The sequence below is a fragment of the Beta vulgaris genome, chromosome 8, assembly GCF_026745355.1.
Source record: "Beta vulgaris subsp. vulgaris cultivar EL10 chromosome 8, EL10.2, whole genome shotgun sequence".
Taxonomy (NCBI): domain Eukaryota; kingdom Viridiplantae; phylum Streptophyta; class Magnoliopsida; order Caryophyllales; family Amaranthaceae; genus Beta; species Beta vulgaris.
This window is the reverse complement of record NC_079209.1, coordinates 35333487-35477665: the sequence shown is the minus strand read 5'-3', so window position 1 is coordinate 35477665 and position 144179 is coordinate 35333487. Positions and strand designations below refer to the sequence as shown.

General features: G+C 35.3%; 5 protein-coding genes across 6 annotated transcripts; 1 reads left to right on the top strand and 4 right to left on the bottom strand.

Moving 5' to 3' along the window:
• Positions 1-30038: 30038 nt before the first annotated feature.
• On the top strand, positions 30039-35691 carry LOC104901364 (DNA replication licensing factor MCM2). Its single transcript, XM_010688929.4, has 17 exons — positions 30039-30367; positions 30476-30657; positions 31357-31532; positions 31630-31819; positions 32164-32383; positions 32473-32680; positions 32756-32890; positions 32971-33162; positions 33239-33411; positions 33500-33688; positions 33797-33913; positions 34085-34169; positions 34251-34400; positions 34493-34618; positions 34728-34910; positions 35152-35313; positions 35433-35691. The coding sequence occupies exons 1-17, from the start codon at positions 30147-30149 to the stop codon at positions 35550-35552; spliced, it is 2829 nt and encodes a 942-aa protein (XP_010687231.1). The 5' UTR covers positions 30039-30146; the 3' UTR covers positions 35553-35691.
• A 5593-nt stretch (positions 35692-41284) lies between these two features.
• LOC104901363 (protein TIFY 6B) lies at positions 41285-48004 on the bottom strand. Of its 2 annotated transcripts, none has more exons than XM_010688928.4 (7): positions 47626-48004; positions 44727-44857; positions 44343-44596; positions 44147-44237; positions 43459-43783; positions 43284-43341; positions 41285-41629 (listed from the first exon to the last, which is right to left on the bottom strand). In XM_010688928.4, the coding sequence occupies exons 1-7, from the start codon at positions 47714-47716 to the stop codon at positions 41533-41535; spliced, it is 1047 nt and encodes a 348-aa protein (XP_010687230.1). In that variant the 5' UTR covers positions 47717-48004; the 3' UTR covers positions 41285-41532. The 2 variants fall into 2 exon arrangements, with proteins under 2 accessions (XP_010687230.1, XP_010687229.1); XM_010688927.4 differs by having other exon boundaries at positions 44727-44860; positions 47626-48003.
• A 21155-nt stretch (positions 48005-69159) lies between these two features.
• Positions 69160-69606, bottom strand: LOC104901476 (uncharacterized). Its single transcript, XM_010689066.1, has one exon. It carries the CDS (start codon positions 69604-69606, stop codon positions 69160-69162), a length of 447 nt encoding a protein of 148 aa, XP_010687368.1.
• Positions 69607-97021: 27415 nt separating this feature from the next.
• Positions 97022-106614, bottom strand: LOC104901362 (ERAD-associated E3 ubiquitin-protein ligase component HRD3A). The gene is made up of 6 exons (XM_010688926.4): positions 105913-106614; positions 104267-104758; positions 103081-103296; positions 98108-98431; positions 97735-97977; positions 97022-97654 (listed from the first exon to the last, which is right to left on the bottom strand). The coding sequence occupies exons 1-6, from the start codon at positions 106456-106458 to the stop codon at positions 97436-97438; spliced, it is 2040 nt and encodes a 679-aa protein (XP_010687228.1). The 5' UTR covers positions 106459-106614; the 3' UTR covers positions 97022-97435.
• On the bottom strand, positions 106532-107942 carry LOC104901475 (uncharacterized). The gene is made up of 4 exons (XM_010689065.3): positions 107855-107942; positions 107047-107364; positions 106870-106956; positions 106532-106664 (listed from the first exon to the last, which is right to left on the bottom strand). The coding sequence occupies exons 2-4, from the start codon at positions 107362-107364 to the stop codon at positions 106635-106637; spliced, it is 435 nt and encodes a 144-aa protein (XP_010687367.2). The 5' UTR covers positions 107855-107942; the 3' UTR covers positions 106532-106634.
• Between the last annotated feature and the right edge of the window lie 36237 nt (positions 107943-144179).

The window sequence follows — 144179 nt, the reverse complement described above, 5'->3', positions numbered from 1 at the left end:
AGATGAAGTAAAGGTGATTGATAGGGAAGATTATGAATCTAACCTACCTCCTTCTAGGGAACCGACTCCTGTTCCCATGGAAACCAATCCTCCTTTTCCTCCATCTCCACAAAAATCTGCCTCACCCTCTACCCTAGCACCACAAGATGATATCCCTCCCTCTACCTCAAAACCCTCCTGTTCTGTTCCTAAACTAAGGAAAAGTGGTGTTCCCATTCTAGAGGAACAACCTGCTCCCAAACCTAAGGAACAAACCGCAACCCAAGCCTTCTCAAGCTCCCTCGTCTTCTCAAAATCCTACCATTGGTTCTACATATATCTAGCTCATGCTAGAAGGTTGGATTCTTTGTTTTCCTTGGTTATGGGTCATTCGGAAGCAATGATGGAGTTTGCTACGGAAGCTAAGGATTTAAATGGGTTGGTAAAAGGGGTTATAGCAAAGTTGACAAAGCCTTGGATGGACAACAAGAGATATGGCTCGGCTTGGTGAACTTTCTTCCTCCATTCAAGCTATGAACTCAGATTGTTGAAGTTGGAAGACATTGTGCTCAAGGGAAATGATACATTGGCCGAAAATCATCAAGAAGTGATGGCAAAGCTTCATGATGTGGTGGAAGAAGTAGAAACCTCCCTCTCCTAAACATAAACTTTTCTCATTTAGCTTGTTTTATTTTTTTTGTGTGGGAACATGAACTTTGTTTAATATTTGTCTTTTCTATCCTTCTCCTTAAATCATGCTACAATGGAACTTTTGGTTTGCTTAATTCTAAGTTTGATCTTTTTGCATGTGTGCGTCTAAATGAATGGCTAATATTCTTGGATTGCGGTTTTTGAGAGTTGAATGCTTTATTTGCTTATACTAACCAACTTATTTCTTACAAGTTTGGTGGTGTGATGTGTTTAGTGAATAATATTCATCTTTTTGAAATCGTGGACTATGTTTTTGAAGATGCCAAAGGGGGAAAGATAAGGCAAATCAGAGTAAATTTTTTTTTGTCATGAATTATGTTCTCATATTTCGACTTTACAAAATAAAATAACGAGTCTATAATACTTAATTTAACTTGGTTACATACTTTGTTAAAATTATTTTTATATGACTTATATGTTATTTTTAGTATATGCCTTTTGTTGCCATCTTCAAAAAGGGGGAAATTGTTGACCCTTGAGTTTTGAAGATGACCTAACCACAAAAGACATAGTATATTTTATTTATGTTGTTGCAAGGTAATTCATGCTCGAGCTAAGAGAATACTTGATTGAAGATTAAAGCGGAGAATTAATCAAGATCGAAGTAAAGATGTTCGAGAAATGAAGAATCAAGCATGGAATGAAGATTAGAATACATTAGGGTATTTATTAATCTTCTTGTTAAGGTTGAGTAATAGCTTTATTAAGTTCGTGGTGAATTCTCAAAGGAACTTGGTTCTGTTCCCATGAAAGGAACAGACCTGGCACTATAGGAACAAGGCTTAGGAACAAGACTTAATAATTAGGGAACAAGACTTTAAAACTAATTTAGGAACTTCTAAGTGACTAATATTGTGCGCCTATGTAATTGTGTGCCCAATATAGTTGTTAGAGTTTTTAGGGATAATTTGATTAAGATCCATAATTTTAGGAAGTTAGTTTAAGTTTGTTAGGAAAAGATTTTTAAATAGATTTTCTGATTTTAAATAACTGATTTTCAAACTTATCTTTTTAAAATATATATTTTATCATTTATATTTTATTTAAAAGATTTAGTTTTCGAAAATATATTATTTCCGGTTTTTAAAATGTTTCGGATTTTTTGAAATATAAAAAATGTTTCCGGTTTTTATAAAAGATTTTGAAAAAGATATTTTTCCTAAAAACTAGCTAAAGATTTTTATTTATTTATTTCCTAAATTCTAGCTTACACGCCTAAATATTTACTGCTTCAGTTATGGATTAGTGGATTTAGTGGCTAAGTTAATTATCCTCCAAGTATTTAATTAAATTAAATAAGATTAATTATTCTCCAAGTTTTCAAAACCACGTATTTGTTACTGCTTCTATGAATGAAGTAATGGATTAGTGGATGATGTACATGACTGGAATAATAATTTAATTTAATTAATTAATTAGAAATCATGGAGAACATGTGATAATGGTCTAAGTTAGTGGAAATCATGTCTTGTCTTAATGTCTATAAATAGGCGCCTAATTCATTTGAGAAAAATTGTGTCTGACTTATTAGTCAATGTGTGTCTGACTTAGTTAATTTGTCTTAAGTTATCTAAAGTGTCAGTGCCTTTCCTTAAGAGAATTCATACTTACATTAATCGAGTTTTTATTACTCTTCCATTGTTTTACAAAGTGTATTTTTGAGAAAAAGGGTTTGAGTGAACTCTTGTAAGTGTGAGAAAGCTTTGAGTGAAGCAAGAGAAAGAGAAAGAGAAGAGAAGAGAAGGAACTTCGAGTGAAGTTTGAGAGAAAACGTCAGTTGTTGGGAACTGTCGTTGGGAACTTGAGTTGAGTGACTTAAGTTGAGAATCGAGAGAAAAGTAATAGGTTGTAATCAGAGTTGTTTTGGCCTATTATAGTGGAAAGTTGTTTAAAATCCCTTGTGGTCGAGGTTGTTTCTTCCTACTAGGCCTAGGAAGTTTTTCCTCGTAAAATCTCTCGTGTTCCCATTGTTTGTTCCCAAGTTTACTTTTAATTCCGCAAAAAGTAGTGCTTATTCTCTCACTATAATTCACCCCCCCCCCTTATAGTGCTCATATTATACAACAGTTGTGAACACTTGTTAATCTAAAGATAAAAAGGAATTCTGTTATGATTGTGTGATTATTTAGTTATGTGTTATTTGCTTGGTTGGTGTCAACACAAGTATTAAAATATATTCAACGTAAAGTGAAACGAGAATAGGTTATAGACTTTAGACTGGTGCACGTCTAGAGTTGGACACTAAGGGTTGGAGTACATGGTGGTAGCCCATGGCTTTCATAGGATTGGATTGATCACCTTTCCTCATTAGTTAAAGGTTCCTCGATATCGCAGGTCAATTTTGGAATATGTGGTAGCTCCCATATTTCCTATTTTCAAGTATAGACAACTCGTCAAATAACTATTCCATTTAAAGAAAGAAATAAAGTTTAGAGTCTAGTTCAGTAAGAGTTGTCTGCAGATTATTATATGTTTTATTATTATTTATTCCTGCAAGTTATATTTTGTAGTATCATGTTTAGGTTTATGTATGTCTGATATGTAGTACCCAGCTTTGCTGATTACGTGCTTGTTGTGTTTGTGATCATGGCTTTGCCTATTGATCCTGTGGTGATCCTTCGGGGGAGCAGAGTTGAGACGGAATTGACATTACAGGTTCGAAGATGCATATCATTGGGGAATCTGGAATGGAGAGGCTCTTGTATTATTAGAACCATTTAAGTTGTTTTCATAGGAACTTATGTTTTCAGACAATAGTTTTAAGTTGGTGTGTTTAGTTTCTGACAATTGTTATTGGTTTCATAAGTTTTGATAAAGTTGTTTTAGAAAGTTGTTTTCCGCTGCAAAATTCTGAGTAAGCCGAAACGTTATCACACGGGCGATAATGCCTGGGTAATTCTCTAAGGTTATTATAAAAGTATTTTCTAGAAAGAGAGAATTATCGGGGTGTTACATAGTGTTTGGCGGCTCCTAGATTGTAGGAAAACCAAAGATGCTGCACACACTAACTAAACAAAATATTATGGAAACTTAATATATTAAATTTGTTACCTCCATAATATTAACCGAATATCACAAATAAGATATAAACAACTTAATCTTGATTAAACTCCTAATCAATTCTTCATAAGTTATTTAACATGTTATTCGTGAAATCCAAAGATAAATAACCTAATTAAAACTAAAAGAATAAATCTAACAAAATAAAATAAACAAAACAGGAAAAATAAATCTAAGACATATGAAATTACTTCTAACATAATAAACTAAAAACCGGACTTAATAAACTAAAATCACGTAAATTTTAATTATATGTCATTATCAAAATAGTGAAATAACAGTTGTGTCTATGAAATGAATTATTGAAATCTATATGAATGGATTGAGATTATGATGGGTTGATTATGTTCATACTGGATTGAACAAAATGACGTAAATGTGTATGTGATTTATGTGATGACTTGATTAAAGGATGTTAATCACGTAAAGTGAAATATCGGAGGGAAATGATGAACAGGTTGCCCTGTATGAGTGGTTCAGCGGCCCCTACAGGTTCTCTGGTTACTATGCTGATTATTCTGTTACTGTCTTTCTTCTATCTTGTTGTGATCCAAGTAGAAGGGGTGTGCACACTAGGGACTCTATTATTATGGCCATTATGATATCCGTAGGTGGTTACAGGGGTTTACCCCGACCTACAAGTAGGTGGTTACAGGGGTTCTCCCCGGCCTACAATGTTGAAGTAAGTGGTTACAGGGGATTGACCCCGGCTTACTAGCGCTCTCTTTCCTCTCCTTGAATAACTGGATTATTTGAATTAATGATGTGATTATTCAATGTATATATATTTGCATATGTGCTATGACTGTCAAAACTATTAATCTACTATTTTACAAAGTATTTTCAACTTAAGTATTTTACGGGATGGAGTTGGAATTACTCAGTTTTTCAGATTTTGGGGAGCTTGTCTCTCTCGTCTCTTTTCAATGTATTTGTGCAGGTGCGTGATCGAACGGGGGAACAAAAGGGAGATCATTTAGAGTGTCATCCACTTAGCATATGATTAGCTTCCGCTGGAACTCTGAAACACTTAATTAATTATTAATGTTTAATGAACGATTTACTTAGTTGTAATGATTAATGAATTTGAGTTTAGTTTGTTTTTAGTTTAGCCTTGCATTTATTTCCAAGGAGATAATTGCGGCGGTAGCGCCACCCGTCGAGTCGAACCCTAGTGGATTTATTTTCCCCCAAACCGGAGCTTTGTCGATTAAAGAAGGGTTCGGATCGGCGGGGGTGTTACAGAATGTGAACTCATAATGGCCATATCTCGTACGAAAGGCTATTTTCGGAATGTGCTCCTCAGCAATTTGCAACTGGTGATAACCCGATCTCAAATCGATCCTCGAAAACACTGTTGCACCTTGAAGTTTGTAACAGCCTTGAAAATTAGAATAGTTTATAGGATGCTAATTATAATTATTAGCCAAATTATTTATTTAAATACTCTTATATTTGAATTGAAATATGAATATTATATTTAGTAATGACTTTTTATTATTTTATTGTTGTTGGTATTATATATCTTATTTATATATATCAAGTAGTATTTTGAAATTTGAATAAGATAGTTTTAGATTGGGTTAAGTATTGTAGTTAAAAAAAAAAGAAGAAGAACCTCAACCCCTCTTATTTTCTCTCTCTTACCCGTGCCTCCTCTTTGATTTCCCAAAGACACCTCCTCCTTCCTTCTTCGTGTCTCTCAACCAACAATCTAACTTGAGCTGTCAAATTTCAACTAAATCAGTAAACCTCAACCCCATTATTCCTCATTTCAATTAGAGATTTTTCAGATATTCAGAAATCTAAAAACCCAAACCCCCGTGAAAAATTTCGAAACCCCGAAACCCCAAATTCTCTCTCTTCCCCTTCCTTCCTCCTCGCCGGTATTTTGCGGCGTTTCTTCGCCGGAGTTGTTGTTGGCCGAACCTTTCCCCACCTTGCTCGCGTTTTCTCTCTCATCGGTTGTCTTATTGCGGGTTTCGTTCTTCCTCCTCTGTTCGTGTTCTGCCTCCGCGGTGCTGCTCGCGTGCTGCCGCGATGCTGTCGTTGTTAGTTGGTTGTCGTCGCCGCTGCTTTCGTGTCCCTCGCGCTGCCTGGCCGTTGCCGGAGCTGTTGTTGTGTTGTTATCTTTGTTGTTCTGGTGGCTACGTGATGGGGTTGTTATTACCTCTGCTTCTCTTTTCCCTCTGCTTTGATGGTGTTGCCGCCAATCTGCCGCCTTGGTTGGTCGTTTGCAAAGTACCGGAGGTACTTTCCCTCTTTTCTTGTGTTATGAGATGATGTTGTCGTTGTTGTTATTGTTGTGTAATATTGTTGTTGTGTTCCTTGTGGTTGTTGCTCTGTTTTGTTGTTGATATTGTCACTGTTGTTTTGTTATTGTTTATGGTTTCAAAGACAACGTTGATTCCAAAATCAGTATTAAGGTCATGGTTCTATATTTCAAGTAGCTTTGTTTTGATAGTTCATTTTGTTTGATTAATAATTCTACTGAAGGAGTTTTTGTTATATGTTAGCAATTGATCGATTAATCAATCAAATTATGGTAGTGCTATCTTATATAATCTTACTGTTATGAGTTCACTTAGTCGATGGTTTATTTTGTTTAACATATTAGACCAATTAAGGAATTCTATCTAAGACACTATAGTTATATAAGTCTCTGTGTTTTGGAAGTTAGTGTTAATAGTTTTAATTATTGTTGCATTTTATTTGAGATGATTTTCTAAAAAGGTAGGTGTGAAGTTTGGATTAAAGTTGAGAGTTAGTCTTGAAGATTTGTAATTAAGTAAGAAGTAACTAAGAAGAAGAATCATTCATAAATTAGAGTATGTTATAATATATGGTTCCTAAATAGAGGGAGTATATAGTAAAGTTAGATTATAGTTATTGGTACTATTCACCAGATGAGTCAATACGAGTTTAAATAAGTACGGTAAATTCCATTTTGGATATTACTCAACAAGGTCTTAATTACATAGCTTAGTGATATTCAGATAAAAAATATTATAAGTTTGACTTGTTATATCTGTAATTATGGATGAATGGGATGTTCATGAATGGTTAATGATATGATGATCGCTAATGTTTAAAGATAAGCTAAATTATACACTAATGTAGCAACGCAAACAAATTCCTATCTTTGCTTCCTAGATTCCTAGAATCTAATTATATGTTATAAATGGTGGTTTATGAATTTTAGCGGATAAAATATTTAATATAAAGTAGGAACAAGAACTATGAGTTGCCAAGTTGTGAACGTCTTTATTGTTGTAATATGTGAATTAAGTAGGTAGTCTTATGATGATGGTTTACCTATAATTGGAACGGTTTTCTACTATTGGTTTCGTAAAGCTCTAAGAAGAGGTTCATTTTGTGAATGATTATTCAAGATGTATTAAAGTATTAAAAGAATTAGTTTCTGAAATAGTAGAGTACCTGAGTAGAAGTGTTCAATAGTGTCTGGGAGAATAGTGTTAGTATAGTGTTTAAGTGCATCAATTTAGTTAGTAATCTCACAAGAAGTCGAAGAAATGTAACTAACTACTATTGTTTATTGAAGATTATTGGAGTTAGTTTACCTTGTTATGAATTAGATTCCTGAGGATGTGTTCAATAAATGATTTTAGTTCAATGAATATAGATGGAATAATCTGGTAAAGTTGTATTGTTTAATTGGTTCTCATAGAGCCAAGTCAATACTCGAGATTACTCAAGTATAAGTTCATGAATTACATCAATGTAGCCTCGGTTATATGGTTGCATAACCTAATTGGAACATGATAGATTCGTTTTACATAATTAATGGTCTGTAATTGGAGTACTTACTAGCTGAGAATATAATTGATTAATGGTTATCATCTATAAGGATAATTGGAAGTGGACATATGAGATAACATTTCCCTTAATTGATTAATTTAATCAACCATTGTGTTCATGAATCTTGAGTAGAATTTATGTTAACTCTCCTTAGTTAATTCTAAGAGAGAGACCTATGATAATTGTTGTTGGTTCTTAATAACGGTTGTTTTCATTATTGAGTTAAATGTCGATTAGTAATCATGAAGTATGAAGGGGGTATAAACTATTTATATACAAGAGTGTGAGTTAGTGCGTAAGTGGTTTAATAACTCTCCTTAGTTAATTCTAAGAGAGAGACATAGGAATAGTAGGTGTTGCCAAGACTTGATAACGAATACTATTATCAAGATGAATATAGATTGATAAGTATGAAAAGAGAAGTAGTGTGAACTATCTATATGCAAAAGTATGTGATGTGTGGAATCGGGTTAGTAACTCTCGCTAATTAATTCTAGCTGAGAGACCTATTGTCACTATGGTTGGGTATTTTACAGAATATGATTGGTTACTTGTGTGGTAAGTATGTTTTGTAATTGTAATTGAGTTGAATCGAAATGCATAACTATACTGACCTCGAAATACTTAAGCGATTATAACTCTCTAAGAAGAAGCCTTGCTTGTTGTTCAATGATTGTCAAGGATTACTATAACTATGGAATAGTTCTAAGAATGATGATTGAGTTATGAACGATAATCGAAAGAATCTGAAAGGGGAAAGTAGCCTCGTCTGAGTCGACGGATGAGGTGACATGAACAGTGCCCCATGGACTGGGAACCTTGGGGGCCCCACAGGGAAACCTGCCCATTGCTCTGTGGGGCGATAATCGGGCGTATATCAGGTAATGTGAAACCTGTGGATGGTTGATGAAATCAACGGAAAAATGTACTCCGGACTAGTCGCGGTTATTGGCCAAAAGTAAAGCGAATGGTTGGGTGACGACCCCCACTGTCGGAGTGTAAGCTTTGTCTCCTCCGCCGCGTTCTCTTTCCCCCTAGTTAAAAGGAATGTTATTTCAAAGTATGAAAGTTATTTCGATATATGATTCCCGATAAGTAATCATATGGTGGTAAGTTAATTCGATGTTGGATTCACGATAAGGAATTCTCTCGGGTAAGTTATGAATGTTTATTCAGTATATGAATATGAATATCGATATTGGTTTCCTGATAAGGAGGCATATCATGGTAAGTGATACTAATGTTGGATTCCCGATAAGGAATCATATCTGTTATGTGGATTCCCGATAAGGAATCGTTATAGTGAAGTTATGATATTTATTGCTTGATAAGAGGTTGTTTATAGAATATAAGAAAGTGATTGATATAATATGAAAGTATAAGTGTGAATTTCCATTAAGAAATCAACTAAAGGAAATAAGGTATGTTATGTGTATCTCTTATGGTAAACAACTTAGATTCGTATTACCTTGAAAAGTAACTAAATAAAGTTATGAAGTGTGTCTCTATTGTGATTCCGTGGGAATCGCCTTGTTGTGTTTGCAATTGTATGAATGACTTGTACTATGAAATGAATTTAATGATGGTATTGCATGTATATGTGCGACGGGACTAATATTATACTTTATTATAACTTGGGTGACTAATCTGAGCATGATGACTGTTGAGAGTCGTTTTCAAGTAAAAGCCACCAAAGCATGTGTTATTCTTATTTACGGGTTTAGTACTCAGCTTTGCTGATGTGAGTACGTTGTTTTGTCATTTCTGTGGCCTGTCACTTGGTGGGTGGCAGCATCTTATATGTTTCAGGTTGAAGCCGTGAGTTATTCTTTTGCAAGCTGAAGCGGATACGAGATGGTGCAGTATTATATTTGTTATTGAAGTGAGGACGCTCCACTTGTAATAGTTAAATCGTTTATTTTCTATAATGTATTTTCTTCATTTAAGAACTGTTAGCTAGTGCTCCTGATTCTCTGTTGGTTGTTGCTCCGCGAAAGCGTTGCGGTTGATGAGCTTTGGGATTTGGAAATATTTTATAAATTGAAATTGCAACAGGTTCATATTATTTCTCGCTTTAGCGTTGTCCTATTTTCAAAGGAAACTCTGCCGGATTTTCTGTAGAAATTCATGGGAATAGAGTCTGAGAATCAGAGCATAGTTATAATAGTTAATTTATTTGAATAGAGTTGGGAATTGAGTTCCATACTCTCCGATATAGTTCGGTGAGTGTGATGGTAATAGTCCGAGTTACCTCGACCAGAGTCTCTTTCGCTGTGCTTAATCCTTTGTAAGCTGGTCAGGAAATTCGGGCTGTTACAAAGTTGATCGAACAAATCTTCGATTCTCGGGAGCGGATATTTATTCTTCACCATGGCATTATTCAACTCCCTATAAACGATACACAACCTCAAAGATCCGTCTTTCTTCCGAACAAACAATACTGGGGCTCCCCAAGGCGAAACACTAGGTCGAATGTACCCTCTTTCAAACAATTTTTCTCCAACTGCACCTTCAATTCATGCATTTCTGCAGGTGCCATTCGATATGGAGCCTTAGAGATAGGTCCTGTTCTCGGGGTTAAGTCGATCTTGAAGTTCACTTCCCTGACAGGCGGCATTCCAATTAACTCTTCGGGAAATACCTCCGGAAATTCCTTTACTACCGGAATTTGAGCCAACTCCTCGTTTTCCACGCTTACATCCCTTACTTGGCATAGGTAGACTAGGTAGCCTTTTCTAAGATAGGTTTGAAGGTTCAGGGCAGAGATTATTTTGACATTAGGTTGGAAGATTATGCCTTTATAAGATATCCTATTTCCATTTGGTCCTCTAAGAGATATTTTCTGGTTATGACACTCAATTTTGGCTTTATACTTAGCTAATCAATCCATTCCTAAGATAACGTTAAAGTCTTTTAGGTCAAAAAGGATAAGATGGGCCGGTAATTCGGTACCAGCTATGACTACAGGGATACTTTGAAAGAGAGATTTACAGGAAACAGTTTCACCTGTGGGCTTGGCTATATTGGCTCGATAGGACTGGGTAGACTCGAGGGGATACTTATTAACAAAAGTGCTAGAAATGAAAGAATGATATGCTCCTGAATCAAAGAGTACATAAGCAGGATTTGAGTTAACGAGAAAAGTACCTGTCACAACGTTAGTATCGGTGTCAGCTTCAACTCGGCTCATGACATTGATTCGTCCACAAAAGTAGTTGAGGTACTACCTCCCATTCGAGTTTGAAGATCAAACTTAAGTCCGTCTTCAAACTTCTGACCTTTAGTTTCCTTATCTGGGACTACAGTTGGGAAAAAGCGAGCATACTCATTAAATTTCTGAGCGTACTCTTGCACACTCATATTATAGCTCTGGTTGAACCTACTAAACTCATTGTATTTCTACCTATGAATGTGCTCGTAGAAGAATCGAGCCTTAATTGCTACCTTAAACGCTTCTCAGTTAAAGTTTTCTTGAGCTTTAACTATTGGTTCTATACTTTCCCACCAAGTATCAGCGTCCTCGTGCAAATAAAAGGTCGCTTGGTCTACTTTATGGGCCTCAGGCGTACCCATGGCCGTGAAAATCTTTTCGAAGTCTCTTATCCAATTTTCGAGAAGTAATGGGTCTTCTCTACCAACAAAGGTTGGTGGTTTCAAAGCGGAAATCTTTTTCGCCATGGCAGCTTGCGGATCATCTCCATGGTGGTTGTTGTTGAGCTGGTTTTGAAGGACTAAACCAAAGTTTTGAGCTAGTTGCTCGAGAGTCCTAAGTCGTGCTGCAACTTGTTCCGGAGGTTCGGCCATTTGGTTTTCTTGTCGCCTTACTCTAGATCGCGTATAAACATATTGCATAAGCTACCTGCGTTATTCACATTGGTGTTCCACCATTATATTCACATTGATCTTTGAGCAAGGGCTATTTCACATAAAATACATAAATCAAGCTCATTCGATTCATTCACTTTTCCACACAGCATATTCAGGTCATATACCAAAATTTCATCAGTTCATTTATTCAAAGAGTACCATGCACATTGCATTCATCACATAAGAGTCATCTTAGTTTTCATAACCAGGAAATACTAGCATCACAAAGCAAATAAGTTAACACTAACGTTAATAAGTCTACTACGATTTTACTTTGATTCCTAGTGGTTAAGTCTAGCTAGGGTTTAAGGTTTTACTCTTGATACTCGGACGGATCTTCTTCCTCATCCTCGTTTTCGTTTTCACCCTGACTTTCGATGGGTGGGGCAGGGCTTCTTTCTATTTTTTTCATTGTCACTGTAGTCAGCTTCATCATCATCAGAGGTTGTGTGGTCATTAAATCACTTGGCTCTAGCATCAAGCATTCTTTTCTCTAGGTAACTCAACGTGAGATACCACTTCCCTTTCCATGTGTAGCGCTCATAGTTTGGCCTTCCATTTTTCAGAATATCCGAGTATTCATTCTTGAGTCCGACATAAGGTCCACCCTTGGGAAGAGTGTGAATTAAGACATTGGCTTGTTTAGGCGGCGTGAGGTAATCCGAATACCCGTGACCTTCATTAAAGTGGTAGCACTTCATGGTTAAGCGTAACCTGTAGATGTAAGCTGAAATGGACTCTCCTACCCTCATCCTTAGAAGGTAAGGTTCTTGACGACGGGTTCTGGTGCATTTCCTAACGGTCAAACGTGTCCTGGCCATCTAATAAAATATAAACAATTAATAAGTACCTTTAACGAGTACTTTCACACATGCACACATAACCCATTCGTACCCATACTAAATCCTTAAGTCATATTTTAACCCTAATTCATTTCTCCTAAATATTTTATTATATTGATTTTCTAACAAATTTTAAGTTTAAACCTATTTGATTCATTTTTCTTAATTTCTATACTTTAACAATTTTAATCTTTCCCGAGTTAATCTAACTCCGCTCTGATACCATTTATGTAACACCCCCGCCAACCCGAACCCTTCTTTATTCGATAAAACTCGAATTTTGGGGGAGAAAATAAATCCACGAGGGTTCGACTCGATGGGTGGTGCTACCGCCGCACTTATTTCCTTAGAAATAAATGCAAGGCTAAATTAAAAACAAACTAAACTCACATTCATTAATCTTTACAACCAAAGTAAATCGTTCGTTAAACATTACCAATTAAGTGTTTCAGAGTTCCATCGGAAGCTAATCATATGTTAAGTGGATGACAACTCTAAATGATCTCCCTTATATTCTCCCGATCGATCACCCACCTATACAAATACACTGAAAAAAGACAAGAGAGACAGCTCCCAAAAATCAGAAAAACTGAGTAATTCCAACTCCATCCCGTAAAATAGTTATGTTGAGAATACTTTGTAAATTAAAATAGTATATTATTAGTTTTGGAAGTCATAGCACATACACACACACACATACACACACACATACACACACACACACACACACACCACACACAACACACACACACACACACAACACACACACACACACACACACAACACACACACACAACACACACACACACACACACACACACACACACACACACACACATACACACTCTCTCTCTCTCTCTCTCACACACACACACACACACACACACACATATATATATATATATATTGAATAATCACATCATTAATTCAATTAATCCAGTTATTCAAGAAGAGGAAAGAGAACACCAGTAAGCCGGGGTCAATCCCCTGTAACCACCTATGGATAAACATAATGGCCATAATAACAGAGTCCCTAGTGTGCACACCCCTTCTACTTGGATCACAACAAGATAGAAGGAACACAATAACAGAATAATCAGCATGGTAACCAGAGAACCTGTAGGGGCCGCTGAACCACTCATACAGGGAAACTTGTTCATCATTTCCCTCCGATATTTCACTTTACGTGATTAACATCTTTTAATTCACGTCATCACATAAATCACATACACATTTACGTCATCTTGTTTAATCCGGTGTGAACATATTCAATCCATCATAATCTCAATCCATTTATAGAGATTTCAATAACTCATTTCATAAACACAACTGTCACTTGAGTTCAATTATCACTTCGGATTTATAATCATTTCATATATCACAAGTTCTTACTAATTCTAACTTTCATAAAATCTCAAAATTAATAACAAATATAATATTCATGATAATCAGAAATATTTATAGTGATAATAATAATAATAATAACATTATTAAATGACATTAACTGATTTTAATAACGTTATAATAAACACCTTTGTCATATCGTACATCGTCCATAGTCATGTTTCATAATCGAAATTCATAATCGTTGTCCATTTTGTCATTCGTATTCATAATCTACATTAAATCGATAACTCATAATTATAGTCCATACTTATAAATTTTATAAGACATAATAGTCACGTAATCAATTTGTTTTCCACTTACGGTATCTATGTTTAGATGGACATCGTAGATTACTTCATGACGCGCGCCCAAAAGTTAAGTTCACCGAACGGATTAGCACTCTTGATATTCCTCGTCTACGAAATCGGAGTCTACAATAGATGTTAACGGGATCTAGGTTAGTTCCTAAATAACCCATTTTTGATATACGCATATAACATAAACGATTTAAATAACCAAAATAACTTTAAAGAAATTCTTAATGATTTTAAGAGAGTTTATAAATCGAAGTTATGATTTTCAAATCAATAATGAAATCATTTTAAGTACTTACGAAAATTTCTTCAACTTAATTTTATTAACTTGAACAATTATTTTGGACATGAAAAACTAACTTCATTATACTTCTTATTTTTATTTTAGAAAATTAGGAAAACATTATCAAGTTATAAAAGATTAAGTGAAACTAAAACATACTAAATTAATTAAGTAAGCTAGTTTAGGAAAGTCATGGGTTTTAGTTTTAAATATAAAAGTAAACAAAATAAACCAAGTAAAATACAAATAAATTAAAAGGATAAAGGAAAAAAGAAGGGGATGTTTACTGATTCAAAGAATCAGTTTCTTGAAACCAAAAGAAAAGAAACGAACAAGAAGAAGGGAAGAACAGAGGGCTCAAAGCAGGGGGGGGAAGAAGGAGTTCGGGTGCTGCCAGGTTTTGGCCGGTACACGGCCAGGCGGCCGGAGAGCGCCGCGAAAGAGGAGTCGCGACGCAGCAAAGGCTACGCGAAGGAAAAGGGGGGCTGCGAATTGGGTTCTGGAGTTGGCAGTTTTCGTTTGTCGCGGTGGGTGTTCAGTGTTTTGTGAATTGAAAATTCCATTTTTAACTTTCAAAACAAAGTTTAATTTCATAAATTAAGGAAGAAGGGAAAGGAATTGAAGCAAACCTTTTTGAATTGTTTGCTTGAGCAAATTGAGTGAGAGTAATTCAGTATTTATAGAGAGTTTGGTCAGAAGTTTTGAGCTTGGTCAAGGCCATTAATGGTGGTTGTGAGAGGTGTGAGGGCTATGGAGTCTAGCCTTTGAAAATTTACCCTAAAATCTGATATTATGGTTTGGCAATTAAATTTTCTACTGACAAAGGTTGTGAATTGATGACCAATTTGACTCATTTACTGCTGAATCAGACGAAGAAGAAGGAGGAAGGAAGGTGGTGAAAACTGTTTTCACCCATTTTTTTTTAATTTTTACCTTTTCTTTTGGGCTAAAAGGTATATGGATATGGACTTGTATTAGGGCTTTGGATTGCTAATAATGGATGGACAACTTGTACAAAATACCCACAACCAAAAGTAAAGGGTTTAATTAATTAGAATAATGAAATGAATAATAAAACAAGTAAATGATTTAATTGAAACTTGTTAAATAAATCAAAACTAAATAAAATCATTATTTTTATAAACATAGTTATCAAATAAAATCGTGTTATCATAAAATAAAATTTTCTTTTAAGGTGAAAATAATATTAAATCTTAATAAATAATAAAATAATCTTTGAAAATATAGTAGTACTATGCTAGGAAATATTATTAATTGGAGTTTTAATGATGAAAACAACTTTTAAGTATTTTTAAAGGAGGTTTAAAGTATTTTAAAGTTGCCGAAATTTATTTAGAGTATTGGTTATAAATTATATTGGTTGTTTTAGGCGGAGAGTTCTCTCTAGCCGACTTCTAAAGTTGTTAAAGTGGCCTATCAATTTGACGCAAGGTACGTGCATACCTATGTGTTTTTTGATGTAGTATCATGATTTTAGGAAGGAAAGTTATGTAGTATCATGTATAGTAATTTTGTGAGTTCATATATGATTGTTATTATGTTGGATTTTACATGTTTTATGCCTGTGTGCGAACATGTTAAGTATGAGATTTAATTATGAGATTTATATCATGATTGTATGGGAGATTGATTTACGCATATTGGTTGGGAACTTTATTTTATTAATTCACATGGAGGAATTAATATATTTATTGGTTTGGATCATAATTATATCACGTGTTCCCTTTTATTATTATTTTCACTACTCTATGAGGATTGTAGGTATTATGTGGTAAGTTGATATTTTATCCCTTTGAAAGGTAAGTTGATTGTTGGCTAGGTTCAACAAATAAGAAAGATTGAATTAAAGAAGAATTAATCTTGGGTTATAAGTTGTATGATCACTTATTTAATCCTAAGATAAAAATAAAGTTATGAATGTTTGATTGTATATTATTTGTGTTGTTTGTGTGTCATAACAAGTGATATTTGGTAAATTATGTAAAATGAAACTTGGTTGTAACAAAATTTAGACTGGTGCACGTTCGAAGTTGGACAATCAGGAGTTGGGGTACATGGTGAGCAGGCCATGGCTTTTTCTGGGTTCGGATTGATCATCGTTCCTATTTTTATTTAAAAGGTTCCTCAATATCGTATGTCATGGGACTACGGAGTCGCTCCCGTATTTCATTTTCCAAAGAAAATGTTGGTTTTTAGTTAGACAACTTGTTCCAATGACTATTCCATCAAAGTAATAAAAATGTTGTTAAAGTTTAGTTCAGTAAAATTTATCTGCATATTGTTATGTTGTTATTTATCCCAGCTTAATAATTATTAATATCATGTTATGAATGTTTATTTTATTGTTATGTAGTACTCAGCTTTGCTGATTACGTGTTTTATTTGTATGTATTGATCATGGTTTTGCCTTATGGATCCTCTGATGATCCATTCTTGGTGAGCAAATTCTCTAGTGCATTGTCATCTATAGGTGTGCAGATGATGCATCATGGGGTTCGGAAATGGAGAGCTTGTGTAGCATATTAATTTATTTATCGTTCTAATAGATAATATATTTATTTTTAAGTTTGGTTTGAAGTTAACATTAACGTTGTTGCTTGGTTTAAAGTTATCTATATTGTTTATTAAATTTCAATTCTAAAGTTTAGTTATATGTTTTCCACTGTAAAATTCTGAATAAGTCGAAATGTTATCACACGGACGATAATGCTTTAATGATTCTCTAGTTTTATATTTGAAAAGTACTTTTGAAAAAGAGAAAATTATTAGGGTGTTAAAATAGATTAACCAAGACTACGAGGTTCATATCCATCAAAGACATGTGGAGTATCGAAGCCCCACCCTCCTTCCCCCACCCCTTCGATTTTCGCAAAAAATTCACCAGGTTGGAGGGTCGAGGAGCAGCACAATTTCACCATGCTGAAAATCGAAGGGGTGAAATGTTCCGAAATCGAGGAGCAACAAACTTTTCGAAATCGAAGGGGGGTGGTGTTGTGGGGGGTGAAATGTTTCGAAATCGAGGGAGGGCGCGACGGTATGGGATGGATGGGGAACTGGGTTTGGGCGGCGCGGAGGTGGGGGAACTGGGTTGGGGCTTCGGACGGCGGGGGGAAGGGGACTGCATTGGTGGTGTGAAGGTGGAGGGTTATAAGAGTGGTGGGAGGGTGGGGGTGGGTGGGTTAGGGTTGGATTTATGTTTAGGGTTAGGGGTTAGGTTTATGGTTAGTGTTAGAGGTTAGGATTAGTGGTTAATTAGGGTGTAAAAAAGAAAATTAGGATTAATGATGAATGGCAATTAACACCATTAGTCATTTAGGGTATTTGGGTGTATTATTATTAAACTTAAGGGTACCCTGTTAATTTTGAAAACATGGGGGGTGACTGATGAATTTTTTGAAAACTTGAGGGTATTTGGTGAAATTACCGCTTAAAAATGTTATGTCATACTTGACATAAAGTTTTCCTTATAACTAGAGGTGGCCAATAAGCGGGCTGGGCTGTAGGCTGAAGCGGGTTAGGCTAGCTCGCCATAGCCAAGAACTGGACCACTAATTTTGCGGGGTGGGCTATATGGTCTGGTGTGTAATACTTAGTATTTTTGGGAGTTAGTTTTATAAATAAGAAATTCACTACTACAAAAGAGGGCTAGGAAACCGGTTGAAAATGGCAAAGGAAACCGGGCTATAACACATCTCCATCTCACAGGTGTCCTAGGCTAAGAGACCGGTTATAATGCCTGGTTTTCTTGTTTATTTAGGAGACCAGTTGACAGGTAAAACCAGTCTCTTAGATAAGTATATATATAATATATAAAGAGGTTAGGAGACCATTTAACATTAAAAATCGGTCTCCTTGCCTTACCCTTTGAAACCATTTATTGACCACAATCGATTTCTTAGGTTTAGTAAAATGTTACAATACATACATTACCATGTATTTGGGGCTCTCTTTGTATATACGCTTTTTTTTCTATTAAAACAATTTTTTTTTTATTTTTTTTTGACAGGTTTGTATAACAATTTATAAATAGCCACAACAATATTATAAAATATAACGACTTGCTTGCTTTATTCATCATGTGAAAAAATATTTGCTACATTTAATTTATATACAAAATCAATTTGATTCAAAACATCAATTTCTTCTAATAATGTCTTAAAATAAAATTCTATAATATAATGCAGCTACTACAACTAAAATTCTAAAATAATTAAATAATATGTATAATTCAAACTTGACCGTCGTCTTCAATAATCTCCATCGTCTTGTGTTTGATTGTTTAAATAATCCACCCACATATTTCTTAACTCGTCAATCATCTCTTGGGAATAAGTGCTAGGAATTCCTGGAAAGTACTACAAAATAATTTCAGATAATTATAATTAGAATTAGTATAAATATGTTTTTATTAGTATGAGCAACAATAACATTCTCTTCGTTCCTCACAAATATTTTCAATCCCAAAAAATTATTAGATATTAATGAGTGACGAAGTTACCTTATCAGGAATTAATTGTCGTCTACTTGTGATAGTTTCAATCATGTAACGACAAACATAATATCCACAACCATTGGAGCCTAGAGCTTGACGAGGACACTGTCATGAAAAAGTTCAGATAAATCAACAACTGACATAACTATTTCAATTCAAATGTGTCATTACATATAGTATATTTTTAGATATATTATTACACAAACCTGTATCTTGTTCCACCTTACAGGATTCTTTTTCAATTTCTTGACGTCTTTTCGATGAACCATGCTAAATTTTACAATACCTCTACGAAATTTACACTATCATTTCTCTCTTTTTACAAGATAAAATACAATGGTGGGACCATTTACAAGGTGGACAAGGATCATATCCAATCACACAGATGAAACATATGATTTATCAAAAAAAAAAAAAGCATACTGTGAAGCTGCATTAAGAATGCACAAGTGGGGTTACAACAATGCATATATAATAAGGTTGTTGATAAGCATTAGTATGTAGTGTTATAATGGTATTAATCTTAAAGCATCAATGGACAATTGTGATATCAATGAAGTTATAGAAATACATATCAATGGATTAGTAATCATAAAGTTCAGTTGAACTACAGCAAACTGTCCATTCATATCCAATTTGAGGTTCCAACCTTTCTTCTATTAGTCCATTCATATCCAATTTATATCGATCATAATGTATATATTTCTAATTCCTCATTATGTTCATGGTAACAACAAAGTTATAAACAATATACCTAAATGAAAAAAAAAACACAGTAAGTCATGAATAGCAAGAAGAAAATAATAGAAAAAATTCATTCAGGCATATAAACAAACACATTGTAGGCAACTAAAACTGAGATGAAAAGCTTGCTAACCAGAAAAAAAAATTGCACGAATCACCTTTACAAGTGCACCAATTTTATACTTTGTCGAAAAATATATTTTATTCCCAAAAGAATCACAAATTGACGAAAATAATAAAAAACTCTAAAAGAATTGACGAGAATCACAAATTGATGAATATAACAATGAAAAGCTTGCTTGGCAGACAACAACAAAATTGCTCGAATTACCTTTACGTACAAGTGCACCAATTTTATACTTCTTCGAAAATGTCTTTTCTTCCCAAATGAATCACAAATTAGCGAAAAGAATCACACATTCCAGAAGAATTGACGAAAATAATTGATGAGCACTAGGGGAAAAAATCGAAAGGGCTGCGCATTTTAAAAAAGCGCAGCCCTATTGATGAAGGGCTGCGCTTTTTAGAAATGCGCAGCCCTACTTGCGCAGCCCTTTCGATTTCGAGAATTACAACTTGAACAATGTGAGAGCCTTGATTATGAATTTTACGAAAGCAAAGGTGAAATTTTGGTGGAAGAATTTGGATTATGGGGGAGAATTTTTGGATTATAGGGAGTGGTGGTTGTAGGGATGGTGTGCGAGTCGACTGAAGCTATGAGATTGTTAAAGCTATGGCGTAAGTTGCTATGGCAGCAAGAAGCAATGGCGTAGTTTTTTTTTTTGGTTTGACAGGTTACAGGTATTAATCACGATCTAGAGTAATATTAGGACAGGTAGTTTTTTTCTATTGTATTTGTTGCATAATTTTAAAAGTAAATAGTTTTATATAAAACTTATACTGCATTAGTATTAATTAAAAAGATATTAAATTTTAAAATTATTATATTTAGGAAACCGGTTGAAGTTAGAAGTAGTCTCCTAAATCTTCACAATAAGAATACATACGTATAATAGTGTATTATGTTAAAAAAAATTGAATTAAAAAAACCGGTTGTACTTGGAAACAGTCTCTTATTTCACAACAATATTTTTTATTAGTCAAATACTTAAACTTAAGAGATTGGTCTTAGATAATAAATGGTTTCCTACATTTAAGAAATGGGTTGGTAACCTCAACCGGTCTCCTATATGTAGTCTCTTTGGCCATTTTTGTAGTAGTGATTATTAAAAATAAAGTTGAAAGTATTTTAATATTATTTACAGACCAATATAGTTTATGTTAGCCTACAGTGATAACTTAACTATAAAACCTACTTTTTGTATCTAATTATATTACAATTCGAATTTGTTTTATTTTCCAAATAAATAAAATAATAAATAGAATTTGATTTGAAATACAAATCCTATTAAACCTAAGCTTCTCATGCTATAAATAAGAAAAAGAAAAGGAAAAAAATAATACTAAAATCCTATTATATTATTTTTGACCAGTCGTTTTAAATCACCCGTGTCTTTTCTCTCTCCCCCTTTTCTATTCCTTTTGCGTCCTTTTCCTTTCCTCTTCCCCTGTTTCTTTCATCAACCCAGGCCACAACAACGCTGCACGAGGGATAGCCGGAGGCTCTGCCACACGAAGGTCAACTAGGTTTGCTTATGGTGGTTCGAATGTGGAGGTTCGTGTGGGCTCATCGAGGTGCACGAGTCACGCAGCGGTGCTGCATGTCAGTTTGTGGGTCGAGCTTCACATGGTTGTGCGGGTTGTGCATGAATAGGTGGTTGCTGTCGGAGTTTTGGTCGCGCAGCGTGGTGGTCGTCACCGGAGCAAAAGTCCGGTATATTAAAAAAAAATCTTTCCTACTTAACTTAATTGTAAATTCTGACTTCATTATTCTTATGTATATCTTGGGTTAAGTTTATATTATAAAAAAAGTAGAGAATAAGTAAAAGAAATCAGATTTATAATTATGTTTAGTTCTTGCGATAATTTTATTTTTCAGATCTGGTTTTTATAATACTGCTATATATAATTGTTTAAGTTTTGTTGTTGTAAACAAAGCTCTTTATAAGTTCAAAAAAAAAAATCAGATTCTTGATTATACTATTAGTTCTTAGGATGATTTTATTCTCAACTCTGATTTTATAATACTTACATATATTAGAGTAGGTTTTGTTGTTATGAACAAATAAAAGATAAGTTAGAAGAAATCAAATTTGCAAACACATTATTAGTTCCTAAATATGTTAGTTTCAATAAAGTTTATGAAACGAAAGTTTAAACAACAAGTTTGATTATTTTTAATATTCAAAATATCATATTTTACATAGTTAGATAAGGTGATTTTTATTTTGATAATATCAAGGACTTAGCACTGAAATACTTTTATTATTCGATTAGGTCCCAATTTCATAAGCAGAACTTTTTCAGTAGTCAGCGAAGATTCTCCGTTATTCTTGGGATGAACTGGTAAAGTCTTTACGAGGCCAACATAAACTGCGAGGTTCACAGGTAGTGTTGAGAAACCCTTTGGGAAAATTGACCTCCTATAGACATTTTGGGAAGCCTGGAAAAGGGGTGTGAATTATTCTTCTGTAGTGTGCAGGATGTGAGTAAAGAAGTTGGAGTGAAACTTGATGACGTTCCAATTGTGAATGAGTGTGTGGATGTGTTTCCAAGTGAGATTTCAGGTATGCCGCCTGCGAGAGCTGTTGAGTTCATCGTATACTTAGTTCCTGGAACTACACCGATATCTAAGGCACCCTATAGAATGGCACCTTTCAAGATGAGTGAACTAAAGATGCAATTGCAAGAATTACTCGATAAGGGTTATATTAGGCCTAGTGCATTACCTTGGGGAGCTCATGTACTATTTGTGAAGAAAAAGGATGGAAGTATGAGGTTGTATATTGACTATAGAGAACTGAACAATGTAACCATCAAGAATAAGTATCCTTTGCCTAGAATAGATGACCTATTCGATCAGTTGAATGGAGCGAGTGTGTTCTCGAAGATTGATTTGTGTTTAAGGCATCACCAATTGAGGGTAGCTGATAAGGATGTACCTAAGACTGCCTTTAGAACGCGTTATGGTCACTATGAGTTTAGTGTAATGCTATTTGGGTTAACCAATGCTCCTGCTATATTTATGGACTTAATAAATAGGATTTTTCATGAGTTTCTAAATAAGTTTGTGGTGGTTTTCATTGATGACATACTGATGTATTCGACGAACGAGGTAGAAAATGATGAGCACTTGAGGATTAATTTGGAGACGCTTAGGAAGAACCAATCGTATGCCAAGTTCACTAAGTGTGAAATCCATTTGGAGAAAGTAGCGTTTTTGGGTCACTATGTGTCTGAGGAAGTAGTCTCTGTAGATCCAGATAATATTCAAGTTGTAAGTGAGTGGCGAACTCCAAAGGATGTGTTAGATATTAGAAGTTTCCTAGGTCTAGCTGGCTATTATAGGAGATCTGTGAGATCTTTCTCAAAGATATCGAGACCCATGACCAACTTGATGAAGAAAGAGTCAAAATTTGAGTGGAGTGAAAAGTGTGAAGAAGCCTTTCAAATTCTGAAGGAACGTTTAACCTCCGCACCTGTTTTGACCCTACCTGATGGGAATGAGGGATTTGAGGTGTATAGTGATAATTCAAAGAATGGTTTAGGATGTGTGTTATAACATAATGGGAAGGTACGTAATTGCGTATTCGTCGCGTCAGTTGAAACCTTATGAGACTAATTACCCTACCCACGATCTAGAGTTAGCTGCCACAGTGTTTGCATTGAAAATTGGGAGACATTACCTCTATGGGGCAACTTGTAAAATATTTACCGACCATAAGCGCTTGAAGTACATTTTCACCCAAAAAAACCTGAATATGAGGCGAAGGAGATCGTTGGAGTTAATTAAGCATTATGACCTAGACATCCAGTATCATGAGGGAAAAGCAAATGTAGTTGCCGATGTCTTGAGTAGAAAGTCGAGCCATAGCGTGAGTGCCTTGATAGTCCCTAAGGAGTTGTGTCGAGATATGCAAAGGCTAAGCCTAGAAATTTTAAATCCCGAGGAAAGTGAGGCAAGACTGAGCGCTTTATCTTTGGGGTTGTCAGTTTTCGACGAGATCAGAAAGGGTCAAGTTGGGGATGAGCACCTAGATAAGATTAAGGAGAAAATGAAGCAATATAAGGAAGCCGGCTTTAAGAGCCATGATGGTGGAAGTTTGAGGTTTAAGGGGAGGTGGTGTGTACCACAAAAAATGTAATGGCCTTAAGAGACTTCTTATGGATGAGGGGTATAACACTCCATATTCTGTGCACCCTGGGGTTGACAAGTTGTACAAAGACCTTAAGGGTATCTATTGGTAGCCAAATATGAAGAAAGAGGTAGCTTAATATGTGCCTAACCTGTCAGAAGGTGAATATAGATCATAAGAGACCCATGCGGAAGGTTCAATCCTTATAGATTCCTAGATGGAAGTGGGATTCTATTTCTATGGATTTTGTGACTGCTTTGCCTAAAACAAGAAGTGGTAATGATACTATTTGGGTTATTGTGGATAGGTTGGCAAAATCCGTCGTGTTTATACCCATCTAGGAAACATGGAAAAAGAAGCTTGCAAAGACGTACATTAGGAATGTAGTGAGATTACATGGGGTTCCAAAAGATATCATTTCTGATCGAGATTCGAGATTTCTTTCGAAATTTTGGACAAAAGGTCCAATTAAATCTTGGGACAACATTGAAGATGAGTACAACCTTTCATCCTGCAACTGATGGTCAGACTAAGAGGACTAACCAAACCATGTAGGATATGTTGAGAGCGTGTGCTATTGATTTCCAAGGTAGTTGGGAGGACCAATTAGACCTGATTGAATTTTCTTACAACAATAGCTATCATGCGAGCATTAATATGGCACCTTTTGAGGTATTATATGGACGGAAGTGTAGAAGTCCCATTTGTTGGAATGATTTTAGTGAAAATATAATCTTTGGGACAGAATTTATTGAGGAAATCGTCATAAATGTCAAACTGATTAAAGCTACAATGCAAGCTGCGCAAGACAGGCAAAATAGTTATGCCGACTTAAAACGACGCGAGGATGAGTTTCCAATAGGTGATAAAGTGTTCTTGAAAGTATCAGCCAATAAGGGCGTCATGAGATTTGGGAAAAGGGGAAAGTTAAGTGCCAAATATGTAGGCCGATATGAGATTTTAGAGCGAATTGGAAAAGTAGCCTATAGGTTGGCTTTGCCAATGGAGTTTGAGAAGATGCATGATGTGTTCCATATTTCCTAACTCAAACGATATATCTCTGATGAGCATCATATACTAGAGCCTAAGGGATCCAGATCGATAGTAGCCTCACATACGAGGAACGACCGGTCAAGATTCTTGACAGGAAAGTGCGTAGTCACGCAATAAGGACGTCCATATCGTGAATGTATTTTGGTCTAACCATGAGTCTGAAGAGGCAACGTGGGAAGCCAAAGATGAAATGAAGAAGCAATATCCAGACTTGTTCCTTGAGGTGAGTTACGAGGGTGTAACTCGTTTTCGTTAAGGGGAGTAGAATGCGATAAAATTTCGCGCTTTTTGGCAATTTTTTTTTAGATTTTTACGCATTTTTATGCTTATTTTGGCGTTTTGCACATATTGGTGCAAAATAAGTAGATTCTCCGCATAAGAAAACGTGTTCATGAGTAACAAAATTGTTTTTAAGTTGGTAAAAGTGTGCACATGAGTGGCACAACATTTCTCAAATGATGAATTAAAAAGTTTTGAAAATGTGTGAGTTCTTCGTGTCAAGTTTGGGAACGAAACTTCTTTTAAGAGGGGTAGATTGTAATCCCTCGTAATTTTATGAATTTTATAAATATATTTTAGTATCTATATATTTATATTTAAAACATAATTTAGCTTGAAATGATTTATTTATTTAAAGAAGGTTGACTATTTGAAAGTCAAAGGAATTATTTTAAGGATTTATAGAAATTAAAATATTTTTGTTAAGGCATGCTTTGGAAAATGTTTGAAATACTAATTAGATTTGGAAAAGAAGTTTAAATGGGATTGAGGAACCCAAATTCTAAGTTGATTAGGAAAAGGAATTCTATTGATATTAGGAGTTTTAAATCATCAATACTATTCATCATAAAACATTATTTAAACCCAATTGTCTTTTCCTAAGCCCAAAAGGAAATAAAGCCTACATAGAAATATCTTGAACTCAATTATTTTACCCACACAAATTTTCTCTCTCCTCACACTTCCCAAGAAGCTAGCTCCCCATTATTCTCTCTCTCCTTTCACGTTTCTTTTTCTTTCTCCCAATTTTCTTCCTTCTTCTTCAAGAAACACGCTCTTCTCCGTCAAGAAACGTCACAAACACCGAAAATCGACAACCACCATCGCTGATGTGTTCCCAAGGCCGTCGCCCCTTTCTTCATTTATTCTCTTCGTTTCGTTGGTTTAATTCTTTTCTTCCTCCACAAATTTTGATTAAAGATAATGTTATTATGTTTCGTTTTAGTACTAATTATGATTAGTAACTTTAAATTACTGTTTTTAATAATGAGTCCATGATTATATAAATTATGTATTGAAAGAATAAAATTTCATATTTGATTATTATGTTTAGATTGAGTTTTTAGTTATCAAAGCATGTTTGCATGAATTTTTAGGGTGTTAAAGATTGAAAAATCATTGTAGCATGTTATAAATTATTAAATTGATTTAACTTATGAATTTAAGCATGTTTAAGTATGTTTAAAGAGAGTTTTAATAATCTATAAGTTGCTGGAATTTTAGAAAGGTTGTTATTAATGGAGTTTTATGAATTTTAATGACTAGTATAGTAGTACTATACTCGATAAAATAAGTAAATAAAGTTTTATTGGTAAAAACAATTTTTAAATATTTTGAAAAAGGATTTAAAGTATTTTAAAATTGCTGAAATTTATTTGAAATATTGATTTTGAATTATATTGGTTGTTTTAGGCGGAGATTACTCGGTAGGCGATTTTTAAGGTGATTAAAGGTGGCCTACTAAGGGCCTGTTCTCTTCGGTATAAAACAGCTAAACTGAACTAAATTGAACTGAACTTAATTGAACTAAAATGAATAGTGATATGTGAGAGTAAAAGTATTGCAAGAGCTGAGCTGAACTGGACTGACATGAACTGAACTGAATTGAACTGAACTGAAAATAAGCTGGGGAGAACAGGCCCTAATTTGTTTACACAAGGTACGTACATACTTATGTGTTATGTGATGTAGTATCATGATTATAGGAAGGAAAAGTTGTAGTATCATGTATAGGAACTTTGTAAGTTCATATGTAATTTTTATTATGATTGAATTTTACATGTTTTATGCATGTGTGCAAACATGTTAATTATAAGATTTGATTATGAGTCGAATATCATGTTTGTATGAAAGATTGATGCAAGCATGTTGGTTGGGAACTTTAATTATTAATTCATATGAGGAAATTAATATATTTATTAAGTTGGATCATGTTGAATTATGTGTTCCCTTATATTATTATTTTCACTGTTGAATGAGGACTATGTGCCTTATTTGATAAGTTGATAATTTATGCCTTTGAAAGGTAAGTTGGTTGTTGGCTAGGTTCAAGAAATAAGAAAGATTTGAATAAAAAGGAATTAATCTTGGGTTGTAAGTTGTATGAGCAATTATTCAATCCTAAGATAAAAAGAAGTTAAGTTGTGAATGTTTGATTATATGTATCTGTATTATTTGTGTGTCATAACAAGTAATAATTGGTAAATCACGTAAAGTGTAACTTGGGTAGTAATAAACTTTAGACGGGTGTACGCCTGAAGTTGGACAATCATAAGTTGGGGTACATGGTGAGCGCATGCCACGTCTTTTCTGGGAATTAGATTAATCAACGTTCCTATTTTTCAAATGTTCCTCGAGTCGCAGGTCATTCTGGAATACGGAGTCGCGCCCGTATTTCGTCTTCCTAGGTTAATGCATGTTTTAGTTAGACAACTCGATCCAATAACTATTCCATTAAAGTAATAAAAAGATGGTTAAAGTTTAGTTCAGTAAAAGTTATCTGCATAATGTAAGATTATTATATTATTATTTATCCCTACTTATTATTTATTAGTATCATGTTATCAATGTTTATTATTATTATTATGTAGTACTCAGCTTTAATGATTACGTGCTTTATCTGTGTATGTTAATCATGACTTTGCCTTATTGATCCAGTGATGATCCATTTTGGTGAACAGATTTTTTAGAGCATTGACATCTACATGTTTGCAGATGTTGCATCATGAGGATCTGGGAATGGAGAGTTTGTGTAACATATTGTTTTATCTATTGCTTTAGTAGATACATTATATTAAGTTTGGTTTAAAGTTGACATTAATAGTGTGTGTTTGGTTTTAAAGTTACTTTGTTTATATATTATATTCAAAATATGAAGTTTATTTATATATGTTTTCCGCTGCAAATTCTGACTAAGCTGATACGTTATCACACGGGCGATAATGCTTTGGCAATTCTCTATGTTTTATATTGAAAATGTATTTTTGGAAAAAGAGAGAATTATCGGCGTGTTACAAAGTGGTATCTGAGAGATTTAGGTTATTTTCAAATTTTTTAGGCGCCTAACTAACTTGGTAGTTATTTAAGTAAACTTTTTAGAATTGAGCTCCTACTTATTTGTTTTGAACACGTTATTATTTTAAATTAACAATAGGAAGATGTTATTCGAAAATTAGAGATTAAGTTACCCGTGTGATTCTAGAAAAATGACGGTGTCCGTTCGTTGTCAATTAAATTATAAAAGTAATAAAATGTAATGCACTGGTAGTATCATGTCGAAGAATGATTTTTATTATTTTAATTATGCTTAGTATATTATTTCAATGTTTAAGTATGTACTCAGCACCGTTGATTATGTGTTATTTATGTTTCTTTGTTGACATGTAATGAACCATTCATATTCAATGGGGGAACAAATTAGTTATGATCATGATGCTGCATGAGTTCGGGCATACGTGGGATACTCTCTGCTTTATAAATTTTTTAAGTATTTGTTTGAACCTCCTAGAGTTTGTTTATAGTTTACTTAGGGTCTGTTCTCTCCGGCATAAAACAGTTGAATTGAAGTGAACTGAACTGAATTGAATTGAACTGAACTGAATTGAACTGAACTGAAATGAATAATGATATGTGAGAGTAAAAGTATTGTCAAGAGCTGAACTGAACTGGTCTGAACTAAACTGTTCACAACTGCACTGAATTGAACTGAAAATAAGGTGGAGAGAACAGGTCCTTAGTTAATGGTTTTAAATAAAATGGGTTAATAGTGACTCTTGAGTTGTAGATTACATTTCATTTCCGCTGCAATTTAATTTTCATAATAATGAGTAAGTTAATGGTTTAATTTCGATAAGTCTTGCGTTTCACCGACCACCGTGACGGTAACACTCCCAAAGTCAATGCAACATAGTTTAAACGTGTATGGATTTTGAGGGTGTTATATGTGGACCTATTTGTTTAGCCCACAACGGTCTGGTTTGGGATTTTGTGGTTCTTGATGCAGGTTTGACGAGCCCTTGGTTTGATGGGTTGTATCGGGTTAGTGGGTTTTTTTTTTTTTTTTATAAAAATATGTTTAAGCAAAATTATTAAGCATGAGTTAGTGAGTAATGTTAATGATATATTAGCCTTTATATGCACGCTATGCGTGCAAAATCATATATTCTCTAATTACTTCTAGTAATAATTTTTGTCAAAAATTATTTGCAAAAATTGAAAAGGGGAACTATAGTTATGTTTATTTGTTTGCAAATGATGAAGAAGAGAATATAATGATGAGGAAGAAGATGTTGTAGAGTAACTTGTTTTTGGGATAAGAGATAAATTAAGGATTTTTTTTGTAAATATGGTTGGCACTTGACAATTATCCTTCTCTTTTTATTTTTATGTTTTACCTTTTTCGTATTTTTTGCATCCCCCATGTGTATTGCATAATTTTGGCCTTAATGATATTTATTATCATGATATCAAATATTTTTACACTCGTAAAGTAATTTAAATAAATAACGATTAGTAATTTTCATGATCAATAACTTTTATTTTTATTTTTATTATCATTACATCTTACTTATTGCTATCTATACTTTGATAGTAATTTAAATACAAATGAATACAAATATTAATGGTTTCGCAAGCTATCCTAGTCCGTGTGCTGGGCTGGTCGATTTGGTCAGCGGGCTTTTATGAGTTGGGCTCAAAAAAATCAACAGGTGACACATCCAGCAATTTCAAGATTTTCAAGGTTCTTGATAGAGATATTCACAAACCTGGTCTATATGGCCCACGTGACGGGCTGGGCTAGATCGGTCCGCACTTTTGGCAACCTCTCCTTAAAATAAAGGTTTCCCAGCCCGACGAAGAAGAAGTGGTATCTTTCCTGGGTCCCGCCGCATACACATTAGGCGCGAAACTTTCCCGCCACATCAAGTATTAGATTTAGCCCTAATAGTCTGAGTGGAGTAAGAAGATGCAACTGCAGAAGTCTTAGTCCGCCAAAACACAGAGCAGCAGCAAGTGACATATAGAGAAGAAGAGACGAAAATGGCTGGAGAAAATCACTCCGGAGATAATTTTCCAACGACGCCAGAATCTCCAACTTCAGCAGGATTCCCAACTGATCAACTTCCTCCTAATACCAACACCAGTGATTTCGACGACGATGAAGAAGAAGCCGCTGTTGATCCTCAAATCGTGCGAGACGAACCCGAAGATATTGAAGAGGAAGATGATGGCGAAGATCTTTACAACGATGACTTCTTCCAGTAAATCATCTCTTACTATAGCACTATATTTGTTACACTCATTTATAATAATAAAAAAAAAACCCCACTTATGATTTTCTTTATATTTTTGGGTAATGAAAAAAACAGTGATTACCAGGCTTTGGGAGAGCAAGATCAGTATGAAGGGGAGGGGCTTAATGATTCGATGGAAGATGAGAGAGATTTGGATCAAATTATGAAGGATCGTAGAGCGGCTGAAATGGATCTCGAAGCTCGTGATGCTCAAACTTCTCGTAATCGCAAACTTCCTCAGCTTCTTCATGACCAGGGTATTTCACCGTCTTTCTTTCTCAACTTAATTTTCTTATTTTAACATTGAAATGGTTGCTTTTGATAAACTATATGATTTTTGATGCAACACTTAGGCTGTCTTTGGTTTGGTGTGGATTAGATTCGTCTTAATCCAAACATATATCAACTTTTATACTTCCTCCCTTACTATATTTTAGTCTGTTTCAAAATAGATGAAAAGTTAATCTATTTGGTACTTTTCTCTATCTCTCTCCTCATCCTCATCCTCATCAATTAATTATACATAATTAAAGATATTGGATAGCTTGTAGACAGGAAATGCCGCTTGTATTTAGAAACAAAGGAAGTATATTTTAACCATTGGAGTGTTTGGTTCGAAGTAACATAATGTTGTTGCAATTGATGTTGATTCTAACGCTCAAGAAAGAGTCTAGGCCTCAATTGACATTCATACTTCGCTGCATTATGAAATGGGTTTTCTGATACTATGATGTAATCATGCACACATAATTTATTTCTTGTGGTTCTAAACTGCTTATCAATTTCTTTTGGAATTTTGTAGTTCAAGATATATTTAATTTAATGGTTTTTAACTCCTTAAAATTATACAAATTGTGTATCTATTGGCTAATTAACTTGAAAGCCTATGGCTATAGTATAGAGGTCTGTCCTTGAGGCCATTTATCAGCTTTGAATGATTGTGGTAATGATTGCAGATACAGACGATGATAACTTCAGGCCTCCAAAAAGGTCTAGAGCAGACTTTCGTTCCCATGTTGGTCGTAGCTACGATGACACTGATGCTGAGCAAAGCTCACCTGGAAGATCACAGCATGGGCACTCTAGAGAGGATGTACCGATGACTGATCCAACAGATGATGAGCCTTATGAGGTAATGTGTATATGTATATATTCATCTGCGGATTAGTGATTGATATTCATTGTTAGCTGCTCTATTCCTTCTTTTATTCAGTGCGCTTTATTGGCAGGATGATGATGATGGTGAGGGGGACTTTGAGATGTACAAAGTTCAAGGAACATTAAGGGAGTGGGTGACAAGAGATGAAGTACGTCGCTTCATTGGCAAGAAATTCAAGGACTTTTTACTTTCTTATGTAAACACGAAGAATGAGCAAGGAGACTATTTATATGTCCGGCTGATAAATGAGATGGTGTCAGGTACGATATCTTAAGAGGAATTGGAGAGAAAGGGAGGTGAACTACTTCCCTTGTTTGGTTAAGAGGTCGGGCAAAGGAAGGGGAGGGATCTATGTTCTGTCCTTTTTTATTAAACACCATCCTTCCAGAATTGGAGGGATTTGGACAGAAAATAGAGCTTTGTTTTTCATCTCTCTTTGTTTCCCTTCCCTTCCTTTCTCTTGTATGTTGCTATCCAAATAAAGTGCTATATCATTTCATGATGTTTTATCTTCGAGGTGTTGAGTCATAATGAATTATGTGATCATTCAGAGTGTATTTGTTTCACGTAAGCTTGTTTTGACAATGTGATACCTTTATTACAGCAAATAAATGTAGCTTGGAGATTGATTACAAACAGTTCATCTATGTTCATCCAAATATTGCCATTTGGCTTGCTGATGCTCCACAATCTGTCTTGGAGGTCATGGAGGAAGTTGCTAAAAAGGTTGTTTTCGATTTACATCCCAACTACAAAAATATTCAGCAGAAGATCTATGTCCGCATCACAAATTTGCCAGTTTATGACCAGATTCGTAACATAAGGTAGAAAGAGACTATTTATTTAGCTGAATTATTGCTTTTGAATGATTGCGGGATTTTATAACTCTCTTCTCTCTTTTCATGTGTAACAGACAGATACACTTGAATACCATGATTCGTATTGGGGGAGTGGTTACTCGTCGTTCTGGGGTCTTCCCTCAGTTGCAGCAGGTGAAGTATGACTGCAACAAGTGTGGGTCTGTTCTGGGGCCCTTTTTTCAGAACTCCTTTTCGGAAGTTAAGGTTGGCTCTTGCCCAGAATGTCAGTCAAAAGGACCATTTACCATCAATGTTGAGCAGGTAAAATGTATGAGAAGTCTGTTTTAAAAAAAATTATATGCTTAGAGATTATTATCTGACCTTGTCATGCTACAGACTATATACAGGAATTATCAAAAACTTACTCTCCAAGAAAGTCCAGGAATTGTCCCAGCTGGACGACTTCCAAGATACAAGGAAGTGATATTATTGAATGATCTGATAGATTGTGCTCGACCTGGAGAAGAAATTGTATGTTGCTGTCATTAAAATTCAATCTTTTCTGCGGGAGTAGTCCCAGTTCTGACTCTATCCTCTTTTATGTAACTCAGGAAGTCACTGGAATTTATACAAATAATTTTGACTTGTCGTTGAATACAAAAAATGGTTTTCCAGTCTTTGCTACAGTAGTTGAAGCTAATTATGTAGCCAAGAAGCAGGACCTCTTTTCTGCTTACAAACTGACTCAAGAAGATAAAGAGGAAATCGAAAAGTTGGCTAAAGACCCCAGGATTGGAGAAAGGGTATGTTACCTTGCATCTGTAGATCATTTGTTTTATTGTAAAAGAATACTTATATATAGTTGATTCTTTTCCCTAGATTGTCAAGTCCATTGCCCCATCAATTTATGGCCATGAAGATATTAAGACTGCATTGGCACTAGCAATGTTTGGAGGCCAAGAAAAGAATGTTGAAGGAAAACACCGTCTGCGAGGGGATATAAACGTGCTTCTCCTTGGTGACCCAGGAACAGCAAAGTCTCAATTTCTCAAGTAAGCGAATCTACACTTACTTTCTATTGGTGAAGTTGGTAAATGCAAACTACTATATTTACTGCTCTGTTGACTATTTATGGAAAAGGTATGCTGAGAAGACAGGACAGAGGGCTGTTTATACTACAGGGAAAGGAGCTTCGGCTGTAGGTCTCACAGCGGCAGTGCATAAGGATCCTGTGACCCGGGAATGGACTCTAGAAGGTGGAGCACTTGTTCTAGCGGATAGAGGCATCTGCCTCATTGATGAATTCGACAAGATGAATGACCAGGACAGGCAAGAAGATCTATGTTTCTTGTAATTTTTGCTAAATCAGCAATACGAGAAAAGTATGTTCTGTGACGGAAATTCCTGTCGCTTAGATTTCTTTATTGTTATCAACAGAGTAAGTATCCACGAAGCAATGGAGCAGCAGAGTATAAGCATATCAAAAGCTGGAATTGTGACTTCACTCCAGGCTCGGTGCTCTGTCATTGCTGCTGCAAATCCAATTGGGGGAAGGTAAACAAGCTTGTATACGAGTTCTTCAAGTTCACATAAAAATTATTCTATGTTGCCACTTCTCTTTGCTTTTATATATCTTGTTTGCTGTGTTGGAATTAAGATGACTATTAGTTCCCATACAATGTTCAAATCTGCTTATACTTTATTAAAATAATGTATTGTTTTCAGGTATGATTCTTCCAAAACATTCTCACAGAATGTTGATTTGACAGATCCCATCTTATCTCGTTTCGACATCCTGTGTGTTGTTAAGGTTTGTCAATGGACCAACATCTATCTCTACTTCAGCATCACCTCATTTAAACCCTTTACTGACATATGTTTACTAATGAAGGATGTGGTTGATCCTATTATCGATGAGATGCTAGCAAAATTTGTTGTAGATAGTCATTTCAAATCAAAACCCAGTGGGGCAACCATAGATGACAAGTCGAGTAATTCTCAGGAAGAGGCAGACCCCTTGGCTAATATAGTTGATTCTGAGGTGGCTCTTTATGTCTAAATAAATTCTCTAATCTCACTTATGAACCTGATTACTTGTGAATCCTGAACCTTTTTGTTCTCTTTTCTTTCCAGATTATTTCTCAGGATTTGCTCAAAAAGTACATAACATATGCGAAGTTGAATGTATTCCCTAGATTGCATGATGCTGACTTGGATAAACTTACACATGTCTATGCTGAATTGCGGAGGGAATCTTCTGTGAGTTGGAATACTTTTATTGGCTGTCCCATTAGATTCCCTGTTTTTCTCAATCTAAGCTTATTGATAGTCAATAAACAAATCTCATATTGTGTTAAACTTGTTGCAGCATGGACAAGGTGTCCCAATTGCAGTGAGGCACATTGAATCTATGATTCGAATGTCTGAATCACATGCCAGAATGCACCTGAGACAGCATGTTACACAGGAGGATGTTGACATGGCGATTTGTATCTTGCTTAATTCCTTCATTTCAACACAAAAATTTGGAGTGCAGAAAGCTCTACAAAAGGTAACCGCGAGATTAAATCTAAAAACTGTATACCAGCTCTGAGTAAAGAATGGCTATCTGTTACAATTGAGGATCCTTGTGAATAACGCCTCCATAATACAAAATCAATCAACATAAACATAGCATTTCATAGTAGATTAATTTTGTTTATTGGAAAGTTCATCTAAGCTTCTGTTTATGGATAAGATTTTTGATAGTTTTCTATAGTTCCTAATGGTTCTTACTAAATCTGTAAATGCAGAGTTTTAAGAAGTATATGACTTACAAGAAGGATTATAATGAATTGCTCCTGCATCTTCTACGGGGACTTGTGAAGGATGCACTGCATTTTGAAGAGATTGTGTCTGGTTCTGCTTCAAATCTTACTCATGTTGATGTGAAGGTTGAAGAGTTGCAACATAAGGTAGTTTCAGCGGGCATGAACCCTTGAATACATAAGCATTGAACATGTTTGTCCTATAATCTTCTTCGTGGAAGAATGCAGCAATCTTGTATTAACCTTTCGTTTGTGGTTTCATGCAGGCTCGTGACTATGAAATATATGATCTGGAACCCTTCTTTTCTAGCAGTCAGTTTGAGAAGGCCAATTTTAAGCTCGATGAGGAAAGGGCAGTTATTAGGCATCCACTAGCTAGAGAATGATAGATGTATTGCTTTTTATGAGTTCAATATAATGTTTATAAAAACAGATGTTTTAATTTTGAGGATCAATTTGGATAAACTTGAATGCAATGTTATTGCGCAATTTAGAAGGTGCACTGACTCAAGTGCATAATGTTCATCATGCATTCTATTATTTGAGTTTAAAGTGTGTTCTTGTCATTATGACTTATGTGTTTTTGAACACATGTTGTACAAATAAGAACATGAATTTGTAGTCTGTACCTTTGAATACACACGAAGAGAACTTGGCTTGATATAAAAAAGAACATAAAAATGTTTAACAAGAAAGTAATAAGGACAATGCAAAATAGGTATGTCTTTAATTTAAAAGGTTGATATAATAAGAACATTTTAGTTTAATTAGAATATGACATTAGTATCTAATTTCAAATTTATTGGTGATATTTTTTATTTTGAATTGTATGTTCTTTCATTTTGAATTGTATGTTTTTTTAGTATGTATGTTTTTTGATGAATGAAAATCAAACATGTTTATTTGATTTTGAACACCATGTTCTTTTTACCTAGAAAATTTACTAGAAAAAGTTTATATTCTTTTAGATGGATGTATGTTCATTTGATTGCACAGAGAACATTGTGTATCCTGTTGCATAAACCATGCTTTAGGGCTTAGTATGTTCATAAGATGAAAGTCTATAGATCTTTATTAGAAGGTAAAATTATGAATGAACACCCAAGAATACAAATCTTCCTTTCCAAGGCATTCTTTGTTAAGGCAAGGACATATTTCTTGATTTCTTGTTAGGGTTTTATTTTAATACCGCAAATGAACGATATTGTAGCACATATGGGTCGAATTCAGGAAGGTGTGAGACTAAACACTAGTTGACTCTAGACTATGAAATAGCTACACAATTCAGATATCAAGAAAAATTTATAAATTAATAGCTAAACCAATGAGAATATGACAAACTCGATGAATATGACAATTAAAAAACTAACATTAAGTATCACCACTAATATGAATTAATCAAAAACATAACTCACATCCAGGTTATTCAATCATACTTTAAGCGAGATTGACATTCCCTTATGACTCATTAATAAAACACAGATGCGAACCGAAACTAAATACTGAATCATTTCTCAATACCTAGAATTCACTTTCGTGATAGTAGAATACCTAACTAACATGCATGTCTCCTATTTTCGTGGTTTACATACATAATTACAAGCATTAAGAACCAATATCAAATACTCCCTCCGTTTCCTAAAGATCTTCCATCTTTCCGTTTAAGTGTATTTTCAAAAGATCTTCCATCTTTTACTTTATTCCTTATTTGGAATTTTTTCTCCTTTTTACCCTCTCATGTCTCTATCATATGGTCTACCATTACATTATTAATTCAATTTTACTCCCTTTCTCTCTCCTACTTTAGCCCCTTTTTATTTGTTTATTTATCTTAACCACTTTCTCTCTCATACTTTACACACCCCACACGGCCACACCCCACATAAATTGATTCTCATTGGTTTCTGTAGTAATAGTAACAAGGAAGATCTTTAGGAAACGGATGGAGTAATTCCCAATTATTGTTCTCACCTATTTTCATGGGAGAATTCAAATCAATGACAAGATTATCTAATTAAGACCCAACTTTCATTGATGAACTCAATTAATAAAATAACAATTTACCATCAAATAAATAACTCCTAATTTCTACTCCAACTTCCGTTGATAATATAAAACTAGGGCTACATTTTGATGCAAAATTGACAATAAAAACAACCTTATCAAACCCTAAACATATAACTCAATAACATGGGAATTAGAGACAATTTACATGATCAATCCATACTAGGGCTCAACTCAATCTTTGATAAAAAGACTACTCACTTGAAAACATAATTAAAATATAATAAAGAGAACAGAATAAAACTTGATACGCAATACTTGAATTGAAGATGAATCCAAAATCTTGATGAAAGTCACAATTTTGAATCTCCAAAGTAACAATAGAGAATAAACTAGGGCAAAAACTAGAGAGAAAAAACCTAATAAGAAAATAACGTGAAACTAGAATAATGAATGATAGATAATATATAATCTAACTTAATTAGAAATCCTCCAATATAAAGTTGTATTACATGCGTTTTAACTTTATCTATACACTTCACGTCGGGGGAGAACCAAAAATAAAGTGCAAAAGTATGAGAGATAAACTAAAAAGGTGGAGAAAGAAACTGAAAAATGAGAGAGAGAAACTAAAAAGTGGGTTAAAACATTAAAAAACGGATGACATGGGTGAAAAAAAAGGAATGGATGTGACATGTTACCAAAAATAGAAAAAACAACAGTGTAGATCAAAAAGAAATAGATTAAAAAAGAAAGTGTTTAGATTAAAAAGAAATGGAGGTAGTATCGCCTAATATTAGTAGCAAACCAAGTTACAAAATAAGGAATGCCAAATAAATCATTATAAGTCCGCAATTTTGCACTTCACACGTGCGTATGAAGCGTCAGCAAAACTGAATCTCTCAAAATGTAGCTCACCTTGGGCCGTGCAACCTATCGTTGTAAAAATATTCAAGCCTACTTTCCAATGTTGCTGAAATCATCCAATTATCACTGTCAAGTCAAAAGTTATGGGTAAAATAATGAACATTACTCAATGTCCGCAATTCTTTAATCAATTTCCAACTTCGTTTTAGCTCCAATTTGCACTCAAATATGTTCGCAACGATCTTTATCAACGTAGCTTGCTTCCAATTGCTCATAAACACTTAAGCTTGTCCAACAATACTCCAATTATGTTCTTAATACCTAAAATTCATCAAAGAATACCAAAAACACACAAAAGGAGTAATATTTCGCAATTAAGTAATAGTATGCAATTATGAACTATAATACACCTCAATATTAATAAAATGCAACCGAAATGCACCTAAAATACTATATAAAATAAAATATAATACATCATTTCTACAAAGAGATTAATACAATTTTTGATGGTTAAAGTCATGCCTAATATATGTGAAATCAATTGTTCCAAAAATCCAATATAAAGGAAGCGATAAATGAAAACGAAATAAACATTACTTGAAATCTCACACTTGGTGTAAGGCATAGTGTATTGGAAGCCAAACTAGACAAAAAAATAAGAAAGAAACATTATCACAACAGGCACTATAAGGATAATACATAGTTGTGCCACTTTCATTAGAGAGTTAGTACTATCTCCGTTCCTAAATAATATAGTTATATTTTAACTTTTAACACGATTCACAAAATTCAATTTGACTATCATTTGTGATTTATGAGTAAGAAAAAATATAGTCAGGTTGAGTCTTATTTGATTCGTCTCGTTATATACTTTTAGAATATACTCTTTTTATAAAAATTATGAATACAAAATTAGATATATTAGTGATCAAAATTTTGCATCAACATGTGTGAAAAGTGTACGTATAACCATTATTTAATATAAGAGGTAGTACTTATTAGGCAGAGCATTTGTGTCATCATTTTAATATCGTCCAAACAACTCTTCCCAAATCTCTATTATATAAGGGAAGGGGGAGCAATGTCGTCCTCTTTTGAAATGCCTTTTTTGCCCCCTTTCCCTTTCTAAATTACAAAAGGAATGTCAAAGTCAAAATCGACACTCAAAGAAAACTACCGAAAATTAATTTACAACACTCACTCACAAATCACTTAAAATAAGAAACTTTACAAATCACCATACAATTGAGAAAATCACTTATAAAAATCACACAAATCACTCAAATAATCAGGAAACTTTATTAAAACTTAAAATTACATACAAACTAAAACTAATAACCTAGAACGTCAATACATACAAAAACATTTACAAAACTTTACTTACAAATCACTATTCTCAAGAACCATTCACAATTAATGGTGGGTCATGATAAAAATTAGAGGTGTATTTGTAGTGAAATCAGAATTTAGAAGTTAGACAAGGAAAAACATTATTTACTTTTTTATAGTGTTTCCTATATATAATGAAACTTTTACATATATTTGGACCTATCTTTTTCTATTATATAAATAGCGATTAATTATCAAGATAAAAAGGTTTATGTAAAATATCATTCAAGAATTAAAGTACAACATATCTCTATTATATAAGGGAAGGGGGAGCTTGGTGTCCCCAATAAGAGACTATTTACCCCTTCCATTCTAAATTACAAATTCACTTACAAATCAAAGGGGCTTAAAATACAAAAAATAAATTATAACAATCACTCACAAGTCAACTAAAATCATAAAATTTCATAATTTGCATTATGCAAATCACTAAAATGAGGAAGCTTTACAAAAACTTTTAAAAAAATCACTTACAAACTATAACCTATGAAAAAAACTTTTGAAAACAAAGTGTCCACTTTCTTTACACGCGTATGAAGTACTGTACTTAATTCAAAATCAACTAAAAATTATAATATCATAAATCATAAATAAGTTCAATAAATTATCTATTTTGTTCATAGAATTTAACTTTAAAAAGTAAAAAAAAAAAACAAAAAGAATGGTGAGAGACTTAAGTGACAGAAACTAAACCAATAATCAAAATTTTCAACGTAAAACAATTATACTTCATATGTCTTATGTTCAAATTTTGACTCTTATGCCTAAGAAAATTGAGTTTATGTTTCGAAAAAAATTCAAACACGCATCGCGTGCAAAAAAATCTAGTACTCCATATGCTAAGAGTATTAGTTAATATTGTGTGATATGTTCTTTTAAAAATGCTAAGCAAACAAGTGATACGGTAAGCTAACCTATTTGCAAGATGGGATACAATAAGCAAAATTACTTTAGATAGTGACCTCATCCTAGTGGTCTACCAAAGATTGTTGAGACAATTAACGAGATATATATGATAGTCTCCCATGTACTCAAGTTGTATTATTGCTATATATATAATGGGATTAGAGAAAAGGCAAGCATTTTGACCCTAATATAAATTATATTTCCTTTAATCGTGCATCACGACCAGTGATGACAACTCACCACCGCCTCCTCCGACCCTTTCTCCACCTGTTATCAACATCAACTCGCAGTTCTATCTTGCAACCAACGACCGTACTGGTGACTTCATTATGCCAACCCGTCTCCGTCATGACAATTACGACGACTTTGTCCTATGACATCCAGATGGCACTTGAAGCACATCGTAAGTTTGGCTTCCTTTTGACAGCAGCATCACAGAAACATCCCCACTGCGTACTTTGCCAGACTGGACAATCACGAATGCTATGCTCGTCTCTTGGATTAGTAATACCATTGACACCGAGGTAAGATCTACTCTACATAAATCTCATGAGGATAAGAATCTTTTGGATCACCATCATACTCGATTTGCCTTGGTCAATTGTCCACTATGTAATCCTCTGTAAATTCATGGATTTTATAAATATATTTTAGTATCTATATATTTATATTTAAACATAATTTAGTTTGACATGATTAATTTATTTAAAGAAGGTTGACCATTTTGAAAGTCAAAAAAAATATTTTAAGGAATTAAGGAAGTCAAAATTTATGGATTTTAGATTTGTTCTTGATTTTGCTTCTCTTTTAGGGGCTTTGCCCCTCTTCTTCACCAAAAAAGAAAAAAAAAAAATCGAACATGCAGCATGGCACCGAGCGAGCAAAGTTTTCTAACAGGATGATGCCATTATTTGATACACGAGATCAGGAAGGAAAGCAGCAAAAGTGCAAATAGTGAAATGTGATTTTTTTTTACAGTGGAATTGAATACATACTTATATGTTACAAACTGCATATTGTCTATAAAGTAAAACCTATAGCCACTTTTATAGATTGACAAAATTTCGATGAAGAAGTACAACTAAGTTTAGGGTTAACAAAAAAGAATATCATCACAAAACTCGCTGAACATAACTATCTGACTACAGGGTGAATATATTTTCTGGACATCCCCATTGCCAGATTATATCAGAGCATTTCTTAACTGCTAGCTGGAAGGGGATTTGAGTTGGAAGAATTTACCCCAAAAGATTCTGGAGCGTTCTTGCTGACCACATAAGGAGATGAAGCAGTGACCCTGATAAAAGAAAGTAATTATGTAAGCACATAGCACAATACAGCAACAAACTTGGAGCACATGCCTTCATTCACTCGATTTAAACTACAGACAGGATAGACGCTCTCTTTGAAGGTTGCACAATGAAACTTTATCAGCTTTACAGAGTGCGCCCTTGTTTCAATTTCATGATACCAACAAGAAAGAGGTAATGCCTATGTTACTCAGACTATTCATTTTACCTGAATTACCCATATCAAGTCGTGAATACTCTTACGTGTATGGACACTAAGACACCTCATTTGGAACAAAACTTTTCATATGATAGTTGAGTCAAACACACTTGGACACGTACTCAATTCCGAGGAACATGGAGTAAAATTAACTAAATACAAAGCATCTTGAATATTTGGAAAGAGAGGTTTCTTATCTAAGATTTAGGAACCACCACAGGCTCTAAAAGATGGTCTTAAAAAACAGAGGACAGATAAAAAATCGAAGGCCATGAGACCATAGCATTTCTGCAACAAATTTTAGGAACCTACATATGCTCCGATGGAGAGCAAAGAAAACAGGCAAGAGAGTTTAAATACTTCTAGGTCATGCTAGGAATTGAAGCACAGGTTGGCATCTTCTAGCTCCTAAAGTCATCCACCAATAGGTGCATTACAAAATCACATCTAAACAACACTTATAATAGGCCAATAAATGCCAATTCAGTTTCCAAGTAGGTGTCTTTTGCTGATTCTTTCAGAAACGAAATACGGGCAAAAATGAAGCGGAGTGAAATGGCCCATTCACAATTTTTGAAAGCTACATCACAATATATCCATATCAAATGGAACCCAGGAACAAAAGATTCTTTCAGGATTATCTTATCACGTCTATTGAGGTATTGCAATGACACAGAGCATATTTATGGGGTTTTTTTTGGAACAACCTTTAATATTTAAAACTGCTTAGGGGTAATGTCGCATACTTCTGACCTTGTCCCCAAAACAGATTCAACCCCTCCACACAATTGTAACTTTAATGATTGGGATAAGTGGTTTGTGGCCTTTCCAGTATATATAATATGATGACTACTTTATATGGAGTGTTCATACTTCATAGGTTTATTATATGCATAAAGACTAAATTATCGCAATACTATTTCAATTTTCAAACAAAGAGGAGGCATAGATGGCTTTACTCATGAAAAAACAGATCCAATTCTTGTCAGAGATGGTAAGATTTAGCACTAAGATAGATGCACACATCCTCATCCAAACCAATCAAAGTTGGCAGAGGGGTTGTTTCTGAAGGACAAGTGAATAACCTTTCTAATAAGTGTTCTACAATTCTGCCACATTCCTCAAAAGCTTTAGGTATTGATATGTATAGAAGGAAAAGAAATCAGAAGTTACTTCTTAAAGACATAATCCTACTCCTAACCTACTCTAGACTACCACTCAAAAAATAGCAAGCGGTACCAAAGTACATAACCACATGTACTTTATCTTAATCCAAGTCTGTATACAAAAAAAGAATTCTGTTTATTGTTCTATCACCAGCTACTTTTTAGTATCATTTTTGTACAAAAACCCGCAACACCATGAGTTTAATAGCGCATTGTTGCCAGCGAAAATATATTCGCATGGCTGGAAATTGGAATGAGAACTATTAGAATTCTTACCTCTCTTTTCTTTTTTCCAGGAATCTTGCAAGAGATGCTTTCCGAGCCTGAGGCACAGCTGCAGTAAAAAACACAATCATTATCCATGAGTCAAAGGAGAAGTGGAAAATAGACAAAGATATGCCTTAACACCAAGATGCAGAGATAAACCACAGAATACCAGGTGAGGATATACCTGATGAAATTGATTTTACACCGCCAGCACCAACAAGAGAGCCTGAATCTGGAGCTTCAGTAGCCTTAATATGAGCATGGACAATAACTCCCTTGACTACATCTACTTCAGCAGCACAAGTAGATGCAACTGCAGAAAGTGAGCTAACAGGTGAGGGCAAACATATAGAGCTTGAGAATCCTTTGGACTGATCAAGAACAGCAATTTCATTTGTTGGTAGCCTTAGCTTTGGTGGCTGCACTTTGGGTAGAGAAGGAACTGCAGCTGCTGGAGCAATTGAATTTGCGGAGTCGCCGTTTCCAGCTAATAACATTATGGCTTGAGCCTAAATCGTAAAATTTGTTGTAAGGAGGAAGACGAGACAAAGAAGCTGATATGACAGGAAGCGAAAAATTACTCCCTACGTATGGAATTAATTGTGGCATTGCGCTAACCCTTATAAATAAGGATATGACATATTTCTTTTATCTAAAACACCCTTCATGATACTTGGATTATTCTTACACTTTCTGTATTACTCAACCTTAATACTTGTATCTTTGGAATATATATCACATATAATTACTAATCTAGAAAATATGACAGATATTCCCAGCATGATAGAATAGTACGTGTTACTATCATTTTTCAGATGGAGTGGAAGGAGGGGGAAGTTTCCAATAGGGAGAGTAACAAGAATAAGGGATACCTTCTCAGGAGACACATTATCATAGACACAAACTGATCCATTATAGAAGATGGTCAACTGACAGGGACCACTGGAGATACTTGGAGAACTCCTACAAGTAACAATCTTAGGCACTCAGTTTCTATGGAAAATGAATTAGATGAGATCTAGACAAACAAATTTTATTAAAAAACTAAAACGCATAAGCACAACATACTTAAGATCAGTTGAGCCAACAAAACAATTTCGAGGTGGAACAGAATCAGCTGACACGGCAGAAGTACCTCCCAAGGCAGAATTCCCTACATTTGGTGCATTTGAGGCCATATGAGATGGAAGTACGGAAGAACTTAAAGCAACAGGCCCCATTTGCTTTGCTTGGCCAATAGCCGAAAGCACATCACTTGGTTGAAAATGATGACGAGTAATAGAATATGGACTTCCCGCTTGCTTATTCAAAGGCAAGTTTATCTACAGTTTCATATCGGCAAACATTAATTACCCTAAAAACAAGATCTTGTAACACCAAAAATAATTCGAAATTGTTCATAAATCAAACTGGGGTGCACATAACTGTCAACTTAAAATTTTAAAGACAAACCTGTGGAAAACCAGGAGGGTATAGTTTATGATTTTCTTCTTGCTCCTGAGAAGATTTGGAAGAAAGAATTTGGGAAGCTGTAGAACTATTCTTTGGAAAGGACCAGTGCAAGCTAGATCCTCTCATTGCCACTGCTAAAGAAGGTTAGTTGTCAAAGACACAGGATCAATTCCTTCTCAATCTCAAACTTTATTGTCCTATTTGATATCTAAAGTGCCAATAAGTTGTGAAGTTCAATAGTTTTATTTTCAATCAACTTCAACGCCTCGAATTATGAGCTTAAACAAAGATGGCATATACAATTTTAAAAACAGCAACAGATTCGCCAACAAATTAAAAAAATGGGGAGGACGTAATCACGTAATGAATTTAAAAGAGTCATAATGTTGCGGTACACATATTAACGATTATAGCAACAGGGAATTATACAACTCCACCAACATTATAAAAGTACAGAACCCACATCAATGAATTTAATAGTACATTGTACAACCATGCATCTGACAGTTAAACCTTCGATGCACTCAATTCCCTGTACTGTCATTTTAACAAAACATTGTTGTAGCCATTAAATAGTACAGTAATCACCACGACCATATAAAGAATATGTTACGAGACAATTATATAATCGCGAAGTTTCCTGTGCGTACCATGTCACAGAGTTGAATTGGTGACAGATGAGCTGTAAAAACACGATGTCATCTCTTTTTTCCCCGTAAAAACGTGATGCACGGGCTTGGAAGCCTAGAGGTCGTCTTTAAAATTAGCCCACAGGATGATAGGTTTTACTCATTTTTAGCAGTTAATAATCATTAGTCCACAGGTCGATGTGTTTTAATCATTTTGAGCAGTCAATAATCAAAACATCTCAGGATACACCCTCTGTTCTTTAGACTAATTTAGGGGCACAATAACTAATACATTGCTTGCATCTGACCAGACTTAAACGGATTAAATTGTTCCTTTTCTTTGATATAAACCATATTTTCAAAAGTATTCATAATTTTTTTTATTAAATTAAAATTCAAACCCCATGTGCATGTAAGCATAACTCCACTAACTTGAGTCACCACCAAACATCAAGACTTAACAGTAATATTATCTAAGCCAAGCATACTTCAAAACATCAAATTTGCATTAAAAATTTGACATAGAGAAAGTGGTCCCAATTGTTTTTAAGATGAAATTTTCTTCTGTAAATTGTAATAAACAGTGAATGAGAGTACAATTTTTCTTTTAAAAATGTAGCTAAACAGCAACTGGATTGTTAGCAAACAAGAGAGATGTATTAAGATGAACCCATGCAAATGGAATTTATTTAAATATCCTCCCTCTTTATTGTTTGATAACAAATGGTTTATACTTTAATACTTATAAAATAAAATAAACAGCCCATGTCAGGATTACGTTGATGCCTAAATGTCACTATTACTTTTGATGTATGAAAAAAGGAGCGAAATAAGTTAGCCTTTAAGCCATATGTTAAAAATAAGCCAATCTTTTTTATTATCCTTGAATAAGTCAACCTTTAATATCGATCCATTTTTAATAAGGTCTTTTACCTGTTGTTAACTTATTAACCACTTAAATATGATATGTGTAACTCTCTTCAAAGGGATGAGAGAGAAAAGAAATTAAAAATTACAAAAAAAAAAAGAAAAAAGTTATATTATTCATAATTTAACTTGTTTAGGTACTAAAGGTATACTTATTCAGGAAATAATCAAAAGATGACTTATTTTTAATGGACGGGACAAAAGTGACTTATTATTGACAATTATTCCAAAAGAAGAGGGGTGTTTTTTAATACCAATCTTGCTAATTAACCATTTCAAAACTACTAAAAGAAACTTCAAGGGCTAAAATGCTAACACATCAAAATTACTAATAAACCATTTATGGGTACTACTTATGTTGGCCGAAACACTCATGGATTATGGATTACTCCCTCTGTTTTTTTATCTTTCTCACTTGGAATCTTGACACTATTCATGCATAGAGAGAATCTTCTCAAATGTTCTCAATTTATAAGAAAAAACATAGTCATGTGGGGTCTTGTTGATTCGTCTCAATTAGTACTTTATTAATATTCAATCGTTATAATTTTTACTAATATATAATGAAAGATATTTAAGTTTTAAAACGTGCATTGGAAGACGCGCACAGAAAAGTAGGAATGATGAAAAAAAACAGAGGGAGTAATAGTATAGATCGATACCTTTATATATTTTCTTTGAATAAAGCAACTTCTTTTTTCCGAGGGGACCAACTTTTTACTTGCTGCTATCCTAAGCCAACTTTTTTTTTGAAAGGTATCCTAACCCAACCCCAACCCCAACCCCAACCCCAACCCGACATTCTTTTTCTTTTCTAAGTGAAGCCCAAAGCCAACTTATATGTTGAGATAAACCACATAAATTATTCACACAATCGAACTTATCATCATCAAATTCAATTTACACATTTTCCACTTTAAAAAAAATTAAATTACGTAGTTTCAATAGAACTTCAAAAAAAAATGCAGATTATAATTTTTTTTCACATTTCCCAATTTGCTTAAGACATATGGAATCATTTCTAACTATCAGCCTTGGAAATCGGCAATATTTTCCAGCTAAAATATGTAATGAACAAAGAAAACGTACCCAAAATATGTAAAAGAAAAAACATTAACGCTTATCATGATAATTGATAAACAATACTTGGTAGTATTGCTCACATAAAACATAGCTCAAAAGCCAATCAACAATATGAAAGTAGATGAACTTGTTGTGGATGCCAAGACTTAGATAAAATCTCATCAACATACTGCCTTAGTCGCTCATCTACGCCAGAATAAAAAAAATAAAAAAAAAAAAAATTGACCTTGTGAATAAAGTGAGATATAGAAATATAATACCTGAATTAATGAGTTCATCTCCATCATCGGGCTCTTGCTTCACAGTTGATGATGAAGATTTAGGAAGCAAACCCATAAAATCTCTTTCCATTTTCGGATGAATTTGAACTAAGAATCTCAGAAGTCAAAATTCAATTAGAACAATTTTGAGGTTTTACCCAAATGAAAGCGTTTTTCTATCTGATTGCCGGAACTAAGAGAAGTCTTTCTGATGTGTTTTCTTCACCTTCAGCAAATTGTTATAGTAGAAGTTGGACAAGCATAGATTGTGGGTGTTTCTATTCAAATGAATTTGACTGATTTAAATTTATCTGAATTTCTTGATTTTACTGTACTTGAATTAGCTTTATAATCTTGGATGGACCGTTTATATCAACCCAAAAGGCCAAAACTGATTATATAACACAAACCCGGAATATTTTAGAAAAATTAAATATATGTATATATATATTTTTTCTTTTAAGAGCACCATCAATGGTTGCCTTATTTGTGGTCATTAATTATTTTATTACTTTCTCATTCTTTCACCTATCCCACCATTTTTTCTCTCTCCTCAATTTATTTCTTTGCTCATCTTTTTCTTGGTCCATCATGAAGAGCTGGACATCATTTTCTTGGTCAATTTTTTTCTCTCTCCTAATAAGTTAATATTACTTTTATACTCTCTCTCTTCATAACCCACAAGGAGGATAACCATTGGGAGCACTCTAAGTTAATATGAAGTCTCTTGTAAGGAGGGGGGATTGGGGAACCCTCCTTGTAAGGAGTGAGACTCGGTCTTGGAATCTCTAAGATTCTGGGATCGGAGGTGATGTCAACACCATTAGACTATCCTGTGCTGTTATATGTATATGTATATGTATATGTATATGTATATGTATATATATGTATGTATATTTTTTATTAAGGTAAGAAAAAAATTAATTTTATGAGACCTTCCTCGCGAGGGGAACACCTACAATGTCATTACAAGGATTTTATACAGCGCAGAAGAACTACAATGCTCAATTAAGAATGAAGATTGAATTAAGTGACCGACGTTAGCTGTCCAATCAGCAACCTTGTTTGCTTCCCGATATATGTGTTGAATGCGATAAGCAACAAAGCGACCAAGAAAAGCCTTGAATATCTTCTATAATAAGTTGAATTTGCCAAGGAGCTTTCCAAATATTGTTGACCACATTGATCACCAAAAGATTATCACTTTCGACATAAATATATTGAATATCCCGTTGTAAAGCTAAAAGAAGACCTTTTTGAATAGTCGTGGTCTCGGCAACAAAAGTTGTGGCAACTCCTAAGTTATAAGCTTCTGTAGTTACAAGATCCCTTTGGTCGTTATGAATAATTATTTCAGCAGCTGCAGAGTTGTGGGTCACCGACCCGTCGAAATTGAGCTTGAAAAAGGATGCAGGTGGTGAACCAAGCCACGGGAATGACGATATGATGGCGAGGTGATGTAGGGATTTGAGTGTGAGAAATGAAAGTAGTCCTGCGAGTTGACAAGAATCAAGCGTAGTACGTAAAATCCATTCTTGGAAAAGAAATTTAGCTTTATGAAGAATTATATGATTATTGAATGAAGACCTATTAAAAATAATATCATTCATTTCTTTCCAAATGATCCAGATTAAGAAAACAAATTTGATCAAAGAGATTTTCGCATTTTGATCGATTGGAACGTATCAAGAAGCAATATTTCCGTATGGTGGAAATTAAGCCACGAGCAAGTTTCGTGAAGTTCCCAGACTTTTCTAACAATTGTACACTGGTGGAAAAGATGGTCAATAATTTCAGCATGAATATGACAAATAGGGCAAGAAGAAGTTGGAAAAAAATTTCTTTAGTGGAGAATATCTCTAACTCCGATGCTGTTGTGACAAATATGGCCACATAATTTTTTGTTTTTTTCCGGGAGATCGCAACTCTCCAAATCCATCTAAACGTCCATTTTTCCTCCTCAGGGCCCAAGTTATGAGCAAACCAAGTGGTTAATTTCAATGAGAAATCATCGGAAGGGGTACAACCCCAAATATGTTTGTCGATCATGAGCGAAGATGGGAGAGGGATGCCCTGGACCTTACGAATAAGGTGGCCTGGTCAAAATGATTAATTTTTGCAGATTCCACTCTTGGGAGGGTAAAATGAAACTGACAACTTTTGTTGGGAATTTTTTTTTTTTAGAATTTTAAAACACAGATCAGAGCGCTTTTGAGAAATTTAAAGATTTCTTTTATCTTTAATCAAATATCATCTTTTGAAATCCGAAATCAGTTATGTTTGAATTTAGGAAATATTATTATCATCAAGAATAATTAATATTTTAAAATACAAGTAATTATCAAGAATAACAAATTGGACTATCCGAAAATGGGATTTTTAAAAAATTATTAATTATCATGAATAATTAATTTGGTTTTTAGAACTTGGCGTGGTATAAATCAATAGACTTTGAATTCTTTAAAAAAAATTGGACTTTAGCTCTTTGGATTGCCCTCTTTTGGGTTGGACTGATTAAGACGATGGTATGCATCATCATTGGGTACTCATATGGGGAGACACAATCATATGTCTACAAAAGCTCCCACTTTGACCAAGGTGTGTAAAACTGAAAGTCAAAGTATACGGTGTTGGGACGGATAATATTGGAACATACCTTATACCATGCTTAGATGCATCACTATATACTTCATAATAAGTATCATTCCCATCAGGTAAGGATAATAGAGGGGCTGTGGTTAGTCTTTATTTTAGGATGGTGAATGCTTTCTCTAATTCTGGGCTTCAAACAAACTTGGACTCTTTCTTCAAAAGGTTGGTCATGGGTCGGACTACTTTGGAGAAATCCTTAACAAAACGTCTGGAGTGTCCTTTTAGGTCTAGGAAACATATTATATCAGTTATATTCTTTGGAGTAGGCCCTTCATTGACGGCTTCAATCTTTGCTGGATCTACGACAACACCCTCCTTAGAAATGACGTGACCCATAACTGCCACTTTTTCTAACCAAAACTCATCACACTTCGAAAACTTGGCATATGATTGCTTCTGTTGGAGGGTTGATAAATTTATTCAAAGGTATTTCTCATGCTCTTCTTTATTCTTGGAGTAAACCAAAATATCATATATAAATACCACCAGATATTGGTCTAAGTGTGTAATTTCCCATAATTTTATAAATTTTATAAATATATATTTATATATATATTGGTATTTAAATAATTAATTTCTTAAAGTGTTGACTATTTGAAAGTCAAAGGGGTTATTTAATATTTTTTTAAAATAAATTATTTTATTTAGTAATAGTTTGAAAGTAATTTAATAGTTTAAATATTTTTGAGTTGTAGTATAAAAGATTTTAAAATGGGTTAGAGGATCCCAACTCAACTTAATCACCCAATCATTGATTTTAAAAGTACATACACAATTTTCTAATCCCATAAGGAGTTACCTATATAACATGAAGTAAACCCCAAAACCCCGCACACTAAAAATCACTCACCCTAATTTTCTCTCCTCTCTTCTTTTATCTCTCTCCTCACTCGGCTCTCCCTCCCCTCTGTGGTCTTCTCTTCTTTTGGCCAGCACAACCAGCCACCGGACCACCACTGGCAGCAGTGAACCGCCATCGGTATTAGCCAGGTTCGACTTTCCTCCCTCCTCCTCTGCGGCAATTCTCTCTCCCTCTCTCTTTGGTTTATTTCTTTCTCCTCTATTTTATCTAACGTTAAGTTTATGTTTTAAGGATGGATTTAATATTTCATGATTAAAGTTTGTAGTTTTGATGATTTAAATATCAATTTTAGATTATACAATTTGTATAGTAAAGTAATTAAATTTTAGATTTATTAATTTAGGTTAAGTAAGGGTTTTAAGCGTCAAAACATGGATTATTAGGGTTTTATGAGTTGAAAATTGTAGTACAATATTATAGTTTAAGAAAATTGAGTACTCTAACATTTATGATTATGTTTAAGTATGTTTTAGAGTGTTTTAAACATATTATAAATTTTTGGAATTTTTATTAGTATGCTTATGATGAAGTTTTAAATGTCAAAGTTTGGATTTTTGAGGGTTTTTAATGACTAGTATGGTAGTATTATACTAGGAGACATTAATAGTTGCAGTTTTATTGATTAAAAAGGATTTTAAACCTTTTAAAGAGGGTTTTAAATAGTTTAAAGTTGCTGAAATTTTATTTGAGTATTGATTAGTGGTTGTATTGATATTTGGTAGGTGGATAATTCTCTTTAAGCGATTTCTAAGGTTGAAAAGTGGTCTCTCATATTGTCTACACAAGGTACGTACATACCTACGTGTTAGTAGACTGGTATCATGTGCTAAGATTAGGATATATGTAATATCATGTATACGAAACTATTTATAGTTCATATGTAAAATTTATATTCAAGTGGGATTACATGTTTTATGCCGTTATGTGAAGCATGTTGCCTATGCTTTGTTGTATTATGTTTGTATGTATGATTGATGCAAGCATATGGGATTAGAAACTTTATTTTATTAATTCACACGAGGGACTAATAATTATGGTGTTATTGAATCATGAATTGGATCATGTTATTCCCTTTGGATTATTTTATTTACTTTATGAGGGCCTTGTGACTTATTTGGTAAGTTGATTATTCACTTATGAAACGTTGGTTGATTGTTGACTTAGATCAACAAATAAATTATGGTTGCTTATTAAACTAATAATGGGTATATTCTTGAATTGTTGAGTTGTTGATCACCTTATCTAATAATCCTAAGATAAAAATGGAAGTTCATGTATCCTTGATGATGATATTGGTCGTCTTACTTGTGAGTCATAACTAATGACTAATTTATTAATCACTTAAAGTGGAAAGACTATAGCAATAAGCTTTAGACTTGTGCCTGAAGTGTTGGACTAGTATGAGTTGGAGTACATGGTGGTAGCCCATGACTTTTCTTCGGACTGGATTGATCATAGTGTCCTTTTTTATTTAATTAATACCTCGATATTGTTGGTCATGGGAGTACGGAGTTGCGCTCGTACTTCGCCTTCTAAATTCAATCTAAATTTTAATGAACTTTGGTTGTGGAGTCAAGTTCAGTATAATTAATCTGTCATGTTATTATATTATTATTTATCTTTACTTTAATGCTTACTAGTATCATGTTAGGATTTATATTTGTTTATTTTATAATACTCAACTTTGCTGATTACGTGCTCTTATGTGGCTATCGATCATGGATGTGTCTTATTGATCCTGTGATGACCCATTTGGTGAGCAGTCTCTCAGGATCAGTAAAGCACCAACTATTCCAAGTTTGAATATGATGCATTATGGGTTCGGGATTCTTGGAGAGTTTGTTTTTAGCTTAATACGTTTATAGTTGATTTTTATTATGGTTTGAGTATTTGACTTTTAAGTTGGTCTGATTTTTGGTTTGGTCTGGAGTTGACTTTAAGGTTAACTACGTTAATTATGTTTCAAAGTTATTTATTATTTCCGCTGCAAATTCTTGAATAAGTCGACACGTTATCACACGGGCGATAATGCTTTGATAATTCTCTAAGTTTTAATAAAAAAGGTATTTTGAGAGATAGAGAATTGTCGGGGTGTTACAAAGTAGTATCTTGGAGCTTAGGTTTTCATTGGCCTTTCGTGCCAATCTATAAATTTTAAGGCGCCTAGTTACTTAAAATGAATTTCATAAAAAACGAGCTCATACTTATTCGTTGTGCTTAAATCATTTTTAGAAACATATTTCCTTTTCAAGAAGGATTCAAAATTTTTTTAGGTTCACATTTTTTAAAACCGGTTCTTTTTTATTATTCTCGATTTTCTATTTTTTTCGAAAATTATTATTTGATTTTATTTGTTTATTTTTGGTACTCTTAGTTTATGTTTTATTTTACTTTATTAATTTTGTGGGAGATGCATAGTATAGGAATGACATATAGGATAGAAATATTATATGCCTTTATTTATGCTTAATTGTTTAATGTTTTCCCTAGCTTTAAATTATTTGTTTATTCTTGCTTATTGTTTCTTGTTGGGAATATACGCGAACTGAGGGTATTATTTATTCCTAGATGTCGTGTTCATCAGTTAATGGACCCCTAGATATGACTGATAGAGACGCTACCCGAGTAGGAAGTGATAGCGATTTTAAACAAGTTATAAAATCCTATTCTTGCAAGTGTACAAGACTTAGTAGTAAGTGATAAATAATAGGGTATCGTATTCACTGGAAACAATTAAGTAATATTAAATCTAATGTCTACTAATTTTATCCTAAATGGTGATATAATGATTTGTTTGTAAATTAATTAAACTAATCTGAAATAAATAATAAACTATATAAACTTGGCAATAAAAAGTGAACCGGAAAACAGACAATAATAAAAAATTTAGGACAGTCGAATCTACCACTACTAATATGACTAACAGATAAATCGAAATGAGAATGAATAGGTTTATCAAGTACCCTAAACTACAAGCTGGAATACTCATAAAAATGGTATTGTGATTAATTAGGTGACATAAATTATCTAACCAAAGCATAAATTATTCAACTGTTTAACCACAAATCATCATATACCATTGCATAACATCACACTTTAAACTGCAAGAACAAAGTATGTCAATTTGATAACAATAAAACCAATAATCAATTCTACAAGAACAATCATCAACCTATGTGGCAAACAATAATCAACCCAATAATAATCTCAATAGTTATGTAGTCATAAACCAAAAATCAATTCTCAAACACCATTAAACTATCAATTTATACTAATAGGGTTTCATCTAAGTCCTAGAAAAATAAATTAACTACTCATAATTGAAGAGAACATCACCCAATTATAAGAAACCATGGTCGAAAATCAGATCGCAAGCTTCGTTCTTCGTCATCTACTTCGTGCTCTACGTTCGTCGAACTGCCGTATACTTCGTCCCCCCTTTTGTCTATTGCGTTCCCCCTTTTATTGATGCTGTTCTATGTGGGTTTTTAATCAAATCCCACTCCTTTGATGTCTCCCGTGGACTGATGCTGCCTCCTACTTTCGTCTCCTACATTCCTTTTAATCCAAGCTCACTACCCTTTTTTCCTCCCCGTAGCGTGAATCCCCAGCCTAGTAATACTACATCAATTCATGCGTGTATTTTTGTCGCAACATTGGGCTTGGCACTATTTTTCACTCCTTGCACATATAACATCAAGAAATCATTCGTTTGGCTAAAATTTATTAACATGGGTTCAACCCATTATTTACTCAAGAGAAATTCTAGTTCTTTGACTCCAAAATTATAATATACTTGTCAACATTAGATATTATTAATAGTATAATATGACATAAGTCAAACTAATAAATAATCATATAAACATAATTTCTAAATAACATATGAAAATAATTAAAATCCACAACTTATAGTTTATAATGCTAATAGAGAGCTAGTAAAAAGGAATAAGAAGGTTACAATATATAATAATTCACCCTTATCAGGAAGCTACTACAACCCTATTGTGTTGAGTGATGATAAGTATTATAGAGAGTCATATAACGAGAGCTACACTACTATAGAGGTCGTCATACGCCGTGTGTTAAAAGTAGCAATCCCTGATAGCGACGATGAGGTCATTCAAAAGTTTGATCATGATAGAGGGCAGACTCAAAAAGACACCTATCATGATGTTTTGAGGGCTGATAGTGATTATGAGAAGAGGATGAGTCTCAACCTAAGAAGATTCAAAGATATACTAGAGCTAGAAATTCAAATTGCTTCTATTATGCAGTTAGGACATTGAAAATGAGATATTCATTCCAAAAAAGTACAAGGAAAATAAGGATAGGACTAATAATGTAACTCCACAGACTATTTATGTATGTTCTAAGATTAGTTATTGAATAAGTAGCTAAGCTATGATGGTTTAAATTTCTTTCTTCAGTATCTTTATTTTGTTAAGGAATAAGTTTGTTTATTATGGATTGGAAAAAATATTATTATCATCATTTTGAAAAATAAAAGTGATTATTTAGCTATTCAAGTTGAGTAAGAATTTATTTTAGTACGTGAATAAGGAATATTTTATTCAATTGGTGTGATTAAATTTTATTTAGTCCTCATATATACTATTGATGTGAATGCTATTCAGGAAAGAGTATATGGTTGATTATGGTTTATAGTGATTGATATTGATGCTATTATAATTCTTAGAATATGATTGTGATGCAATCTTGTATGATCAAGTCAAATAGGTGCCTTCTTAGTAAATGGCAATTTGTTGTGAATAGAAACCTAAAGTAGATTTACATTAATTTAAGGTCGCGAAGTAGAATGTCCAACAATGATAACACCTTAGCCTCTGCTATTCGCCTATTGGCATAAAAATTGACTCAAGAAAGAGATGAGCTCCCGATCCTGCAAAGGAATGTTTGAAAGACTAACTAAGATTAAATTGTCGTACTTTAAGGGGCAAGCTGACCCTACATTCTTAGAAAGCTGGATTAGGGAGTTCGAAAAGATTTTTGGGGCTGTAAATTGTCCCGAGGCTATGAAAGTAGGTTAGGATGTGTTATATGTGAAAGATGAGGCTGGCTTATGATGGAAAGAAAATAGAAATAGACTTGGTCCTAATGAAGGGTTTAATTGAGATTCCTTTATTGCTGCTTTAAGAGAAAAATTTTACCCTGCATTTATGAGAAAGCAAAAGGCTCAGGAATTCATAAACCTTAGGACGGGGAGTATCATAATACTCCTCTTGATTACTTTAAAGGGATTTAACAGGCTACTAATCCCAACAAAATACATCTTTATATTAGGGAGCTCATTTCCTTGGTTACTCCACAACTAAGCAAGCTTGGCTGAGAGTAGTCCAGGGATGGGTGACCTCCTGGGAAGTTTCTCGGGGTGCGCATGAGTAAGGACAATATACTCCGGAAGAACTTGGGTTGGTTATTAAGGACAATTATTGGCCATGGATGCGCATTGGTTATGATAGACTGGACTTCGAATGGTTCGGGTGTTACAAATGTTATCAAAGCAACCCTGTGATCGTATGCTGATCGTGTGGATAATTAATTCAAGGTTAGTCGCCTAGTGAGGGAGGATTCTAGCGTTATATCATCGGTTGCGTGTCAAATATGTGATTAGTTTCCAAATTGGGGCGACCCACAGGCCGTAGGCCAAATATGTGGAGTCCTCTGGCGCAACGAGGGCGTTGCTCTTCTCAAGTAAGGGTGCATGTAATACCCCAAATGATTTCTTTAAAGGGGTTTAGGAGGCTACTAATTCCAACAAGATGCATCTTTCATTCAGGGAGCTCATTTCTTTAGCTACTCCATAGTTAAGTGTGTTTGGCTGGGAGTATTCCAGAGATGGGTGACATCCTGGGAAGTTTCTCAGGGTGCGCATGAGTGAGGACAAAACGCATCAAAAGAACTTGTGTTGGTTATTGAGGACAATTGTTGGCCCTGGATGCGCATTGGTGACAATAGACTCGACTCCGAATGAGTCGGATGTTACATTTATGAGTCTTATAGAAAGTTAATAACATTGTCTAAGTTTGCACCTGAGATTGTAGCTATTGAAGAGCTAAAAGCTCAGATATTTGAACAAGGTTTAACCGAGGAAATTTAATTGGGGTTAGGTGGTGAGACCTTTGCGTCCGTAGATGTTATTTGTGAGAGAGCCGCCCATATTTATGGTCTTCAATCAAGGTGTGATAAGAAGAATGTTGTAGTGGGTGAGAAAACAAAAGATTTTAATGTTGGAGGAAATCAAGGGAACTTTATTAAGAAGAATGGAAATGGGAATGGGAATTTCAAAGTAAGGAATGGGCAGGGCTTTAATGGTAAGGGCCAGTCTGAGAGGAGTTACAACTGTAAAAAGTGTAACAAGAACCACCCTAGTAGAGACTATAAAGGGGATCTATTAACCTGTCATTACTGCTAAAAGAAGGGGCTTTGAGAGTTTAAGTGCTTCACCAAGCAAAAGAAAGAGCAGAATGGTAATGAAAGTGGTAATAAGGGAAGGTCTGGGTTCAACCGATCAGACAACCAAGGTTCAAAGCCTATAGGGTCGCAGAATAATCAAGGAAGCCTATAGGGTCGCTGAACAATCAAGGAAGCTACCATAAGCCTATTAGTGAGAGCAACAACAATAACTAGAGTAAAGCTCTGGGTAAGTTGTTCGTGATGAGCTGCAATGAAGCTGAGAGATCTTCCGACATAGTTTCTGGTACTTTCTCTATTGACTATGTTCTCGTTAAAGCGTTATTTGATTATGAGGCGACCTATTCGGTTATTTCGTCGTCCATTATTAAAATTTTGGGCTTGGTAGACTTTGAAGTAATAATTGACCTGCCTATTAGTATACCCACTGCAGAAGTCATAAGGTGTACCAAGTTGTATAGAGACTTGCCTATGAAGATAGGATACTGTGTTTTTCCTTCTAATCTAATAGAGTTCAATCTGGGAGACCTATACATTATTCTGGGGATGAATTGGTTAGGTTTCTAAAAAGCCAAAATAGATTGTGATGCTCAGAAGGAAGTGTCGAGAAGCCATTTGGGGAAGTTAACTTCATATCGACGTTTTGGGAAGCCTAAGAATTTTGGGATCATTTCTGCGATTCAAGTGAAGAAGTTGGTGAAGAAGGGATGTGAGTTTTTCTTCTTGAGTAAAGAGGTTGAATGGAAGATTAAGGACGTATCGATTGTGAATCAACTTATGGATGTCTAAGTGAGATTTATGGTATGCTACCTAGGAGAGCCATCGAGTTCACCATAGACTTAGTTCCTGGTACTTCACCTATTTGGAAGACACCGTATTGGATGGCACCTCGTGAGATGAGCGAGTTGAAGACGCAGTGCAAGAATGGTTGGATAAGGTTTATGTTAGGCCTAGTGCGTCACCTTGGGAAGCTCCTATGTTGGTTGTGAATAACAAAGATGGAAGTATGAGGTTGTGCATTGACTATAAGGAGTTCAACAATGTGTCCATTAAGAACAAGTATCCTTTGCCTAGGATAGATGACCTGTTCGACCAGTTGAATGGAGCGAGTATGTTTTCAAAGATTGATTTGCGTTTGGGGTATCACCAATTGAAGGTAGCTGATAAAGATATATCTAAGATCGCGTTTAGGACGTGTTATGATCATTATGAGTTTACTATGATGCCGTTGGAACTGACCAATTATCTGGCTATATTTATGGACTTGATGAATAGGATATTCCATGAGTTCTTGGATAAGTTCATTGTGGTGTTCATTGACGATATTTTGATTTATTCAAAGAGTGAAGAAGAGCATAATAAGCATTTGAGGATAGTATTGGAGACGCTTAGGAAGAACCAATTGTCCAAGTTCTCTAAGTGTGAGTTTCGTTTGGATAAAGTAGCATTTTTGGGTCATTATGTGTTAACATAAGGAGTTTATATGGATCCTGCAAATATTCAAGCTATTAGTGAGTGGCCTGCACTGATAAGTGTGTCACATATTAGAAGTTTTATGGGATTAGTTGGCTGTTGTAGGAGATATGTGAGAGATTATTTCTCGAAGATAGCAAGGCCAGTGACCAATCTGATGAATAAAGAGTGAAAATTTGAGTTAAGTAAGAAGTGCGAGGAAGCTTTTCAGACTTTGAAGGAGCGTCTAACCTCTGTAGTTGCTTTAACCCTGCCTGATGGAAATGAAGGATTCAAGGTATAATGATGCTTCGAAGAATGGTTTGGGATGTGTCCCGGGGCAGAATGGGAAGGTAAACGCGTATGCATCGCGTAAGTTAATACCGTATGAGTCGAACTATCCTACCCATGATCTAGAGTTAGCTGCTATTGTATTTACCTTAAAAATTTAGAGACGTTACCTATATGGGGCAACTTGCAAGATCTTTACCGATCATAAGAATTTGAAGTAGATTTTCACCCAGAAGGATCTCAATATGAGACAAAGAAGACATTTGGAATTGATTAAAAATTATGACCTGGATATCTAGTATCATGAAGGGAAGGTAAATGTAGTTACCGATGCTTTGAGTAGGAAGTCGAGCCATAGAATGAATACGTTGGTAGTTCTTGAGGGATCGTGCCGAGATATGCAAAGGCTTAGCCTAGAAATTATAAATCTTGGGGAAATCGAGGCAAGATTGAGTGCTTTGTCATTGGGGTTGTTAGGTTTTGATGAGATCAAAGAGGATCAAGTTGGAGACTAGGACCTAGATAAGATTAAGGAGAAGCTAAAGCAAGGCAAGGAAGGTGACTTTAAGATTCATGATGATGGAAGCTTGAGGTGCAAGGAAAGGTGGTGTGTACCACAAAAGTGCAAAAAGCTTAATAAGAAGGCTTATGGATGAGGGCCATAATACTCCATATTCTGTGCACCTTGGGGGGGATAAGTTGTATAAGGACCTTAAGGAGATTTATTGGAGGCCGAATATGAAGCGTGAAGTCGTTGAGTTCAAGTCACAGTCTCTGACCTATCATATAGTAAAGATCGACCATAAGAGACCAACGAGGAAGGTTTAATCCTTAGAGGTTCCTGGATGGAGGTGGGATTATATATATCCATGGATTTTATGACTGCTTTGCCGAAGACGAGAAATGACAGTGATACTATTAGAATTATTGTGGACCGTGTGACGAAGTCTGTCGTGTTCGTTCAGATCAAAGAGACATGGAAGAAGAAGCAACTTGTGAAGACGTACATCAAGCATGTTGTGAGACTGCATGGAGTCAGATTTACCTTTGACTGTACAAGAATATGTGGAGCTCAGCATGTGTGGAAGCACATGAGAACAAAATTTGGCAAAAGGTCCAATTGAATCTTGGAACAACATTGAAGATGAGTACTGCTTTTCATCCTACAACCAATGGTTAGACTAAAAGGACCTATCAGATTATGGAAGATATGTTAAGAGTGTGCGCAATTGATTTCCAAGATAGTTGGGAAGATCACTTGGACTTGATTGGGTTTTCGTATATCAATAGTTAACATGTGAGTATCAAGATGGCTCCTTTGGTGGCGTTGTATGGAAGGAAGTGTGGAAGTCCCATTTGCTGGAATGATTTTAGCGAGAATATATGTAACATCCTGAATTTTCCTGACCAACATACAGAGGATTAAGCATAACGAAAGAAACTCTAGTCGAGATAACCCGGACTATTACCATCACACTCACCGAACTACATCGGAGAGTGTGGAGCTCAATTTCCAATTCTAGTCAATTCAAATTAACTATTACGACAACGCCCTGATTCTCAGACTTTATCCTTATAAATTCCTATAGAATATCCGGCAGAGTTTCCTCTGCAAATAAGATAACACTAAAGCGAGCAATAATATGAACCTGTTATACTTCAGTAAGTAAAATATGTCTAAATCCCATAACTCAACAACCTCAACGCTTTCGCAGAGCAACACTTAACAGAGAATCAGGAGTACTAGCTAACGACTCTTAAATACAAAATTATGTTATAACTAACTTACTTGCTAACTATTACAATGTCGAGCGTCCTCACTTCAATTACAACTATAGCAATGCTCCAGCTCGTATTAGCTTCAATTTGCAAAACATTAACTCACGACTTCAACCTGAAACATTTAAGAAGCTGCCACCCACCAAGTGACAGGCCACATAAATGATAAAACAACATCCGTAACAAAGTTGAGTATTAAACCTGTAAATAAGCTTAATACATGTTTTGGTGGCTTTTACTTGAAAGCGACTCAACAATCATCATAATCACAACAGTCACGCTATCACAACATACTTCACATCAACTCTTGTTGACCAGATACATATTATATCCTTATCCGATTAATCCTTTTATATTACACCATGATTCACTTAATAACAACAAACATGACAATGCAATTTCAAGCAATCACAACAGTCACATATTTCATATAAATCTAATTAGTTTATCTTTCAACTTGTCACAATCCCTTATAAGGAATTTGAGTTTACCGACTTTGATATAAGCAATATAATTTATCTCCTTTAATTGATTTCTTATCAGAAATCCAAACTTATGCTTTCATACTCTATCAATCATTCCCTTACACTGTCACACACATTGTTGTTAAAATCCCGATCCGGATCTTACGATTCTACGATTTTACGATCCTGGAGGACCTCACCGATCCTGATCCTACGTATGATCTTAATTTTGTAGGATCTTTCGATCCTGCCCAACCACAAAAAATCACATGGTAGGATCTTAACACGATTTTATGATCCTACGACTCTACGATCCGATTCTACCGTATAAAAATCATAAAGTAATTTCACATATTATATTTTTCCAATTAGATGTTGGTCGCATGTTACTTCAATCTTATAGTATTGAAAAACTAACATCATTTGCTAATTAAAAAATTCATTATTAATATGTGTAAATTTTTAACATGAGGTTCTCACCATATTTTAGTATAATTATCTCTATTTCACCGAATTGTAGGATCTTACGATCCTACGATCCGATCCCACCGATTCGATTCTACCAACCCCTACGATCCAAAGTAGGATCCCGATTTTGATAACATTGGTCACACACAAACCCTTATCAAGCAATAAATAACATAACAAATTTCACCATAACGATTCCTCATCGGTAATCCAATAACAAGATATGATTTCTTATCGGGAATCCAACATCGATCAGTGTAACTTACCATGATATGCTTCCTTATCAGGAAAGCAATATCGATACTCATATTCAAATATTGAATAAACATTCATTACTTACCTTATATGATTCCTTATCGGGAATCCAATATTGATATAACTTTCACAATTTGAGATAACTTTCTTTTAACCAGGGGGAAAGAGAACGCGACGGAGGTATAACACCCCGATAATTCTATCTTTTCTGAAATATCTTTATAATATAAACTTAGAGAATTACCCAAGTATTATCGCCCATGTGACAATGTATCGGCTTATTCAGAATTTTGCAGCGGAAAACATATAACTAAACTTTAAAGTCTATTATCATAAATAAATAAATAAGTACTTTAAAAATCAAACACTCTAAGTACGTCTATTCAAACAAACTTATTAAAGTACTTTCATACTAAAGTAGAAAATAAGATATACTAGATTACACATTTTCTCTATTCCCAGATTTCCATGATGCACATCTACGAACCTGTAATGTTAATGCTTTAAAAAATATGCTCACCAAAATGGGTCATCACAGGATCAATAAGGCAAAGCCATGATCACAATCACAACAAAGCACGTAATCAGCAAAGCTGAATATTACTACATACTAATACATAAGTATTCCTAACATGATACTAAATAAATAACATGCAGGGATAAATAATAATATAATCATATAACAGTCTGCAGACAACTTTTACTGAACTAAACTCTAAACATCTTTTTATTAGTTTAATGGAATAGTTATAGGACCAGAGCTGTCTTATCTACTAATGCCTTCACTGAGAAGACGAAATACGGGCGCGACTCCATATTTCAGAATGACCTGCGATATCGAGGAACCTTTTTGAAAAATAGGAATAATGATCAATCCATCCCCAGAAAAGCCATGTCACTCTCACCATGTACCCCAACACCTAATGTCCAACTTTAGACGTGCACCGGTCTAAAGTCTATAACCATCCTCGTTACACTTTATGTTATTTACATGTTATTACTTGTTATGACACACATACAACCAATCACAGAAATACAAATCAATCATTCACAACTGAACTTGTTTTATCTTAGGATTAAATAAGTGATCACAACTTACAATCCAAGATTACTTTCTTTTAATCTCAATCTTTCTCAATAATATATTAATTTCCTCATGTGAATTAATAAATAAAGTTCCCATCCACATGCTTGCACCAATAATTCCATACAAACATGATAATCTTTAACTCATAATAAATCTTACAATTAACATGCTTGCACACAGGCATAAAACATGTAGAAAAATCAATCATACTAGGAATCACATATGAACTTATAAAGTTCCTATACATGATACTACAACTTTTCCTCCTTAAATCATGATACTAATCACATACATAACACACAGGTATGTATGTACCTTGTGTAAACTGGTCGGCAGGCCACTTTTAACTCTTTAAAAGTCCCCTACAGAATATTCTCCGCTTAGAAATCAATATAAAGTAAAATCAATACTCTTAAATAAAAAATACAACAACTTTAAAATATTCAAAATCCCCTTTAAACATATTCAAAAGTTGATTTTACTATCGAAACTTCAATTAATTTTAATTCCTAGCATAATACTACCATACTAGTAATTAAAATTCTTTAAAACCCCATTAATAAAGTCTTTTATGAAATTCCAGCAACTTATAAAATCATAAAATCCTCTTTAAACATATGTAAACATGATTAAATTCATAATCTAAAACAATCTCATTGTAATACCCTTCATGATTGCTTTAAAGGGATTTAGCAGGCTACTCATTCCAACAAGATGCATCTTTCTTTTAGGGAGCTTAATTCCTTCATTACTCAATAGTTAAGCGTGCTTAGCCAAAAGTAGTCTTGGGATGGGTCACCTCGTGAGAAGTTTCTCAGGGTTCGCACGAGTGAGGACAAAGTACGTCGGAAGAGCTTGTGTTGGTTATTGAGGACAGTTGTTAGCCCTGGATGCACATTGGTGACTATATACTCGACTCGGAAGACTCGGGGTGTTACACTCATAGTGTATAACATACTACTATGGTTTTCTAATAATTAACACCCTAAAAATCCATACTTTAATGATTAAAACTTCAATCTAACAATAATAAACAAATTTGAATTTTTATTCTTATAATATATAATATATATGAATTAAGATTATTTATTAATATAGTAAATTAAAATCAATAATCATGATTAGTATTAAAATAAAGTATAAAGCATAGTCTTTAATGGAAACTTGAGGAAGAAGAAAAGAAATTAACCAACAAATCCAAGAACAAGAAAGAAGTACAAAGGCGTCGGAAAATCAGACACACATCAGCAGCAAGTTGACGCCCAAAGTTAAAGATTTGAAGGTTTTTTGACGTTTCTTGTTGAAGAAGAAACATTACTTGAAGAAGAAGAATACTTGGAAGAAGGAAGAACCGAAAGATAACGTGAGGAGAGAGAAGAAGGAAGGATGGCCGTGTGGTTTGAGAGAGAGGAGAGAGAAAATATTCTTTGTGTGGGGTAAAATAATTGGGTATTAAGATATTAATAAGGAGGCTTCCTTTTGGGCTTTGGAAAAGGAGATTGTGCTCAATTAAATTTGATGATGAATAGGATAAATAATTTGGAACTCCTAACATCAATATAACTCCTTTTTCCTAATCTACTTAGAATTTGGGTTCCTCAAGTCCACTTAAACTTCTTTTCCAAATCAAATTCGTATTTCAAACCTTTTTCAAAGCATGCCTTATAAAATATTTTTTAACTTTCTTGAATCCTTAAAATAATTTCCTTTTGCTTTTAAAATAGTCAACCTCCTTTAAATAAATAAGTCATTTGAAACTAAATTATGTTTAAATATAAATATATAAATACTAAAAAATATTTATAAAATCCTTTAAAATTATGGGGGATTACAGTCTACCCCCCTTAAAAGAAGTTTCGTCCTGAAACTTGCTACGAAAATGCACATACTTTCAAAAATTTGAACTCATCTTTTCAAAAGTTTAAAAGAATTGTGCTACTTGTGCACACTTTTGTTAACTTAAAACACTTTTGTTACTTATAAACACGTTTTCTTATGAGGAGAATCTACTTCTTTAGCACTGACTTGTGCAAATTGCCTAACATAGCAATACATCTATATGAAAATCTCATAAAAATAGACAAAAAGCGCGAAATTTATTGCAGTCTATCCCCCTTAAGGAAAACGAGTTACACCCTCATAACTAACCTCAAGGAATAAGTCTAGATACTTCTTTTTCATATCATCTTCGGCTTCCCACGTTGCCTCTTCCGACTCGTGGTTAGACCAAAGTACTTTCACGATGTGAACGTCCTTGTTGCGTGTACTACGCACTTTCCTGTCGAGAATCTTGACAGGTCTTTCCTCATAGGTGAGGCTACTATCGATCTGAATTCGTTCAGGCTCTAGGACATGACGCTCATCAAGGATGTAACGCTTAAGTTGGGAAATATGGAACACATCATGCATCTTTTCAAACTCCATTGGTAATGCCAATCTATAGGCTACTTTCCCAATTCGTTCTAAAATCTCATATGGGCCTACATACTTAGCACTTAACTTGCCCTTTTTCCCAAATCTCATAGCGCCCTTAGTGGGTGATACTTTCAAGAACACCTTATCACCTATAGCAAACTCATCCTCGCGTCATTTCAAGTCAGCATAACCCTTCTGTCTATCTTGCGCAGCTTGAATTCTAGCCTGAATCAGTCTGACATTCTTGACGGTTTCCTCAATAAACTCTGTCCCCAAGACTATATTCTCACTAAAGTTGTTCCAACAAATGAGACTTCTACATTTCCGTCCATATAATGCTTCAAAAGGTGTCATCTTAATGCTTGCATGATAACTATTGCTATAGGAAAACTTAATCAGGTCTAATTGGTCCTCCCAACTACCTTGAAAGTCAATCGCACATGCTCTCATCATATCCTCCATAGTCTGGTTAGTCCTCTCAGTCTGACCATCAGCTGCAGGGTGAAAGGTTGTACTCATCTTCAATGTTGTCCCCAGATTTAATTGGACCTTTTTCCAAAATTTCAAAAGAAACCTAGAGTCACGGTCAGAAATGATATCCTTTGGAACTCCATGTAGTCTCACCACATGCCTAATGTATGTCTTAGCAAGTTGCTTCTTTTTCCATGTCTCCTTAATGGGTACAAATACAACAAATTTGGTCAATCTATCCACAATAACCCAAATAGTGTCATTTCCACTCCTCGTTTTAGGTAAGGCAGTCACAAAATCCATAGAAATAGAATTCCACTTCCATCCAGGAACCTCTAAAGATTGAACCTTCCCCATGGGTCTCTTGTGATCTATCTTCACCTTCTGACAGGTTAGGCACTTAGACATATACTCAGGTACCTCTCGCTTCATATTTGGCACCAATAGATAACCTTAAGGTCTTTATACAATTTATCACCCCCAAGGTGCACAAAATATGGAGTATTATGCCCCTCGTCCATATGGGGTCTCTTAAGGTCATTACATTTTCGTGGTACTCACCACCTCCCTTTAAACCTTAGACTCTCATTATCATGAATCTTAAAGCCAACTTCTTTACCTTGCCTAATTTTATCCTTGATCTTATCTAGATGCTCATCCCCAACTTGACCCTTTTTGATCTCATAGAAAACTGACAAACCCAAAGATAGAGCTCTAGTTCTGCCTCCTCTCCCCAGGATTTAAGATTTCTAGGCTCAGCCTTTGCATATCTCGACACAATTCCTCAGGGACTATCGTCAAGGCACTTAAGCTATGACTCGATTTTCTACTCAAGGCATCAGTAATCACATTGGCTTTCCCCTCATGATACTGGATATCTAGGTCATAATCCTTAATTAACTCTAGCCATCTTCTTTGCTTCATATTCAGGTCTTTTTGGGTGAAAATGTACTTCAAACTCTTATGGTCTATGAATATCTTACAAGTCGCTCCATAGAGATAATGTCTCCAAATTTTCAATGCCAACACTATGGCAGCTAACTCTAAGTCATGGGTAGGCTAATTAGCCTCATAAGGTTTCAACTGACGCAATGCATATGCAATTACCTTCCCATCCTGCTGTAACACACTTCCTAGGCCATTCTTCCAAGTATCACTATATACCTCAAATCCCTCACTCCCATCAGGCAGGGTCAAAGCAGGTGCAGAGGTTAAACGATCTTTCAAAATCTGAAAGGCTTCTTCACACTTTTCACTCCACTCAAATTTTGACTCCTTTTTCATCAAGTTGGTTATAGGTCTCGCTATCTTCGAGAAATCTCTCACAAATCTCCTATAATAGCCAGCTAGACCTAAGAAACTTCTAATATCTGACACGCTCTTTGGGATTGGCCACTCACTCACAACTTGAATCTTAGGAGGATCTACTGAGACTCCTTCCTTAGACACATAGTGAACCAAAAACGCTACTTTCTCCAGACGAAACTCACACTTAGAGAACTTGGCATACAAATAGTTTTTCCTCAATGTCTCCAAAATGATCCTAAAGTGCTCATCATACTCAGCTTCATTCCTCGAATATATTAGTGTGTCATCAATGAAAACCACCACAAACTTATCTAGAAACTCATGAAAGATCCTATTCATTAAAGCCAAAAATATAGCAGGAGCATTGGTTAACCCAAATGGCATTACAATGAACTCATAGTGACCATAACGCGTTCTAAAGGCAGTCTTAGGTACATCCTTATCAGCTACCCTCAATTGGTGATATCCTGAATGTAAGTCAATCTTTGAGAACACACTCGCTCTAGCAGGTGACATACCTGAAATCTCACTTGGAAACACATCCATAAACTCGTTCACAATTGAGACATCCTCAAGCTTTACTTCGAATTCCTTACTCACATCCTGTACACTACAGAAGAATAACTCACACCCTTTTCTCATTAATTTCCTTACTTGCATAGTAGAGATAACTCCAAACTTCTTAGGTTTCCGAAAGCGTCTATAAGAGGTCAATTTTTCCAAAGGGTTTCTTAACACTACCTTCTGAATCTCACAGTCGATATTGGCCTTGTAAAGACTTATCCAATTCATCCCAAGAATCACATCTAGGTCTCCCAAATTGGATTCTATTAAGTTAGATGGAAAAATACAGTCTCCTATCTTCAAAGGTAAATTTCTAAACAACTTGGTACACCCTATGATCTCTCCAGTGGGAATACTGATAGACAAGTCAATTTCTTCATAATCTACTAACCCCAGCATCTTTTGGACAGATGATGATATAAAAGAATAAGTTGCCCCCGAATCAAATAATGTTTTAACAAGGACTGAGTTAACAGAAAAACTAGCAGATACGTCGGCAAATTTCTCAGCTTCCTTTCGACTCATCACGTACATCTTTCCCGCAGACTTACTTTGGTTGGGGTTCTCACTTGCAGGCTTACTATAGTTCCGCTGGTTTCTCTAATGTCCTTCAGACTTAGGACCTTGGTTTCCTGACTGGTTGAACCCTGATCTGACATGATTTCCACTCCCCTGGCCTTTTTGTTCCTTACCGTGCTTAGAGTAGCACTCGTACTCCCTATGACCCTTCTTCTGGCAGTAGTTACAAATCACTAGGTCTCCTCCCTTACAGTCTTACCCGGGGTGATTTTCGTTACAACTCTTGCAGTAATTAACTCTATTAGGTTTACCCTTGTTGCGGTTATCTTGGTTGTTTCTCCCTTGGAAATTTCCATTATCATTATGGTTTCTCTTGAAATTCCCTTGGTTTTCCCTAGCATTAAAATCTTTCCTCTTCTCACCTACTACCACATTTTTCTTATCTTTCCTTGACTGTATCCATAAATATGGGATGCTCTTCCATACACTATATCTAGGGATGCAAAGGTCTCACCTTATAATCCCAACTGTATCTCATCAGTTAAACCCGACTCAAACCTTTGAGCCTTAAGTTCCTCAGTGGCTACAACATCGGGTGCAAATATGGACAAGGCTATGAATTTGTTGTAATACTCGGAAATGGTCATGCTACCCATCCTAAGGTTAATGAATTCTTGGGCTTTTTGCTTCTGCATAAAGGCAGGGTAAAACTTCCATCTCAAGGCAATCACAAAGGCACCCCAATTGAATCCTTCAACAACACTCAATCTAGCTCCACTCTCTCTCCACCATGAATCAACCTCATCTTTCAGATGTAGCACAACCTGACCCACTCTCATATGCTCAGGGCAGTTCACAACCTCAAAAAGTTTCTCAAACTCCCTAATCCAGTTTTCTAAGAAGGTTGGGTCAGCTTTCCTCTTATAGTATGGTGGCTTAACCTTAACTAGTCTTTCGAACATTTCCCAGCAGTTTCAGGACGCTCAGCTCTCTCCTGAGTCGATTTCTTCTCCCAAGAGGCGAATATCAACAGTTAGGTCGTTGTCGTTAGCCATTCTACTTCGGGACCTGAAAGTAATATAACTCTACTTTAAGTTCGAGCATAGCTTACATGTCCATCTAAGAAGGCAACATTTGATTTGATCATTAAAGATCGCATCAACAAACAATTTCTCAACTAGTTTCAAGTTCAACATGAAATGTTCTCTAATAATCACATAATCATCTATGTAAAATATATTCACATCAATATGCAAGTAGAAACAAGCAAGGATATAATCACATAATGAAAATTTAAATAATAAAAATATTCCCATCACGTGCCCAAAATAAATTCTTACTCACTCATATATATAAATAAACAATGGCTTTTATTCCTCTATAAAGGGTACTAAAAAAAATGAATGTTACTATAATATTATACTTTCCTAAAAATAATGGTCTATAAAACTATTCTAACACTGTTGGTCAACTATCCAGCATTATTATATAATACTAATATATTATATTATTTTGATAATCAGAGACATATAATAGTCTAAGGTACTACATTGTCAACATTATCCTTAGCTTCATGGTACTGGTCAGGCCTGAAAGTCTCATCTTCAGCTTCCTCTACCTCATGCTCATAGTAGTAGACATATTTTCTTTGCCGCTTTGATCTTTTAGTGGGTTGAGGCTCTTCATCTTCCTGTTCAGTATCAGTCTCATACCTGAAAAATGCATGATAGATGTCTTCTCTAGTTTGGCCTCTAGCATTGTCAAGTTCCACAATGAGCTCATCATCACTAGTCAATCATGACCTCAATATTCTATGCATGGTCCATTCTAGATTGGTATACTCTCTATCATCAATAGGTGCAATGTCCTCATCAACTTCATCGTCACTCAGGACAATGTGGTTATAATAGCTTCCTAATCTAGGAGACATATTTAAGGATCTACAACAACAAATATATACTATAATATTTTAGTACTCTCCATGGACGTATTCCCAACAATAAACAATAAGGAGTTACCATTAACATCATAGGCATGAGAACATAACACTTAGCAGGCAAGAAAAATATAAATAGTTAGCATGGAAGAAAAATAATAACATGTTGAACTAACTATTCAATGCAGGCATATAATATTTCTATCCTATATGCCCTTCCTATACTACCCATTCTCACAATGCAACAAGTAAAACTTTAAAGGTAATAAAATAATGCAGACATCCTTATAAAATAATCATAATTAAGTGTCGACTAATAAAAAAAATTTTGACTAAAAAAATTTCGGACCTCATGAAATTTTTGAACCTTAATGTAATTCGAAAAAAAAAATCCCTTTGAGGCTAAAAAAAAAATTCGACCATAAAAAATATATTTGGACCCCCTTTTTTTTTAAAAAAAAATAAAATTTCGGTCCTCAAAATATACATATAATAATATATATATTCCTATAAGTTTTTCAAAATGAATAAGTAGGAGCAATTCTAAGAGTTTCTTCAAATAACTAATAAGTTAGTTAGGCGCCTAAAAGTTTTGAAAATAACCTAAAGCTCCCAGATATAACTTTGTAACACCCCGATAGTTCTCTCTTTTCGGAAATATCTTTATAATATAAACTTAGAGAATTACCAAAGTATTATCGCCCATGTGACAATGTATCGGCTTATTCAGAATTTTGCAGCGGAAAACATATAACTAAACTTTAAAGTCTATTATCATAAATAAATAAATAAATAAGTACTTTAAAAATCAAACACTCTAAGTACGTCTATTCAAACAAACTTATTAAAGTACTTTCATACTAAAGCAGAAAATAAGATATACTAGATTACACATTTTCTCCATTCCCAGATTCCCATGATGCACATCTGCGAACCTGTAATGTTAATGCTTTGAAGAATCTGCTCACCAAAATGGGTCATCACAGGATCAATAAGGCAAAGCCATGATCACAATCACAAACAAAGCACGTAATCAGCAAAGCTGAATATTACTACATACTAATACATAAGTATTCCTAACATGATACTAAAACATGCAGGGATAAATAATAATATAATCATATAACATTCTGCAGACAACTTTTACAGAACTAAACTCTAAACATCTTTTTATTAGTTTAATAGAATAGTTATAGGACCAGAGCTGTCTTCTCTACTAATGCCTTCACTGAGAAGACGAAATACGGGAGCGACTCCGTATTCCAGAATGACCTGCGATCTCGAGGAACCTTTTTGAAAAATAGGAATAATGATCAATCCACCCCCAGAAAAGCCATGTCACTCTCACCATGTACCTCAACACCTAATGTCCAACTTTAGACGTGCACCAGTCTAAGGTCTATAACTATCCTCGTTATACTTTACGTTATTTATATGTTATTACTTGTTATGATACACATACAAGCAATCACAGAAATACAAATCAATCATTCACAACTGAATTTCTTTTATCTTAGGATTAAATAAGTGATCACAACTTATAATCCAAGATAACTTTCTTTTGATCTTAATCTTTCTTATTTTGTTGAACCTAGCCAACAATCAAACTTACCTTTAAAAAATGTAACTTATCAACTTACCAAATAAGGCCCACAGTCCTTGTAAAGTAGTGAAAATAATACTTGTAAGGGAACACATGAATAAAGATGATTCAATCTCAATAATATATTAATTCCCCCATGTGAAGTAATAAATAAACTTCCCATCCACATGCTTGCATCAAAAATTTCATACAAACATGACAATCTTTAACTCATAATAAATCTCATAATTAACAAGCTTGCACACAGGCATAAAATATGTAGAAATCAATCATACTAGAAATCACATATGAACTTATAGAGTTCCTATACATGATACTACAACTTTTCCTCCTTAAATCATGATGTTAATCACATAGCACACAGGTATGTACGTGCCTTGTGTAAACTAGTCGGCATGCCACTTTTAACTCTTTAAAAGTCCCTTACAGAAAATTCTCCGCCTAGAAATCAATATAAGCTAAAATCAATACTCTTAAATAAAAAATACAGCAACTTTAGAATATTCAATATCCCCTTTGAACATATTCAAAAGTTGATTTTACTATCAAAACTTCAATTACTTTTAATTCCTAGCATAATACTACCATACTAGTAATTAAAATTCTTTAAAACTCCATTAATAAAGTCTTTTATGAAATTCCAACAACTTATAAAATCATAAAATCCTCTTTAAACATATGTAAACATGCTTAAATTCATAATCTAAAACAATCTCATAGTGTACAACATACTACTATGGTTTTATAATAATTAACACCCTAAAAATCCATGCTTTAATGATTAAAACTTCAATCTAACAATAATAAACAAATCTGAATTTTTATTCTTATAATATATAATATATATGAATCAAGATTATTTATTAAAATAGTAAATTACAATCAATAATCAAGATTAGTATTAAAATAAAGGATAAAAACATAGTCTTTAATGGAAACTTGAGGAAGAAGAAAAGAAATTAACTAACCAACAAATCCAAGAACAAGGAAGAAGGACAACGCCGGAAAATCAGACACACAACAACAACAAGTCGACGCCCAAAATTAAAGATTTGAAGGTTTTGTGACGTTTCCTGTTGAAGAAGAAACGTTACTTGAAGAAGAAGAAAACTTGGAAGAAGGAAAAACTGAAAAATAACGTGAGGAGAGAGAAGAAGGAAGGCTGGCCGTGTGGGTTGAGAGAGAAGAGAGAGAAAATATTCTTTGTGTGGGGTAAAATAATTGGGTATTAAGATATTTATAAGGAGGCTTCCTTTTGGGTTTAGGAAAAGGAGATTGGGCTAAATTAAATGTGATGATGAATAGGATAAATAATTTAGAACTTCTAACATTAATATAACTCCTTTCCAAACCGAAATCATATTTCAAACGTTTTTCAAAGCATGCCTAATAAAATATTTTTTAGCTTTCTTGAATCCTTAAAATAATTTCCTTTGACTTTTAAAATAGTCAACCTCCTTTAAATAAATAAATCATTTGAAATTAAATTATGTTTAAATATAAATATATAAATACTAAAATATATCTATAAAATCCTTTAAAATTATGGGTGATTACAGGAAGAGACAAAGCTTACACTCCCACAGTGGGGGTCGTCACCCAACCATTCGCTTTACTTTTGGCCAATAACCACGATTAGTCCGGAATACATTTTTCCGCTTATTCAATCAGCAGCCATCTACATGTTTCACGTTACCTGATATCCCCAGATTATCTCCCCACAGAGCAATGGGTAGGTTTTCCTGTGGGGACCCCCCCAAGGTTCACAGTCCATGGGGGTACCATTCATGTCACCTCATCTGCCGACTCTGAAGAGGCTACTTTCCCCTTTAGATCACTTTCCATTATCATTCATGTCTTATTCCAATTATACTTAAAACTCAAGTTTACATATCATCTCAATGACTCTTAGCAAAACAATTTTTGAACAATCAACCAATCCACAACACTTCTCCTTAGGGAATTATTACCAGTTGACATAATATCTTTGTAAGTAAGTATTTCATACTGATACATGTATGCTTTTATATGCAATCAATCTCATACAACATATACTTTTGTAGATAGATAGTTCATACTATTGTTCTTTTTCACTTCACAAATATCGATGTAGACTCACCTCAATAATGATAATAACAATTATCATACACTAACAATACTCGGGTATCGGTCTCTCACTTAGAATTAACTAAGGAGAGTTAACTTAAACTCCACAAGTCGATGTTTGCCAATGAAAGGTTGATTAAAGTGACTAAATATGGTTCTAGTTATACCATTAGATAAATCCTATTTAACTTAATCAACGGTAAAACCAATTACAGATCATACTCATATTCATATAGAGCGACATTAATGTAATCCACGAACTTATACTCCAGTAATATAAAGCATTAACTTAGCTTAGTGATTCTAAATTAACAATATAACTTGTTATACTACTCCATTTATAGTCATTGAACTGAAATCCTTTATTGAACACTTCCCCAATAATCTCATCCATAATTAGTTAATATAAACTTACTCCAATAGACTCCATATAATTAGAAATAATATGTCAATCCAATTCTAACTTTATGTACGGAGATCACTTAAATTTATTACCTTTAGAGTTTAATCAAATAATCCTTCCTCATTAAACACTAGGACGATTCCCATCAAAATACACTAAACTGATTAACCATCTTCTTAGAATTATACTCAACCATTTGAATTATAAAGAGGAATAATCATACGATTAACAAATTAATTAATGTGTTCCCATAATAAAGACTTCGGCAAACTAACAACTCGGAGTTATAATTCTTACTCCTTTTTATAACATATCACTTTTCAAAACCCAATAAACCACCATCCAAACAAATAACTAGATTCCACGAATCAAAGAAACGGAACTTGAATTAAACATAATTTCATTCCTGTATTATTTTGTTTGTTAGTCGCTTTAAACACTAACATAGATTACTTAGCCAAATTACATACACCAATAACTAAGACTATTAAAGTAATTAGCAACTTATATCCAACCTAGTGATTTAAACTCACATACTAGCTTATTATAATGAATGTCAACCAATAACTCAACTATACTATAATAAAGACTATTAAAGTAATTTAGGAATCCTATATCGTTACGTTAACGAAAATTAATTTACTTTGGAGCCTCGACATTTAGTTCTTAACTAGTTAATATGTGACTATTATAACTTCTTCATTGTAATACATTAACCTCAAAACTCGTCCAGAATAAGGCTCTAGTTAATATATGACTATTAACCTTAAACAATCAGGATACCAAGGTTCTAAACCTGTAGGGTCACAGAACAACCAAGAGAACTATAATAAGCTTGCTAGTCAGAACCTCAACCAGAATAAGGCTCCAGGTAAATAGTACGTGTATGAGTCGCAGTGAAGCTGAAAGATCTGCCGACATAGTTTTTGGTACTTCACCCATATCAAAAGCACCCTATAGAATGACACCACATGAGATGAGTGAGTTGAAGACGCAATTGCAGGAGTTGTTGGATAAGGATTATATTAGGCCTAGTACATCATCTTGGGGAGCTCCTGTATTATTTGTGAAGAAGAAGGACGGGATTATGAGGTTGTGTATTGACTATAGGGAACTGAACAATGTAACCATCAAGAACAAGTATCCTTTGCCTAGGATAGATGACCTATTCAATTAGTTAAATGGAGCGACTGCGTTCTCAAAGATTGATTTACGTTCGAGGTATCACCAGCTGAGGGTAGCTGAGAAGGATGCACCTAAGAATACCTTTAGGACGCGTTATGGTCATTATGAGTTCACTGTAATGCCATTTGGGTTAACCAATACTCCTGACATATTTATGGACTTAATGAATATGATTTTCCATGAGTTTCTAGATAAGTTCGTGGTGATTTTCATTGATGTTATACTGATATATTCGAGGAACAAAATAGAGCATGATGAGCACTTGAGCATTATTTTGGAGACGCTTAGGAAGAATCAATTATAGGCCAAAGCTCTCTAAGTGTGAGTTTCGTTTGGAGAAAATGGCATTTTTGGGTCACTATGTGTCTAAGGAAGGAGTCTTTATAGATCCTGCTAAGATTCAAGCTGTGAGTGGCCAACTCCAAAGAATGTGTCAGATATTCGAAGTTTCCTAGGTCTAGCTAGCTATTATAGGAGATTAGTGCGAGGTTTCTCAAAGATAGCGAGGCCCATGACCAATTTGATGAAGAACGAGTCAACGTTTGAGTGGAGTGAAAAATGTGAAGAAGCATTTTAGATTTTGAAGGAACGTTTAACCTCTACACCTGTTTTGACCCTGCCTGATGGGAATGAGGGAGGTGTATAGTGATGCTTCAAAGAATGGTTTGGATGTGTGTTACAGCATAATGGGAAGGTAATTGCGTATGCGTCGCGTTAGTTGAAACCTTATTAGGCTAATTACTCTACCCACAATCTAGAGTTAGCCGCCATAGTGTTTGCATTGAGGATTTGGAGACATTACCTTTATGGGATAACCTGTAAGATATTTACCAACCATAAGTGCTTGAAGTACACTTTCACCCAAAAAGACCTTAATATGAGGCAGAGGAGATGGTTAGAGTTGATTAAAGACTATGACCTAAACATCAAATATAATGAGGGAAAAGCAAATGTAGTTGTCGATGCTTTGAGTAGGAAGTCGAGCCATAGTTTGAGTGTCTTAGTAGTCCCTGAGGAGTTGTGTCAAGATATGCAGAGGTTGAGCCTAAAATTTCTAAACCCGGGGGAAAGTGAGGCAAGACTGAGCGCTTTATCTTTGGGGTTATTAGTTTTCGACGAGATCAAAGAGGGTCAAGTTGGGGATGAGCACCTAGATAAGATTAAGGAGAAAATGAAGCAAGGTAAGGAAGCCAACTTTAAGATCCATGATGAGGGAAGTTTGAGGTTTAAGGGAAGGTGGTGTGTACCACAAAAGTGTGAGGACCTTAAGAGATGTCTTATGGATGAGGGGCATAACACTCCATATCCTATGCACCCTGGGGTGACAGTTGTACAAAGACCTTAAGGGTATCTATTGGTGGCTAAACATGAAGCTTGAGGTAGCTGAATATGTGTCTAAGTGCCTAACCTGTCACAAAGTGAAGATAGATCATAAGAGACCCATTGGGAAGGTTCAATCCTTAGTGGTTCCTGGATGGAAGTGGGATTCTATTTCTATGGATTTTGTGACTGTTTTTTCTAGGACTAGGAGTGGCAAAGATACTATTTGAATTAATGTAGACTGACTGACGAAGATCACCGTGTTCATACCTATTAAGGAGATATGGAAAAAGACGCAACTTGCAAGACGTACATTAGGTATGTAGTGAGATTGCATGGGGTTCCAAGAGATATTATGTAATACTCCGTATTTTCGGAGTTATTTCTTTATAAATAAATATAAAGAATATAATTGAAAGGTATTTTAGTAGTATTTACAAAAAAAAATAGAATAACAAAAATACGGTTTGATTGCACTTACAACTTTAACATAATTCTACTATCGTTCGGTTTATTTTAATTTCAAAATAAATAAATTAAACCGAGTCCTACTAGACCTAGATTTGCCACACTATAAATAGGAGAGAATAAGGAAAAAAAGGAAAAAAAAAAAATTAGAACCCTAATTCTCCCTCTCAGCCGTCCTCTCTACTTCTCTCTCAATTTCTCTCTGTCCTAGCCGTTTCTCTCTCTCTCTCTCCCTCCTTCTCCTTCGTTGTTTCTTTCATCTGAGCCTCGTTGAAGGCGTGCGAGTACTGCGACGAGGTCGTCTACGCGAGCGGGTGTGAATATCGAGTGCAGAGGATCGTGGTTCGAGGGTTTGTGCGAGTGTCGAGGGCATCGAGGCTGGGCATGGAGTGGTGTTCAAGCGATTTGTGCGACGATCGAGGCTAGTGGCTCGAGTGTGTTATGTGTCATGTGTGCGTGCGATGTTCAAGGTAAATTGGCAGAGCGAGCATCGAGTCTGTGCGAGGATCGAGGGTTTGCGAGCGAGCATCGAGTCTGCGCGAGGATCGAGGGTTTGCGAGCGAGCGAATGAAGTGGTACGAAGGAACGTGGTGCGTCGCTGATGTGCGTGTGAGAACCAAGGATGGTTTGAGTGTGGTGCGTTCGAGGGGCTGGTGCGAGACTTGTTGTTGCTGTCGTGTTGGCGTGCGCGAGGGCTTCGGTTGTGTGAAGTTTTGATCGTTCGAGTAGGCGAGGTATCGTTGTGTGTCGTTGCCGGAAGTCGGTCGCCGGAAGTCGGTTGCCAGCGAGATTAAGTGGTATAAAACCTAATATTTATAATATGATATTATATTAGTTATAATATGTATTATTCTGTTTTTCTAGTAATTTAAGTTGTAAGTTAATTAAATTGTAATTTAAGTAAATTAGTAATTAATTAAGTTGTGTAATTAGTTTAAGTTATTTATTTGATGTAAGTTGTAAATCTGATTTAAGGTTTTGTAATTAAGTAAGGTGTGAAGTAAAGAAAGTAGTTTATTGATTTTTAGACGGAAAGTTATAATGACCTTGCTATTCGAACCTGATTTTAGGAGTATTGGACATAAGAATTGAATGGATTTGGTAAAGGTATTGGATTATTAAACTAACTAAAATCAGTTCGGCTCACTAACATTGACTCTTAAAAGACGCTAAGCTCATTAGAGTAGGAAAGAAAAGGAAGTTAATAAACAATGAGATTACCTATCGTTTATACTTCGAATTACTAAGTCGAGATAGTTAGTCACGTATTATTTGATAATATTATCAAGGACGTAGCACTGAAGTATTCCCTTATTCGTTTAGGTCCCAATTTCATAAACGGAACATTTGACTAAGACAGCGAAAATTCTCCGTTACAAAGTACGTACACATATCAGTTTAGTTGCAAGTACTAGTATCATGTTAGGTTGTGATTTATTATATCGGAACCTAGAATCATGATAGGGAACGATTTTGATTGTTGAGATTGTTTGGTAACATGTTTATGATTGGAAATCGATATGTGGCATTGTAATGCGTAATTCTATCATATTATGAACATGAGCATTGGATTCGTATTATTTGATCCATGGTGTAACAAGAGTGTTACAAGAGAAAAGATTTAAGTAATGTATCTAAGAAAACAGGTTAAATGATTCTATCTTATTGTGGTATGAATGGACAGTATTAAGAATGAACTATGGCAATAAACTTGTAGCTGGACTCCCTTCAAGTGATGAACAATGGGGGGAATGTGGGACTTGTTCTACACTCCTACGCAGGCCTACTGTGACGACAGTAGTGTCCTTATAAATTTTGATAACTCAAGTAGGCAAAAGGTTCCGTACGATCTTGGGGGTATGCATACTAAGGTAATGGATGTGGAGACGGAACGAAACCGTATTTGCATTTCATCTAATAGACCAAGTTTTTTATTAAGGATTAAGTAGCCCTTATGATTCTAATAAGATGACGGTGCCCGTTCGCGGCCAACTAAATAAAAAGTAAAGGATGTAATGCTATTGTAGTATCATGTCTAGGAATGATCATTATTGCTTTGTTTATGTTTGTATGCATTCAATGGTTTACTATGTAATCAGCAAAGCTGATTGTGTGTTATTGTGTGTTTGTTGATCTGTGATGAACCATTGATGCTACAATGGGGAGCAGACTAGGTGTACTGGTGCTACTGCATGATACTGAGCATACAGGAGATAGTCATTAGTCTTTGAACTTTAAAGCGTATTAATTAAGTATTATAAGACTATTATGATTTACTAATTAATTAGTTTGTGGTTTGAATAAAAGGAGTCGTTGATGATTCCAGAGTTGTAGTTACATTTTTATTTCCAGTGCATTTCAGTTTTCGAGACAATGATTTGAGTTAAAATAAGCCTTGCGTTTCATCGCGGAGGTAACACTCCCAAAGATGCGACGTAGTCGTAGACGTGTATGGATTTTGGGGGTGTTACATATTAAGTTTGATCGTGATTCGAGATTCCTCTCAAAATTTTGGAAAAAGGTTCAATTAAATCTTAGGAAAACATTAACGATGAGTACAAACTTTCACCCTGCGAATGATGGTCAGACTGAGCGGACTAAGGAACCCTAGAGGATATGTTGAGAGCGTGCGCTATTAATTTCCAAGGTAGTTGGGAGGACCAATTAGACTCAATTTAATTTTCATGTAGCAATAGCTATCATGCGAGCATTAAGATGGTACCTTTTGAGGCACTATATGAACGGAAGTGTAGAAGTCCCATTTGCTGGAATAACTTTAGTGAGAATATAGTCTTGGGGATAGAGTTTATTGAGGAAACCGTCAAGAATGTCAAATTGATTCAGGCTAGAATTCAAGTTTCTCAAGATAGGCAAAAGAGTTATACCGACTTAAAACGTTGAGAAGATGAGTTCGTAGTAGGTGATAAAGTGTTTTTGAAAGTATCACCAACTTAGGGCGTCATGAGATTTGGGAAAAATGGCAAGTTAAGTGCCAAATATGTAGGCCCATATGAGATTTTGGAGAGAATTGGGAAAGTAACCTATAGGTTGGCATTGGTAATGGAGTTTGAAAAGATGCATGATATGTTCCACATTTCCCAACTCAAGCGTTATATCCCTGATGAGCGTCATGTTCTGGAGGCTAACAGGATACAGAATTATAGTAGCCTCAACTGTGATGAAAGGCCTGTGAAGATTCTTGCCAGAAAGGTGCGTAGTACAAGCAATAAGGATGTCCATATCATGGAAGTACTTTGGTCTAACCACGAGTCTAAAGAGGCAACGTGGGAAGCCGAAGATTACATGAAGAAGAAATATCCAGAATCATTCTTTGAGGTGAGTTACGAGGGCGTAACTCGTTTTCTTCAAGGGGGTAGAATGCGATAGAATTTCGCGCTTTTTTATGCTTATTTTGGTGATTTGCACATATTGGTGCAAAAAAAATAGATTCTCCGCATAGAAAAATGTGTTCAAGAGTAACGCAAGTATTTCTCAAATGATAATTTAGATCAAATATTTCGAAATATGGGAATTTTGTGTCAAGTTTCGGAACGAAACTTCTTTTAAGAGGGGTAGACTGTAATCCCCCGTAAATTTATGGATTTTATGAATATATTTTAGTATATACATATTTATATTTAAATATAATTTAATTTAAAATAATTTATTTATTTAAAAGGTTGATTATTTTGAAAGTCAAAGGAATTATTTTAAGGATTTAAGGAAGTTTAAATATTTTTTTATGGCATGCTTTGAAAAACATTTGAAATACTTTTTGGATCTGAAAAAGGAGTTTAAATAGACTTGAGGAATCTAAATACTAATTGGACTAGAAAAAGGGACTTCTAGTTATGTTAGGAGTTTTATTCCTCAATCCTATTCATCCTTTAACTCTACTTAAAACATACTTTTAAAAGGTTTTTTCTCGTAAAATTGAACTTTCAAAAGGTTTTTTTTGACAAATTTTCCTAAATACTTTAAACCCAAATATTTTACCCACACAAAAACTTTCTCTCTCCTCCCTCACAAGAAAACCAACCTTCCTAGTTTCCTTCTCCCTCTTCACGATTTTTCCTCTCTCTCTTCTTTTCTTCTCTTCCAAGAAACACTTTCTTCCTCAACAAGAAATCCCCCTACTTCACACCACCACCGCCGCCGACCACGTGTTGTCGCCGCTGCTGCTGTCGTTCGGCCGGTGCTCCTTCCTTGTTCTTTCTTCGTCTGTTGGTATTCTTCTTCCTGAAGTTTTGATTAAAGATTATGTTTTTATGTTTTGTTTCAGTACTAATTATGATTAGAAGCTTTGATTTACTGTTTTAATGATGAAGCTATGATTATATAAACTATATATTGAAAGAATAAAAATTCAGATTTGATTGTTATGTTTAAATTAGAATTTTGATTATCAAAGCATGGATTTTTAAGGTGTTAAAGATCGTAAAATCATAGTAGTATGTTATAAATTATGAAATTGAGTAAATTTATGAATTTAAGCATGTTTAAGTATATTTAAAGGGAGTTATATAAATTATATCATGCTGGAATTTCAAAAGGGTTGTTATTGATGGGGTTTTATGGATTTTGATAACTAGTGTAGTAGTACTATGCTAAGGAATATAAGTAATTGAAGTTATAATGATGAAAATAACTTTTTAGTATTTTTAAAGGAGACTGAAAGTATTCTAAAGTTGTTGGAATTTATTTGGAGTATTGATTATAAATTTATTGGTTGTTTTAGGCAGAGATTTCTCTCTAGGCGACTTCTAAAGTTGTTAAAGTGGCCTATCAGTTTCTATACACAAGGTACGTACACACCTACGTGTTGTTTGATTTAGTATCATGATTTTAGGAAGGAAAGTTATGTACTATCATGTATAGGAACTTTGTGAGTTCATATATGATTGCTATTATGATTGGATTTTACATTTTTTATGCTTGTGTGCAAACATGTTAAGTATGAGATTTATATCATGTTTGTATGGAAGATTGATGCAAGCATGTTGGTTGTGAACTTTATTCATTAATTCACATGAGGCAATTAATATATATTTATTGATTTGGATCATAATTGAATCATGTGTTCCCTTTTCACTACTCTATGAGGATTGTGGGCCTTATTTGGTAAGTTGATAATTTATACTTTTGAAAGGTAAGTTGGTTGTTGGCTAGGTTCAACAAATAAGAAGGATTGGATTAAAGAAGGAATTAATGTATGATCATTTATTTAATCTTAAGATAAAAGAAATAAAGTTGTGGATGTTTGATTATATATTATTTGTATTGCTTGTGTGTCATAACAAGTAATAGTTGGTAAATCATGTAAAGGAAAACTTGGATAGTAATAAACTTTAGACTGGAGCACATCTGAAGTTGGACAATCAGGAGTTGGGGTACATGGTGAGCGGACCATGGCTTTTTCTGGGAATTGGATTGATCACCGTTCCTATTTTTATTTTAAAGGTTCCCCGATATCGTAGGTCATTTGGAATACAGAGTCACGCTCGTATTTCGTCTTCCTAGGTGAATGTTGGTTTTAGTTAGACAACTTGATCCAATGACTATTCCATTAAAATAATAAAAAAAATTGTTAAAATTTAGTTTAGTAAAAGTTATCTGCAAATTGTTATGTTGTTGTTTATTCCTGCTTATTATTCATTAGTATCATGTTAGGGATGTTTATTATTATTATGCAGTACTCAATTTTGCTAACTACGTGCTTTATTTGTATGTGCTGATCATGGCTTTGCTTTATTGATCATGTGATGATCCATTCTTGGTGAGCAGTTTCTCTAGTGCATTGGCATCTATAGGTGTGCAGATGATGCATCATGGAGTTTAGGGAATGGAGAGCTTGTATAGCATATTGATTTATTTATTGTTTTATAGTAGATACATTTATAATTTTGGGTTGAAGTTAACATTAACATTGTTGTTTGTTTTTAAAGTTTTTTTTTTGGCAATTCAAAATTGTTATTGCAAACCAAAAAAAAAACTTTTTTGGAGAGTTACAACTTAGGCTAACAAACCACAACCCACAAAAAGGCTGAACAACAGAAGAACAAGAATCTCACTAGAAAAAGCCGGTTAGCTAAGGTCTCTTGCAATTGAGTTTCCTAGCTGCCAGAGGGACACCCAAGTATCTAAAGGGTAATTCACCCATTAGGAGGGACACTGCAACTATTTCAGTAGCTTCCTCCCTCCTCAGACAAGCAAAGTAGATACAGCTGTTTTCAACACTTGCCTCAAGGCCAGAGGCTCTAGAAAACTTTCTAAAAGCTTGCATAATTTTATTAACTGAATTATAATCAACCCTAGCAAATAACAATAAGTCCTCTGCAAACATAAGGTGATTTAACTTGATTCTTTTACACTTAGGATGGAATAGAAAGTCAGCATCATCATGTAAATCTCCGAGGCACGTACTTAAGTACTCCATACTTATTGCAAAGAGAAATGGTGAGAGTGGGTCACCCTGCCTAAGTCCTTTTTTTGCTTGGAAAGGCTTGGAGGGGATACCATTGAGTTGTACAGAATAAGAGACACTCTATACACATGCCATGATCCATTGAACCCACTGCCTTGGAAACCCCAATTCAGCCATCATAGTTTCTAGGAAAGGCCATTCCACAGAGTCATAAGCCTTCTTGATATCAACTTTGATCACACATCTAGGTGAAATATGTGATCTTGAATACCCCATGAGTAGTTCAGTTGCTAGAAGTATGTTATTAGCAATATATCTTCCAGGAATAAAACCAGCTTGAGATGGATTAACCACCTCTGAAATCACCTACCCTAGCCTGTTAGTGAGGACTTTGGCTATGATTTTGTATAGCATTGTGCAACAAGCTATAGGCCTATATTCTTTAGGGTGCATAGCCTGGGTCACTTTAGGAATTAAAATGATGAGAGTGATATTCATAGGCCTATACAATTCAGCAGCTTGAAGGAACTCTTGAAAACCTTGATAAACATCAGTATTAATTAAGTGCTAAATTTTCTTGAAAACAAAGCATTAAAACCATCTACACCAGGGGCCTTGTTATCACCAATATTACTAAAAGCATTACCTATTTCATTTGCTCTAACAGGCTCAATCAAGCACCTGCTAGCTTCCAAGCTTATAGTAGGACCTTTTCTCACAACAGGAAGGTCAATAGCTTCTAGGGAGCTTGCACTTGTGCCAAGAAGATTTTGATAGAACTGCACCAGCTCCTTATGAATATCCTCTGGCTTAGTGATGATCCCTTGTTCACCTTGTAGCATATTAATACTATTTTGAGCCTTCCTAACTTTGACAGCAGCAAAGAAGAACTTGTGTTACTGTCTCCTTGAGTAATCCAGTTAATTCTCGATTTTTGGTGTAAGATACCGTCTTCAATATGTGACCAATATCTCAAGCTCTTAATAGTATCTCTTTCAAGCTTCTGGGTTTCAACTGCATTTGTCATGGAAGGATCCCTTTGCACTTGCTCCAACTGAGATCGGAATTCAGCCACTTTAACATGAGCATGAGAGAACTGCTTAGAGTGTAAAGCTTTTATCTCTTGCTTAACCTTTGTGAGATTATCCCCGATGTGTTTCAATTTACCACCCCTGCCATTCTGTTGCCACACATCTTGAATAAGTGGAACAAAACCTGCTTCATTAGCCATAAAATTCCTGAACTTGAAAGGCCTTCCTTTCTTAGCACCTTGTTGAGTACATCTAACCACCAAAGGGGTATGATCAGAAACACCCTCAGGTAGGTAGCTAACAACTATTTCAGGGTACTTGATACGGATGGGAGATGACTGTGCCAGCCACTGTGCCAGACACTGAGCCAGCCACTGGCCAAGAGTCCTAGTTCTGTTAGGATTCGTACATAGTGTCCTAGTTCTGTTAGGGGACTATGTAATTTAATTGTTTAGTAGGCGTTTAATTTAAGTGGTGTGAGTGATAAAGGAATCCTATTATATGTAGGAGTCTAATTCCTTATCATTGAGTCTAATTAGGAGTTTTATTTTAATAATTATCTTTAAGATAGGCGTGAATTAGAGATAAGTTTTGGGTTGTTATTTATCTTTATCCTTAAGATAAAGATAGATAAGTTTGTTAGTTGTTATTTATATTTTAAGGTTTACTAGATAAGCTAGGAATCTTGTACTATATAAACAAGAATTTCGGCCATAATAATAGTTATGTTTGATGAGTTAAAGAAAGTGCGTAATTGCATGTGTTGAGCGTAAGCTAACAATTGGTTCCGAGTAGTAAACCAAAACAAACAACTGAGACTTGTTTGTCTATGCTCTTAACCGCGACTTAAGAGTAATATCCTTTAAGTTTCATAGTTAATTCATTCGTAAATCACAAAAACACAAAAAGAGATCGAAAGAACCAACAAAAATCGCATCAAGTGGTATTAGAGCAAGGGTCATTGTGGTGGCGCGTGACGGCGCGTGTGACGTCGTAATTTGAATTTTTTTAGTTTTGTGGATAGCTAACATACAAGGTTACATTGTGTGAAAATTTCAGCCTAATCCGACCTATAACGAAGTCGCAGTGAAGCAAAATATTCAGCATTACGATGGGAGAAAGTGAAGCAGACAAAAAGAGGGATGCTATGTTGGAGGCCCTTCAAAGACAGTACGAATCTTTTCAAGGGGCACTCTCTCTTTTGACATTAGAGGCTGTCAATAATAAGAATGATGGAGCACGAGCATCAAAGGGGGACTCAATTAAACTTGGGGATTTTCCTAAGTTTGATGGAGCACTAGATCCAGAGGCTTATTTGGAGTGGGAGCGAAAGCTTGATAGGATCTTTGAACACAAGGGTGTGAATGATCATAAGGCATACACTTATGCCGTGCTCAAGTTGTCTAAACTTGGTTCTCTTTGGTTTGACAACATGCAGATGAGACAAGAAAGAGAAGGGAAGGATAAGATTAGTTCATGGGATGACTTGAAATTAAAGATGAGGAAACGGTTTGTCCCAAGAACGTATAAACAAGACTTGTTCCACAAATTTAATACTTTGCAGCAAGGAAGTATGGATGTCGAAGGGTACATCAAGGAGTTTGAGAGGTTATCCTTGGCTTGTGATTGCAAGGATGTTGAGGAGAAAAAGATTTCGAAGTTTCTTGTGGGCCTGAACTTAGAAATTAGCAATAGAGTGGAGTTGCAACCTTTTTTCTCGGTTGATGAAGCATGCGAGTTGGCTGTGAAGGTTGAGAGGCAACTTAAAGCTGCAAAGGCGAGGACTTTTAAGCCTTCTTTTACGCATAAGATCGAGAGTTCCAAACTATCTGAAAAGTTTGACACTTTAGATAGGGGCAAGGCTATAGACGCGACTGTGATGGGGGATTTGAAGCCAAAGCAAGGACCTTTGACCCCAGGACAAGTGAGCATGAAGGAAAAGCAATGTTTTAAGTGCCAAGGACATGGGCACATAGCCCGCCAATGCCCGAACATGGTGCTTGTTTCGGTGGAGGAACACCATGCGCTGTTAATGAAACAACAAGAGGAGGAAACGAGGTTATTGGCTAACAATAAGGCTGCTAATGACTTTGAAGAGATGGAGGCTGCCTTGTTTAGTACCAACTTGGTGCATCCAGAAGAGGAGAGGAACGAGAGGAGAGGCATGATCCTTAGGCGTGCATTGGTGGTACAATCTGTCGAGGAGGACGAGCATGAGCAACGTCAAAATTTGTTTGAATCAAGGTGCTTGATCAATGGTAAGACGTGCAATTTTATTATTGATTCGGGTTCGTGCACTAATGTTGTTGCTCAATCTGTGGTGCATTCATTAAAGATACCTACGCAAATACACCCTAGACCTTACAAGTTGAGTTGGTTGAATGATGATGGTGGCGTGTTGGTGAATAAGCGAGCATTAGTAGGATTTAGGGTAGGCACATACATGGATCAGTTGTGGTTTGATGTTGTCCCAATGAGTGTGTGTGATTTATTGCTTGGGTGTCCATGGCAATCGTATCGCCATGTGATACACCATGGTCGAGATAACATCTAATCTCTGGTGAAAGATGGCGAGCGTTTTGGTCTCAAACCTTTACCTCCTAAGAATAAGATGGTGCGTAAGGCTACTGAGGTTGCGACCAAGGGAGATGAGGGTTTCGGCCATGTATGCATGAGTTCGTGCAGGGATGAGGAGCTAGATGCCGCAAGAAATAAAAAGGAAAGACGAGCTAAGTTGCTGCACCTTCGTCAAGATCCATGCATGAGTGAGGGAGATTATGTTTGGCTATCCCTTAGTGCTCAAAAGCTACATTTGGATCACAAGAACGATGAACCTATGGATGAGGGACCGTTCAAGATTGTGAAGAAGCTTGGCTATGCAACGTACAAAGTGTTACTAGGCAAAGGAGTATGTGCTACACTTGGAAGTGCTGACCTCGTACCATGCTTAGAATACCCTTGAGGACAAGGATCATTTTCAAGAAAGAGAGGATGATACGGATGGGAGATGACTGAGCCAGCCACTGTGCCAGACACTGAGCCAGCCACTGTCCAAGAGTCTTAGTTCTGTTAGGATTCGTACATAGTGTCCTAGTTCTGTTAGGAGACTATGTAATTTAATTGTTTAGTAGGCGTTTAATTTAAGTGGTGTGAGTGATAAAGGAATCCTATTATATTTAGGAGTCTAATTCCTTATCATTGAGTCTAATTAGGAGTTTTATTTTAATAATTATCTTTAAGATAGGCGTGAATTAGAGATAAGTTTTGGGTTGTTATTTATCTTTATCCTTAAGATAAAGATAGATAAGTTTGTTAGTTGTTATTTATCTTTAAGGTTTACTAGATAAGCTAGGAATCTTGTACTATATAAACAAGAATTTCGGCCATAATAATAGTTATGTTTGATGAGTTAAAGAAAGTGCGTAATTGCATGTGTTGAGCGTAAGCTAACAATTGGTTTCCGAGTAGTAAACCAAAACAAACAACCGAGACTTGTTTGTCTATGCTCTTAACCGCGACTTAAGAGTAATATCCTTTAAGTTTCATAGTTACTTCATTCGTAAATCACAAAAACACAAAAAGAGATCGAAAGAACCAACAAAATTCGCATCAGTACTCATGCAGCATTTCTTCATTGATGAAAGCTTTGTCAATTCTACTCCATATTCTATCATTTCCTTCTCCTTTATTACTTCAGGAATAGAATAAGCCAGTGCTAGGAGCCTCTATCAGGTTAGCTTCCAGTAAAAATTGATTAAAATCAATTGTCTCAGTCTTCGCTAACCTCAGCACCATTGCATCTCTCATCTGCTCTAAGTATTGCATTGAAATCTCCAAAGATAAAAATGGGACCATGTCTACTATTCCTAATATGCAGTAAATTCTCCCACAATTCCTTCCTATCTCTAATGGTATGCAAGCCATATACAGCCACCAAAGTAAAACTTTTGTTTTCCATACTGACTTGGAGGGTCATACATTGTTCTGAAGCTTCAATTACAACTACAACTACCTCCGCTAGTTTCCAGCCAAACCAAATTCTTCCTCTTGGTGAATAATCATAGTTACTTACCCACTGCCACTGAGCCCCAAATTTCTTCTGGATGCCACTCTCTTTATGACTTTTCACCCTTGTCTCAAAAAGAGCACAACAAAGTGGATTATGAACTTGTAAGAAGTGCCTAACTTCCTTTATTTTAGCAGGGTCATTAAGCCCCCGCACATTCCATCCGACCAAATTCATTAGGAAAGATAGGGGTTTGGTCCCCTAGCACCCCCATACTTCCCTGAGTCATTGCCTCCATAAGTTACAGCTCTAGCACTCTGAAAGTTACTTTGTTATTTATTATATTTCAATTCTAAAGTTAATTATATGTTTTCCGCTGCAAAATTCTGAATAAGCCGATACGCTATCATATTGGCGATAATACTTTGATGATTCTCTAAGTTTTATATTCGAAAAGTATTTTTGGAAAAGAGAGAATTATCGAGGTGTCCGTTCCACCACTTCTCCGTTCATTTCCAATACTAATCGTGAAACACCATGAGCAGCAGGATGTTGAGGTCCGAAATTCAAAGTGAAATTTTTGATTTGTCTGTTCATTGGAAAAAGTCCGGAAATAAGAAAGAGATTATTCCCTAAGATCCATAATGGAACATAAGAAACTAAGCAATAACCAAGAAAAATAGTAAAGAACAGAGTATCTCACAATATGTAGTTGAAGCTTCGATTAATCGTTCCCAAAAGAGTGATTTACGCTACAATTTTCATAGTTTAACTCTAACACAAACTAGAATATATATAGAAGAAAAATGAAAGGAAATGAAAAATGAACCTTTCTTAGTTCTTGCTGAGATTTTTTTGCTCACCATCCCCTGTAAAAGTGGCGCCTTTTTCTTTTTTTACTCAAGGAAGAAAACCTAGTTGTTAAGGATATTGCCAAAGTCAGTAACCAGCCGCGAGGTGCGAGGAACATTGCAAGGTGCGGTGAGCTTCTGTCAACGAACAATGTAGCAGGCCTCGGAAGCAAGGTAACAGCGCGGACCAAGTTGTCAGGTGCAACGGGTCCCTACCTTAGCCTCTGCTGCTGAGCTTGCCACAAAACTTCTCAAATGGAGTTGTTGTCCCCAACACCATAAACAAGTGAACTTCATTGCCAAAATTTTCGAGCTCTCTAATTTTGCACTTCAGACATCTTGGACAAAGTAGGTTCACCTAACAACGACCTTGACTCTTCAAAACTTGCAAATTAGGAATTAGGAGAAAAAAGTGAACATATTACTCCTAAATCTTCTAAGAATACAACAACTTCATTCTTCCACATTTAAGCCTAACTACTAACCAAAAAGGATAGAAAATGCATTTAGTAAGCACCCATAACTAGTACACATCATGTGTAGTATTGGCCTTTAGCATTGGCAGCACTTATAAGGAGGAGATATGGTGTGATGTTATTCTTATGGATGCACGTCATGTGCTTCTAGGGAAACCATGGTTGCATGTTAGAAGAGTTTTCATAATGGCTACAAAAACACCTATTCCTTCATCCAAAACAACAAATGCATCACTGTTTACCCCTGTTCGTGAACTCTTGCTAAGTCAACCATAAGAAGGCAACCAAAATGAACCCAACCTTGATCATCCACTACTCAAACCCCTTCTTGAAACCTATATGAATGCATTCCCTACTATACCTCATGACCTTCCCCCAAAGAGAGAAATTTAACACAAAGTATTCTTCATTCCTCGAGTCATGCTACTTATAAACAAGCCAGCATATACAACTAATCCAAAAGAAACCAAGGAGATTAGGAGGCAAGTGGAAGAGTTATCAGCCAAGGCAATAAATTAGCAAGGGAGTCTCTTAGCCCTTGTGTTGTCCCTATTCTTTTGGTTTCTAAGAAAAATGGAGAATGGAGGATGTGTGTGGATAGTAGGGCCATCAATAAGATTACCATCAAATATCGTTTTCCAATTCCAAGATTAAACGATTTGTTCGATGATCTTAATGGTTCAAAGGTATTTTTTACGATTTTTCACCATATACCATTGACAAATTTTTTTGCACCGTATACCCTCGTGTTGAGTCATGTAGTATTTTGATGATTGTAAACAAATGATGATTATCTAACTAACATGTGTGTTTGAGATGTGCATATTACATTAACATGAAACAAGTCATCAAAGGTTGAATATATCACATCATGAAGGTTTTCCAACAAGTGAAGTTCCTAAAAGAGTTCCTATAAGGAACACAAATAGAGCGATTCCTAGGTACATCCTATGAGGAACATTGAATATGAAGTTTTGGAGCAGTTCCTGAGTGGGAGCAGCAATATAACGTTTCAGAGTTGAAACAAGAAGTTCCTGAGAAGGAACTATGAGTGCGAAGTTTCTTAAAGGAACTAGCACACTGAAGTTCCAAAGGTGGAGCATCAACATGCGGTTCTTGAGTTGGAGCAGCATGGAGCATGAAGGCAGAAAATATGAGTTTATTTTCTAGGATTCATGTAAGTATGTGGAAACGTAAAAGGTAAAGGAACAAGGTCTAAAGGAACTCGTAAGGTTAAAGGAACTCGTGGGACTTAGAGTCAAAAGTATTTAAGAGTCAATAATCTGATGCATATTATTATCTTATCTATAAGAATTTATTTAGAGTTTATTTCTTAATAAATCTCTACTTGGTTAATTATTTATAAATAATATGCATTAGTTTTTTAGGATAAGTTTTAGTTTTAAAATAAAAGATAAGTTTTAGTTTTAAAATAAAAGATAAGTTTTTAATAAAATCGGTTTCTTTAGGAATCTGATTTTAATTAATTTAATTTTATCTTTTTAGTTTTTGGAAAATAAAAAGCCTAGATTTATAATACGTATAATGAGTATTGTTAAAGAACTTGTCTGTCTGTTCCTCTCTAAAGGAACAGACGTGGTAGTCTTTTAATCTAAGTTAAAGGAACTAACTATTAAAGGAACTAGACTTAGGATGGAGCATTACAACTTTAACGGTAAGTTATGTCAGTTGAGTAAAATATGCCTAGATTATAGGTAACCGTTTTATTTAAGGAAAAATCTGATTTTATGAAAATCTTTTTAAGGAAAAGATTTTATTTTTCAAAAGATAATAAAAATATTATTCGGTTTTTACGTTAAAGATAATATTTTTATTAAAATAATTTAATTTCAGATTTAATAATTAATATGTTTTTAATTAAATCAGATTTTCAAATTAATGCTCAAAGTGGTTGCTAAAATTTAGGAAGCAGTAACTTAATTCTCTCCCACGTTTAACAGTGATCATGGAGATCATGGGATGTGTTAAGGAACGTGTTCCTTAAGGGAAGGAACATCATGGGATAATGGTTTAACCACTAACACATGATTCATCCCACGTTCGTCTAAAAGACTGCTATAAATATACAAGTTCAATTGAGTTTCTAATTGTCTGACTGGTGTCATTCCATAGTGTCTGACTAGTGTCTTTCCATGGTGTTAGACTTATGTCATTCCATAAGTTTGGCTTAAGGAATAGAGTTACAAAATAAATATATTTTCTATTCCTTGTTTGAGTCAGTTCCTTTGAGTTTCAAGTTCCTACGAGTGCTATGTTCCTTTACAGTTATTCAGTTTCTATATACTAGAGTTAAACCAAATTATCAAGCGTCTGTATTTGTGTTTGGGGTTAAAGGGTTTGAGTGAACTCTTGTAATGGGAACTTGGTAAAGGGTTTGAGTGAATTCTTGTATCAATTCGAGTTAGGAACTTGAGTAAGTTCTTGTTGTGTATGCGTAGACTTAGGGTGAAGTCTATCTGGGGGTGAAGGGTTTGAGTAAACCTTTGGTAAAGAGTTGTGGGAACTCTTAAAAGACTTAGAGTTAAGTCTAGAGTATAGAGTGGAGATTGTGAGAGAGTTGGAGTTCCGAGTGAAACTTAAGTATGTAATAGGTTGAATCATAGGAGATTTCCTATTATAGTGAAGAGTTTAAATCCTGAGTACGTCGTGGTTTTTCTTCTTGTATTGAGACAAGAAGTTTCCACGTAAAAATCTCTCTTGCACTTTCAGTTCCTTATTGCTTATGTTTTAAATTTCGCATTATTTGGGCAATAAGTTCCACACTACAATTCACCCCCCTCTTGTAGTGTTCCTAGTGAAATAACACCTCGAAAGCCTCCCTTTGCGCCCCCTTGAAACCCTTGCACCTAAAACCCCTTGAAACCGTCCGTTTTTTTCATTTCAGGGGAAGGGGAGGGGGTTGCACGACATTTGCGGGGGGGAGGGGGTTACGCGGTGTTTGTGGGGAAAGGGGACGGGTGCGACAGGCTGACAACATTTGGGGAGGGGAAGATGGTTCGTGACAGGTCGACAGCAGGGGAGGGGGTCAACGGGGGAAGGGGGGTCAGCGAGAGAATGGGAGGGGGTGGTGGTGAGGAGGTGGTGGTGCTGAGGGGGTGATGGGGTAATGAGGCAGTGGGCGATAAGGGGTAGGGGAGGGGTGGTTAGGGTTAGCGACCAAGTTAGTGTATTAGATTAGGAATGGGTTTGATTTAGGTTAGTTAATTAGGGTTAGGGGAGGATTAGGGCGTAAGGACTAATGGAAGTCTAACACCGTCAGTCAAAAGGGTATGTGGATGATTTTTTGAAATGTGGGGGTATATGGTTAACTTGGAAAGTTGAAAGGGTATATGGTGCAAAAAAAAATTGTGAGGGGTATATGGTAAAAAAACCGTATTTTCTAAGATTGATTTGCATAATGGTTATCACCAAATTCGTATTTGTGAAGGAGATGAATGCAAGAGAGCCTTTACGACTAAGCGAGGCTTAGATGAAGGGCAAGTTATTCCATTTGGGTTGTCCAGTGCACCAAGCACTTTCATGTGTTACATGAAACAAACCATGAAACCTTTTCTTCGAAAGTTTGTTGTTGTTTACTTTGATGATATCTTGATCTATAGTGTGAGTGAAGAAGATCATGTCACTCATTTGCAACAAGTATTCGAATTGTTTAGAAAAGAGTGTTTGTATTGTAACTTGGAGAAATGTTAATTATTTCAAGCCAAGTAGTAATCTTAGGATTCGTTGTCTCAAGTGAAGGCATAGTGCCGACGAGAGGAAGGTGAAAGCCAACATCAATGCAACAGGTTCGAAGTTTTCATGGCTTGGCCTCCTTTTATAGGAGATATATGTGCAAATTTACCTGTATTATGACTCCCATTACTAACGTAACGACATTGAAGAAGTTTGAGTGGAACCACCAAGCATAATAAGCTTTTAAAGAAGTGAAGAATCAACTCACCACCGCCCCCATCTCAGCCCTTAATAACTTTAAAGAAGTTTTATTTTGAAATTGAATATAATGCATCTGGAGTGGGAATTGGAGCACTGCTTTACCAAAATGGTCGACCTATATCCTATATCAGTGAGAAGTTAAATGAAGCCAAGAGGAAATACTCGACCTATGACAAAGAATTTTGTGCATTGGTTTATGCCTTGGATCATTGGAGACACTACCTTATTTCCACGGAGTTTATCCTACATTCATACCATGAAGCACTCAAGTACATTCAACGCTAATAAAAGTTGCAGCCTCCTCATGCCAAATCGGTGGAGTTTCTTCAAACTTTCCACTTCACCATCAAGCACAAAGCAGGAAAAATGAATAAGGGTGCTGATGCTTTATGTAGGAGGTACTTGTTTACTCACTTCCCTAAGTCCTAAAGTTGTTGGATTAGAGTTGTTTAAGGAGTGTCACAAGGATGATAGAGATTTTGTGTGTTGTTTGAAAAATGCCATAACCATGCTCTTGGAGATTACTTCTTGCTTAAGGTTTTTCTTTTAAAGGAAACCAATTGAGCCCATGACATCGTGTGAGGGAATCCCTCATCAAGGAGTTTCATTAAGGAGGATTTGCCGATCACTTTGGCATATAGAAGACTATAGCTCTAGCAAGCGAGTTCTTTGGGCCTAGATTGGCTTGTAATGTGGAGTTCCTTGTGAAGAGGTGTGTGGTGTGCCAAAAAGCTAAAGGCTCATTAGCTACCCCAAGGCTTATATCTCCCTTAACCGGTTCCTCAAGTCCTGTGGGAGGATATAAGTTTGGATTTCATCAATGGTTTGCCTAGGACACAACACAAAAAGATTCTTGCATGCTAGTTGTTGATAGGTTCTCTAAAATGGCACATTGTGGCTTGTCATACGACACATGAGATGTTATTATTGCTAACTTATATTTCAAGAAGATTGTTTGTTTGCATGGAGTTCCTAAGTCTATGGTGATGGTCGTGATTCCAAGCTCTTAAACCATTTTTCCATTTTCGGCTTACCTTATATATGGAAGGAGATGGACACCAAATTGAAGTTTAGCACCTCAAGCCACCCTTAAACCGATGTCCAAACCAAAGTTACCAATAGAACTCTAGACACCCTTATTCGAGCTTTAATTTAGCCACAAAAATCCCCAAGCAATTGAAGAGAAGCTCCCTTTTGCTGAATTTACTTATAAATAGGGTCCTTAACAAAACTACAAGTCTTGGTCCTTTCTTTATTGTCTACGGCCAAAATTCGAGCACCTACGGCGATTTAGCTCCTTTCCCTACTACCAACATGTATAGCCATGAAGCTTAAACACGAGTTCAAAAGATTAAAAAGCTTCATGAATATGTGCATGAGAAGATCATCAAGGCTAATGAAAGGTCAAATCACGAGTAGACAAGAAGAGGAGAGATGTGCAATTCCAACCTAGAGTTTTGGTTTGAATTCACCTTACAAAGGCACACTTTTCTTCTAAGAGGAAGTCTAAGCTACACCCTAGGTCAGATGGTCTCTTTCCTATTGTTAGAAAGGTGAATGACAATGCCTATAAAGTTGAACTTCCTGGTGACTATGGTGTTTCTAGCACTTTTAATGTGGTACATGTGAGTCTTTATATATCATGAAGATGATGATGAACTTCCTAGTTTGAGGTCCAACTCTCTCAAAGAAGGGAAGGATAATGGAGGACCATCTACGCCTATTATGGCTTCGAAGAACACCAAGCTTATTCACTTGGTGGCTATCACTCTCCAAGATGTCCGTGATTCAATTCCTTTGATGAGCATTGAAGGTAACGAGTCTTAAACATGGTTTCTTCAGTTTACAAGTCCTTGTTAAACTCTTGTTCTAGTTAGCTCGATTAGCGTGTTATTCGATTAACTCCATTCTAGTTTTTTTTGTTTAAGTAGTGCTTGTATTAGGCTTCATTTCGTTCAATATTTTGTAATAAGTATAACTCAAGTGTGACGAGTTATCTTAGGAGTTAGGGGTTTATTATGAGTCCTAGTGTGTCTCGAAGTCCTAGGAGTTAGTTACTAGTCTGCTACAATCATAAAGAGCCAACAAATGCTAAGCAACAACATGAAGATCAAATGGAGAATCATAGGCGTGAAGAGGGCAACCAAGTCATATTTGTGTGTCGTCCAAGTTCATCCAAAAACCGTGGCTTGCAAGGAGAATGTGTGTTTGGATCCTCTAGAGTTCTAAAATAACTCTACAAGATAGAGTTTGAGCAAAATGTCAACCATTAAATAAAAAATCAATGGCTCATATATAATCTTTTCAAAAAAACCCTGTTTTTCTTATCAAAATCCACCCCTTATCTTCCCCTTCCCACCAACATGAGCCCTTCATTTTAAAATGTATGATTCAAATACAACTCTACCTTGTATAGTTCTATTAAAACTCTAAAGGATCCGAACTCGAAGAATGTCGAGAGCTAGTCTGTTCCACAATTCAAGGGAACCTTTCTGGAACATGGAGATTTAGTCGCTTAGTAGTTAATTTATGATTGCCTTTATTTTCTGTTTTTAATGTTGTGTTGAAAACATTAGAAAAACCGATTATTAGTTTGTATAATAGAAGATTGCAATGAAATAGAGGACAATTCAGGTTTTATGACCAAACACCTTGAATGTTCATGTGTGTTGCAATTTGTACATTCGAGCATACATCAATTATTACCAATAAAACGCAGGAAAACCAAATGCTCACATCAACTAGTAGAAGAAGCTATGAACTAACAAATGCTCGCCAAACAAGGCCATCATGTAGAGCTTTTAATGTACAATTGCTTCAATTGTCGATGTGCCCTATTCACAATATAAGAGAAGATCTACTTGCTATATTTGAGTAAAAGGTTCTCCCCCCCCCCCCCCCCCCTCCTCTTTCCAAGTATCAAAGGAAAATTTTGAAAGTGTTGATCTTATCCCCCAAAATAAGGGAAGGGAACTAGATTTTGTATCGATGACAATCTCGGGGGAACAAAACTACATATGTTGGAAGCTCAATGTGGGGCGTGGATGAGCTGCTCATTGTGCTGTTGTGCAACATCATCAACCTGAGGAACAACAGCGTGCCTACGTTGCCATTCTCGAAGGTAAAGAACTGTCAGCAAGCAAACAAAAAGAGTAAGAATTGTGGCATTTCCTTCCTCCATGATGATATTTTCAACCCATGCTTCAACTTTTGGATAGACTTCTGGGAGGGAATCAATTGTGTGCACCTGCAATTAACTCTATCAGCGTCGCTGAAGATTATAAAGATACAAAGCACTGCAGACAGCAATATGAAGATAACACTCACCAAAAAACTGTCGGCATAATTTTTCCGAATCCATAAGCTTGTAAGAGCCAGGGTGACAGGTAATCTTGCTGCAGAATCAATCTCCAATGCTTGATCATAGTAGCGTTTAGCAAGATGAAGATCATAAGGAAGTCCTTGGCCATGTTCATGCATGTACCCAAGATTAAAGATAGCTTGTGCATTAGCCTGACTTTTTGCATGCATATACGCCTCAGCAGCACGTTCATAATCTCTGTCCGTACCCTGGGAAGGAAATTAGGATATCAATTATGAACCACAAAATGTTTCAATCATAATGGAACTTCAGAAAAATCAAAACCAAAAATACACTTCAACAGGGCACAGATGGAGAGGCCAACTCAAAGATACATACCCTACCATAATAATATGCATCTCCTATCAACAAGGCAGCATGTTCATTACCCTGCTCAGAAGCCTGCCACCATAAAGAATGTGCTCGTTGATGCCTTTCAGTATCTATGCATAGTCCAGATGCTCCAATACACATGCTACGTTCCCCGAACTTATCAAGAATCCACGCAGCATTACTTTGTGCTACCTCATAACCCATTTCTGCCATCCTTGAGTACAGGAGTAATGCTTTACCCACATCACCCTTCAAGTACGCCTCTAAAGCCCACCTAGACAAGGAATTCCATGGTCCCCGTTCTGCAACTAACTTGTACAATGCAGTAGCCTGAAACCATATATACCCAGCATTAAGGTAAAGCAAATTTGGACTTCTTTTAGGATACCAGTAACTAAATTATGTTAAATAAAGGATGTTGATAAAAAACAGAACGCATTTAGTACACAGTAAAGCATTAGTGACAAAGATAAAGCATAGTACATGGACAAATAGAGGTGAATATGCATCACATTTGTAACTAACAAATCTGAATGATGCATTACTCCAACTTGATTTAAAAATCATTCAGAAATTTGATAAAGAAAATGGACTTGATAATAAGATGTATTTCTACATTATTATATTCTATGTTGTTCGATGGTTTCTAATTCATCCTAGGAGACAGACATCGCCAAGGCAGCTGAGCGAGTATAATATATACTAAGAATTATTGATTCTAGTGAACGTTATAATATTTGGCCATAAATTTGGCAATAAAACTAGAGTAAATCTATTTGATGTTGTAGGAATTAAGCTACAACAATAATAATGGAGTCCGAACAAAATTTTCGTGAAACAAGCTCTTGGATCATGAGTTTTCTTATATTGGAATCAGGTGCCAATGATCAGCAATAATTGGCCTTAAATTTTATCTCATCCTCTAGCAAATTAAAAGCTCCTTAAGTGTCACAAAAAGAAATAGCTTTTTTTTGGAGGAATGAAGTATTTAATGCAAAAGGTTGATTCTTATCTTGTTACCTTGATGCAGCATGTCTTTAAGAGTTGAGGTATGTTAGGAGCATAGAAAAAAATGTGGTCGTGGTCGCGATTTCTGTCACGTGGTCGAGGGAACGGCTTGTAACGGTGAAATAAAACGTTTTGCCGCCGTCGTGACTCGTGACTTGATTTTTTATTTTTTATTTTGAAAAATCAGATAAGTGGAATAGTGGATTTTCAAGCTTGTTTTTCCATTTCTTAAATTTTTTACACTATATCATGTCTAAGCATGTTTTATGAGTACACTATTTGAGATACTTTTGATGCATATATAATTATTAAAATATTGTAAAATAGAAAAAACTTAATACTAGTAGCCACATTTGTATACAAAAAAGAGCAATAAAGATATAAGGAGCTTTTTTTAAAAAAAAACCTTGTTTCCCTAAAAAGAAGAAACACGTGTGAAGTCAAAAACAAAAGAAGAGAGAAAGAGAAAAGAAGAAAAGAGCGATAACAACCGAAAAGATTTATTGACTATGGCCCCGAAAGCAGCCGAAAATGTTCTCTCGACGTTCTCTGCCATGACCGGAGAAGCAAAAAAGAGAACCACCACCCAACACTAGCAACTATGTCCCCGAAAAACAGCCGAAAATGTTCTGTTGACGTTCTTTGCCATGACCGGACAAGCAATGGCTGTCCATTGCCTCCATATAATGGATTTCTTCGGAATTAGGGTTTTCAATTTACGGTTCAATTTGAAGTAACCTCATGAAATTAAATGAGAGGCTTTAATTTGAGTTTTAAGCCCAGGTAAGATTTAATTTGGAAAAAAAATGTTTTTTTTTCCAAAATTCAATTCAGATCTAATTGATCTTGAGTCGGCTTCTTCTATCATCAAAGAACGGTCATTATCTAATTATAATGGTTTTGGAACGCCGTTATACCACAAAGTAACGGCCGTCGCGCCGATTTTGGTGTGAAATCCAAATTGCTATTTTATAATGGTATATAACAGAACGGCCTCTCTGAAATCTGTTACAAAGCGGCCATCCGGTATCCTGGTTAAGAGTCTCTTTTTTGAGGAATGAAAAGGCTGACATCTTAATCAGAGTAGAAATATTAGGTGATTAGGATTTATTGAAATTTCTTCATTATTCTTTCCTTAGCGTGATGTTGTGCACTGTAGAACTATACTGTTTGTGCGCAATGTCATCAATTCTCAAGTTCCAGTTTACTTTTGGAAACCTAGGGGCTTCTCCTAAAGTAGGAATAACTAGTCCATACATAAACGACTCATAAACTGCATTTTTTTTCAGGCAATTTTAAGTTTTGATTGATGATTTTGATGAGTGTTTAGCTATCTAATCTACATTTTTGCTTGAACCAAAAATACGCCATGACTTGTGTTCCTCTTAAACGATGGCTTCAAGAAACCCTCAAACCCAGAACTTTTGAGATCTATTACTGGTAGTTCTATTTGGGTCTACTAAAATCCTCATCAGCAACACCTCTGTCAAAAAAGGGTCGGGCAGAGAAAATTTAGATCATTCATGATGTAGAGTCCTCAGACAAATGCAAGTAAAATAATTTCTGTTGTAAAAGTTGGCTGAAGAGTGCCTCTTATCTCCAGCTATCTTCACGATTGAAAGCCTACTTTTTGTCAGTATCAGAGACAGAAACAGAGACATTACTTGATAGCATTACAGCAAATGAGAAGGCTTCAGGACAAAAGATATACCATCTCAGGTTTCCTTCAAGACATTATTCTTTCAATTTTGCTTTTAGAGAAATTCAGCTTTAAGGCAGTAAAACAACATGATTGCTATCTTGGCTTCCTACCTAATGGATGAAAGCTTGAGTGGATGCCTGGATGTTAAGGAAAGGAAGAAAGAACCACAATTGTTTCCCTATACATTCATCGGTACTTTATTAGGTAAGTAAATTTAAGAATATCAGACTAGTATATCCAAACTAGGAAACTACATTATCTTTATTTTCTAAGTGGTGGTTAGCCTATATAAACTCCCAATAAGCTACATTATTTTTGAAGGTATATGGAACAAATTGAATTAATTTTAATTTGGGCCACTCTACTTTCATTTGGTGTTAAAGAAGATTCTACACACTTTCGATGACCACCCACACATCACTAAGATTGACCCATAGCCCAAGGAATTGTATTTTCAATGTGAATACTCCACTAGAAAACTGTTAATTATTTGGCAACTAGTAGCCACCTCTATTCTGGGAATTACAGTATTTTGGATCTGTTTCGACAGTAAGTCACCATCATTGGCACGGGCATATATATAAGTAAATCTTGATTGTTATGGGATAATATTTTGATGTTGTAATATGATATGAGAAGTGACATAAAATTATCCATTTACTTTCCTGATCTTCGGAAGTTATAATGATGATCAATCATACGCTTCATACCTCTCAACGACCAGGCAAATCTTTTCCATATATCCGTTGTTACCAGTTTTTGAACCAAATTTTCAGCTCATGAACTCAAGATGTTTTCTTTCCAAAATGTTCTACTAAGCATGAGTAGCCTTTAATGCTCAATAGTAGTTAGATAAAATCCATGAAATAACTACTTGAGTGGTTGTTTGGTATATGTAGGCATTAGAAATTCCCATGATTTTTAATATTGGATAGTTGTTTGGTTGACTGAAAATGGGGGCAATGAAAATTCGCACAAAGCATGGGAATTTATTCACCTACCCCCCCCCCCCCCCACCGTTCATTTGAAATTCTCACATCAATTCATAAGAATACAAATTCCTTAATATCAACCAAACACATTAGTCAATTTCCTAGGAATTACAAAAGGGAAATAATTTCCTAGGAAATGGAACTTTCCATGGGAATTAAATTCACATGTATACCAAACGACCATTGAGACAAGCATCTCCTATTAATTATTACTTCTTCCAATTCCTAAAATTTGTGGCAATTTGAGTTTTGCACTATTTACATACTCTAACCATATTTTTGAAGTAATATCTATAATAAATGTTATCATACAAAATGTCATTGGATTTGCCTTTATGTATATTTTCAAATTATTATAATTTTTACAAATACATATTTAAATTAAATCAATGGTCAAAGTTATATTGGCAAGCGTACAAATCAAAATGTTCCAATTTCAGAAAGTAGAGGAAGTATATTAATTAACTACTTGAGTATTCATAAATTACCTATTAATCCTTTTTCTTATTGAGCGTGAATTACTAATTTGGATCGGATTTCTATAGCTAATAAAGACTCAAGATTCGTGTTTGCGTAAGGGGTTTTGTCTACGCAACAATCAATTGCTAAGGATGGATCCTACTTTATCAGGTTTTCGACATCGATGGTGTGTGCCTTTTGCCTTGCGCCTAGGCTCGAAGGATGTGTGTGAGCCTGACGCTTAGGCTCCAACCATGTGCGTCTCATGCCGATTTAAAACTACGAACCTTTATCTATATAGCAAGTCTTTGTCTCCATTTTTTCAGGCAACCCCTTTATCGCCCAATGCATTCAAATATTGCCCAGGGAGGTGAGAAACAACAGGAAATAAGAGTACTTAAATTGGAAAGTAGAGACAGGGTGGTAAGGGGTGGAGGAAAAGAGGGAAGTGGTATTTTAAGGGTCGGAGGTGGAGACAATGGGAAACCAGAAGTGCAGGAATAGGGGAAGGAGAGCAGAGAGGAAAGAAGAGGGAAATGGTATCTGACTTTACAAATAAGAAAAAAGGAAGGATCGGATATAAGTTTGACTCATACACTGAACAGTTGACTTTAGAACAGGGTTCTAGAACACACAAATTCGATCTCCTCTATAAGCGGAGACGAAAGAAGAGGGAAATGGTACTTTGTTTACTTACAAAACTGATGAGATCCCCTCAAATTGAACCAAGCAGACTTAGGAACTGTAAATATAGGTGAACACACTAGATTTCCAGGAATTTCACATCATACCGATAAAGAAAGCTACAATTAACATACCATTTGAAGATTCCTTTTCAGACCGACGCCATAATGAAACATCTTTGCTAACTGATAGAAAGCCTTCGGTTGACCAGCATTTGAAGCCATCATAAGATATTTGCAAGCCAGCTTCACATCCTTCTTCACCCCTATCCCTTTAAGATACAAGACCCCAAGATTATAGTACCCACCAGGGTCCTCATTAACAGCTGCTTTTTCAAAATATTCTTTCGCCTGTCAAGGAAAAGTTTATGCCTAAGAATAACTGAAATGATTTAATATATACACAGAAAAAAGGTTACCCAAAGTTCTCAAAATCAATTTCAGGAAAATTAGAAAAGATATGAAGGTTTCCAGCAAATTCATAATGCCACCTGTTAGAGATACAAAATGCTGAGATTATGTAATCGTGCTCAAGCATTTAGTACAAAGTACTATTTTACTAATATAAAACCTAACTAGATAGAAAATAATGCTGAAACATCCTGCCGACAACCGAGCTCAAGTATTCAAGTTCTATGACTTTATCCTCCTTTTTATTTCATTTTAATCTGGGCTCCATCACGATTACTTGAGTGCTTTTGCCTCGGAATGACATCTTTGTTGTTTTGGATTTGAATAAAGAGGCCTTGAATGGACCATAAAGTATCTGGACACCTAGCTATGTAATAATGACAATTGGAGACAAAAGGGTGTAGAGTGGGCTGAATAAATTCTGAGAAACAAGCATTTATGGATGGTGCTTGCACCCACGCCTATGAACAATGGCCCAGCTGAACTGACTACATAAATGGAAGCTGCTTGACTGCATGCACACCCAGCCGGCCAGCCCACACAGAGGCATGCGTACTGTGTATCTACACCAGTTCAGTTTTGCACTCACTTCTATTAACCGCACAGTCAGGCTGTTGCATATGCAGCAAAAGCATGACCTTGCACCAGTTCCAGGTACCAAGTGTGATCCAAATACCTCCCCCCCCCCCCCTCTTTCCTCAAGGTTTTATCAAGCTGAATAGAAACACTATGAAGACATTTAAGCCCAGACTCCAGACTCCAAAGTCCAAGATATATAGACTCATCACTCATCAAGGAAACTTAAGTGCAATACAAATGAAGCATTAGTCTATAGCAGTTATGCCAGCAGTTGCACAATTAATTTCATGTAACTCATCATGACATGCAGTTAATGGCAAGAAGCCCTTACCTTCGTAAAATTCTTCTTTTCTACACCATATCCTTTGACATACATATACCCAATGCCATTATAAGCTGAAAAAAGTTGCTGTTTAGCTGCAAGAGTAAGCCATTCCAGAGCCTTTGTATAATTCCTGTCCACCCCAGTTCCCCTTACAAATATCTCCCCAAGAAGCTCCATCGACCTGGGCTCTCCTTTCTCAACTGCTTTCAGAAACCAGGACAAAGCCTTAGAAGGATCACGACGCAATCCTCTGAGTCCAAAATAATAGAATACGCCAATTTTGTACATTGCCCCAGCATTTCCCTTTTGTGCCTGGTATTCCAGTATCTGAAAATCCTCATCGTCTTCGCCTCGAGACTTCCTTAAAGCTTCCTTGTTTTCCTCTGCTCCAACATGAATCCGTACCGGCTCGATAACAGGAGAATCCTTAGTAATTAAAAAACTATTCACTGCCACTTTTGCTAATTCGGCATAGAGTTTAACTGCTTCTTCATACATCTGAAGCCAATGACACAATTAACCATTAAACAGCAGAGAAATACATATGCAAATTTAGTCGCATACAACCTATAATCGATTAATAATAATAGCAGAATGATCATAAGTGACTATACCATTGAAATATCAAACTAGCACCCAACAAAACTTGCAAAATAGAGGTTAATAAGTTAGGCTCTTCTCCAAACCATTACTTTTCTGTTTTTCTTCCCCTTCCACATTTTTGTTGGCAGCTATTAACAAAGCTATATGCTACATTAATTCTTCTTGAAGTATAACTCATCTTGGTATAAAAGCAGAACAACAGGACATGAACAATTCAACAATTGCTTTGCATCAGAAAGAGCCCAGTATAACAATGAAATTCAAAGATAAATGAGAACTATATGAAGCTATGGCACAATTATGCACACGGAAGAATAAGAGATGATTAAAGACTACTATTACAGCAGCAACAAAATATATGAGCACACCATCATCATCATCATCAAAAAATTTGTATTACACCACAGCCTACATAAATCATATCATATAAAGAGGACCATTAACAAGGAACCTCGCATCTTTTCATCAATAACAATTCACAAACCCCTTATCCTCAATTAAATCTCAGTTGTCGAATACACATTATAACAAAAGTTCAGGAAACAATTATGTGCAGCGAACAAGAGATAATTAAATGCTACAATTGCGGCAGCAACTAATTTATTATCATCAATAATTCTGTATCGAACAACACCACAGCAATAACCCATAACATATAAACGAGAAAGAACAGAAACCTTGCATCCTTTCATCAATCAAAATTCACAACCCCTTATTCTCAATTGAGCCATGGTTGTAAAATGCACATCATAACAAAAGTCTAAGCGCTACAAAATAATAGATGATTTTATAACAACTAAAGCAGAGAAATTAATAAAGAACCCTGCATCTTTTCATGAATCACAATTCACAACCCCCTAATCGTCAATCGAACGGAACCTTGTTCGTAAATGCACATTATAACAAAAGTATAAAAGCAACAAACAGAAAATCTTTAAACAACTAAAGCAAAGAAATCACAATTCACAACCCCCTAATCGTCAATCGTCTTAAAAACTAAAATGCACATCAAAAGAAAACTCAAAGAACAAGATACAGAATAATCTTACATCTTGGCGAGCATAAAAATGAGCAAGAGCCATCTTAGACTGCAAATTACCACCAAGAGCGGCAAAAAAATGGTACAAAAACGCCTTAGCTTTATTTCTCTCTCTTCCAATCCCCATATGATACAATAAACCTAGCACAGACCTAGCATGAGGATCACCAGCCTTAGCTGCAGCTTCAATTTCCGACGACGCCTCCTCCATTAATCTCAACTCGCCTGAACTCGATGAAGAAACCATCTTCGACACCCCCGAATAATACAACGACTCGTCGTGACTCGGAGGGTCTTCGAGAATAGGGCGCCATGATCCAGGGTCGAGTTCTTCCTCTGATTTGGACTCGGACTCGCCGAACTCATCCCACTCGGACGAGTCGGGATCGGTGTTGGATTCTTCGGAAGGAGAGCTAGGGTTGATGATTGTCTCGCGAAGATCGTCTTGAGTGAGGACGAGGAAGAAAGGCCTGCAAAGGGAGTGGAGAGGAAGGAGAGAAAGAATTACGATGAGGAGAGACAAATTGGATAACTCACGAATGCATTGTCGCCGCATTTTGTTCCCGCCGATTGGAATTTTTCTCAGATTGTTGTTGGTTTTCTTGGGTTAGATTGTCGCATTTTACCACTGATGAATTTGATGATGATGCAATCGTGTTATGCTCTTCTAGATCACTTGATGAGGAATGTATTTTTGATGTTCTATCCAATTTTAAACCCCCGCTTTGACTTTCACACTATGGGTCTGTTTGGCAATACTACCTGAAACGTAGTTGAAACTGATAAGGTAGCTGAAACTGATAAGGTATAGCTGAAACTGATAAGGTGCTGAAACTGATAAGTTAGCTGATTAGTTTAACTGTTTGGCAGAACTTGTTGCATAAGTTGATTAATTAATTGGATTTTGTAATTCTTTTATTATATATATTTCAACACTAATTTATTTCAGTAGCATATCCATGTTCACCAGTAGCATATCCATCTTGATACACCCTATTCCATAAATCTCGGGATCTACTCCTTTATTTTGAAACTTTTTTACTTCAGGTTTCTCCTACAAAATGCAAAGGTAGTATTATAAATTTAACTTATACAAAATAAATCTATTCAAAAAATTATTATGATGTAGTAATATGATACTCACCATAATTTTCTTTTTCCACCATTTAATTGAAGCTTTGATCTTTCCCGTAGTAGGGTCCCACCCAAGCCCAATTTCCCCTGTTTTTAAGAATTTCCAAAGCTGCCAATCTCTCCTCATCCAATCATACTTATTCTTCATACTTTTTATTGGACATTTCGGCTTAATTCTTTTCTCAAACTTATCATGAACTAATACCCACTTAATTGCACGTCCTTTTACTTTTTCATCAAACAAGGCGATCAAAATTTCACAAAAAGCTATCATGTCATCATCTGTCCATATGAAATTCCCCTCTTTTTTATCATTTGATGGCGTCATCTATTAAAAAAAAATCCAAGAACCAAAAATAAAAATTCAAATCTTTCGAAGTGAAGACAATTGCATCCTTATGATTCCAAGTTACAAGCATCACAAACCACAAAACATTGTTTTATATTCACCAATGCTTATATACATTGGAAGTTTATTCTTTCTCTCCTTTAATTATAAACCAAAATCATTCAAAAATAGATATCGTGTTAGGTTTGGGCAAACATCTTAATAAGCTTTCTTAAGGAGTGTCGGCATTTTGGTAGATGGTGTGGAAGACTGGAAGTAATATAAGTATAAGAAAATCAATTAAGAGATAGAGAGAGAGAGATCTAGTGCATCCTACATCAAATGGGTTATGGAAGCCTAACTAGACGAAGGTATAGGAAACTTATGTGTTGCTGCCAAACAACAAATGAATGAAGCTTATTTGGGGAAGATAAACCAAAATCATTAAAAAAAACAGAGATTCCAAGGAGATGAATGAAATTGGAGATACCTGATGCAGAAACTTGAGAAGGGATGCAGTACACTGATGAAGTCAACAGCCAGTAGAGAAGACAAGAAAGAATGAGAGAGAATTCCGGTTGAGCCGTATATTTTATCTAATTAACGTTATATTCCAAGATTTTAGGTACCTGATTTCAGGTACCTGATTTTCAAACGTTATAATTTTTACCTTGTCAAAATCAGTCATTTTAGGAACTGAAATTTTATTTTAGTTATTTCCCAAACACACCTAAATCATTTTAGCACCTAAAAGTTTTAGCAACTTATCATTTTAGGCACCTAAAATGTCTCCCCAAACAGAGCCTATATAACTACATACTACTATATTACAACTCGATCGTGATCTTGTCTAAAATAAAATAATGAGGGTCTAAGAATTGCACTACGTGGGTTCGATATCGTTTGGAAAAATGACGATTGTTAATTGATAATATTTTTCCATTATTAGTTCAAATTTAATTTGTAACTGATAATAATGAATAAACTTATTAGGTTACACATTCTTTTTTTTTTTGAATGATCATAATTAGATTTACTTATTACCAAGGTTTAAAAAAAACAACCTGTCAAAGTTATTGTTACCTTTACTATCTCTCTAAAACATAAAGAGAGAGTATCTCTCTCTATAAACCCATATAGAGAAATACAAAAAATAAAACACATAACCCACGGTGCTAGTTTTATCTACACTGCCACAATGGAAACAACTGAAACACAAATCCTGAGAAGAATGGGTATCAAAATACTCATAGAAGATGAAGATATTGGTCCAGAAGATAATGATCTCCTACAGGCGGTCATAGGAAAAGTTAAAGACATTAGAGATTTCCATGAAGAGGAAATAAGGGAATGGGTCAATCAACTATTGATCACAAACGGATCGATCAGAGTAAAAAAAAGGTTAGCAAATTCTTCTTTTTCATATGCTCGGATATGAGAGACAGATACAACCTTGCTTCCCGAGGCTCTGCAAACTACCAAGGAGCATTATTTCTCTTTGCGAAATGCTAGCCAAGAGCATCCTTTAGATCCATTAACTTCCAAAGAGCCCTCATCTAGATAAGAGTGGAGGGGCTATCACTCATATACAACAAGGCACATATAGCAAGGAAAGCCTTAGAAAGAATTGGTGGAGTGCTCTACTTTGATAATCCATCCTCCACAATAGGAATAAAAGACTACCTGCGAGCCAAAGTAACAATCCTCATAAATGACCCTCTAGTTCCAGGCTTCTACTTTATCTCAGAAAAGGCTGAACCAGACTGGATAGACTTCAAGTATGAGGGTGTATTTATCTACTGTAACAAATGTGGGAGAATAGGTCATAAAAGACCAAGATGCAGACTATCCTTTGAAACATCCCAACGTCACTTCCAAACTTTAATGGGGGACATAGGTCAAGGCATGGATCAACCTTTTATCTCTCCCACCTTCCACCCCCCTTTTCTCAAACAAACTCATAGGCCTAAAAAGAGTACAGAGAAACCGAATAACTCAGGTAAACTTAGTAGATTTCTCATGGGAAAGGAACGAAGAAGGAGACAACCCCTCAAAGACCTCACATTCAGAGGAAACGGAAGAAGAACACTAGCAGGAGGATGACTCGTCCAACCACTCCCAAAGCAAAACAAGTGACTCTGACGACTCAAAGGATAAAGGAAACGAAAACGAAGCAAGCAACTCAAGAAACAAGGGAGAGGCTCACCAGAACGAACATCAAATGAACCACTCTTCATCATCATCACAAATCTGGAAAAGAAAGAGTGAACAAGGAGAAAGTTCTATCCAAAACAAAAAGAAAAGGACAAACCCATCAGCTGCAGACGCGCATACAGAGGAAGTGAGCCACAACAAGCTAAGAAATAAAAGGAAGAGAAACGATGTGACAAAGAATCACAAAAGGCCCTGTACTACACGTGCAGTTATTGCCAACAAAAGTCAGCCTAAAGAGAAGGAGACTCCAGCTCCGGAAGATTTTCTCAAGAATCCAGGTAAAATCTCCTACAATTACCTCATTTATTCAAACCCAGTGGATTACCATAATACCCCTACAAGTCTCTTCTTCAAAAACTCTTTTCTCGGGGGATTTAGTGTAATCCACTGCATGGCTATTCAGTTCAAACGTAAGCCTGATATACTTAGCAGCCATTTACTCCAACCTCAACCAACAATAATTAACTCTCTAGCCACTTTTCTTAATCATCTTCTATCTCAGAGTAACTTCTCGACCTTCCCTACCCCTCTTCTCCTTTATTTAAACAGGTTTTACCAAAAAGAGATAAGATTCCTCCATTAGGTAATTTCCTCCTCAGATTTTATTCCCTCATGGAGCCCCACAATAGTACTTCCCTCCATCATCTTTCACCATCCCAAATATTTATACTCCTAGTTCAAAACTCCCCCAGCCCGCAACGTCAATTCAACTGTGAAGATGAAGTTAACCTTGCAAATCTCTTCACCTCTGTGAACCTCACCAACTCAGACAGGCTCTACATTCCTCAAGACCCTTTTGCTGATCCTTTTATCCCTTTTAGGTCCTTGGAGTATCTAGATGCTAACAACATCTTTATATAAGTAACACCTACCTCTATCTAAAATGCCAGGCCCAACATCAGCTACCAAACACCAAAAGATACATCAACCTTTGATCTGGACAGCTTGTTATTCGAACCTTGGGATGAGCTAGCCCAAATATTCAACCAACCAAAGCATGTGGGCTTCGATGAGGTTACTTTGCAGGCCCAAGAAATCTCTATAGACAACTTCCAAGGTACAAATTCTGAAGTTATAACCTACCTAAAACATTCTAATGAAACAAGCCTGGAGAATCCACACAAATAAAAACTCTCTAGTTCACCGGCTAAACCAAGCAAAATATCACCTCGACCCCCTTTCAGCAGCCCTCGCCCACAAAAAAATCCCCAACTTCCTCTTATACCTACAGAAGTCTTTGGAAAGCTTCAGATCTCCTAAGGGAGGGATTTACCAAGCAAATTGGGAATGGAAATAATACAGAAATAGAGAAGGATATTTGGGCTGGTGAAAAACTTTTGAGGCAAAGAGCTCTAAACCCTTCTCAATTTCCTAACTTCAACCCTACCTTGCACACAAAGGTTGTTGATCTCATAAATGGGAGAGGAGAATGGAACACAATCCTCATCTGGAATATCTTCCACAGAAGTGATGCAGAAAGAATACTCTCGATTCATCTTCAAAGTATGGAACAGGAGGATCAGATAAACTTGGGGGCATACCAAAACAGGGAACTTTACAGTCAGATCATGTTATTAGTTTTTACAGCAACAAGCCCAGCCAAAGTTCAAAGAACAAGCTTATTGGAAGTACATATGAAAACTGAAAATAAATATTTACAAAATTAAAGATGTTTCTTTGGAAAATCCTTTCAAAGCTCTTCCCACCTCCCAAGGGCTAACTAGAAGGAAAATAAACGTCGATACAACTTGCAAGTTTTGCGACTTGTACCCAGAAATATTGGAGCATCTCTTTCGAGATTGTCAATTCTCCAAAAGAATATGGTCAACAAGAATGGGAATAAGGGTCCCCCTTTGAACCCCAACACCCTAGCAGACTGGTTGAAAAACTTTATGAATCTGTTCAAGAGAAGGAAACACGCGTAAGAGGAAGACATAGACAATGGAGTATAAATAGGTTTATTACGACAATGTGGAGTATCTGGCTTCACAGGAACTAAATTACTTTCAGAAACATCAATCCCAACCCTATTATGGTTATGAAAGTCTATGATAGCTACCTACTAAGACTAACAGAATATCAACAAAGAGAGGTAGACCAACGAGACCAAGGTAGAGGCAACACAAGCTTTTGTAACAATAAAAAACAACTAATATACACATGGACAATAGGCTCAAACGACACAAGAAGAAAAACAATAGTTAGCGGGGATGGATCATGGAAGCTCACATCAAAAGGGGAAAAGCAAACCGCAGCCATTGCATGGATTATTGAACATAATAACAATCAACATAGCTCGAGGAAAATCTTTGCTTCTTCTCCATCTCAAACTGAAGCCTATGCTATTTTACGAGCAATGGAAGAAAATGTGCAACACGCAAACTTATCAATACAAACAGACAGCGAAGAGGTTGTCAAAGCCCTAAAAGACCCTAGTAAGGGCGATAAAAATATACTTTGTATAATTAGTAGCATCAAGAAGTTTGCTACAAACTTTAACTCCTTTATTTCAGTGTATTAATGTCAGTAGGAAGAGAGTGCAGAAAGCCCACATCGTTGCTGTAACAACAAGAAAAACAAGGGCCTAATGCTTTTTTGCTTTGCTTGCAACATTGTCCAAAAAAAAAGTTATTGTTAAATACAAATCTTTATTGATTAGCGTTAACAACTTGAATACATGATCAATCATCTTACATTCCAATTAATTATCAATTGTTTTACACATCTTTAGACATTATAAGATATATATGTATATGGTTACGAAATTATGGACTACAAAAATAATGAGGATATCATGTGAATATATTTTTCCCTACCTATAAATCACAAACAATGGGAAAATAGGGTGTGAGTGTCAAAGTACAAAATATAACAATTATAACAAGGGGAGTATTAGTTATTTAGAAAGTAGAAATTGGAAACAACTGAGAAAAAGTTCAAAGCTAAAGTATTGAAGGAGCAACTTTTAAATTATTAAAAAGAAATGGAAGTCAAAAAAGAAGAAATAATGACTGCAAAGTGCATATAGTCAGTTGGCTCCAAAATAAGGAGATTGGGTAATAGAATTTAAAAAACAAAAAAAAAGTCTACGACGATTCGGACACGCATCTTTAAAGAGGATACAAATGCTATATCAGTGGTATGACCACTACGACAAGTTGACTGGACATATTATATCTGACGCGGAATGCTTATATATCAGCTTCTTAAAGTTGATTATATATATATATATATATATATATATATATATAATATATATATATATATATATATATATATATATATATATATATATATATATATATATATTATTGTACCCCCATGTCCCTTAATTAGGTCCGCCACTTATTGTAGGATAAAGCTCTTTGTATATCATAAATATGAATTGACCGCATCTAGGTATAACAACTACTTTAAAAGCGAATTTCGCTACCAATCTGGAAGTATGAACTGTGATGTCTCCTCCCATGGTTAGTATAGTATACCCAAGATCTACTTATGATTTAAATTTCGCCACTTAGGTAATTTTGGTGAATGAGTTATAAGATGATAAATTAATTTAAAATATTATAATTGTAATACTACGTCCTTTGATAAGACGAATAAAGAAAAGATATACACTTTATTTAATAAAAGACGGTAGTAGAAATATCGTCTAACGGAAATGTTACTCTAGATAAGGGTTTTAACGCTAGTGGAAACAACGTTATAGGCCACAACACAACTGTTGCGGTCCTTAAGAGAACCGCAACGGTAAATCCTCGAAATTTAGGGTGGGAACATAAACCGCTGCAGTTCTCAGAAAATCAAAACGGTTAATAAAAACCCGTTGCGCTTCTCTGTTAACCATTTCGATTCCGTGAACCGCATCGGTTAATTAATACTGTTTTTCTCCCCTCATCCCTCTCTCCTCCCACCCACAAAACCCTAAACTTCTTCACTGCTTACCTGATCTTTAATCTTTCATCCAATCATCCCTCATCCCTCTCTCTCATCCAAATTTCTTTCTTCAATCGCTCCTCCTAATCCATCTTTCGTTGTCGCCGATCTCCTAATGTTCATGGCGCCACCCGTCGTCTCTCCTCTCTTCTCCTAATCACCTAAATGAATATTATGTTTGCGTTGCTACACCAAACCTGTCATTCAAGTTTATCTACTGGTGCTGCGAGTGCGACGAGAAGCGAGAGATCAATCATCACTATGGATTTTCTCTCTCCTAGGGTTTTTAGCTCGAGATTTCTTTCCTGTCAGCGACGGAAAGGTAATCTTCTAATTTCTGCACGCCTTTTTCCTTCAATCGTGCGCATTCTTTTCCTTTGCGCCTTTCTCGGCTCTTTCTCTTTCTTGCGCTTAACCAATTCGATGATTTTTTAGCAACATTTTGTCGAATGTTTGTGTTGTATGTTATCTCCAATTCTCAATCTCTAATTTAGTTTTCCAATTTTTCAATTGAATTCAATTTTAATCCTTGAATAATTGTGGTTAAAGTGAGCTTTTTTGTCTTCTTTTTCAATTGAATTTATTCGCATTAACGTTTACCTGTTTTTCAGACGGTACTGTTAAATAACTTGAGTTCAGCGTGTATTAATTTTTCAGAAATTATTTGAAGTAGGATTCTAATAGTTGTATGCTGAATGACAGTGGTTTGATTATGTGGTAAATTATTGGGAGTTAGGTTTTGGAAGCTAGGAGCAAGTCGGAATTGTGCTCTTGATGCCTATCTTGGTTTGTGCTCTTAATGTGTAAATTTGTTGATGCTGAGTCCTAACTGGAAACCTTACAAGAGGTTTTTCTTGCATCAGTCGAAAGGTATTATGTTCGTTGTTTGAGAATTGCTCCTCTCTTTTTTGTAGGTACAACGAACGGCAGAGAAAACTAGTCTAGATTTCAGTGAACAATCAGTGTTATGAGTTGAAATATCAATAGGTAACAACATATAAAAAGTCATCTACCTCTTGAGAAACATTGTCTTGCACCTTGTATCTCTTGCTTGCTTCATCTCTTTCTTTAATTAGTTGAAATGTCCAAGCATCTTTGGACTATATATAACTGTAGGAAGACTCCTCTATTTACAGTTTGCTGATGTGTTTTCTCATGGCCTTGTTGCTGTTAAGCTTTAAATAAAGGATATGAGTCAAAATTTTGAATGGAGTGAAAAGTGTAAAGAAGCCTTTCAGATTTTGAAAGAACGTGTAACCTCTGCACCTTTTTTACCTTGCCTCACTAGTGGAAAAAAACGGAAGGGCTGCGTTTTTGGCCAGCATCCCTTTCCGTAGCAGCCCTTCACTAAAAGTGAAGGGCTGCGCTTTTAAACCGTAGCCCTTCACAATGAAGGGCTGCATTTTTGGGCCCAAAAACGCAGCCCTTCTTTGTACAAAGGGCAGCGTTTTTGGGCCCAAAAACGCAGCCCTTTTTACCCATTAAAAAATAAAAAAAAAACTTTGTTTGAAATTTTTTATTGTTTAAACAATCCAAAACAGAAAAGATTGATCAATGAACCCACGAATGTGTTGCCTGTTCTTACAGCAAAGCAAAAATTTGATGTCTAAGGTTGCTTGAAATTGCCATATTCACACCATCACACTTACAGCAATTGTAACATCTTTAAATTATAACCAAAGAGGATGCAGTACCAACAGCAAAAAGGCCCCTATCCTTAAATTATAACCTTAAACCCTAAAAAACGAAAAAAAAAAAGATATCGCATCTAAACTAAAAAACGAAATGAAATTAAATCATAAACTAAAAAACAAAAAAGTTATGAAATTAGATTTGGAACTAAAAACCGAAACCCATTAGAAAAATGAAGAACCCATTTTCGCTAATGAAGGTAAACCTAATCGAGATCGAGCAGAGAAGAAAATAGAGAGAAGGAAAATAAAAAACGAACGGAAATTAAAAAAAGGGACGAAAATGAACAATAAAAAAATCAACGAAATTGAAAAAAAATGAACGAAAATGAACAAAAATGAAAAAAAACGAATGGAAATGAAAAAAAAGAAACAAAAATAAGAAAAAAAAGAACGAAAATGAACAAAAATAAAAAAACGAACGGAAAAATTATAGAAAAATTATAGATCTGAAATTACATTAACATTAATCAAAACAAACATCAAAAAATTATAGATCTAAAAAACGAAAAATCATCACTTGTTGAAGTAATTGTTGTTGGGGTTGTGTCGAGGGTTGTGATGACGGTGTGGATGTTGTTGTTGTTGTTGGTGTTGGTGCGGGTGTTGGCGGTGGTGGACGACAGTTCAGACTTGTACTCGTCGTGGCTTTAACTTCGAACCCTTGCAGCGTGAAGGAGGGAAAAATTATAGATCTGATATTTGTTGTTGTGGAGAAGAGAGAGAATGAGGAGAGAGAATTTAATGAGGGAGAAGAAACAAAGGATGTGAGAGAATGAGGGAGAGGAGAGAGAATGAAGCCACTTAATATATTGATGAGCCCGCGATTAATTCCTTTCAAAATCGTTTTAAAAAAAAAGCCCATAAAGGGCTGCATTTTTTTAAAAAACGCAGCCTACAAGCCATAAAGAGCTGTGTTTTTTAAAAATCGCAGCCCTATAAGCCATAAAAGGCTGCGTTTTTTAAAAAAATCGCAGCCCTTTATTACTTGTAGGGTTGCGGTTTTTAAAAAATCGCAGCCCTTTATTACTTATAGGGCTGCGGTTTTCTTTAAAAACACAGCCCTTCCAGCGCAACCCTTCCTTTATTTTCCCTAGTGCTTGATGGGAATGAGGGATTTGAGGTGTATAATGATGCTTCTAAGATTGGTTTGGGATGTGTGCTACAACAGAACGGGAAGGTAATTGCGTATGCGTCGCGTTAATTGAAACCTTATGTAACACCCCGATAATTCTCCCTTTTTAAGAAATACTTTTATAATATAAAAGTATAGAATTACCTAAGTATTATCGCCCGTGTGACAACGTATCAGCTTATTCAGAATTTTGCAGCGGAAAACATATAACTAAACTTTAACCTTTTATTATAAATAAATAAATAAATAAGTATTTAGAAATAAACAAATCTAAATGAGTCTTATTCAAACAAACTTAATAATTAATGTTCCTACTAATGCAGAAAAATAAAATATACTATTTACACATTCTCTCCATTCCAGATTCTCAATGATGCACATCTGCGAACCTGTAATATCAATGCTTCACTGAATCTGCTCACCAAAATGGGTCATCATAAGATCAATAAGGCAAAGTCATGATCACAAATACAAACAAAACACGTAATCAGCAAAGATGAGTACTACATACTAAAACATGAGCATTCCTAACATGATATTAAGTAAGTAACATGCAGGGATAAACAATAATATAATCATATAACATTCTGCAAATAACTTTAACTGAACTAAACTCTAAACATCTTTTTAATACTCAAATGGAATAGTTATTGGACCTGCGTTGTCTTATCTACTAATGCCTTCACCTAGGAAGACGAAATATGGGTGCTACTAGGCACTACAACGCATTTCAGATTGACCTGCGATATCGAGGAACTTTTGCTAAATATAAATAGAGATGGTGATCAATCCATCTCCGAGAAAAAGCCATGAGCTACCACCATGTACTCCAACTCCTAATGTCCAACTCTAGACATGCACCAGTCTAAAGTTTATAAATATCCGCGTCACACTTTACGTTCTTTACAAGTTATTACTTGTTATGACACACATACAAGCAACACATAACTACAAAGCAAACCTGCACAACTGAACTTCTTTTACCTTAGGGTTTAATAAGTGATCACAACTTACAACACAAGATTTACTTTCTTTTAATCTCAAACTTTCTTATTTGCTTAACTTAGCCAACAATCAAACTTAGGCATAACTTATCAACTTGCCAAATAAGGCCCATAGTCCTCATAAAGTAGTAAAAATAATACTTGTAAGGGAACACATGAATAACATGATTCAATCATAATAACATATTAATTATATTCCCCCATGTGAATTAATAAATAAAATTCCCATCCACATGCTTGGATCAATAAATTCATCCAAGCATGACAAATCTTTACTCATAATAAATCTCATAATTAACATGCTTGCACACATGCATAAAACATGTAGAAATCAATCATACTAGAAATCACATATGAACTTATAAAGTTCCTATACATGATACTAAAAATTCTTTCTCCTTAAATCATGATACTAATCACATAGCACACAGGTATGTACGTACCATGTGTAAACTAGTCGGCATACCACTTTTAATTCTTTAAAAGTCTCCTACAGAATATTCTCTGCCTAGAAATCAATATAAACTAAGATCAATACTCTTAAATAAAAATACAACAACTTTAAAATATTTATAATCCCCTTTAAACATATCAAAACTTGATTTTACTATCAAAACTTCAATTACTTTTACTTCCTAGCATAGTACTACCATACTAGTAATTAAAATTCTTAAACTCCATAAATAAAATCTTTTCTGAAATTCCAACAACTTATAAAATCATAAAATCCTCTTTAAACATATGTAAACATGTTTAATTCATAATCTAAACCAATCCCATAGTATACAACATGCTACTATGGTTTTCTAGTAATTAACACCCTAAAAATTCATGCTTTAATGATTAAAACTTCAATCTAACAATAATAAACAAATCTGAATTTTTATTCTTATAATATATAATATATATGAATTAAGATTATTTATTAAAACAGTAAATTAAAATCAATAATCATGATTAGCTTTAAAATAAAGCATAACAACATAGTCTTTAATGGAAACTTGAGGAAGAAAAAAAGAATTAACCAACAAACCAAAAAAGCAAGAAAAAAACGAAAGAAGGCGCCGGAAAACAGGCTACGTAGCAGCAGCAACGACGCCCCACGTGATGGATTTGAAGGCTTTGTGACGTTTCTTGTTGAAGAAGAAACGTTACTTGAAGAAGAAGAAAAGATTTGAGAGAGAGAAAAACAAAAAACGGCAAGGAGAGAGAAGAACAGCTGCTGGCCGAAAACTTTGAGTGTGAGGAGAGAGAAAATAATCTTTGTGGGGTAAAATAATTGGGTATTAAGATATTTATAAGGAGTCTTTCTTTTGGGCTTAGGAAAAGGAGATTGGCTCAATTAAAATTGATGATGAATAGGATAAATAAATTCGAACTCCTAACATCAATATAGGGATTTGAGGTATATAATGATGCTTCGAAGAATGGTCTAGGATGTAACACCCCAAAACTTTGGTTTCAAAACTTTATAAAATATTCACTTTTCATTAAAATATCTAACCAAACCTTTAGGGTGTTACCGCCGCTTTTATTGTTAAAAATAAATGCAAGGCTAATTATTAAAAATAAAATTTAACTTACAAACCAAAGTATCAAAATAAACCAAACTAAGTTGTCTAATTTAAACCAAACCAAAACTAAACAATCTCAAATAACAGTGCTATAATGTTTATTAAACTAGGTGAACTTAAAAACTAAAAATTCACTCATTCCTGCAACGTGGTCCCTTTCACCAACCTACACAATGTAAATTGGAAAAGAGCAAAGAAAAAAAAACACAAAAATTAGCGAAAGTTAAGCAATTACAACTCCACCCCGAAAAATAATAATAATAATAATAGTTATATTTTGAAAATAATTTTTATAGCATAATACAGACACGTATAACGTAGTACAGACAAGTATAACATAATACAGACAAGTATATAGTGTATTTAACCATTTCAATTATTTCAAGTTTATATGAGTCATACAACAACAAATTTAATTATTAGAGGAGAATTGAACGTCAGTAGGCCGGGACTAATCCCAGTAACCACCTACTTCAACATGGGTCGTCACCCAGATAAATTAAGAATAATGACCAATATCGTTTTGCAGAACGTCCCTAGTGTGCACACCCCTCACTACTCTAATGGGTATCAGCAATGCGCACCAATAATATTAGGAGGAAGACAATAAAGAGTTGTAACAGAATAAAATCAAATATTGTTCATCACCTATTATATGGAGGATCCAAGTCCACAGGATAATTCACTCAATATTATTTCCACTTTACGTGATTAATATATTTTAATAGTTATGGCACATCAAATATCACATTCACATGAACGTCTTTAGTTCAAATAATATTTTTCACAACTTAGCCACTTAATAGAATTATAATAATCAACGTTTATAATTCATAGTAACCAATAAATCCATCATTAGAGCCTCATAGAGTCACAATATCAACTTATAATATCGTTCGTAACATCATTAACTCACTACTTGTACCCATTAAGTTACATTATCAACATTAATATAATTTTCTTAAATATATATGGTGATTACATATGTACATTATATTCCAAAACTAATAACAAAAACACTTGTAGATACATATGTATTATACGTAGGAATAGTAGGTACTATAAATATAATAATAATAATTTTAGTCATAACAAGTACTAATACTATTTATGCCACATAATATACATCTAATATAAACATAGAATCACATAACCATAACCACATATATTACACATAGCACATACAATTCCTAACGGGATTCTAGTTGTTGATGGACATTGTGAATTACCTCGAACGCGTCCCAAGTATAGCAATATCAACTAAAAGTCGCCTTCTACTAAATTTCCGTCTACAACAAATAATATTACCTAAAGTTATTCACTTAATATAATATTCCGAAAAATAATTAACCAAAATTTATGAGATTAATAATTAACAAAGAGTTAAATAATCAAGGTTTAAAAGAAGAGGAAAAAAAAGATAAGAAATTCACAAAGTGAAAAAAAAGTTTTTTTAAAAAAACGTTTTAAAAAAAAAACACTTGCAAAAGCAAAACAAAGTTTGACAACAGGTGCACAAGTTCACAACACGTGAACTTGCTGCACATAAGGACAATATGTAATTTTTTTTTTTTTTTTTGCTTTTAAAACCAAAAAGGTTCAAGTAGATAATCAAAACATCATGTTACTGGCACTGGGCACGCAAGAACCAGAGGGAAAAGAAAGATGGAAGAAAGAAGAAAAGAGAAGAAGAAGAAGGCCGACACCGGACTCCGGCCAAGTCGTCGGAGTCGCGGTGTCGGGTTTAAAAAATATATTATTATTATTTTTTCTGGTTGAAACCTTCGAAACACAATAATGGTACATTTAGAACTTACCAAAGAGATGGAGAAAGTGAATTACGTGGAGATTTTTTTGGGTGTTTGGGGTATATATATATGTATAAATCTTAGGGTTTCACCAAAAGATAAGTATTTACAAAAAATCTAATCCTTTCCCAAAATCAACTCAAATTATAATTTCAGAATTTTCTTTTCTCTCTATCTTTCTTTTTGAACGAAAAAGATGATAAAATAAAATTTGATTTTCTTCTAACAATTTTCAAAATTTTATTTTTTATTTATTTATTTTTAAATGATAAAAAAAATCTGGTATTATAAAAAACGAATTTCTAGAAAAATCTGATTTACTATAATTATAATTTATTTTTCAGAATTTTATATTTATAAAATCTTATTGTAACAAAATAAATTTTATAGAATAGTTATAAAAATTTGGGATATTACATCTACTCCCCCTTAAAAGAAAGTTCGTCCTCAAACTTTAATGTTATCGCTCGCTACTAATATGCAAACGAAAAGTTAGTATCACATTCTACCCTCCTTAAAGAGCCTCGTCCCTAAAATTCAAGCGTACCTGCTGAAAAAGTTCGGGATATAGATTTTTCATATCATCTTCAGCTTCCCAAGTAGCCTCTTCAGAAGTTTGACTTGACCATAACACCTTGACTAATTTTACCACCTTGTTCCGGGTACTTCTCGTTTTGGTATCAAGGATCCTAACTGGGCGTTGTTCAAAGGATAAGGTCTCATCTAGTTCAATGGTTTCAAGTTGAATGATATGGGTAGGATCATGGACATATTTTCGAAGTTGAGACACATGAAAGACGTTATGGACATTAGCTAACTCTATTGGTAAGGCTAATCTATAGGCTACTTCCCCAATTCGCTCCAACATCTCATATGGTCCAATGTAACGCGGACTTAACTTTCCTTTCCTACCAAATCTCATGACCCCCTTTGTTGGTGACACTTTTAGCAAAGCCTTCTCCCCAACCTCAAATTCCATCTCCCTTCTATTCTGATTTGCATAAGCCTTTTGTCTATCTTGAGCTGCTCTCATGTGCTCCTGAATAAGCCTAACTTGTTTCGTTGTTTCTTCAATCATCTTAGGCCCTAAAGTCATTGTCTCACTTTTGTCACTCCAACACAAAGGACTCCTACATTTCGCCCATACAATGCTTCATACGGTGCCATCTTTATGCTTGAGTGATAACTGTTATTATACGAAAACTCTATAGTTGGCAAATAATCATCCCAAGATCCTCCAAAGTCTTATCACGCATGCTCTCAACATATCCCTCCAAAGTTTGAATTGTTCTTTCTATCTGTCCATTTGTTGCAGGGTGGAAAGCTGTACTAAACTTGAGTAATGTCCCAAATGCTTGTTGTAACCTCTCCCAGAATTTGGATAAGAATCTCGAGTAGGGATGGCAGTGGGTAATGGACCTGACCCGGATCCGTGGATCCAGATCCGTTTTTAGTGGATCTGGATCCTCAAAATTTGGACCCGACGGATCCGGGTAGGATCTGGATCCTCGTGTTTGAAAACGGATCCGGACGGGGTAATGAAAAATTACCCGGATCCGGATCCGTTTACCCTTTTTTTTAAGTTAAAATAAAATATTAAATAAAAATATAAAAGTAAACCCTAAAGCACTTAAGCAGTTTAGCCGTTTCAAACTTTCACTCTCTTAGACTCTTACTCGGTCCCTCAGACCCTCACTCTTACTGCCATCCCTAGTCACTGCCGCAGCCCTCACCAGTGACGCTGCCTTCGCGCCGGCACCGGACCATCGCCAGAACTCAGTCGGCCGGCGAGCAGTAGGACCACCGCGCCAAAGCAGCGAACCACTGCGCCAAAGCAACGCAGATTCGCAGGACGCAGCACGCAGGTATATGGCCGTTTTTTTCGCCGGAACCCTAATTTTTGGTTTGCTTTACGTTTTCGAAAGTTACTTGGAGTATTTTCGTTGGTTTTTTGTTGTTGATTTCCGTTAGTTTATCAATGTATATCATTTTGCTCGCAAATTTCAGCATAATTTCGGTTTTCTATTTGAGCATAATTGAGTTTTTATATTTAAGTACCGTTAAATTTTTATATTTGAGCATCATTATTATTGTTATTGCAAATCTTGTTGATTTTCTGGAATATTGATGGAGTTTGTTGAAATTACTCTTTTATTTGTTTACTTTTGATGATGTTTGTTGTTGTTGCTACTTTGTATCATTGTGTATAATCATATTCTTGTGTTTATTTTGTGAAAATGTAGTTTGTATGTTGAATTTTGTTGAAGTTTGCATGCTGAATTTTTTTTTGTGTTTTTCAGAGTAGTGTTGTTTGTAAATTGTAATTATGGATGAACAATTGTCGTTTAAAGAGAGTGATGTTGGTTCTAGTCACCCTAATGAGGAACCATTTGTTGTGTTGGGTGATTCTGATAAAGAGGATGATGTGGAAGGATTTGTTGAGATTGGGGTTGATACTAGCAAAGAAGAATTATCAGGTGGTAGTAAGAAATGTAAGAAATTAACTTCTACAGCTTGGGAAACTTTTGATGTAGTTGTAATCAATGGTGTTAAAAAGGCAAAATGTAAGGATTGTAATAGCTTACTCTCATACTCGGGAGCTAATGAAACTTCACACCTCAACAAACATGCTAGAAAACATTATTCGGGAAGACACTTGAGGCTTGCTAGTGGTCAATCACAATTAAAGTTCAAGAAAGAAGATGACGGGACCACTTCTTTGTCACTTAGGGAAAAAACAAAGAAAGTATCATTTGATCAAGATGTTTCAAGGCGAGAGTTGGTTAAGATGGTAGTAGTACATGAGTATCCTTTGTCAATTGTAGATCACATTGGTTTTAGGAGTTTTGTCAAGAGTTTGAATGATGATTTTAAGATGATTTCAAGGAATACATTGAAATGTGATGTGGTGAAGATGTTCAACAATGAGAGAGGTTCTCTTAAGGCTTTGTTAGTTGCTAATGAGGGTAGAGTGGCAATAACAACTGATATGTGGACTGCCTCCAACCAAAAAAGGGGTATATGGCCGTGACATCCCACTTCATTGATGATAAGTGGATTTTGCATAATCGAACAATAAGGTAATTTTCTTATTTCATTTATAATTCTAACATGTTTTTGTTATTTACTTTTGTTCTAACTTGTGGTTATTTACCTATTTGCGTTTATAATGGTTAACATGCTGGTGTTTTGGTATTTTTTATGTTCTAAATCTTGCTTTTATCATGGTTAAATAGGTTTTGTTATGTTCCAAGTCCGCATACAAATGGGGTCATTGCTAAGATTCTTATGGAAACTTTGTCTCAATATTCTTTGGAAAACAAAATTTCTTCTGTGGTTGTTGATAATTGTAGCACAAATGATGCAATGATAAATGTGTTGTTGGAAAAATTGGAGAGTAATTGTTTGGTGTTAAATGGAGAATTTTTGCATATGAGGTGTAGTGCTCATATTCTTAACTTGATTGTGAAAGATGGTTTACAAGTAATTGATCATGCTATTGCCAAAGTAAGAGAGTGCATTGCATTTTGGATGTCCACTCCTAAAAGAATTGAAAATTTTGAGGATGCATGTCGTGTTTTGAATGTGACTAAAAACAAAAAGGATTGGTCTTGATGTGAAAACTAGGTGGAATTCTACTTTCTTGATGCTTGAATCTAGTTTGCCTTTCAAAGATGTTTTTAATAAATTGAAACGTCTAAATAAAAGGCTTAAGTTTTCCGTTCCTAGTGATCGTGATTGGAATATGGCTACTATTGTTTGTCAAAAGTTAGAAATATTCTACAAAGCCACCAAAGTTTTTCCAATAGAAATCATCCTACTGCAAATTTGTTTTTTTCGAACAATTTGTAGATTAAGCTTGCTTTGAGGCGTTGGGTGGAAGATGGTAGTAATGAGGTCATTAAGACAATGGCTATGAGTATGGTTGATAAGTTTGACAAATATTGGTATGAGATTAATGGGATTTTGGCTATTGCGGCTATTCTAGATCCTAGAAACAAAATGGATTGTGTGGCTCATTATTTTGAGAAATTATATGGAGATGAAGCCAATAATGAAATGGCAAGAGTGAGAAGGACCCTTGATAAACTTGTTCGTGAGTTTGAAAGTAAGAATGATGTAGGGAATGGACAATCATCACCATTAAAGAGAGGGTTTAATGAGTGTGGTGATGAAGATGATTTTGCTAGATCTAAGAGACAAAAGGTTAGAACAACACCATTAAGGGATGAGGTTGATAACTACTTGGAGAGTGCTACTATGCCGGAGGATAATGAATTCAATGTTCTTAATTGGTGGAGGAGAGACACAAATTATCCAACTTTGAGAAAAATTGCTAAGGATATTCTTGCTATTCCCGTGTCTTCGGTTGCTTCGGAGAGTGCTTTTAGCATGGGTGGAAGAGTGATTAGTGCTCACCGTTCTAGGCTTCATTCTCAAACCGTGGAGGCTTTGATGTGCTTGCAAAGTTGGTTGATTGATGATGTGAAAGGTAATATTTTACTTATTATTTATGTATAAATATAAGTCTTTTTTCTTACTTATATTATATAACTTACATTATTCTCTAATACACTTTTTTTTGGTTTATAAATGACAAAGGCACACTTGATGGAAAGAATTTGTCATACACAATTAATGAAGATTGTGATTATGATAATGAAGCTCAAGATATCATTGACATGGTGTGTAGTGTGTCATCATTTCGTTGTTTTTTTTATATTTGTATATAATTTTTTACTAATATTCTTATTTGGTTGGTTATTGTGTTGTTTTTTTTCTTTGTTTTAGGATGTTGATGATGTTAGTAGTGATGAAGAATAGCCCTCTTGAAGTCTTGGACTCTTGGACTCTTGGTAGATGTACCAAGTGAAGAATGAAATATGTAAAATTGCAAAGTGCAAACTATGTTTTAATTGTTTGTAAGAATTGTAGACTTTGTAATATTATTGAAGTTTGTTAAACTCTTAATGTTATTTATTTTGGATTTGAAACTTAATGTAAGTGGATGCTTGTATCGACAAATGGCGTTGTTATTGAAGTTTCGTTAAACTATTTTAACGTTAGGATGAAAATTAAGAAAAATAAGTTAGGATCCGTTTTGGACCCGGATCCGTAGGATCCGTCGGATCTGGATCCTCAAATTTATTACCCATCGGATTCGGGTAGGATCTGGATCCTTAGTTTAAAAACGGATCTGGATCTGGATCCTAGAGGATCCTACCCGGATCCTACCCGTTGCCATCCCTAATCTCGAGTCTCTATCTAAAACAATATCCTTTGGTACTCCATGCAATCTCACAACCTTCCGCACATATGCACTAGCCAACTGTTGCATACTCCAAGTATCCTTCATTGCTATGAACCTAGCCGACTTTGTCAAACGATCCACTATAACCCATATGTCATTCTTAGCTGACTTAGTAAGTGGTAATCCAATCACAAAATCCATTGAAATAGACTCCCATTTCCAACTCGGCACTTTTAGAGGTTGCATCATTCCACCAGGTCTCATATGTTGAATCTTCACTTTCTGACACGTCAAACACTTTACAACAAACTCTGCCACTTCACGTTTCATGTTTTTCCACCAAAAATGCTGCTTCAAATCCTTATAGAGCTTATCTCCTCCAGGATGCACAGAATATGGCGTATTATGAGCTTCTTCCAAAATATTTCTTTTTAACTCCTCATCCTTAGGCACAAACCATCTTCCCTTGTACTTCACAACACCATTCTCATTGATGTCAAACTTGATGGCAACTCCATCTTCTTTCATTTTCTTAATCTTCACCATCCACTCATCACTACTTTGCTTCACTTTAATCTCTTCGAATATGGTGGGTTGCACAAATAATGCATTCAATTGAGCTTCCACTTGCGCTTGTTCCATGACCTCTAGATTCATTCTCCTGAAATCTTCACACAATCTCTCAGATAACACCATCATTTTCATCGTATGACTAGTCTTCCTACTCAACGCTTCAACAACTTTATTCGCTTTACCTCATGATACAATATCTCTAAATCATAATCCTTAATGAGTTCAAGCCATCTCCTCTGTCTCATGATTAACTCCTTCTGAGTAAATATATACTTCAGACTTTTATGATCAGTGAAAATCTTACATGACACACCATACAAATAATGCCTCCAAATCTTCAATGCGAATATAAGGCTTAAGTTGTCTCGAATCATATGCTACCACCTTACCATGTTGCATCGATACACATCCTAACCCATTCTTAGAAGCGTCACTATACACCTCAAAACCTTCTAACCCAGATGGTAACGTCAAAACTGGTGCTGAAGTAAGTCTTTGCTTCAATTCCTGAAAATTTTTCTCACACTTCTCATCCCACTGAAATCGAGTTGTTTTCTTCATCAAATTTGTCAAAGGTTGAGCTACTTTTGAGAAATCTCGCACAAACCTCCTATAGTAGCCAGTAAGTCTTAAGAAACTTCTAATCTCAGCCACATTACTAGGTCTCGCCCATTCTGGTACTGCTTGTATCTTTGATGGATCTACAACAACACCTTCTTCGAAATCACATGACCCGAAAATGCAACTTTCTCAAGCCAAAACTCACATTTTGATAACTTAGCATACAATTTTTTCTCTCGAAGTATCTCCAAAACTTTCCTTAAATGACCTTCATGCTCTTCTTTGTCCTTCGAATACACCAATATATCATCTATAAACACCACCACAAATCTATCTAAATACGGCTGAAAAGTCCTATTCATAAGGTCCATAAATGCTGCAGGTGCACTAGTAAGTCCAAATGGCATCATTGTGAACTCATAATGCCCATACCTCGTACGAAATGTTGTCTTTGGTATATCTAGGGGTGTTAATGAGCCAGGGTGGCTCGCAAACTATTCGAGTTCGGCTCGGTCAAAGTTCGGTCAAAGCTCGGCTCGAGCGGGCTCGATTCGAGTTCGAGATCGGCTCGAGACCTTAACGAGCCAAGCCTGAGCTACCTTAAGTTCGGCTCGAAAGCTCGCAAACAGGCTCGATAATTTTTTTCAAGATAATCCACCCTCAATGCAAAGAGAGCACAAATACTAATTGGTCCCAAATTCAGGAAAAAGTAAACATGGGGAATAGTAATTAAAAAAAATCTTCGTTTAACACCAATTAATATTAGACAGAAGATAAATAAAAGTTGTGATATCAAAAAAAAAAAAAAATTGTGGTAGCTCAACTATTTTATATTAGCGTTGATGGAGTGGCCTTAATTGAGGTTATCATTCATAATACTACTTTTTTCATCTGATCAGTAGTGACAGATTGTGTAAAAATATATAGTAAGGTTGTTCTATAAATAATTTGATAATCAATAGTTATGTACTTGTACAACATCACGTAAGTCCTAACATATCTTGCCAAGAAAAGTAATAGTAGAAGGCTCGAAGCACTACTACTACTGAATATTAGACGATTAATGAGTATAACCTGACATTTCTTCTTCAATAATCTGATTTAAGTACCAATACTCTTGAGTCTTGAACCTTCAAAAGTTCAAACATTCTGCAAAAAAAACTCAGCAACATTACCCAAAGAGTAGAGCTGCGGCAGGGCAAGGCAAGGCAAAACGGCTGCGGCAGCATCAAGAACGTCGGCGGCGCGACAGTACACCGGCGAAGATGAAGGTGGTCATCTCTGTGTGGCAGCTCGTCGGCGCAGACGAGTTGAAGACAGAGAAAGTACAGAGTGGTATGAGAGATTGTGAGAGCAGAGGGTGGGGAAGAAAACTTAGGCGTCCCACATCGCTAGAATAACATGAGGGTGGGAGTTAAAATCTCTATAAAAGAAAGCTTTGACCTCTATAAACTCTATTGCTGGGTTACTTATTGTTTGGCCTTGCAAATTAATAAGTTTGGATATTAGGCCTTTGAACTCTTTAAAGTTTGGGCCTCAACTGTCTTGGACTTATTTAAGTTGAAGTTAGATCTCGAGCTTTTCGAGCCTGACGAGCTCGAGTCGAGCTATAATTTTGGTACTCGAGCTCGAGCCGGGCCTAATATTTGAAGCTCGACTAGCTTCGAGCTCGAGCCGAGCCTAATTAAAAATATTTTCGAGCCGAGCCGAGCCTAGTTAAGTTCGGTCTCGGTTCGGCTCGTTAACACCCCTAGGTATATCTTCCTCTACAATTCTCAATTGATGATACCCAGACCTCAAATCAATCTTAGAGAAAATTTCAGCACCCTTAAGTTGATCAAATAAATCCTTAATCTTAGGCAATGGGTACTTATTCTTTATTGTGACATTATTCAACTCTCTGTAATCATTACACAACCTCAAGGTTCCATCCTTCTTTCGAACAAATAAAACTGGTGCTCCATAAGGTGATACACTTGGCCTAATGTACCCTTTCTCCAACAATTCCTCTAATTGCACTTTCAACTCTTGCATCTCTGCATGTGCCATCCTATATGGTGCCTTAGAAATAGCTCCAGTTCCAGACACTAGGTCAATTTTAAAATTCATTTCTCTCGATAGTGACATCCCTGGAATATCTTCTGGGAAAACATCTTGGAACTCACTCACCATAGGTATTTGAGATATCTCTCCATCCTCCACACTCACATCTTTCACATGGCACAAATATATGGGGTAGCCCTTCCTCATATAGGTTTTGAATGACATGGCTGACACAATACTGACTCCAGGTTTAGAAGCAATTCCTTGATAGGATATTCTATTTCCCTTTGGCCCCATAAGAGACACCTTTTGGATATGACACTCTATGCTAGCTTTATACTTAGCAAGCCAATCCATTCCCAATATTGCATCAAAGTCGGGTAAGTCAAACTGAATAAGATCAGCAGGAAAATCAGATCCTAATACGGTAATGGGTATGTCTTGGTATAGAGAACTACAAGGAACTACTTCTCCTGAAGGTATTGTTATGAAAGTTTGACACAAGATTAAGGGTTTTAAACCTAACTTTTCAACAAATTAACTAGCTATGAAAGAATGAGACTCCCCAGAATCAAAAGGCAAGTAAGCAGGGTTAGAGTTTACGAGGAAAGTACCCGTCACAACATTGGCATTGGTGTCTGCTTCATTCTGGTTCATAACATAGATTCTTCCATTGTTTCCTCAAGCGCCATTTCCATTACCGTTCTGATTGTTGTTTCCTCCATTTGCTTGATGGTTATTCTGAACATTATTGTAACACCCCGATAATTCTCTTTTCTAGAAAATACTTTTATAATAAACCTTAGAGAATTACCCAGGCATTATCCCCCGTGTGATAACGTTTCGGCTTACTCAGAATTTTGCAGCGGAAAACAACTTTCTAAAACAACTTTATTAAAACTTATGAAACCAATAACAATGTCAGAAACTAAACACACCAACTTAAAACTATTGTCTGAAAACATAAGCTCCTATGAAAACATCTTAAATGAAACTAATAATACAAGAGTCTCTCCATTCCAGATTCCCAATGAGATGCATCTGCGAACCTGTAATGTCAATGCTGTCTTGACTCTGCTCCCCCGAACTCACCATGGATCAATAGGCAAAGCCATGATCACAAACACAACAAGCACGTAATCAGCAAAGCTGAGTACTACATATCAGACATAAATAATCCTAAACATAAACTACAAAATAACATGCAGGAATAAATAATAACATAAGTATATAACAATCTGCAGACAACTTTTACTGAACTAAACTTAAACCAACTTTTTATCACTTAAATGGAATAGTTATTAGGACGAGTTGTCTTGCATACTAAATGAAATGGGGGCGCGACTCCGCATTTCAGAGTGACCTGCGATATCGAGGAACCTTTGAAATAAAGAGGGATGGTGATCAACCATTCCTAGAAAAGCTATGGCACACTCACCATAACCCAACCCTTATGTCCAACTCTAGACGTGCACCAGTCTAAAGTCTATAACCTATTCTCGTTTCACTTTACGTTGAATAATATTTTATTACTTGTGTTGACACAAAACCAAGCAATATACACATAATTAAAATCACACAATAATAACAGAATTCCTTTTTATCTTTGGATTAACAAGTGATACAACTTACAACCAAGACTCCTTTACTTTCTTTTTAACTTTACCAACTTACTTTTGAACCTAGCCAACAATAAACTTTACCTTTATATAGGTATAACTTGTCACTTACCAAATAAGATCCACGTCTTATAAGATAATAAAATACTCAAGAATCCATGTAAACATGATTCATCTACTTACATTAATTCACTCACGAATTAATAAATAAACTGACTTATCTGCTTGCATCAAACTTCCATACAAACATTTACAATCATAAACACTTCTAGTTTACATGTAGCACACAGGCAAATACATGTAAAACAATTCCAGTAATCATATATATGAACAAATAGAGTCCTATACATGATACTAATAAATAAAATACTCTTAGAGCATGTTCTAAATCATATAGCACGTAGACATGTACGTACCTTGTATAAACAATCGGTAGGCCACTTTTACTCGCTAAAAGTCTCCTACTACGAAATCTCCGCCTAGAAAATAAAATAATGAAATAAATACTGAACTAAAAATTTACAGCAACTTTAAAACGATAAACCCCTTAAACGTGTTTTAAAATCGTTTTTACGTATCAAACTTTCGTTATTTTTAATCCCTAGTATAGTACAACTATTCTAGTGATTAAAAATCATTTAAAACCTTAAAATACATTTTTCTGAAATTACAGCATTATAAAATTTAATAAATCTTCTGAAAATATATTAATACATATAAAATTATTACTAACCAAATCCATGATTTATACTTTATATATAGTTTCTAGTGAATTAAAACCCTAAAAACTATAATTTCATGATAAAAACTAAAATAACTTAATATATAATCTGAAATTTATTATATTATTATATGATAGCCGAAATATATTGCATATAAAACAATAATTTAAATCTAATATGCTAATAAATAATAAATATATAAAACTAGTACTTTAATGGAATCTTGAAGAGGAAGAAAGAAAAACAACCACAACAAGGAGGAAGGAAGGGCGCGGCGGCAAAGCAGCAACAGGGACGGCGCGCACAGTTTTCTTGGCTCAAAAAGATTTGTGACGTTTCTTGTTCAACAAGAAACGTTACTTGGAAGAAAAGAAACAACTTTTGAGAGGAAAAATGAAGAACACGCACAAAGAGAAGAGAGAGAAAGTGCCGAGTGAGAAGAGGAAGAATCACGTGAAGGAGGGAAGAAAATAAAGTGTGTAGGGTAAAATTTGGGTTTTTAGATATTATAATAGAGGCTTTACTTTTGGGCTTAGGAAAAGAGATTTTAATTAAAAACTTTGATGACTAATAAGATGGGCTCTTTAGGACTTTAGTCATCAAATACTCTTTCCCTTTTTATACTTTTGGGCTTTCGATTCCATTAAGCTTCTTTTCAAATATCTTTTAATAATTAAAACTCTTATTAAAACATGCTTAATTAAAAATTACAAATTTTATTAAGCTATGAAAAATATTTTTAGTTGACTTTTAAAATAGTCAACCCTTTTTAAAAGTCAAATCATTTTCCAAACTCATTTGGATTTAAATATAACTACATAAATACTTTAATATATTTATGAAAATCTTTAAAATTGTGGGGGATTACAGTCTACCCCCTTAAAAGAAGTTTCGTCCCGAAACTTAACACAAAACCCTCGTATTTTCAAAAGTTTGAACTCAACATTTCGAAAACCTTTGAAGAAAGGTAGTGCACTTTCCCATTTTTAAAACACTTGTGTTACTTATGAACACTTTTCTTATGCGGAGATCTACTTCTTTTGCACTAACATGTGCAAATTGCCCAAATAGGCATACATATGCATGAAAATCTCATAAAAATAGACAAAAGCGCGAAATTTATCGCATTTTACCGAGTTACGCCCTCGTAACTCACCTCAAGGAATAGGTCTGGATACTTTTTCTTCATATCCTCTTCGGCTTCCCACGTTGCCTCTTCTGACTCGTGGTTAGACCAAAGAACTTTGACAATATGAACATCCTTGTTGCGCGTACTACGCACTTTCCTGTCGAGAATCTTGACAGGTCTTTCCTCATATGTGAGGCTACTATCTATCTGACTCTTTCAGGCTCTAACACATGCGCTCATCAGGGATATAGCGCTTAAGTTGGGATATATGTGAAACATCATGCATCTTTTCAAACTCCATTGGCAATGCCAATCTATAAGCTACTTTCCCAATGCGCTCCAAAATCTCATATGGGCCTACATATTTAGCACTTAGCTTGCCCTTTTTCCCAAATCTCATAACGCCTTTAGTGGGTGATACTTTCAGGAATACTTTATCACCTACAGAAACTCATCTTCACGACGTTTTAAATCTGCATAACTCTTCTGCCTATCTTGCGCAGCTTGAATTCGAGCCTGAATCAATCTAACATTCTTGACGGTCTCCTCAATAAATTTAGTCCCCAAAACTATATTTCACTAAAGTCATTCCAGCAAATGGGACTTCTACACTTCCGTCCATATAATGCCTCAAAGGTGCCATCTTTATACTCGCATGGTAACTATTGTTGTAAGAAACTCAATCAAATCTAATTGGTCCTCCCAACTTCCTTGAAAATCATATGCACAAGCTCTCAACATATCTCCATAGTTGATTAGTCCTCTCAGTCTGACCATCGGTCGCAGGGTGAAAGGCGGTACTCATTTTAATGTTGTCCCAAGGTTTAATTGGACCTTTTTCCAAATTAGATAGAAATCTAGAGTCACGATCCGAGATAATGTCCTTTGGAACTCCATGCAATCTCACTACATGCTTGATATAGGTTTAGCGAGTTGCTTCTTTTCCATGTCTCCTTAATAGGTATGAACACGACGGACTTGGTTAGTCTATCCACAATAACCCAAATGGTATCATTTCCACTCTCGTCTTGGGTAAGGCAGTCACAAAGTCCATAGAAATAGAATCCCACTTCCATCCAGGAACTTCTAACGATTGAACTTTCCCCATGGGTCTCTTATGGTCTAACTTCACTTTCTGACAGGTTAGACACTAAGACACATATCAGCTACCTCTCGCTTCATGTTGGCCACCAATAGATCACCTTAAGGTCTTTATACACTTGTCACCCCCAGGGTGCACAGAATATGGAGTATTATGCCCCTCTCCATAAGATCTCTTAAGGTCATTGCACTTCTGTGGTACACACCACCTCCCTTTAAACCTTAGACTCCCATCATCATGAATCTTGAAGTCTACTTCCTTACCTTGCTTCATTTTCTCCTTATCTTGTCTAGATGCTCATCCCCGACTTGACCCTCAATAATCTCTCGAAAACTGACACTCCCAAAGAAAGATTACTAAGTCTAGCCTCACTTTCCCCAGGATTTAAAATTTCTAGGCTCAACCTTTGCATATCTCACACAACTCCTCAGGGACTATCAAAAGTCAAGCTATGACTCGATTTCCACTCAAGGCGTCAGCCACCACATTTGCTTTCCCTCATGATACTGGATGTCTAGAATTATCCTTAATCAACTCTGCCATCTTCTTTGCCTCATATTCAAGTCTTTTTGGGTAAATATGTACTTCAACTCTTATGGTCTGTAAATATTTAAGTTGCTCCATAAAGATAATGTCTCCAAATCTTCAATGCAAACACTATGGCAGCTAACTCTAGATCATGGGTAGGGTAATTAGCCTCATAAGGTTTCAATTGACGCGATGCATAACATTACCTTACCATTCTGTTGCAACACACACCCAAACATTTTTCGAAGCATCACTATAGACCTCAAATCCCTCATTCCATCAGGTAGGGTTAAACAGGTGCAGTGGTTAAAGATCCTTCAAGATCTGAAAAGCTTCCTCACACTTCTCATTCCACTCAAACTTGGACTCCTTTTTCATCAAATTAGTCATAGGTCTTGCTATCTTCGAGAAATCTCCACAAATCTCCTATAATAGCCAGCTAAACCCAAGAAACTCCTAATGTCTGACACACTCTTTGGAGTTGGCCACTCACTCACAGCTTGAATCTTGCAGGATCTACTGAGACTCCTTCCTTAGACACAAAATGACCCAAAAATGCTACTTTCTCCAAACGAAACTCACACTTAGAGAATTGGCATATATTGGTTCTTCTCAAAGTCTCCAAAATAATCCTCAAATGTTCATCATGCTCGGTTTCATTCCTCGAATATATCAAAATGTCATCAATGAAAACCACTACGAACTTATCCAAAAACTCATGAAAGATCCTATTCATCAAGTCCATAAATATGCAGGAGCATTGGTTAACCCAAATGGCATTACAGTGAACTCGTAGTGACCATAACGCGTTCTAAAGGCAGTCTTAGGTACATCCTTATCGCTACCCTCAATTGATGATATCCTGAACGTAAGTCAATCTTCGAGAACACACTCGCTCCATTCAGTTGATCGAATAGGTCATCTATTCTAGGCAAAGGGTACTTGTTCTTGATGGTAACATTGTTCAACTCCCTATAGTTCATACATAACTCATACTCCCATCCTTTTTCTTACGAACAAAACAGGAGCTCCCCAAGGGATGCACTAGGTCTGATATAACCTTATCCAAAAGTTCTTGCAATTGCGTCTTTAACTCACTCATCTCAGGAGGTGCCATTCTATAAGGTGCCTTAGATATAGGTGCAGTTCCAGGAACTAAGTCTATGGTAAACTCAACGCTCTTGCAGGCGGCATACCTGAAATTTCACTCGGAAATACGTCCATAAACTCATTCACTATTGGAACATCCTCAAGTTTTAACTCAGCTTCCTTACTACATCTTGCACGCTACAGAACATAGCTCACACCCCTTTCTCATCAACTTCTGCACTTGCATAGCAGAGATCACTCCAAATTCTTGGTTTCCCAAATCGTCTATATGAGGTCAATTTTCCCGAAGGGTTTCTCAACACTACTTTTTGAACTTCAAAATCGATCCTGGCCTTGTAATGACTCAACCAGTTCATCCCAAGAATCACATCTAAGTCTCCTAAGTTAAACTCGATTAAATCGGATGGGAAGACACTCCCTCCAATCTTCAAGAGGTTCTTGAACAACTTGTACACTTAACGACTTCCCCAGTAGGAATACTATAGACAAGTCAATTGATCATACTCTACTAACCCAGACTCTTTAAGAAGAAGCGAAATAAAAGAATAGGTCCCCCGAATCAAATAACGTTTTAACGAAAACTGAATTAATAGAGAAATTACCAGTTACCACATCGAGCGACCTCTCTGCTTCGCTATGACTCATCACGAACACTTTTCCGCAGGCTTTGTTCTGGGTAGGATTTCATTAGCAGGCCTACTATATTTCCTTGGTTATTCTGACCTCCAGGCTTAGGACCCTGGTTCCCTACTGATTGGACCCTGATCTAGCCTGATTACCATTCCCTGAGTCTTCAAATCTTTCCGTGCTTAGAGAAGCACTCATACTCTCATGACCCTTCTTCTGGCAAGTAATGAGGTCACTAATCTCCCTTCAGTCTCCCAGGATGGTTTTTGTCACAATTTGCAATGGTAACCCTTCAGGTCTACCCTGACTACGGTTTCCTGGTTGTTCTTCCTTGGAAATTCCCATTTCCATTCCGGTTTTTCTTAAAATCTTTGGTTTCCCCCAGTACTAACCTCTTTTCTCTTTTCACCAACTATCCCTTCTTTTATCCCTTCTTGATTGCAACCCATAAATATGAGAAGCTCTCCCATACACACATCTAAAGATGTAAAGGTTCACCCCTAATCCCAGCTGGATTTCATCAGTCAACCCTTGTCGAACCTCTGAGCCTTAAGCTCCTCAGTAGCTACCACCTCAGGTGCAAACCTAGACAGGGTTATGAATTTATTATAATATTCAGAAATAGTCATACTACCCATTCTAAGGTTGATGAACTCTTGAGCTTTCTGTTTTCTCATGAAGGCAGGGTAAAACTTTCCTCTCAGCACAAACCAAAAGGTTCCCAATTGAATCCCTCAGCAGCACTCAATCTAGCCCCGTTTTCTCTCCACCACAAATCGCCTCATCCTTTAGGTATAAAAAGCCTGGCCTACTCTCATATTAGCAGGGCAATTCACTACCTCAAATAATTTCTCAAATTCCCTAATCCAGTTTCTCTAGGAAGGTAGGGTCAGTTGTCCCTTAAAGTAAGGTGGTTTCACTTTGGCCAGTCTTTCGAACATCTCTCCAGCAGTCTCTGGACGTTCGACCTTGTCCTGATTCAGTTTCTCCGCCAAGAGGCGAATAGCATCAGCTAGTTCAGTGTTGTTAGCCATTCTACTTCGGGACCTGAAAGTAATATAACTCTACTCAGGTTCCAGAAAACTTACATAGTCATCTAAGCAAGGCAACACTTGATTTGATCATTAAAGATCGCATCAACATACAATTTCACTAGGTTTCAAATGAATGTTCTCTAATATTCATATATTGTTCACGTAAATAAATTCATATCACATGAATGAATTGAGCAAGAAATATAATCACAATAAAATAAAATAAATAAAAAATATTTCCCATTACGTGCCCAAAATAAATTCTTACTTCCAATAAAATAAACTATATTTTTATCTTCCATAGAAGGGAAAAAAAAGTGAAAATAAAATAACACACTAGTATCTATATTTTTCCTAAAATGTAATCTATAAAAACCTTTGTCTTGTTGGCACATATCTAACATTATTCTCATAACTAAAATCTTATGTAAACCTATATATATATAAAAGTATATAAGTATATATATAACCTATGGCACTACATTGCCATCCTTATCCTTGTCTTCCTTATATTGCTCAGGTATGAAGGTTTCATCACTAGCTTCATCCTCTTCTTCATCCTCATAGTAATCGATGAACTTTCTCTGAATCTTAGACCTTCTAATAGGTATAGTGTCTTCGTCCTCTTCAGGTAATTCAAATGCATACCTGAAACATGCATCATAAATATCCTCCCTAGTGGTACCTCTAGCACGGTCCATCTCTATGATGACTTCATCATCCCTAGCAAATTCCTTCCTCAAAATACAATGCATTGTCCAATGCAGGTCTTCATATTCTCTATGGTCAATGGGTGCATTAAAGTCGTCGGCTTCATCGTCAGTCAGAACGATGGGGTTAAAATAATTGCCTAGATTAGCAGCCATATTCGTAGAGCTACAACATAATAAACCAGAAGGTTTAACACTCTTTCTAACGTGTTCCCACAAATAACAAAGGTAAACAAAAACAAAGGCATGTAAATATACACTTTGCAGGCAAGAAATATAAACAGTTAGCAGGGAAGAAAAATATTCATGCATCAATAGCAGGGAAGTATAATAATAATGCATCATTACAGAAAGAAATGGTAATGTGCAGATTTGCAGGGAAGAAAAAATAATAATGATGCTGAACTAACTTTTTAATGCAGGCATATAATATTTCTATCCTATATGCCCTTCTTATACTATCCATTCTCAGAATGCAATACTATAGACCTTAAAGGCATGAAAAATAATGCAGACACTTTTATAAACAACATTACTTAAGTGTCTAAAAAATTTCGAATAACATTTTTTTTTTTTCGAACCAACAATTTCCGAAAAGAAAAAAAAAATTTCGACTCGTTCAAATAAAAAAAATTCGGACTCAGCATTTTTTCGGAAAAAAAAATTTTCGTCGAAAACTAAAAAAAAATAAAAATTCGAACCCCTAATTTTTCCGGAAATTTTTTTTTTTGGTGTATAATAAAAAATTTCTGAAATGAAAACGTAGGAGCAATACTAAGGTTTCTTCAAATAACTAATAAGGTAGGTAACTTAAAAAGCTAAAGTCACTTAATAAGCTAGTTAGTTAGGCGCCTATAAGTCTTAAACTAACCTAAAGCTCCCAGATACCACTTTGTAACACCCCAATAATTCTCTTTTCTAGAAAATACTTTTATAATAAACCTTAGAGAATTACCCAGGCATTATCGCCCGTGTGATAACAATTCAGCTTACTCAGAATTTTGCAGCGGAAAACAACTTTCTAAAACAACTTTATTAAAACTTATGAAACCAATAACAATGTCGGAAACTAAAACACACCAACTTAAAACTATTGTCTGAAAACATAAGCTCCTATGAAAACAACTTAAATGAAACTAATAATACAAGAATCAGATTCCCAATGAGATGTATCTGCGAACCTGTAATGTCAATGATGTCTTGACTCTGCTCCCCCGAAGGATCACCACAGGATCAATAGGAAAAGCCATGATCACAAATACAACAAGCACGTAATCAGTAAAGATGAGTACTACATATCAGACATAAATAATCCTAAACATGATACTACAAAATAACATGCAGGAATAAATAATAACATAAGTATATAACAATCTGCAGACAACTTTTACTGAACTAAACTTAAATCAACTTTTTATCGCTTAAATGGAATAGTTATTAGGACGAGTTCTCTTGCCTACTAAGATGAAATGCGGGCGCGACTCCGCATTTCAGAGTGACCTGCGATATCGAGGAACCTTTGAAATAAAGAGGGATGGTGATCAACCCATTCCTAAAAAATCTATGGCACGCTCACCATAACCCCAACCCTTATGTCCAACTCTAGACGTGCACCAGTCTAAAGTCTATAACCTATTCTCGTTTCACTTTACGTTGAAATATATTTTATTACTTGTGTTGACACAACAACCAAGCAAATAGCACATAATTAATAATCACACAATCATAACAGAATTCCTTTTTATCTTTGGATTAACAAGTGATCGATCACAACTTACCAACCAAGACTCCTTTACTTCCTTTTTAACTTTTACCAACTTACTTGTTGAACCTAGCCAACAATAAACTTTACCTTTATATAGGTATAACTTGTCACTTACCAAATAAGATCCACGGTCCTTATAAGATAATAACAATACTCAAGAATCCATGTAAAACATGATTCACTCTAACTTACATTAATTCACTCACGAATTAATAAATAAACTTGACTTATCCTGCTTGCATCAATCTTCCATACAAACATTTACAATCATAAACACTTCTAGTTTACATGTAGCACACAGGCAAATAGCATGTAAAACAATTCCAGTAATCATATATATGAACAAATAAAGTCCTATACATGATACTAATAAATAAAATACTATAAAAACTAGTACTTTAATGGAATCTTGAAGAGGAAGAAAGAAAAACAACCACAACAATGGAGGAAGGAAGGGCGACGACAGCAATAGCAGCAGCAGGGGACCGGCGGCAGCAAGTTTCTTGTCTCAAACAAAGATTTGTGACGTTTCTTGTTGAACAAGAAACGTTACTTGAAGAAGAAGAAACAAACTTTTGAGGGAAAAACGAAGAACACGCACAAACCGAGAAGAGAGAGAAAGTGCCGAGTGGAAGAGGAGAATCACGTGGAAGGAGGAGAGAGAAATAAAGTGTGTAGGGTAAAATTTGGGTTTATTAGGATATTTATATAGAGGCTTTACTTTTGGGCTTAGGAAAAGAGATTTTAATTAATGAAACTTTGATGACTAATGAGATGGGCTCTTTAGGACTTTAGTCATCAATTAGCTCTTTCCCTTTTTATCACTTTTGGACTTTTGATTCCATTAAGCTTCCTTTTCAAATATACTTTTAGTAATTAAAACTCTTCTTAAAACATGCTTAATTAAAACATTACAAATTTTATTAAGCTATGAAAAATAGTTTTAGTTGACTTTTAAAATAGTCAACCGTTTTTCAAAGTCAAATCATTTTCCAAACTCATTTCGATTTAAATATAACTACATAAATACTTTAATATATTTATGAAAATTCTTTAAAATTGTGGGGGATTACAATTATGCTGAGTAGTGTTCCCTCCTTGAGCATTCGAAGTCTGACCCTGGAGTTGTTGTTATAGTGACGATTGTTGTTCTGGTTCTGATTAGGCCCATGACCATTCCTATTCCCCCCATTGTTCCCATTCTGTCCATTATTCTGACGCTTAGGACACTGATTAGCCTTATGTCCTTTCTCTCCACAAGCATAACAAGTTATTGGGTCTCCTTGACAGGTAAATCATGGGTGGCTTTTGTTACACTTCCTACAAGTAGGGTTCTAGGTACGGGATCCCTGCTGGTTTGATTTCCCCTGACCTTGGTAGTTGCTATGATTCCCTTGATAATTACCACCACCATTAGTGTGATTATTGCCCCCATTACTATTGTTAACCCCATATCGGGGTTTCTTGTCATTCCCATGGTCATTTTGATTGTTAGGTGGGTCTTTTCTCTTATTCCTCCCCATAACTTCCTATTCACGCCTCAAATTCCTCTCAATATCAGAAGCCTTAGCATAAGCCTCCTGAAAAGTTGCAGAAGTTGCTCCCCCAAGTCTGGTCTGAATTCTAAATGCTAACCCATCCTCAAACTTTTGAGCCTTGGCTCTCTCATCTGGCACAACATTAGGGCAAAATCTAGCTAGCTCATTGAACTTTTGGGCATACTCTTGCACAGACATAATACCTCCCTGGTTAGATCTAGTGAACTCATTGTATTTCTGCCTCCTAATATGTTCAGGGAAAAATCTATCCTTAATAGCAACCTTAAAAACATTCCAATTAAAGTTTTCCTGAGCTCTAACAATAGGTCCTTGACTCTCCCACCAAGTGTCTGCATCATCCCTCAAATAAAAGCTAGTCCGGTCTACTTTTTGAGCTTCAGGTGTCCTAGTAGCAGTGAACAACTTATCAAAGTCTCTTAGCCAGTTCTCTAAGCGTAATGGGTCTTCCTTTCCTACAAAGATTGGAGGTTTAAGGGTTGTAATTTCTTTGCCATAGCAGCTTGTGGGTCCTCTCCACCATTATTCCCTAATTGGTTTTGCAACACTAAACCTATACGTTGCGAAAGTTGTTCAAGATATCTCAATCTCTCAAGCAGTTGTTCAGGGGTTTAAGCCATTTGTTCAAAAATTCTCCTACGAGAGCTAGTGTATACTTGATAGGTTTGCATAAAATTCTTGCACATTAGCATTAGTATTACTACAACTATTCACATATACATGGTCTTGCACATAGTTTTATTTATCTAATACTAACTTTCATCATAAAAAAATTACATGCCAAGACAATCTTTTCATGCTTCCACATAACATCAATTTTGACAAGTAAACAACAATTATAACAAGAACTTAAACTCTATTCAACTCAAATAGTCAAGTAATAAAGTTCCTAATAAAAACACATATATAGGAACTTAGAGAATCTCTAATACTACTAAAGAACTTAGTATACAGACCTTATTATAAATATAAATTTCTACATCCTATAGTGAAACGGTCATCCGAGCGCAACATTTTCTTGTAGTTACAACATCAAAACATATAAGGACGAAAAGAAACAATTAATAAGCACATGAAATAAGTGCTTTCACTTTAAGGCACATAAACCCTTTTCGATCCCACTCTCACAATTTATTTTAACGCTTATTATTTAATTTATTAATACCTATATTTATTTTTTTAACCTTAGACTCGTAATTATTTAACACATTTTATTAACTCCTAATTTATATTAATTTATTATAACCTAAGCTCTGAATACCAATTTGTAACACCCCAAAACTTTGGCTTCAAAACTTTATAAAATATTCACTTTTCACTAAAATATCTAACCAAACCTTTAGGGTGTTACCGCCGCATCTATTCTTAAAAATAAATGCAAGGCTAATTATTAAAAATAAAATTTAACTTACAAACCAAAGAATCAAAATAAACCAAACTAAGTTGTCTAATTTAAACCAAACAAAAACTAAACAATCTGAAATAACAGTACTATAATGTTTATTAAACTAGGTGAACTTAAAAACTATAAATTCACTCATTCCTGCAACGTAGTCCCTTTCACCAGCCTGCACAATGTAAATAGGAAAAGAGCAAAGAAAAGCAAAAACACAAAAATTAGCGAAAGCTAAGTAATTACAAATCCATCCCGTAAAATAATAATAATAACAGTTATATTTTGAAAATAATTTTTGTAGCATAGTACAGACAAGTATAACGTAGTACCGAAAAGTATAACATAATACAAACAAGTATATAATATATTTAACTATTTCAATTATTTCAAGTTTATATGAGTCATATAACAACAAATTTAATTATTAGAGGGGAATTGAACGTTATTAAGCCGGGACTAATCCCAGTAACCACCTACTTCAACATGGGTCGTCACCCAGATAAATTAAGAATAATGGCCAATATCGTTTTGCAGAACATCCCTAGTGTGCACACCCCTCACTAATCTAATGGGTATCCACAGTGCGCACCGATAGTATTAGGAGGAAGAGAGTAAAGAGTTGTAACAGAATAAAATCAAATACTGTTCATCACCTGTGGAGGATCAAAGGCCATAGGATAATTCCCACAATATTATTTCCACTTTACGTGATTAATATATTTTAATAGTTATGGCACATCAAATATCACATTAACATTAACATGAACGTCTTTAGTTCAAATAATATTTTTTCACAACTTAGCCACTTAATAGAATTATAATAATCAACGTCCATAATTCATAGTAACCAATAAATCCATCATTAGAGCCTCATAGAGTCACACTATCAACTTATAATATCGTTCGTAACATCATTAACTCACTAGTCTTACCCATTAAGTTACATTATCAACATTATATAATTTTCTTAAATATGGTGATTACATATGTACATTATATTCCAAAAGTAATAACAAAAACACTTGTAGATACATATGTATTTTACGTAGGAATAGTAGGTACTACAAATATAATAATTATAATTTTAGTCATAACAAGTACTAATACTATATATGCCACATAATATACATCTAATATAAACATAGAATCACATAACTGTAACCACATGTATTACACATGGCACATACAATTCCTAACGGGATTCTAGTTGTTGATGGACATTGTGAATTACCTCGAGCGCGTCCCAAGTATAGCAATATCAACTAAAAGTCGCCTTCTACGAAATTTCCGTCTACAACATATAATATTACCTAAAGTTAGTCACTTAATATAATATCCCGAAAAATAATTAACCAAAATTTACGAGATTAATAATTAACAAAGAGTTAAATAATCAAGGTTCAAAAGAAGAGGAAAAGAAAGATAAGAAAATAGTTATAAAAATTTGGGATATTACATAGGATGTGTACTACAGAGAAACGGGAAGGTAATTGCGTATGCGTCGTGTCAATTGAAACCTTATGAGGCTAATTACCCTACCCGTGACCTAGAGTTAGCTGCTATAGTGTTTGCATTGAAAATTTGGAGACATTACCTCTATGGAGCGACTTGTATGATATTCACAGACCATAAGAGTTTGAAGTACATCTTCACCCAAAAAGACCTGAATATGAGGCAAAGAAGATGGCTAGAGTTAATTAAGGATTATGACTTAGATATCCAGT

Coding starts and splice junctions, on each gene's coding strand:
- LOC104901364 (XM_010688929.4), top strand. CDS start 30,147: ATGGCTGGAGAAAATCACTCCGGAGATAATTTTCCAACGACGCCAGAA. Junction 33,412..33,499: donor GCAAAGTCTCAATTTCTCAA/GTAAGCGAATCT, acceptor TTTATGGAAAAG/GTATGCTGAGAAGACAGGAC. Junction 34,401..34,492: donor CTAATATAGTTGATTCTGAG/GTGGCTCTTTAT, acceptor TTTTCTTTCCAG/ATTATTTCTCAGGATTTGCT.
- LOC104901363 (XM_010688927.4), bottom strand. CDS start 47,716: ATGGAAAGAGATTTTATGGGTTTGCTTCCTAAATCTTCATCATCAACT. Junction 44,861..47,625: donor AGATGAACTCATTAATTCAG/GTATTATATTTC, acceptor AACCTTCTTTAG/CAGTGGCAATGAGAGGATCT. Junction 43,342..43,458: donor TGTAAAATCAATTTCATCAG/GTATATCCTCAC, acceptor TTTTTACTGCAG/CTGTGCCTCAGGCTCGGAAA.
- LOC104901476 (XM_010689066.1), bottom strand. CDS start 69,606: ATGTTCGAAAGACTAGTTAAGGTTAAGCCACCATACTATAAGAGGAAA.
- LOC104901362 (XM_010688926.4), bottom strand. CDS start 106,458: ATGCGGCGACAATGCATTCGTGAGTTATCCAATTTGTCTCTCCTCATC. Junction 104,759..105,912: donor ATTTTTATGCTCGCCAAGAT/GTAAGATTATTC, acceptor CATTGGCTTCAG/ATGTATGAAGAAGCAGTTAA. Junction 98,432..103,080: donor TGAAAAGGAATCTTCAAATG/GTATGTTAATTG, acceptor ATATGGTTTCAG/GCTACTGCATTGTACAAGTT.
- LOC104901475 (XM_010689065.3), bottom strand. CDS start 107,364: ATGACGCCATCAAATGATAAAAAAGAGGGGAATTTCATATGGACAGAT. Junction 106,957..107,046: donor GGTGGAAAAAGAAAATTATG/GTGAGTATCATA, acceptor TGCATTTTGTAG/GAGAAACCTGAAGTAAAAAA. Junction 106,665..106,869: donor TCAAGATGGATATGCTACTG/GTGAACATGGAT, acceptor ACTACGTTTCAG/GTAGTATTGCCAAACAGACC.